The sequence below is a fragment of the Scatophagus argus genome, chromosome 4 (assembly GCF_020382885.2).
Source record: "Scatophagus argus isolate fScaArg1 chromosome 4, fScaArg1.pri, whole genome shotgun sequence".
NCBI lineage: Eukaryota > Metazoa > Chordata > Actinopteri > Scatophagidae > Scatophagus > Scatophagus argus.
The window spans coordinates 12,767,294-12,869,988 of record NC_058496.1 but is presented as its reverse complement, the minus strand read 5'-3'; the positions used below and the strand labels follow the sequence as shown (position 1 = coordinate 12,869,988).

The 102,695-nt window shown below is 40.2% G+C and overlaps 3 protein-coding genes across 9 annotated transcripts; 2 read left to right on the top strand and 1 right to left on the bottom strand.

The window, feature by feature from the left end:
* The first annotated feature begins 10,304 nt into the window (after positions 1 to 10,304).
* LOC124058500 (dmX-like protein 1) lies at positions 10,305 to 61,473 on the top strand. Of its 6 annotated transcripts, XM_046387833.1 has the most exons (52): positions 10,305 to 10,669; positions 12,071 to 12,165; positions 12,660 to 12,894; positions 14,176 to 14,301; positions 17,692 to 17,769; positions 18,221 to 18,296; positions 18,410 to 18,554; positions 18,979 to 19,045; positions 19,241 to 19,425; positions 20,211 to 20,415; positions 22,537 to 22,708; positions 23,293 to 23,469; positions 24,319 to 24,560; positions 25,396 to 26,113; positions 26,551 to 26,672; positions 27,242 to 27,331; positions 27,837 to 27,939; positions 28,075 to 28,188; positions 28,539 to 28,757; positions 29,354 to 30,600; positions 30,804 to 31,062; positions 31,660 to 31,793; positions 32,117 to 32,303; positions 32,422 to 32,532; positions 33,568 to 33,737; positions 34,129 to 34,226; positions 34,380 to 34,545; positions 35,832 to 35,960; positions 36,121 to 36,259; positions 37,337 to 38,133; positions 38,540 to 38,638; positions 39,117 to 39,284; positions 40,438 to 40,629; positions 41,769 to 41,845; positions 44,078 to 44,199; positions 44,937 to 45,194; positions 45,668 to 45,870; positions 46,146 to 46,294; positions 46,566 to 46,651; positions 46,770 to 46,971; positions 47,559 to 47,676; positions 48,091 to 48,153; positions 50,092 to 50,178; positions 51,235 to 51,353; positions 51,783 to 51,930; positions 53,471 to 53,531; positions 53,950 to 54,077; positions 56,378 to 56,455; positions 56,640 to 56,731; positions 56,891 to 56,943; positions 57,339 to 57,556; positions 59,045 to 61,473. In XM_046387833.1, the coding sequence occupies exons 3-52, from the start codon at positions 12,808 to 12,810 to the stop codon at positions 59,285 to 59,287; spliced, it is 9,327 nt and encodes a 3,108-aa protein (XP_046243789.1). In that variant the 5' UTR covers positions 10,305 to 10,669; positions 12,071 to 12,165; positions 12,660 to 12,807; the 3' UTR covers positions 59,288 to 61,473. The 6 variants fall into 6 exon arrangements, with proteins under 6 accessions (XP_046243789.1, XP_046243791.1, XP_046243788.1 ...); XM_046387835.1 differs by lacking the exon at positions 12,071 to 12,165 and having other exon boundaries at positions 22,576 to 22,708; XM_046387832.1 differs by lacking the exon at positions 12,071 to 12,165.
* Positions 61,474 to 63,299: 1,826 nt separating this feature from the next.
* On the bottom strand, positions 63,300 to 87,467 carry hsd17b4 (hydroxysteroid (17-beta) dehydrogenase 4). Its single transcript, XM_046387828.1, has 25 exons — positions 87,287 to 87,467; positions 86,691 to 86,744; positions 85,775 to 85,882; positions 85,067 to 85,126; positions 84,171 to 84,192; positions 83,945 to 83,991; positions 83,595 to 83,679; positions 80,678 to 80,865; positions 79,706 to 79,797; positions 79,507 to 79,531; positions 79,240 to 79,368; positions 76,945 to 77,057; positions 72,014 to 72,126; positions 71,639 to 71,762; positions 71,378 to 71,429; positions 70,182 to 70,253; positions 68,615 to 68,718; positions 68,453 to 68,518; positions 67,954 to 68,023; positions 67,694 to 67,800; positions 66,990 to 67,076; positions 66,817 to 66,903; positions 66,589 to 66,727; positions 65,133 to 65,260; positions 63,300 to 64,154 (listed from the first exon to the last, which is right to left on the bottom strand). Exons 1-25 carry the CDS (start codon positions 87,336 to 87,338, stop codon positions 64,065 to 64,067), a joined length of 2,214 nt encoding a protein of 737 aa, XP_046243784.1. The 5' UTR covers positions 87,339 to 87,467; the 3' UTR covers positions 63,300 to 64,064.
* Positions 87,468 to 89,230: 1,763 nt separating this feature from the next.
* prr16 (proline rich 16) lies at positions 89,231 to 102,272 on the top strand. 2 transcript variants are annotated; one of them, XM_046387829.1, is made up of 3 exons: positions 89,231 to 90,027; positions 94,379 to 95,464; positions 100,418 to 102,272. In XM_046387829.1, the coding sequence occupies exons 1-2, from the start codon at positions 89,893 to 89,895 to the stop codon at positions 95,243 to 95,245; spliced, it is 1,002 nt and encodes a 333-aa protein (XP_046243785.1). In that variant the 5' UTR covers positions 89,231 to 89,892; the 3' UTR covers positions 95,246 to 95,464; positions 100,418 to 102,272. The 2 variants fall into 2 exon arrangements, with proteins under 2 accessions (XP_046243785.1, XP_046243786.1); XM_046387830.1 differs by lacking the exon at positions 100,418 to 102,272 and adding an exon at positions 95,626 to 96,520.
* The last annotated feature ends 423 nt before the right edge of the window (positions 102,273 to 102,695 follow it).

The following is a 102,695-nucleotide window of genomic DNA, read 5'->3' as shown; positions in this document are numbered from 1 at the left end:
TGAAACAATTGCAGTGAGGTAAAAAATACTCCCATCTGGAATGCAGTGGATGAGCAGTAAAGTGTAGTAGCACTTAAAGAAGAAACACTGCTTAGGTACAGTACTTGTAAATTGTTCACATTCTGCCAGTGCAGTAGACATCTTTGCATTTCACATACAAATCAAAATATTAAGTTACTCAGAAAATGCATGTAAAGAAATAACAAACCCACCGTCTGTGGGACTCAGCCTACTAGAGTCTCACGAGTATTGTTGTGCTCATGTCTCAACATGATGTAGGTGATAGGATGTCTGTTCGAAGCCTGCTGAGCTGTGTGTTTTACAGCTGGACCACTGGAGGTGTATCGTTTGTTAAAACTGCCACTGCCGCTGCTGCTGCTGCTGCTGCCACAGGCCTAATGGCTGTTGCTCACCTGTGGATTATACAGGCAGCTGAGAAAGGAGCAGAGCCCATTTACAGCGGTAACTGCCATTGTACTGCTACGGGCCAATCACTGAATCTGTCTGCTACCTCTCCTCTTTGTACTTTAATGGGCACTGCAGCCTATTTATTTTCCCCACTGGGTGTAAAAGTGGTAAAGAGTAAACACATAGTTACCTCTAAAATTTGTGGCTAACATAATGCTGATTGTTAAACCTTTCCATATGGGACTTCTGGGAGTGTGACAGCTGTATTCATTGCATGGATTGCATTCTACTGTTTGTCCTCTCAAAATTGATATATTCACTTATGGATCATGCTGAACAGACAGGAGAGTGGGGATTATAAGGATCTAGTGTAATACTGGTGAACAGCTACAGGCTTGAAAGTGATACTCTGGGTTTTTGGGAACATTTGTCCACAGCACTTGCAGAACTATAAGTAGGACCAAAATATAAGTAGAAGTAAAAAAGCAGCTAAGCTAAAGTGTTACTGTGATATGACTGCAGTACAGGGGGCCTGGACTACACCCTGGACTGATCGCCATGCAATCGGAGGGCAAAGATAGACAGTCACACGTGTTCATGCACTCACACCTAGGGGTCCAGGTAATCTAATGTGCATGTTTTTGGGACTGTAGGAGGAAACTGGAGTACCTGGAGAAAACTCACACAGGGAGAACATGCAAACTCCACACACAAGGACCCAGACTGGGATTTGAACCTGGAACCCTCTTGTTGTGAGGTGACAGTACTAATCACTGCACCACCATGCCACACCTTGCTGACATTTAATATGTGCATAGGGAATATGAGGAAGAAAACAGTTGCTTTTCAAATATTCAACACCCCTATATTTTCTCTCACCTACTGCAATCACAAAATAACAAGAATAATGGGAATGAAATCACTTCTGTTTTAGTAGTTAATTGTGAAATAAAAACTCATTTTTACCCCATGGGGATTAATGAAGTGCAAATGAATACACAGTCTTCTCAGGACGTGAGTGTTATTTTTGATTGAAAGTGTCAGAATGTGCCATATTTTGATTTGCTAGATAATGTGCCATACATGTGCTATTGATATATTAACAAAGCTCCCCCGATTCAACGTGATGTGCTACAGGAAAGAAAAATGAATGAAATTACAGCTTGTAATTTATAAGCATTTAAGTTTCACAGTCAGTTTTTCAGCAAATTTAACATTTGCTTGCACATGTGGAGCCCGGAAAATTTAAAATGAATATCTCAAAATGCATGGGAAAATGAATCACACACCACTGTGTTTCACAGTCAGACATTTTGCCCAGCAGTCTACACAGATGTCCCAGCTGTATTTTAGGCACTTAGGCTTATGAGAGGGAAATTACTTAGCTGTTATCGCTGTGCATTTTTCACTACAAAACCCTTTGAGTCCATTTTCAGTGGAAGTTCATCAAACAATATTAAAAATGAAGTAATTAATAAACTAGAAATTATTCTATAATAATTCATAGGTGCTCAAATAGCAAGAATTGAAGTAATTAAATGTGTTTTAACAGGATATATGTTTTGGGACAAAATAACCTACTGACACCTTACATATATGTCAGCATGGCAAAAACTCCACAAAACTTGAATTTATTGGATATACCATGTATTTCAGTGTGCTTGGATTCATTTTTGCCTACATGTTTGTCTGGGTGTTCATATTTCCTGTAGATTTGATATGTCAATTTCCTCTGAGTGAGGTTACTGTCAGATACCTTACATCAAGAAGAACAACACTGAACAGATCGTGGATGATAGAGTGTCAGTTTCTGCAGAAAGCATATATATATATATATATATATATATATATGCTTATACATATATATATATATATATATATATATATATATGCTTATATATATATATATATATATATATATATATATATATATATATATATACAGAGAACACATTTGCACACACACAGTGGTTATGTATTATGATTATGAGTAAAAAATAGCAAGATAGAGGAAATAGCAATCACACAGATTCACCAGAAGAGCACACATTTTCCACCTTCACATTTTTAGTGCCATCCAACTCCCAAGAAACACTTTGGCACTATTTTAATTTAGTTAGTTGAGTGAATCTTTATATCATACAGCAGTATAAACACCAACATATCAGTATTTTTGCAGAAACGTTGCCAAGAACAGGCAACAAGTAGGCAGCATTTAGTGTGTGTATGTATATGTGAATGTTTATTTAGCAGGTTTTATGATGTTTTATCATTATCAATCATACACTATACCTGTTGCCATCAATCGGATGCTGTTATATTGTTGTACACTGGCTGCTGACACTGTCCTGGTTTATTTGACTATCCAGACATTTCTGAAGCTACAGAGACGTCATTATCTGTAAGCCATTCACTGAATATGCTGCATTATAAAAATATGATGAGATAATACAGAAATAGAATGTATTCTTCCTTAAAAGCTGTAACATGTCATAAATATTCAGTCAACAGTTACCAAAAATATTATAGGCCTCACTGACAATTGGCTGTCAGTGTAATCCAGAGGCATCTATGTCAGCATATACGTATGTATCCTGAATGTGTGTGTGTGTGCGTGCATCCGTGCATGTATGTGTGTGACCTGTAATGGCAAAATGTTGTAAAGCACGGCTGAGCTAAGGTACAGTAAGCAAAGAACTATAAGACAGACCATGCACACATACACACACACACCAGACTGTGTGGCAGCCAGCTTCAGTTTCCACTGTGCATCCAAGTTTGCATGAAAGCTATGAATAAGTCAACATTTCTGCATGATAGGTCTGTAACTAGGAGTGACAGTTAGAGAGCATACTCTTTAGAATCTCAGATGGGACTCTGTGTGTGTGTGAGTGGGGGTTGGGGGGGGCTGAGTGCGTATGCATGTGAGCCTATGTCCTCTCCCTCCCCTCTTCCACCTCACAAATGGACGTCATGCTGCTGATGAGGTCTGAAAGAGAGAGAAAGAGTTTGTTGACGTCAGTCACAAATGGAGCTGTAAGGTGACGAGGGAATTGCACTGAGGGTTCAGGTAAACAAAGTACAATTTTAATTTAGCTGTTACAAAATAGCCTAAACTCAGGACTCACTCGTTTGTTTCTCTTTTGTTTTGTGTTTTTCGTTTTTTTTTAGACATTTTGAGTAGGATGGAAACATGTAACAAGTGGTCATATATAGAGGCAAATCATCCCTACTTGAGCCTTACATTTAGAATATTATATCAGTGGTATGTGTACACAAGATGAAATATGAAACTCCATGGTCAAATATTCTTGTTTAGTTGTCTCAAATATATATATACATATACATATACATATACATATCAATACAGTGTCTACATGAACAAGCAGGATATATGTGCACACACCAAGGGATTGAACCTCTGCTTGCTCCTTGCATCTGCAAATGCACATCGGGTCTTCAGTGGGATTGATTTTATGAGGAAATGATGTTACAGAGCACAGTATAGCTCGGAAGAACTACAATGGCTTTCAAACTGGTAGCAGATGTTCCCCTGACATTGCAAATTACTGTTCCCATCTTCATCTCAGCCCGTTGATCCAGATCCAAACCGAGATCCAGATTCGACCCCGGTGTCTCAGCTCTTTTTGTGAACTCCAACTTTAACTTCTCCCGGGTGGCTGAATGTGGGCAAAGCACCTGATTTAATGATACATACGCACAGTTCCTACTGAATAAGTCATCCAGTCTCTTCTTACACACCCATAGTTCTCATCTATTTTTCAGTCCAGGGCATTTCTATGTCTTTACTTCTCCTTCTCATTCTGTCTGCTTGTCTGACAGGCTCTGTTTCCATCCGCCTGTATCTGTTTCTACTGAGTTAAGGCTATACGGCGGTAGTTTTACAGGAGGGAGACTAATTTGTAGGAAGTTTGACCTCGAAAGACCACTGCATTTGCTGCTTGAACAGCTGGATGACTCCACTCATTGAAGATGATTGGCAAAACAATCTGCTTCCCGTTTATCATCTCTTGATGTACTGTAGTTTGTATTCCGTTTTATCTGCAGCGGAGCAGTGACAGCACGTTTAGAAGCATTATATTAGGTACTTTTTTACAGTGTCACTGGAGAATTAATGTCATTATGATCAAGCCGTCTGCATTCCTCACAGACAGACCTCAGCTTTGAACTGTTAAATGATTGATAGGTGAGATGAAAGTGAATGTAGGTCACCGTGGGTGAGGGTCGACAGAGGCAGTATAAATCAGAGGGGATAATAACAAGATATCATGGAGGATAATGGCCAAACCAGAGACATCACAGGTATATTCAATAGCTGTAGCTCAACGATCTGTCACTGAATCACCGAACGCTGGATTGGACATTTTGCTGTACATAGATAATTAGATGTGGTGGGAAATATGGGCAGTTTAGCCTTTGAAAATGACCTGATTTTTGATTTGAAGTCAACAAGAGTGAATTGTGTTTAGCAATATGATAGTACAGATCATCTCAGTGAATAGAAGGCGGTGTCAGAAACATCTCTGCATTTTTGAATTTTTTAAAATGTAGTGAGTTTGGCCACCACTTTATGTGTGAGTGAGTCTTGTTTCTTATGACAGGAGAAAAGATTCCTGTGGTAGGTGTTTTTCATCCACAGTGTCTCCACACTGTATCTGATTTGTGATCAGATGTGTGCTGTTTGAGAGAAATGTGTTCTGGACGTCTGCTCTGTGATCTCTGTTCAAATCATGTAAAAATATTCTTGTCTCCTCATTAAGCAAGTTCACTCAACATTTCCTCAGACAGGAAGAGGCAAGCAGACAAAGAATGATGCCAAAGCTCAAACAAGGTCGAAACACATCTCGGCAAACCCAGCTCAAATTTGCGGGACCCGCAGAGCGGACGTTTGCTCAAAAGAAAAATAACAACTTTGTGAATTTCAGATCTGATAAGTAAGTTTCATTTTCACTTTTAAGTGGGATACTTACAATCTTTACTAAAATGTTAAACCATCGTGCTAGAATGTTGAAGTGCTATTAAATGAAGTGAATGAAATTTACTCTGTTTTGAGGCATTGTTTGTGTTTTGTATATAAAGACACCAAATTTTCACCTCTGTTGCTCAGTATAGTCAATACCTATACATTATTCCATTACACTACACTGTTGTGTATCATGAAAGATTCATGATGACATAACATCTATATTGCATTACCATGTGCCCCAGATTTTAGCTGTATTTGCTAAACTCACTCTCATACTCACAATACACAGCCAGTCTTCCCATCTCTTGCTAAAAACTCACCAGCGGTCCCCCTCTGATAGAAGCTGGTTCAATCTGCAGTCTGTCTGTGAAGGCAGCAGTGGGTGTATAGTGTCTCTGTTGCAATCTAGAGATCAGCTGCAGACTCAACAAAAGGTCTCAGAAAGAAGGACCCCTGAGTTCTCTGAATATGTGAGATAAAATGACAGAGGGAAATGCGATGTAGGGCTATCAGAAGAAAAAAAAGAGGTAAATAAAAGGCTGAGAAAGGAGCCAAAGCTGGGGAACAGATGGAGAGTAAAAAGATGTGAAAATCATAAAGGCAGAGTCAGACAAGAAGAAAAAGAAGAGGGGTGAGGGACCATAAAAGACTGAAGCTGTTGACGAGACTGAAGGGTAAAGAGAGAGTCCTGTTGTCAGCAGAGAGAGGCAGCAGGTGATGGAAGGATAATGACAGAGGGAGGAGTCTGCTTGACCTCTGCAGACCTCTTGCTGGATCCGGCTGCTGGGAAGAGTTGAAGGAAGTGGGCGCAGCAGCAGTCCTAAAGTGATGGGATATCCTGCCGCCTGCCTGCTAACCCCTCTTCCTCCAGCACTAATGTCTGTCCCGATCGTTTTCACAGTCACCTCTCCGGGACGAGGCTGTGCTCAAGACCACAGAAACACACAGGACGTACACTCACAGACACCTCATTCAATGACGCACGCACATTCACGTGCACTCACGCACAGATGGGTACGTGCGCTGATGTACGCAGGCCTTCACACGTGCTGACAGCCAAAAACACACATACACATAGAAACACACCTCCAGTTGACTCAACAACATTCACAGCCAAGGACACTTTGACTCGGGTCACTGCATTACGCAGAAATGTAGGACAGTGTTGAAATGATAGTACAGAGGAGGAAGAGCTGGTGGATTACAAACACAGAAAGTCTGGCAGAGACAGCATGAACAAAAACAGTATTATCATGCAGTGCAGTGCAGCTGGTTTGGTTTACTGAGTGCCAACAAAGCCCATTATCCCTCCCAGTGCACTTTAACACATACATCAAAATGAAAGCTTATCATTTGATGAGTGTTTAAAGGATACACATAATTACACTGAGATGAGAGTATTTTTCATTTTGTGATTACTGAAGCCAAATGCTACATGACTAGTCTCTTCAAAAGAACTGTTGTTTTATTTGCCATTATGCTTAATTATGGTTAGCTACTCATGTCCCTGTCTGTAAGAGAAAAAGTTCAGCAACTTGTGGGTATTTTCTTCTGTGGAAAAGCTGCCTTGCTTCACCGCACCCTTCACCCCCACCCGCCCGTGAAACATCAAAGCATGGCCACACTGAAACTTCAAGCCTATTTTACCATTGCCCTCCTACCTCCAGATCCAGTAATTGCAGCTCATACAAGACATCAACATTATTACTCGTCAAACCACAGTATAATAATACCACAAAACACTTCAAAGAGACAACTCTCATTTCAGGGGAAAAATAAAAACTCATGGATTATGCATTAGGAACGACTGATTCAACCTTCTAATGCAGCTGGGGCTGAGTTCATGTTATCTGGAGCACAACCCAAACTTGATAATGAAGATCTATGCTGGTGTAATTTGACAGTAAATTTTGTTAAAACTAAGCAGGCCAGTGGTTTGAGTTATTTTTTTAACCAGTCTGCGGTTTGCATTTGCAATGCAGTGCCTGTTTCAACAATAGTATTATGCAGCAGCCAAGTGTGAGCGTGGCCACGAGGTTAAACAGAACTTCTTTGACAGACAAGAAAGCCTCATCACCTCTGATTTTTTATATGTTTCAATACTGCCCTCTTGTGTCTCATGTTTACTATGTAAAAATTTGGGGATTTCAAATTTTCTCTTTCGTATTATTTTCTACACCTTTTGGATCAAACTCTAATCAATCTGCACGCCTAAAATCAAGATGCTCGCGAGCATGAAGAGCTCGCTGTTATTTTAAGGAGATAAAAGAAGATAAACGTTAGCCATTTGACACAGGGATGTTGTGTCACAGCAGTAGAAAGTACAAAAAATAACTAGAATACTAGACAGTTTATGAGCATCTACAATACACAAAAATTATGAATGAAAAGAAAAACAAAATAAAAGCACAAAATGTATGAGACAAAAAAAAATGCCGCAAAAATCACAAATGAATTATCAGACAAGGAGGCTGCAACAAAAAAAATATACAAATTTGGAGTTTCCCAAAAGCTCTTGAGGAAATGAAAGTGAGAGTCGAGTGTTTTGTCTTGTATCTGCAATTAGCAGTACTAGCAGCATGAAATTCTGTTATTGCACTTAAACATGTAAAGTATGTGTACTTTGTAACTGCTGTTGGTGGACAGCTGATATCATAGATATGTATAAATATGTAATGTAAAAAATATATTGAAAATAAAGGCTGAGACTTTGACTGTATGGTTGAGATAAAGTGCATGAACCTAAACCTCAACAACAGTGATTACACGGACTCTGTACTGTTTTATTGTTATTTCAGCACTGACCTAACATCCCCATTTTCTCCAGATTAACAGTGTTGTAGGTTTTGAGGGATGCTGCCAAATACACCTTGGACTATGCACAAAGATTATCAAATATTCCTTAGACCTCTTAAATTTATGTTCTCTGCAACTACAGCTGAAACAGCTTGGCTGTGAGTACATGATGCTCACTATATTTGAAAACTTTTGTACAAGATAGCACTTTTAACTTTGCAATTCAGCATCGGTGTCTGACAAGAGTGAAGAACGGAGGGTGTTTTCGTTCGTTTTTGGTGTCTGCACTAAAAAGAAACCTTTCCCGTCAAAGATCTACCCATTCTTTGACGTACTCAGAGAATTCAGTATCACACTCAAAAGCAACATCCTTCATACACCATGGACTGTGAGTGTGTCAGTGAAAGATTTTTCTCTGTGAATGCTGCTCAAAGTCAAATCCACCGCAGAAAAGTAAGATGATAAAATGAGATAAGGTAACATTATTACATCAGAATGAAAGTGTATATGTGTGTGGGGGTGTGTGCACAAGCCTGTGGACAAGAATATTATGTCCATTTTTGCAACTAGTGATATATTGGTCATACATGTGTGTGTCAAATCAGAACAGTCATGTAATATTCAGCACAGTTACATTAAAAAACTACATCTTTAATAATGTTCTGACCTACTTCCTGACTGGGAAGTCAACAGTTTCATCATCACCATCAGCCAACTGCCATGACAATAAATGTCGCCAACCTTTCCTAATGTTACTGACATGTCAGCCATTTTAATTATTCATGGAGAGTGTCTGTCCCATTTATCTCCTCATGCTTTAATTGAGTTTGAAGCCTTCAACCCCACCATCCTCATTCACTTGCTCTTTCAACAGTGTTTTTATATTACAGCGGAGCTCAATCAGAATGTGTGAAGTACAGCGCAAGTAGACATTTAAAAAGTGAGCTTCCAGCTAAATATTATGAGGTGTATGTATTATCCTGTGCTTATTCTGTGTTTATTAAATGTCATATTCAAATAAAAGAGTCTTATCAACTGTGATTTAGATGCATATTTCAACCATTCACTGTGTTAAAAAAACAGTAATAATGTTAAATATTCATATATGCTTATGTCTAGGTTGAACGTGTTCAGGAATACCACAAGAAAACACACTGGATCTTAAAGTGCAGGGATGCTGGTCCAGTTGAACCATTTGGATCCTTCAAAGTAAACTGGAATCTGGTGTACTGAGCAAGAGTGACACCTTGTGGATATTTCAGGTTAGACTTGAAAAACCTCCCAAACTTACACTATGTAGTCAATGGTATTGGTATGGGGGTATTTTTCAGGGGTGGGGTTCAGCCTCTTATTTCCGGTGAAGGGAAATGTTAATGCTTCAGCATACCAAAACCTCTTGGACAATGCTGTGCTTCCAACTTTGTCGCAACAGTTTGGGAAGACTCTTTTCTATTCCATCATGACTGTACCTCAATGTACAAAGGAAAGTCCATAAAGACATGGTTGGATGAGTTTGGTGTGGAAGAACTTGACTGGCCCACACAGAACCCTGACCTCAACCCCATCAACCACCTTTGGGATGAACTTAAACAGAGGCTGTGAGCCAGGCCTTTTCATCCAACATTAGTACCTGACCTCACATATTCATTCTTTTTTTCACTATGTATAGTCCTGCGCATTATGTGTAGTCTTGTGCTGGTTTGCACTTTGTACAGTTATTATAGGTGTATTTAAATTTGAATGCAGCACCTGGCTCTTGGAGAAACGCTGTCTCTTTTAACTATTCACTGTTACCGTAAACAGCTGAAATGTCACCGAAAAACCTTTATTACAGTTACTAAAGTAAAAGGTACTTTAGGGACACAGTTACAGCACACCTTCATTTATATTTCTTACCATTATTACATTTGCAACATATTTGTGTAATCAAATTTCAACACAGCCACACTTGGGAAGGAGGCTGTGGCCTACATCCACAATCTTCTAAAAGTGAACTGTTAAAGGTGAAAATAATAACGTCTCACTTCACCTATAGGCACCTGTAGTGTGCGCAGTGCTGAATTAAAAAAAAACTGCCCGCTGGCTGTCAACGCGCAACTACAAGGACCACAATGCTTTGCAGCGAAACAGTCACTATCATGACACATCTTCAGCATAAGGAAAAGCTTCCTCCTTGGAAGCGTTTTATTTGATAACCTTGGGAAGAGGTTGGCTCCTTCCTATGGTTAGCATTTTGAGGAGTAATTAAATAGCTGCCCGTGTTGGCACGCATAGACTGTCAGGCACTAATTGTGTTTCATATACAGCAAGACTTCTAGCTCAGGAGCTCGCTAACACGAGAGCTTCACAAGCTAGTACGCGCTAACGCTAACTGTGGATACCGAAACCGTAGTATTAAACATAGGAGAGCTACATTTGTCAAAGAAAGCAAGTGGAAGGGATAACTGTTATCATTGTATCTACAGGACACGCTGCAAAGTAAGTACCCAGTTACTTTCTGGAAGACTAGTCCGTTACGGTGTTGTGTAAAGTGCAGATGGCTAGCTAAACTTGACAGCTAAGTTCAGTTAGCGTATATGATTCGAGGACTTTGTAACAGGTAACCTGGCCAAGTTAATGCGTGAGGCGTCTGCTTGAAATGATTGAAACGTTTAACCAGTTGTATGTTTCATAAACAGGTGTCACAGCGTTAGTCATATGTGGTGTCATTTGCTGTTTGCTGTGCTGGCGTGTAACATCTTATCACGTGAGTTGCCACAGAACAGGAAACATAACGTTAACCCACATTTTCCCCAGTTATTAAGTAAAATAGTTCACTGTTACTGCTGCGTGTTCCATTTACGTTGTTTGGCAAGTGTTGACATTCAAGAACTTGTTTTCCAGTAAGTGAAAAGATGTTATGTTATGTTGTGTTGTAACGTTAAAACTGTAAGCGCCTAAAAAGTAAGGTACAGCTGTATCAGTAACCGTTTTAAACACATGGTATCGATTTATTTGTTCTGTGACTGTTCGTTTCATCAATCGTCTCTACTGTTGCCTGCAGTAAAATTTAGTGGACGAAGGCGAGTAAGACAAGTTGACACACAAAGTGGATTAACCGGGCTTGCATTGTTGTTCTTGTAAGGTATAAGCCAGCACTCTGGTAACTCACTCGGCTCGGTGACACCTGCTCTGCACCCTTTTAATAATGACCTTTTTTTGATGTGTTTCACACGGTAGTGAAACACTGCACATAAACAGACATTTCTTAAAAGTCAGTGCTGGTATCATCTGTTACCCATTAAATAACTTCTTGACCGACCTATCTTAATTACTCCAGCTCCTCATGTAGAAGTTGTAACCTATTTTGAATATTTTATAGTTTGAAACGCTGCCACAATCGGCCTAAAACTGACTAATTATCTAATGACTTAAAGTATAATATGCTGAGTTTCTGCATTAAAATGTCTATGTTTTGTGTTGTGCACTTACAAATCCTAAATGCTTCTAACAATGTTCAAACCCAGAGGAAACTGTCAGGGTAAAGGTGTGTTTCATTATAACTTTATGTAACCTGTCGCTATAACTTCTTGAAGAGAGTCAGAGTGAGAGGAAAGAAGTGTATGTGACTAAAAGTAACATAAAAATAACATTACATTGTTCATGCCTGAGTTCTGTCAGATAGCTTTTCATCTGTAGTGTTGGTTTAAGAATGAGGACAACAATTCCCACAATCCAATGCTGCTTAAGTCTTTTGTTTTCAAAAGATGAGCTGCAGAGAATAAATGCTCAGTGCTAGGTTTCTCTTATGACTATTAGACAGTTGTCTCTATGTGAATATGTTGCTTCAATAATGCATTCATAACAGTAGTTTCCCATTTTCACATTCCCAATGCACAGAAGCTGCTGCCACACTTCCAGATATTCTTGGCTCTCAGAGATAACATGACATTGGACTTATATGGCTTTAGCTACTACACCATCAACTTGCTTTTGTAAGGTCCCATTTTTTTAATCTGCCTGAAAGCTCAATCCTATATTTACCCCTCTGGTTTCTACCCACCTCGGAAGTCATTCTAGTTCCTGCATATGTTAATTTGTTTGTCAGTAACCAAGCTAGCTGTGTTATTTTGCAGTGAAAGAACTATTAATGATAAAGATCTCTAAAATGGCTGAGTCACTAAATGGTTGTATTGTTTCTAATGAACTTTGATGCCAATATGACTCTTTCAACTGTCTGTTTGCCAAATAGACAGTTTGTTTTTGTGGTTTAGGGTCTCATTGTGAGAGTATGTGAGACTAACATTCTGTAGTCTTGTTGCAGAAAGGTTTTAATACTTGGTTTCCTCCCTGATAAAATTACAAGTGTTGAGTTTAACTCTATTTGCAGTCAATATCTCTGAGTCAATAATGATGTGCTCTAGACGCTTACTGAACCAAAACATTCTCTGTTTACATCTCTCTGTTTTTATCTCTTTCTTTCTAACAGCAAAGAGCGACTGAAGTGAAAATGATAGACTACAGATGAAGATGAATACATCCTTCCCACAGTTTCCCATGAGTCTCACCTGCAGGGTGACATTGCTGTGAGAAAGGAGAGAGAAGGAAGGAGCACCAGGCGACTGTAAACTAGAGTCATGAATCTCCATCAGGTCCTCACAGGGGCTGTCAACCCTGGAGACAATTGTTTCTCTGTAGGCAGTGTCAACAATGTGCCATTCACAGTAAGACATTTCAAACTCTGGAAATATTTCCCTCTGATTCTTAGGGGGTGGCCAAACTGATCTGTCAGAACAGATTTCTGTTCACTGAGATGCTTTTGAATGTAATTGTGGAAGGCAGAATAAATTTACAGCATGGAAAAAGCACGGGTACCAAGAAGTCTGAGCTAGGGAGGTGTTACTTAAAACTAATTCTACAATAAGTAGAATAAGTATTGGTCTTCTTATCTTCCAAGGAACAAATTGAGTTAAGCATAGGTGCGATTAAGGATGTGTGTATGATACATTTTCCACAGCCAGTATGCTTTACGCCTTAAACATTTTACACTTTGAAACTGTTTAGATTCAACAAAGGGATTAAAATTGCAAAGTTAGTTAGTTCTCATTAAGCTTTACTTATATTCCTAATGCAGATGGCAGATACATTTCTCAATATTTTGTTGTTGAGGATCACATACTTCACAAGTACTGTACAGTATGTGGCCCTGTATGTATCAGCATGACAAATAACATTTGTGATGTGATTCATATAGAGTGATGAAATGTACATGGAGCTCATTTAACTGTTTTTGCTGAATGGGAAAAAAAAATAGGTCATCATACACACCATATTTTGTTTCTTCGAAGTTTAAATTGTTATAGGTAATATATATAATAACTAATATAGGTAATAAAAAAAGGTAAATGTTAGACCAATTTACCTAATTGCAATTAATGTCAGGTGTTTGCTTAATGCTCTTTGTCCCCCTATGGTATAAAAGGCCACACTCAGCTCTAATAGATTGGGGTCTGTTAGCTTGATGCCTGATCATGTCAATGCATGTTTAAATTTGCATTTGAATATAACCTATGTCATTGTGTTATGTTCAGTGCTTTGTGAGTTAAGCCATACGCAATAGTGCAAAAGCACTTCCCTTTACTGCAGAAAGGCCTCATTTACGTTATAGGATTGTGTTGCATGTCTGAAATACGAAGGCAGTACCACTGACTGCTTTTGCACAGTATGATCTCTGTAAGATACCACTCGGAGCACGGATCAATAGGAGAACTATTTCTGTCCCTCTGTCCTCTTGTGAAGGAGACACAGTCACAGTGAATCACTGCTCATGTGAAAATCTCCTTTTGTGAGTCACAGAAATGGAGCATAGAATTCTAATCTTATCTACTTCTACTCAGGGGTTGTCATGTGGTGGCATGTTTGAGGCAGTGACACTGGCTCCAGGACAAGTGCAGTTCAAGCAAATGCCCATGCTATTCTCTTTCTGTCTCCTCGTCTCTTGATAGGCCTATGCATCAGGTTGTGACGTGGTGATTTTGGGCAGCGACTTTGAGCGTCTGCAGATCATCCCAGGGGCCAAACATGGCAACATCCAAGTTGGCTGTGTTGACTGCTCACTGCAGGGTGGACAGGTAAGACTAATGCTAATGACTAGTTCTCTGTCATGTGTTTCTCAGCCTTAATTGCAAAACAGGATGTTACTGAAATATGTTGAGTACAAACACTGCAGTTTGGAAGAATAATGCACAATACCCATACCCTATCTTTAATCCCATCCTGTGGTTTGAATAAAACCTTCACAAAAATATTTTTGCAGTTTTTGCAGAGGGCCATAACTTACATTTCTCTTTCCATTTACTTCACTTTATAGTATTTTAATGACAACACAATTGTTTAAGTTCGGTTCAGTGTTACCTGGAAGTCATACTTACCTAATAAACAAATGATCAATTTTGCTGAATTGCCCTGGACTGTAACTGTTTCGCAAAGCACTTGATTAGTAAGTTCTGTTGCTCTCGTAACTTTGGTACCTTACGTTTTCAGGAAAGACGTTTGTCAGCAACATTAGTTGCTGTTGTAATGAACTTGAACTTCTTGCTATCGACTCCAAGTGAGGGAAAAATCACGTAGAAAAGCAAAAAGTGATACAGCAGGCACTGATCTAATGCCACTGATAATCCCTGTAATGACCCAATTGATCCAAACAATGGATCTATTGTGAAGTGTTATTCATTTGTATCAGGGAACAGATCTGTAAAAATGTGTTCATGTTATGAGGTTAGCGGGATGCTTCGACACATACGATTTCGACAGGTCTTAAACATTGATTGGTTTATAATGTTAGGATTACTTTTTAATAAGTTCCATTAACTTCTGTGTTGCTTTTAAATGCATTTCAGGGAAAAATCTGTATTGGTCAAACTGTAAAAAAAAACCAAAAAAAAAAAACTACAGAACAATACCAACAGGGAACATGGTTTTTGGCCATAATCGAAGAATTCATGTGCTAATTGGGGTTAGGAATTAACATCCACCAGTCAAATGATTTTGTATAGTGGCAGGTGAATTTGCTCAACCTACCAACCACGGTAGCTGGTGAATATAGGTAGTATTAAAGACCACAGCGCAGATTGAAAGTCTGCTTGTTGCACTTGGACACTTTAACGGGGAACCGAGCAGCTCCATATGCTTGTTAATGAAAGCTCACAGCCTCCTCCCTTTGTCCAAACGGGTATTGGTGTTTACAACTTCTTTTAGAGGATGAAGTGTAACTATCCTAAAATTTAAAAAAAAGGTGGGTGAATTTAGGGACAGCAGTGAGGTAAACAGTAAAGATAAGTTCATGTACTAGCTTACAGTGCATTGCTCTACAGTTTGTCGATCTCTCCAAGCTGGCCAGTTGGTTAGTCTGTCCGTCCGTGTCCTGTTTGCTTACCAGCCAGGCCTGTGTTCCGTGACTTTGTGCCTGGCATGAGTGAGACTGAAATACAACTGTTTATTATGATGGATAAAAGCCCTCAGGAAATGGTGTATCTCTGCAGCATGGAAAAGATAACCGCATTGTATGTGGAGACACGCCTTCACTGGGTTATCCAGCAGAAACCTCTGTGGGGACAAGTCAGTAAAATATTATAGGCCGTGGCCATGATGACACTCCTCATAGGCACTCATAATGTAGACGATGATTATCTAGTCTGATACAGCTGCCATGAAGGCACTCACCAGCCTCAAGACATCTCAGTTGAAGAAGATGAGTGTTTAGGAACTGCCACACAATCGATTCATCAGGTCATGTGTATGTAAGGGAATGTGACCATTTTCCTTGCCTGACCAATAACCCTTGGGACCTTTGACCTGCCCTTACACACTAGATCCTGGTAAAGATAATTTTTCACAAAGCATCTTTGCCCTCAAGAGAGCTTCTGAGTTAGAAAATTGTTAGGAGAAGAAAGGAGTATTTTTAAGAGACTTAAGGATGTCTTCAAGAGATGAGAAAGTTGTACAAAGGCAGAGCAGTTTGAGTACTATTCTACCAAATACAGAGTTAATGAAAAAACACACTGTAAATCATGCAGGGTCGATGTTTGTGTTCAGTCTCATCTGAGAGGTGCTCTCATCTCCCACCGTGCAGTAATGATATAAATCCAGAAATAAAAGTGACCGCAACCCTGATGTATTTGGCGACTGGAAAAATGCAACTGATGTACAGCACTGATGACTTGGGTCTGTCACGACCTTCCATCAACAGAGTGATCACACAAACAAGTACAACTCTTTCACAGCCTCTGGCTTTACACTGCAACACATGCCACCACTTCTCCCCCTGCCCACTGATGCAGCCAGAGGGCATTGGGTGTATCTGCTGTGCTGCATTCTCTCACACCTGCCTGTTGGCTTGTGCTGTAACACTCTGGCTAAATTTTCCCCTTAAGATGATTTTATGCTTGAAAGATGGGATGCACTCCTGGTTTTGAAACAACTGTTCAAGACAAGACAGGGGTGAATATACCCTGAAGTACAAAACAAGCAAAATAATTGCAGTCTCTGAACTTTGTTAGACAACCTCACACTTTGTCTTTTGTCATCAGTGACTTACATCTTGGCGTACTGTATATCTGATCAGGGGGCAAAACTAACAACAGACAACATTGGAAGTAAATTAAACTTTGGTCTCCCCCTTCTGATTACACAAACGCTGTCTACGTGCCCATGACCCCATAGGCTCTGCCATAGAGTTAGTTGCTGTAGCTTGCTCTGTAGCTATTGTTGCTGCCTTCGTAAGTTCTGGCAAACAAATCACTGCTGTTTGATGCAGTCATGGGAAAGTGCCTCAGACTCCTGATATAAAAACTCTGGTGTGCTGCAAAATACTAATAATTAATACAATAACACTTGTATGTGTAAGTGTGTGACTCAGTCAACTGTTCATTCTCTGGCAGTCAGCATATTGTTTACCCCAACAGAGACATAGCTTGCATTATTCAAGACTTGGACCTTAATAAACTTGGTATTTGTAGTTGCTGCTACAGAAATTTCACCCATTTAGTGTGTCTAACTTTGTGACTGACTGGTGGAAAAGCACTTGAGCATGTAGCGCTAACCAGTGCATGAATGGGAGTAGACAAGACAGTGCTTACTCAGCAGTGGGCTTTTATAACATTTATTTTATAATAAATAAAGACCTTTTCTCATTTAGTGCTGAGGCATATCATTTTAAGTAAACTATAGATTTTTTTTGTTTACTTCCAATTAGGAGCTTGAAAAGGGATCTACACTTAACTATAACTTGACTATAATGATAATTTTGCAATGAAATGTTCTATCTCACAAATGTTAAAACACTCTAATCTACAATGCATTTTAATATTTTTAGTTTTTTGCATATTTAAGAAATGGCACTGACATACAATATGTGGAATAATATACTGTATGGTTCTGTTTTCGGTGATACCTTCTCATTCTATAACAGAAATGATATGTTAATTTCCTACATGTTGTCTTTTCTTTTTTTCTGCTGACAGATTGCAGCTTCCTATGGAAGCATCGTTTGTGTCTTTGAGCCAGTTCAGCTCCCAGATCAAAAAGACACATCACTCACTGTGAGTTGACTACATAATCTTCCAGTCATGCATGTCTTCAGATGATTCTGAAACTGAAAAACATTTTCATGCCATTTGAAAGTTGAAATAAAGGCATTGTCATGTGTACGGTTTAGTTAGTGCAGAAGTCGTAGGCTTAGTGTGTCTTTGTTAACAGTCTTTTGTTGTTCTAAACATTGAAGACTAGTCATAAGGAATGGAAAGACTTCACTCATCTTAAACACAAACTAGTAGCTCTTTCATTGCAGAAAGTCCCTGATAACACAGCTGCTGTCTGCGTAGCCTGATCACATGTGGCTCACATGAGAGCAGCTTGACATTTCTTTTTTCATTTTGCATTTTTTACGACCTACACTGGACAAAATCAGTTTGTTTCAGAACCTGTCCTATTTTTATCATCTGTGTCTCTTTCAAATGTTGTCTTTATTGTGTTTTATTTTTTGTACACAAGGTGAACTGCCAATGGCAGAAGACTGGTCAGTTTGTATTAAAGTCTATGGTACGGAACCTGGCCTGGCATCCCACAGGTACTTTGATACATAGTGCTTAATGTAACATGTAAATACCAAATACAAATTTTATGATACAAAACAGGGGTAGTATTTACCCTGAAAGAATACATGTGTTTATGTGTATCCAGGCAGCACTCTCTTAACTGGCTCGAGTAGCCTCCAGCTGTGGTCTAACGCTGATGGAGTGAAAGATGAAGGTGAAGATGAGGGGAAGCAGACAGAAATGACCATAAGAGACTGTCATTCTTCCTGGAGGTGCATCTGGCAGAGCAAGTAAGAACCAAATAATCTTCATGTGATGATCCCTGCCTCTGTAACTTAATTTTTTATTAATTATTTATTTATTTAATTTTTTTTTTTTTTTTTTTTACTGGAGGATGTTGTTATTTCAAAATTTTCTCAAGTTTTATATCTTATAGCTTTATCAACATTGTTTTATAAGGTTATATACTAAACAGTAAAACCAGCTAATATAGATTTTGTTGTAATATTTGTCTATAATCCAATACTAGTAATCATTTTAGCTTATTTAATTTTGTCTTTAACAGCTGTAATTATTTACTATATGTTATATCATATCTGAAAAAAATAGACATATGTAGTATTGTTAAAATGATGTTAAAAACACTAAGTTTGTGTGTGTGTGTGTGTGTGTGTGTGTGTGTGTGTGTGTGTGTGTGTGTGTGTGTGTGTGTAGGACGGCCTCTCCAATCAGTTTAATGAAGTTCTCTCCTGATGGGGAATTCTTTGCCACTGCTGGACAGGTAAGTAGTTCTAACCAGAAACTGTTAAACCTGTAGTAATTTTGAAGCAAACTATGCAAATCATGTTTGCATGTTTATTCAAATCAAAAAAATATAATTATTTTTTACTGTGTCGCTGAGCCCTAAGTTTACAACTTACAACTTTCAAAAGCATTACATGAGTTATTCAGTTGCCTATTTGTCTGTCCTCCTAAGGATGACTGCCTAGTAAAGGTCTGGTACAGCACCAGTAAGTGGAAGTCAGGTGTCTCCAGTCTCTTCACACCTCCAGAGCATAGTGTCGCTGATCAGGGAGAGCTGGCCTTTTCTTTTGTCTACCTGGCTCATCCTCGCTCTGTTACCGGCTTCTCATGGAGAAAGACCAGCAAGTACATGCCGCGGTATGGACAACCTCCTTTCTGCAATTCATTTGTTTTTCAATTTTGATTGAAGCCGACACAACTAAGCACAAAAACAAGAAACACACAAGGGAAGAGTTTCACAATATTGGCCAAAACAATACTCTGGTATCTGGTTAAGCTGGTTTTTAGGCCTGATTTACTGGATAGACAGCCAATGTCTCATTTTGTGTTTACCTACAAATGTAGTATTTGTGGGTTGAATGAGAATGAACGAGCTTGTATAAAGAAAAAGGTTAGATGCTATGCAGTATTACAGTCCCACACTGTATTAAAGCTCTTGGTTCTACCCTGCTGTGTTTTGCTAATCTTATGTGACCTGTACTTGTTCTCTCACTCAAATTGTGATGTGACACAGTTCACAGCAGGTTTAGCATACAGGAATATTGGAAATGACTTGGGAGAGATTATTGTTATTCAACTCAGAGAATTAACATAGACAGTAAGACAGTTTAATGTTAACACAGAATTCTCTCTAAGCTTATTTGCTGCTGTAAATTAGGCTCCGGCAAATGCATTATCCCACCTTTGACATGCTGCTCTGTTTGTCTATTCCAATTGTTTTTGTTTTAGCAACATAGTGTGTACAAGTCATACTCTACATTAAAGAACAGAGTAGACTCAATCATTTCTTTGTCTCCGAAGTGTTTCTCCTTTGATTGGCTGTTGAATGGTACTGTCAGGTTAGATGATAGAAAACATTGCTGACGTATTCAGCCTAAACCTTTTCCTTTCCCCTTTTCCCTCTCCTCCCTTTCTCCTGGCAGAGGTGCAGTGTGCAACGTCCTGCTCACCTGCTGTAAGGACAGCGTGTGTCGGCTCTGGGCAGAGACGCTCCTGCCGGCTGACAGCCTCCTGTCTGGTCACCACAACGACCACACTGCTGGCCAACACAGTGACACACTCCGAAGTGGTGGCCCTTCAAGGACAAACACCTGCAATGGGAAGACACAAGGAAGAACAGAACAGGAAGTATGCCAGTGTTTTTTTTGTTTCTTTTTTTCTTTTTTTTTTTGAATGCTAATCCTTCAGTTATGTGATTAATTAAATAATAATAACATTCAGTTACGATTTTTGGAATGCTGTGTAACACACTGATTTAGATTCCAGAAGAACTTAGGTCAAAAACTTAGCTCAAACAAATGCTTGCTAACCACAGTTTGTTTTGCCCAGAATTTAAATTTTAAAGCTTAATCAAACTGTTCTCACTGCATCTATTTCAGTTACAAAATGCCAAAAGAATCACCATAATTTTATTAATGGTGGTAAGATAAATAACACAAAAGCTGTGATCTTTGGCTTTTTTCCTCATTTAGCCCTGATGTAGAAGCCAGGCCACTGAATTTTAACGACTGCTAATGTGGGACCTTATGGTGCTGCAGAGATGAGAAAACAAGAGCAAAGGGAGACTGAGAAAGAAGATAGAACATACAGAGGCTTAGCGGGTTTAAAAAGGAAAATTAATTGGCTATCAGACAAGAAGATGATTTTAAAGCTTTGTGGGACTTCAGTGAATCAGTAAAAAATATTGGCCTCCTTTCTGTTATTTATGTAACGCCTCAAAATTATAACCTTGACATTTGATGGTGGTTTTTCTGCTTCATTTTTCTGTTCACATTTGTAACAATGGCATCTTCTGCTTTAAGTGAGTTGGTAACGGCCTGGCTAGGCCTCAAACACAATACTTACGTCTATTTAATATGACCATTTAAATGCTTATGGGTCTCACTGGCACTTACAGAGCCCAGGGCACAGTAGATTACAGAAAAATAGGTATGCAAATTTTGTTACTGTGCCTTGAGGAGAGTCTGTAAGAGTACATGTGTGGAATTATTCATTAAAAATCACTGACTGTGCTGTATAATCCAGGCAGTAGTCTGAGGTAAGTCTCCTCCTCCAAAACTAAATGGATGGACAATACTGAAAGAGCCTTATTTTAAAGTTAATTTTCATATAATGCCTCAGGGTGGGATGAACAGTACAAGATTTCTAAATCAATGAAGTTAATTAAGTTTCTTGATAAGGGTGCTGTTTGAGAACCTCCAGAGGAGATAGTGTTATGGGATTTCCACCACAGTCTCATTTTTCTACATGGATATAAAACCATCTACTTTTATGTGTCTGCTTTGGCACATGCTCAAGTACTCATACTCCACATGAATTTAGACACATTAATTATCAGTATTTGACAGGACTTCATTGCGGGTGTGGTGAGCACATTAATCTCAATAATACTTGGGAAAGCTTACAAGACTTACAGCTCTAGTATATTACTCATTCCACACCAGAAAAGCTGCATAAATCAGTGAAATCCAAACCCATCATTATATTAAATAAGCTCCACAAAAATTCTCTACTATCACTCATGAGACTGTTGTTACAGGTTAATACTTTTGTCTCTTACTCTTGTATTGAGCACTGAGGTTCAAGTCTAGGTCCTTGCATATTACTGTGAAACAACAGGAAAAAAACCCAAATTACATAACCTACGTATCAGATTGAGTTAAGATTTCATTTCACTTTTCCATGTTTCTCTCTTTCGCTCTGCCTGTTTCTTTCTGACTCAGGCTCTTTTTCAGACAAATTGCAGTTAAACTAAAATGTTATTTAAACATTAAGTTGAATTCCCTTCGCTAAGAGAAACTGTTTTGTTCGCAGAAACAGAGTAGCTCAGCTCAGTCTGGGAGGAGAGTAATGGAACCCTGTTAGTTAGCACAAGTTCATTCATTTACATCAGTCTCAAAAAGCCGGTTTAACCTGCACTACTGTGCCAGCCTGAAAGGGGTAACAGAAAACTATGGTGTTTCAACTCCCTGCCCCACTCGATAAAACACTGTTCAAGTAATTTAAGAAGATCTAATGGTCTCTGGGGTTTCATACAAGATGGTCATCATTGTCTCTGTGATTTGTGTATATATTTGACATTGACAATGTCAGGGCTGTTTGCGTTCACAAGATAGATGCCTCATTTCTGTAACCACAGTCATCTTATTTTTGGTATCAAAATTTTAGCATGTCAGAACTCTTAAAAGTCACAGCGCATTAAATATTTTATTAACTATCTAACTTGAATAATTGCTGTTTTCCTTACAGTTGAATTTTCAAGAATCGTTGCATGCTTCTATTTATCGGGATGTGCCCCATCCTGCATGCCTGCCTCACCATCAGAGCCGACACTACAGTCACAAGAAGAACAGAAGCAGCATGCCCCACGCCAATGCTCTCTGTCACTTCCACATCGCTGCCAGCATCAATCCTGCTACAGGTTAGACTTAAACACATTAGTTTCTGTAATTATTTGATAATCATGTTGAGCAAGCATTGTGCTGAACACAAAATCTTCCAGGTTAAGTGAAGAATTTGCAATATATTAATCATAGTGTAACCATAGGTGCCACATAGATAGTTAGCTCTGCTTGAACATAATCAGCTTGAGGTCAGAGGCCTGCACCGCTGTATTTCTAATGGCAAAAAATGCTGTACATTTTGTAGATTGCCTACGGCTATTTATTTAACATCCCACTGAGCCCAAAAGCTCACTGGGAGCTTGTCAGAGTAACTTTAAGACATTTTCATTTTGTTCCTCTATGTGCTGTTGACTCAGCAGGGAATTAGGGCAAAATTTTAGGTTCTTTCAGCCCCAAGGCTGAAAACCAGGATTATATTTGTATGCTTGAATTATGTTTTAGCATATTTCAAACCATGCTCGCATTCATGAAAGTTAATTTGCTCTCTCAGATGTCTTTTTGTCTCTCATACCCCCAATCTAATGTAATGAAAATTTCTGTTAGTCTTTGCTTTCTTTTTCTGTTGTCTTAACAACATTATCTTATATCCTCTTTATCGCAGACATTCCTCTGCTGCCCTCCATCTCCTCTCTGAACGCCGTGGATGATGAGGAACCTGGTGGTCCTTTTACTGTCCACTGGCTCAACAACAAAGAGCTTCATTTCACTTTGGCTATGGAAGTCTTCCTGCAGCAGCTCCAAGGCAGCCTGGATCAACAGAATGAGTGCACACAAGAAGGTACAGAAAAATATTTAGATCAGGCATTAACACTTTATTTGAGTAAGTGTGTGCATATGCAACTGGACTTTGTCATACCAATCCAGAAGTCTGACTTGTGCATATTACACTTTGCTTTGTGGGGCTCAGCAGTTTGACTATTGAATAAAAACTGAAAAAGCAGTGATACAGTAGGCTATAAGTTAGCTTCTGTTGTAAGTGTAGCGTGGGCTTTCCAGTCCCTTCTGAAAAGAGCAGTATGTAATGTGTTTGTGGATTAATGTGTGAGAGAACGAGTGAACGGCATAAGAGAGACTGTGAATGGAGCAGAGGAAAAAGACAACAGCAAGTTATCAATCTGGCAGTAAATGTACTATATAAATTACAGTGTGCTGCAATTTTTATTTTGAGAAAAACATGTTTTCAATACAGTGCATCCAACTCGCACATCCTCATGTTCTACTTTCCGATTATTTGATTGGGTCTCCCTTTCTGTTCTTCTTTTGATCCATTATTATTTTTCACAAAGGCTGTGGAGAGGGTCTCTGATCTGTTGAATTGACGTGAGGGTGGAACTTTGTCTTTTTTTCATTAATTGTTTACTGATTAGAGACAGGTGAATTTGAACATTTTTAATACGTTCAATATTTGGCTCATGCATTATAAATATCTATGGAATAAGTTTGTTATTAAAGTTTGTGTTGCTGCTTTTTTCACTTTTTTTGTGTGTGTTCCTAATTTTTTTTATTTAGGTGCACATGTGCTCCTTCAAAAAAAAAAAAAAAAAAAAAGCAAAATATTAGCTTTGAGACATGTTTTGTCTTTCATGCTGATTTTCATTTGGACACTATGATTTGTGTTCTCCTCTAGAGCCCGAAGATGAGAATAACTTTGATGAAGAAGACAACAGTAACAGGCCAAGTGACTCCCAAGGATCTGAGGCTGTGGAGCTTCCTCTGGCAGCAGTGACGCACCAGGTGGACGTGCTGTTAGAGGAATGGAATAAAGGCGCAGACATGTTGTTCAGTATCCATCCAATGGACGGCTCTCTGTTAGTCTGGCACGTGGACTGGCTAGATGAATACCAGCCAGGCATGTTCAGACAAGTGCAGGTGTGTAGTTATGGTCCCACTTCAGCAGTTACTTAAAAAGAAAAGTTTTAATGACGGGGAATTACAGAAAAGTGAATATTTTTGGGTTTTTTTCACTTCATAATATAATTAACACTATAAACAAAACAAATGTTCCTTTGGTCATTTTTTCAAGTGACTTGTTTGTATTCACAATTTCAAAAAGTGCTTCATGAGGAAAAAATTAATTCATCATCTCAGTAAGGTTGTGAATCATTTTGACAGCCGTGATGGTCTGGCTCCTTTTCTAATGGCTTCTCATCCAGCCGTTCAAACAATTATATTGTAATTATGTGTGGCTTCAAAATCAAATTCAGAAGTCCCCTGGTGCATTTTTATTAGCGGTGAAATAATGAAAACCTTCTAACGTGGCAGTTAGTCAGTCGGGCAAGACGGCTAAAAAAAAATCCCAAGTTTCATTGACATTCAGCTGTTTAGGCCTGGCTGCTTTAAGTAGATTAAAAGACAGGGTCCCGGTACTATTATTATTAGCCTAAGTATTATTGAACATTCTTCTTTTTTTGTTTTTTACATATATGAAGTGATAAGTGAAGAAAAGGATGTATCACTTCAGTGTCCATCACTGTCTTAGTGACCCAATTAATTTCTGGATGTTGGTTTTCAACTTGTGAATGGAGAGCAGAAGTTTCATTCCTTTGTTTTGAGCTAATTATTGATATTCTGTTTCATAATGTATGCTTGTTTCAAGCAAAAATAGAAATGCTTGATTGTGAGTGAGTTCGTCTTTTCGCTACTTTAGCTTCATCTTAGGATTGTTTTGCATTTCATTGCCGTGATGTCTCTCTTTCTCTCCCAGGTGTCCTTTGTGTCCCGTATTCCTGTAGCGTTCCCTACTGGCGATGCAATCTCCCTGAGTCACAGTGTAGTTATGTACGCCTGCAACAAGAATGTGGATCTGGCTATCCAACATGGCAGACAGCGGCCGCCTGGCAATACGTTGCCTCAAACCAAATCTGCTCTAATAAGCTACGGAGGCCAAGGAAAAGCTGCACCAAGCAGTAGTCTTCGACTCAGCATTTTCACCCCGAATGTCCTTATGATCTCCAAACATGCCGATGGGTCACTGAACCAGTGGGCAGTCAGCTTTGCGGAGGACTCTGCTTTCTCCACTGTGCTCAGCGTCTCTCATAAGTCACGGTACTGTGGCCATCGCTTCCACCTCAATGACCTGGCCTGTCACTCATTACTGCCTCTCCTCCTAACCACTTCACATCACAATGCCTTGAGGACACCAGAGGTAGACAACATCCTCGCCCCTTCGGACCCCTGCTCCTCTGGTTTCACTCATTCAGCGTCTCTGCCTCCCAGCTCACGGCCCAGCAGGGTATCCCTAGGTATGGTTTCCCAAGATCCCAACGCGATCTACAGTGAGCTGATTTTATGGAGAGTGGACCCTGTTGGCCCCCTGTCTTTGTCAGGTGGAGTCTCTGAGCTTGCTCGGATCAATTCTCTCCATGCATCAGCGTTTTCAAATGTAGCCTGGCTGCCCACGCTCATTCCCAGCAGCTGTTTAGGTGAGAAAATATTTTGGTTGTTTTAAGATTGCTGAGGACTTTGTTGCTTTTGCAGTCAGCCAGTTTAGTTAGCACTGCTTTATTTTCATAATGCCTGTTATTTTGGTTGCTTAATACAAAGGGATATGACTGAACCAAAATAACTGTGACCAAATGAGACTAGCTCTTGGACGTGAAATTGTTGTTTTTTGCGTCCTTTATACTCTCATCTGTATTAGAAGAGAACTCATTACAGTTCCATATTTAATTTAAATTTCCAAGTAAAATTCTTGCCCGGGTGTACATAGTCTATGTGACTGTATGTACAGCAGTTATTAATATTCACTTATTAGTTGAATGTGTTTTACCCAAGTATTTGTTTTGTCATATTTTTTTATCAAGATAAATCAGCGTAATGGCATTACATGTACATTGTTTTTCTTTTTTTCTCTTTTTAGGTGTCTACTGTAACTCTCCCAGTGCTTGCTTTGTGGCAAGTGATGGCCACTCACTCAGGCTGTATCAGGCTGTTATTGAAGCTAAGAAACTCCTGAGTGAGCTCTCCAATCCTGAGATAGCAGTAAGTCTTCAAATACGTCTCTGCACCGTAGTAGCAGCATCGTAATAAATATTTTGTATGCACATCAATAACAACACATTGGTGTTTCCTCTTCGACCCTTACAGGATCAGTGAGCTAATAAGTTGTTTTTAATTTGAAGTCTTACCGCTTCGTTAGTTTTGGCTTTGGGTGACTTGATAGTAAAATTGCATAGGAAAACAATTAAATAACATGAAAACTATAAGGGCACTCAGAGAGCTTAAACCTCCACCAAGGCCAGTAGTCAACTCTTCCATGATATGCAAATCTGCAAGTGCAACTGCTATATGTCTGGTATTAGTACTAAGTATTAGAAATATATCAAAATATGGTTGAGCAGAACTGAAGCATCAGCACCATCTCTCATCACTTATGACCCACTAGAAGTAGAAGAAGAGACCCCGCGTGTGCCTTTATTTCCTTGTAATATAATAGTAATTTAAGAATATTGTTCCTTCTATTGCATTAAAAGAACGGCTCATAGTTTTCACAATAGTGTTTTCAGTGCTTAAATAATGTGAAAATGTTGATGTTTTTTTTTCACTTTTAGAAATATGTAGGAGAGGTGTTCAACATCATCAGTCAGCAATCCACTGCAAAACCAGGATGTATTATAGAGCTAGATACCATTACTGGCTTTGTAAGTATACATGCCATGAGAAATGAAGCATATTGAAAGATGTTTTTCTTGCTCTCTCTCTCTCTCTCTCTCTCTCTCCCTCCCTCTCTCTCTCTCTCTCCCTCCCTCTCTCTCTCCCTCTCTCTCTCTCTCTCTCTCTCTCTCTCGGATCGTTGTGCATCTAACAGTAGACTGACATTGTAATTGTCTTCGAAGGAAAGGATTAACAGAAACTCGTCCATGGAAATATAAAGTATTTAAAAGCCATAGTTGAATTCTAGACCATTGGTAGCATCAAACATTCTGCAGGAGACTTGAGAGTCTCTGAAAGGTCAACCATGATAACTGATGCTGAGCAAACCTTCACTCATACCCTCAGGCATTTTTCGTGTGTGTGTGTGTGTGTGTGTACGTACGTGTGTCTGCATGTGTGTTTATGCAAGATTAACACAGCTTGTGTGGCTTGCATGTTGTTCAGTGTCTGCATGTGATGTAGTCTGATGATGGCTGCTGTTGTTCTCTACAGCAGGGGAAGGAGACCCAGCTCCTGCATGTTTTTGAGGAGGATCTGATCCTTGGCAGTGAGAGAACAGAGAGAACACCAGAAACTCCTGATTCTTCTCACACCGGTATCAACAGAACTACTTTTTCCAACACACTGTTTCAAACTGTAGCTCAAATGTTTGCACAGCTTTTAAACACCCTGATAGCAGCGTTGTTCATTAAGATTCTCTGTTTGTTTGCGTTTTCCCATGCACCCTCAGGCGAGCCGTCCTTCTCAGCACGTTTTTTCCTTGTGGTGGTTGAATTGACCCCAGAAGGTCGCTCACTTCTCCACATGTGGCATCTCCATCTTGCTGCTCGACCCGTCACCATGGGTGGGTGCTTTGAACAAAAATTTTAACTTCACAGGAAACGATTGGAATCACTGTAATCTTGTTTAATCCCTAACTAAACAAATGAGACAGCTTTACTATAAGAAAAAAGTCTTACAAAATAGAAATGCGTAGTGCTAGCATAGTATGATATAGTTTTGTTTTGAACACTATAATATAAGAAATTGTTGACTTGTTTTGAGAATATTCTGTGCATTGAATTTACTAGTATGTTACTAGTATCTTCAAATGCATGCAGTGACTGAAATGCAGTGTCTGACACAATGCATAAAAATAAACAGTGTGGGAGGGTTTAGACTAAATAATTTTCTTCCCTCTCTGTGGCCCCACAGATGACACCATGACGGATAAGGATGCCACCACAGCGTCTTCTTTCAACAGCTCTCAGTTTAACTTTGACTCATTCAGTTCTCCCGTAACTGCGAAGAGTAAACCCTGCACTTCCAACCTGCAGAGTGCCTGTCGCCTCAGCCTCACAACACACAGATTATACAGCCAGGAGATGGCTCTGCCAGAAGGGGTGGAAGCCATTAGCGTTACACCCTCAGCAGGTAAGCAAAAATGAGGACACGCATGCAAATGACATAAGTCGGCATGCAGGAGAAAAACATCACTGCTTGAAGGATAAGAACACAGTCCCTGAGCACAACACAAAGTGCAAGGCAAGAAAAATATTGATAGTAGCAGCAGTGTTAGTTTTGTTTATAGTAGTAAGAATAATTGCATGTTTTATGAAAGTGAAAGTGCAAGTACTCTAGTCTGACAGGTACTACCCACTGCAGAGGTATTTACAGACCGCTGGTATAAACATAAATTGCCATGGGAACTATTTCTAAAGAAGTGGTTTGTCTGTTAGCAAACGATTGAAAGCACTGATTCAAATAACATTTACAAGAATGTATAGACATTTTTTTTATCAACAAGGGAAAAGATCTCTCTGAATGGAAAAGCAAGGTGACCTGATTAAAGTAGTTTGTGAGTAAACACTAAAATAAGGTAGAGAAATAAATAGAATTATGATTGAATGAAATTAAATGAAATAACCTTTAGAAATACTGTATATACCACCACACACACACAATTTTAGAATTAAGAAATTCAGAGAAAACATCCTTGTCCAATTGTGAATTGTCACCTCTATTCCTAGGTCACCTGAGTGCTTCATGTTCTCTGCCAGCTGGCCGTGTGCCTTACCTCCTTGCCACTTCCTGTTCTGATGGAAAGGTGCGTTTCTGGAGGTGTAGTGTCATTGCGACAAAGCCTTTCAGTATGGACAACTTGGTGTACCAATGGGAGGAATGGCCTCTCCTAGTGGAGGAAACGCTTCCCAGCAGCAGTGTAGTAAGTGTGCAGGGTCGCCCCATCCAGGTCAGCTGTTGTCATGCCAGACGGATAGCAGTTGCTTACAGGCAGATGCCAAACGCATCTCTGAACTCAACACCTCAGCTGTTGACATCTCCTCCCACCCTGGCTTCTTCCCCTTATGTGCTCTACAACAACACTCACTTGACCCCAACCCTGACGGTGCAGCATAGCCCAAATCTCACTCCAAGATCCAACCCAGCAAACAGTAGGGAACCACTGGTCCACATTGATATCTTCCAGTGTGAGTCCACTGGTGGTTCGCAGTGGATTCTAGAGCAGACCATAGTTCTGGACAGCCCAGATTCTACAGCCAACTGTGGTATTAGTAATAGCACAACTGGTAGTGCCAGAATTCCAAGTAACATGGACTTCTCTATACCTAACGAGAATTGTCATGGTTCTGCTGGTAAGAGCGTGGTTCATTTGGACTGGGTCTCCCAGGAGAATGGGTCACATGTTCTGACTGTTGGTATTGGGACAAAGATTTATATGTATGGCTGTCTCTCTGGGAAGCCTCCAGAACTCTGTCTGTCATCTGATGCCAGTAGAGACCAGAGCTCATCTCGCCTGGTTCTGCTTCGATCGGTTGATCTGGTCTCTTCTGTTGAAGGCTCATTACCTATTCCAGTCTCCCTCTCCTGGGTGCGAGATGGCATCTTGGTAGTAGGCATGGACTGTGAGATGCATGTGTACTCCCAGTGGCAGCCCCCAGCACCGCCCAAACCCAATGCTGCAATTGCTCAAGACGCAAATATCAGCAGCAGCATGTCATCCATAATCTCAGCCGTCAGACAAAGCCAGGAGGAGGGTGTCAGCCCTGGGGCCCCAACATCATCACTGACCCTTCCCAAAAGGGCCCTGACAAGATCAATGATGAGCCTGGCTCAGAAACTCAGCGGGATGAGAACAGCTTATGACCTGCCTGTAGAGATGGAAGATGCTGGGCTTTTTGAAGCAGCTCACCAACTCTTTCCCACTTTGCCTCAGTACCATCCTGTGCAGTTACTGGAGCTCATGGATCTTGGGAAGGTAAGTTTGAGAAATTACTCAACAACTCACTCAACTGTCTAGACCCACTTTTCAGTTTTGACAGCTAATATCATTGAATTTCATAAGGTCTGAAGCTGCAGTAAAGCAGACTGATACATTTAAAAAGAATGAGAATTTGCCACAAAATCAACATTTGTTGAAGATGCTTTATAGAACATCTGATATAATTCCCCTGTCTTAAGGTTCATCGTGCCAAAGCCATCCTCTCTCACCTGGTGAAATGCATTGCTGGAGAAATAGTGACACTTAAAGACAGCACAGTCAATGCTGAGAAACGTGTGCGCTCTCGAACCATCAGCGCTGGTGGCAGCACAGCCAGAGACCAGAGGATGTTCAGCAAAGCAGAGAACTCCACTCCCGACTACACAGAGATAAGCTCCATCCCTCCGCTGCCTCTGTATGCGCTTCTGGCAGCTGATGAGGATACGTCACCAAAACCTGGTGGGCATTTTGACTGTGCCTCTGCAGATAATAACAGCCCTGAACATAAAGCTAGAGGCCGACCACTCATTACTTTAAAGGCGGTTAAGACAATGCTCTCTTGAAAGAAACATCGAATTCAAGGAAGAGATTCTTTGAGATGTTGTACTGTAACAAGTTTAAAATACTGCACATCTGAACAAAAACTTAAAAACTAAGGTAGAGTGCAGGTACATTTTCTTTTGTATGGAATTACAAAGTGTGAAAATTGTAGATTCTAACTTTGCCAGAGGATGTTAAGTCTGACAAACATCTAAAAAGCAGGTTCACAAAAAAAAAAATAGAGAAACATTATTTACGCCAGAAAAACATCCACCATTTTTAGCCACCTTGCCTCAGGAGACTGAGAATATTATCCCTCTCTTTGGTTTCTGGTTTTTCCTTATTGTGTCTCTGGAGATACAAATTGAGAAGAATGAAAGCAGAGTTATGTATATAGTATTTTCTGCTCTTTGGTATTTGAGTTCAATCTTTAATCCTCAGCAGGAGGAGATCTTTCTGTACGTCTCATATAAATACATGTTGTGTGTATTTTAGCTGTCTTGCACCTCCTTACAGATAAAGTGGGCAGTGTGAGCGGGGATAGTGGGCATGGTTCCACTCACGCCGACACTTACGATGAGCTCTTTAGGACACCCAGCATAGCAGATCCAGACCCTCTGGACAATGATCAAGAGGAAACTGGGAACAAGGTTGGTTTTTGTTGGCTTGGGTAAAAGAGAATTTATGGAAAAAAAGAGTACAGACAGGAACATTTTCGGTTGTTTTGGTATTTCAGCATGTAGCTTTAACATCCATGATTGTGCATGTCAGTGTTCATTTTAGATATACGGCCCATGATGGCCCTATCTAATCCAACATGTGGAAAAGCTTGTGCAGTCAATATACACATGCATGACACATTCTCCCTTTTATCATTATATCACACCTCTCTGTTATGGTTTGTTTTATGAGTTGTAAATACCGTACAATTGATTTTACAGACCCTCCCCTCTGTCTTGTTATCTGTCCGTAGGTCATTGACCTGTCCCAGTATAGTCCTACATACTTTGGTGCAGAACATGCCCAGGTTCTGTCCAGTCACCTCCTACATTCCAGTTTGCCAGGCTTAACCCGTATGGAGCAGATGTCTCTCATGGCGCTAGCTGACACCATCGCTACCACAAGCACAGATCTCAAGGGCAGCCAGGGCAAGAGTAAAGGTACTGCAGGAAAATCCTAATCTTCAGTTTTAAATATATTTAAATAATTTTTTTTATTAAATTTATTAAGATTAATTATGTTTTGAAACAGCAGTAAGAGTTGTTATTTATTCACCAGGTGGAGAGACTCTGGATGAATGTGGTCTGAAGTTCTTGCTGGCTGTCAGACTCCATACCTTCCTCTCTACCTCCCTCCCTCCAGCACACCGAGCACAGCTGCTACGGCAAGGTACACTGAGATGGTGGTTTTCAAACTGTTTTTATTGGGGTCATAGACAAGACAAGACTGTAACGAGCACACGCTGCAGAGTCACTATCACATCACAATAAAAATAGTTTTCCAATCTATCCTCAGCAAAATACACAGGTATATACACATCACACAGGTAAATACACATTGTATTAAGGAGTTAAATGTCCCTCAAAAGCGGCACAGTTTGTCCCAAAGACCTTAATATCTTTTGACCTTTTGTAGTCTATGTATGTTTCTAGCTTGCTCCCTAAGGAGTAGTATGCCTTAGATGTGGCTCCGTTATCAGAGAAATAGCTCTTAAAGCTATGGCCCTGTTATTTGTTTTTTTTTTTTTGTTTTGTTTTGTTTTATAAATTTGGGAGTTGCTGTGTAAAATGTAAATGAAATCAGAATACTATTCCACTGAATACAGAACAAATGTGAAAGATTTAATGTTTGCACTGCTTAATGTGAATGTTTTTTGTAAATGCACACTCCTTCTGAATTTAATCCCAGCAGCACTTTTGGACAGGGGCTTGTTAACCACTGTGACCCATCACTTTTTCTTTTAATAAAATGTGGTAAAGGTTTGGGAACTGAGAACACCAATTGTTGGAAGTTTTGAAAGTTTTTCAGAAAGTGGGGAATGTCGCCCTCCCTATCCTTGTTAATGAATGAGGGCCTTTCATAGATGCCCCTTTCATACAAATCATGATACTATCAGCTGTTCTGAGCATTCCCTAACTTTGCCAGTCTTCTGTTACCCTTGTCCCAATTTGTTTAAAGGATGTTGCTGTCATAAAATGTCGAGTAACTGCATTTGTGTGTTTGTGCTGCGCTCAGTTGAATATATGTCAAAATTTATTTGCATGTCATTACATTCTTTTCTTATTTACGTTACTTACAGTTAGAGAAGTGAACAAGCCGTTCTGTTTCTCATCCTTAACTATTACAGTAAAGGCAATTCTGAGCACTTAGAATCGCCACACAGTGTTTATTTTTGCCCTGTGAAATATGTGCTCCTTTCTTCAGGCCTGTCAACATGTCATTACGCCTGGGCTTTCCACTCTGAAGCTGAGGAGGAGCTGCTAAACATGCTGCCTGCTCTACAGAAGGAAGAGACCACCTGGCCTGAGCTGCGCTCCATGGGTGTGGGCTGGTGGCTGCGCAGCACCAACAAGCTGCGCAGGTGTATTGAGAAGGTGAGGTGGCTGCTGACATTATTCAGTTATCATTATCAGCCACTTAAATAGTGACCCAGCACCAGTTTTGTTAAAATACCTTGTTTAGTCTGAAGTATAAATTTGCATTTTTGAGATGGTTTATAATGAATTTATGAGTATAAGTAATTTATTTGAGTTGCTTTTCTACACATTTGAAACTATTTGAAAGTTGATTAAGAGAAAATTAATCAACATCTCTTTTGATCAGCGATTAATCATGTGAAATGAATGAATGAAAATGAAATTGTGCTGAGGCTGCCTTAAAGCATTATAACTGAGTTTGAGCTACTCCCTGGAATTTCCCATAAAGCTACAGCATGTTCTGTGGATTATTTTTTTAATTTTTTTTTCCCCCCATTTATTTTGTCAGGTTGCCAGGGCCTCTTTACTGAAAAACAACGATCCTTTGGATGCAGCTATATTTTACCTTGCACTGAAAAAGAAGGCAGTGGTCTGGGGATTGTACAGGTAGGCAAAATTGACTTCATTTTGCATATGAAATACAAATACATACACAGTCATCACAATGTTTACTACTACACTTAACCAAGATTAGTCCTGTCAGATTACTGAAGGCCTGAGACACCATTATTGTTGAATGAATTCTGTCTCTCTCTCCAGGTCTCAGAAAAATGTCAAGATGACAGACTTTTTCCGCAACAACTTCAGCGAGGACCGGTGGAGGAAAGCAGCGCTGAAAAATGCCTTTTCTCTGTTGGGAAAGCAGCGGTTCCAGCATTCTGCAGCCTTCTTCCTTCTCGCAGGCTCCCTTAAGGATGCAGTGGAGGCAAGTGGAAAATAGACGTGACACACCATTTGCAAGAAGCACTTGTTCATTTAACTGCAGGTGCCTCATGGCAGCCTGCTGATCTTAAGTTAGAAACTTCTGTGTCAGTAGTAAAGTGCTGCTGATTTTTACCAAATATCTGCAGCACTGCTGTACCTCTTTTATCAACAATTCCTAGTCAATGACTGTGTTTGAGTGTATAGAGAAAGCACATTAACAAAATAAACCACACCACCAGTATTTCTGGTTTCTTTATTTACTCTGCAGAGCCCTTTTTATTATTGAAACGACTCAATACCGTTGTGTCTTTTAGGACAATGCACTGAAGAATTATTGATGTTGGCAGCTGACTCTTGGGTGTTGCTGGCGTGCCTCCTTTATTGGCTTGCCTCCTCAATTTTCAATAGCGTGTGGTCACATTCATAAACCAGCAGCACCACGTTCTTGCTGAAGCTTCATAAATTGGGACACTACGCTTCTACCTTCATTTCATAAAAATATAATTGCGTATTTTCTGTCAGTCGGCCTCTGTCAGAGGGCCGATCAGCAGGGTTGGAATTTAATGCATTATGCTTACTCATGTATTGTATTTAAGTACAAAATTAAGTACAAAGTTACTTTACTTGAATAATTTAATTTTATGTGACTTTGCATTTGTAATTCACATCTCAGCTCTACTGTACTTAACTGACAATGAGTTTTTCACTTTTGGTACTTAAAGTGCATTTAGCTGATAATACTTATTATATTAATTATATTATTACATCATAATACACTTTTACTGTTGTAATGTTTTGAATGCAGGAAGTGAAGTATTTTCACAATGTGGTATTGATACTTTTACTTAAGGAATATTTCTTTGACCACTGCTTGTTATTGTGTTTGCATAACCTTTCGTTCGTCAAGGTTATTTCTGTTTAGAAAGTCCTTGGGGCAATGAGTCACATTATTTCATCTGTGTGAGTAACTAGAGCTCCTTCAAGCATTTTATGGAAATGAGCATCACCTGAGCAAAAGGCTATCGTTGACTTTGTTTAGTTTCTCTGGCTGGGAGGTAATCTCATTTAAATGCACCTCACACCTTTACCAGTTGTGACCAGCTACAACAGCTTCAGCTAACTCTACTCTGTGCCCACAGACCTTTATTTTTTTTTTTTTTTTTTCATTATTTTGGTTCATTCCTTTAAAACAGAAGCAAACAAGAAAGCTGTAACTTTTGAAGATTCTGTCCTTCTGGATTAATGTGTTTTCAGAATATGTGTTATTGTGCTTTATTTATCCTCCAGGTGTGTTTAGAGAAAATGCAGGACCTGCAGTTGGCCTTGGTGATCTCCAGATTGTATGAGTCTGAGTTTGAGACGGCATCCACATACAAAAAGATCCTCCAGAGACATGTTCTGGGACAAGACAAACAGGTGCAGAGTTTGTATATGTCACAGATTAGACAAGCTGTTGTTTTTATTGTGGTGGCAAATGGACTATATCGACCACTCAGTGTTATTTGATTCTCCAGTACTGGTAGTTAATATACTGCAGAAACCAGCATGAGCCATTGTAACTCACTGTATATTTTAGATTCAAGCCCACCCGGACCCGTTTCTGCGGAGCATGGCTTACTGGGTCTTGGAGGACTACAGCAGAGCCTTGGACACTCTGCTTGAGCAGCCTGCTAATCATGCCAGCCTGGGGTCCACTGTGGGCAAATGTGATGCTGGTGGGTCTGCAATACTCTATGTGCTTTCTCCTCCACTGTTGTTTTTGTACTGTCTATAGGATCTATCAGTCTACAAGATTGTGAAACCTCAGTTAACTATTTCAGCAAGCAAGCCCAGCACTGTATTGTGGAAGGTTCATGATGATGCACTTCTTCCATTATTTAGACAAAATTCATATATATACCCATATCATTTTTTTCTTCTGTTTTAAAAATTACATCTTCCATTTAGCCAGTTGAATATGTAAAATTTGAGTTATTTTAACTCTATGTTCCTAGTAGATTTGCATAGTCTGTAACGTCAGAAACCTTTAAATTATCTGAATTTGAAGTTTACTTTGTGGATACTGCAGGTAAAACCAGAGGGGTAAAATGTAACAGATTGTAATTTAGCACTGTGAGATTGAATCCTCTGCTTTCACAAAATATTTCGTGTTTAAGGAATGTGAAATTACACAAGTAATTGCAGCCTTCTGGACACAGCAGACCATTTATTTGAAGCAAATATACAATGCTTGCCTCATGAACAGGTGAAGAACTGAACTTAATATGAACCTCACTTTGACTTAAGAGCCCAACCAGTCCCAGATTAACATCCCTGTGCTACATGTGTTTCATAAATGATGTTCTTAAAGCACATTTAATATGCTTACAGAGAAGAAAACACGTGCTTATACAAAGTTGAAAATGATTCTTCTGCTTCACGGATTATGTGCTGTCTCAGCCAGGTTTTCAGAACAAGTTGTCTGGTACTTTGACTTTGTTTATACCAGGATGAAAACCAGCCTCTGTTCCATAAGCCACAGTCAATAACCTGTCAGTTTTTGAATTCTCAACCCCACCCCCTATTCACCTTTAAGTGACCACAGAATGCAGCTCACTCACAAACCTAACTTTGTCAGGAGGTTCAACAAAGATTCATTCTGACCAGTCATAGTTATATTTCTGTGTCTGATCCGCTTACACAGCCTGCCCTTGCAGGTACCGTCAGAGTAGTGAAGACTGTGCTATTTTTGTCTTGTTTTTGTCCCCAGATTTGAGTAAAAGCCAAATTTTTGCCGTTTGCTTTTATGACAGGCTCTTCTCCTGTGTCTACATGTAATCCTGAAGTTTTCAACTTTTACATCTACCTTCGTACCCACCCACTCCTCCTCCGTCGCCATTTTGCCTCATCAAAAAAGGCTAAAGTTGGCCTCACAGCTGAGGGTCGCAGAGCTGACTCCATTAGCTTGGAGGAGAGAAGACTGTTTTTCACAGCTGCATACGCTCACCTGCAAGCTGGTTGCCCCATGCTAGCACTTGAAGTCCTCTCCAAGATGCCGAAAGTCCGCAAGCATTCCAAACTCCCCAACCAGAAGGATATTGACGTCGGCACTGAACTCAGTGTTGGGAGCAAAAATGGACAAACATCTGACCCAGATTGGTCCCAGTCGGCTCTGAACGGCTACGAGTCAGATGGAAACAGCTTGTCCAACAGCCGGTCAGATTCGGTGTTAAGTTTTGACTGGAGCCAGCCTTCACTGACACTCCCAGATGAGCCCCTGGAGCTGAAGTGGGACAGCGACAAAGATGATGAGGATGAAAATGATGAGGATGAAGATGAAATTCAAAATAAGAGTGGCAGAACTGGAGACAATAGCAGCGTTTTCCAGGACACACAAGATGCCGTGTCGCTTCTAATGGAGACAGTGATGGGAGAGGACAGTGAGGACGACAATGATTTCATAACACCATCTAATGACATCTTGGCAGCCCAGCTGAAGTTTACTGCCTGCTTGAAGATTATGACCAATGAGCTCCGGACCCTGTCGACGGGCTATGAACTTGAGGGAGGGAAGCTACGTTACCAACTCTACCAGTGGTTAGAGAGAGAGGTAAGAACATACACACACTCTGAAGCATTTTTATGACTTAAAGGTGAAATCCATAATAATCTTTTAGTTCAAATATTGTTATAATACCCATTTATGGGGTGAAGCATTAGTGGCTGCACCCTTAGGTTCACTTAATGAAACTTTTATAACTTGCATAACTTCCACACATCTCTCCTGTCTTCATGTTGACTGTTCAAAAAATTTCCCTCTCTGTGTGCACTGTGTCAGTGCATATAAACATCATACTGGTAATAACTCCAGTGGTTTTCCTCTTATGAAATTGCCTGTCTTTTCCCATGAAAACTGTTTGACAATTTGGTGAAATGTTTTTGCTTTCGCACCCACGCATACAAGATGCATTCTGTCTTGATAAATCAATTCTGAAATAAAGTTCTGTTCTCCCCAGGTGGTGGCTCTCCAACGTTGCTGCAGCTACCAACCCTGCTTGCCAGAACTGTGTGTCCAGGGTGATGCCCCCGTTTCTGCGTTGGTGGAGGAGGAACAGGTGGGTGTAGATAGCTGGCTGCTTCTAGATTTGTCAGATGTCCATGTGGAAAAATCAGTGCAATAAATAAAAAAGAAAGACAGCAGCGCTATGTGTCTTGAGACAGTTTAAAAAAAATTGTGTTTTATGAAAAATATTTGTGCACTATTTTTATAAGATTTTTGTAGTATCTGTTTTTGTTGTCTGATTACAAATATTACTTTTTAACATGCTGAGGCAAATTTTGCTCCATTGTATCATGCTCAGGAACCATCCCATTTATGCACACATACACTTACATAAATGTATTTGTAAATACTATGTGTTTACTAATAAAAATAGTGTTTAAAAGACCCACCAGGTAATCTGTTTTTGACAGAGCGGATTCCAAGCTGTTTTTTAACACTGTAGGGTTTTTGTTTAGAGACTTGATGACGTCGGCCTGTTTACTGTCGACTGATTTGTCTGTAAATCTAATTAATCAATAACGGTTCCACAGCCCGGGAGTCCTCGTAGTGACATCCAGAGGAGCAGGAGACACTGGCTGCAGAGTAACCAGCCCTTGCTGAGGATGTTTCTGAGCTACTGCAGCTTGCATGGCTCCCACGGTGGAGGACTGGCCTCTGTACGCATGGAGCTCATATTGTTGCTTCAAGAGTCTCACCAGGTAATTAAAGCATGCATGGATGCACACTGAATGTCACAGATAATGTAACAGAAGGGGGAAGAAAAAGCACAAAAATATTCACGCCATCAAGAACACACATATTCTCTTTAAAGGGAAGCATACGGGATGGTGAGGGGGGTATGAATGAAAGACGAACATCACGCTATCAGAAAGCTTGCGTTAATGCAACCGGCTTCACAAGGCACATACACAATCAGACCTACTTACTGTGCACTGGCGATCGTCTACACACCTTCAGCAATAGGCTGATAGTCTGTACTGATTCTCTGAGCTCCTGAGGGAGTCCCTGCCTTAGGCTTATTATTAGAAGTTTGAGACAAATTTTGGGAGGTAAACAACTCAATGAGCCGCTGTGGGAACAACGCTCTTGAATGTTAGTACAGGCAAAGGGCCTGGGTGTCCTTTCTACTTTTCTACTTTGATTTTCTAATAAAAGCAGTTTCTGTCCCGGCTCTGGTCCCATGGCCTTCAAATTTCTCCCTTGTTGTCGAGTTTTGTATTTTCTTTTGTCTTAACTTCTGCCAGAGCTTCTGTTAAGGAGGTTAGTGACAAGCAAATGTGATTCATCAAGCGTGACAAACACAAGCCTGTGGTATTCTTACACACAATCATGTTCAGGGATCTTGCTAACACACACACACACAGATCCAGGCACCCTTTCATTGCCTCGCTCTTCTTTTTAGCTTTTGAAACGTCATTCACACATTCACTGGTAAACACATCATGCACTCTTAAGTATAAGGATCATATATGACTTATTATAGCTCAGGAACAGACTTTTGCGTCACAGTTCAAAGCAGCACCCCCTCTTTTCCCAGCTCCTTTTGTGAACTGTCTCTTTTACCCTCTAAAAAAAGAAATGAGAAACTTGAATATATCTGCTCTGCTCTTAGTTATTTATTTATTTATTTTTTTAAGTTTTCTGGGTACGAGCATGACATGTAGTTATGTTTATGTCCCAGTGTATCTGTGTGAGTTTTTGTCAGTGCTAAACACTTAAATGTATTATTTGCTGTGTTATAAAATGACCTGCAGTATCAAAACAGTATGTGCATTTATTGATGCCTCCTGCAGACATTCTGTCATTAATGAACACATATTTCAGTATGTTTCTCTCTGATTTTCCCCACAGGATGACTCCATACAGTCAGCAGTGACACCATGTTGTCAACAAACCTCCATCCCTCTTCTTATGGCTTGCACAGCCAACGTAAAAACTGTGGTGGCCAATCCCATTGTCCACTTGACCAACCTGACTCATGACATCTTACAGACCATCAATGCACTCGACTCTCCTCCACATCCCGATGTTGTTAACAATGAGGTGAGGAAGACAAATTCATCCATTTCTACTTGTGTTACGGCCAATTTCATAATATGACATTTCATTTTTATAGATAACAAATTTTGTGAAGGAGGACAATGATCCTGGGAAATGCAATGGCCCATGCATGGAAATAAATAAAATTTTCACAATTGCATTCTGCAAACTTTGAGACACATATTTATGTCTGGGGTTTGATAAAGGTGTCTGTGGATGGATGATAGTATCATATTGCACATAAGGTATATCTGTATGTGCAGTAAAGTGATAAAAATAACTTCAAGTGTCAGTGTCCAAGGTGACCACAGTGTGCCACATAACATCACTGCCACATATCGTCACTATACAGGTCGTATCTCCTCCAGTGCACATGGGTCAGCTGCCGGGTCTTGAACCGGGAACCACCAGTACTCAATGTTTCACTCCTTTAGACTGCGTTGAGAAAAGCAGGGATTAGTCCAGCACTTGACTTGAATGGTCTATTCAATTTAAGCTCACACAATTAGACTAATTAGAGACATGTTTTTGCAGGGGTCGGGGGAAGATTGTGCTGTGTTCTTTGCTGAATTGCAGTACTCTCTCCTGATATGCTGTTCCAGCTGCTCCCTGGTGCCTTTCTAACTACCCACTCTTTTTCTCCTCCACCTCTCTCTCATGCTTGAAAATGTCCTTGGAAAAAGTCTCCCTTTTTTTTCCTCCTTTCGTTTCCTGTGTTTGCACTCTGCTGTGCGACAGCTGACCTTTGTTTGACCTCATTCCCCTGTGCTTTCAGGCCCCTTTTTCCTGCCCGAGTTGCCTTCCTCCATTTCTTTCAGAGTCGTTGTCGCCTTTGCACCAACTGGCCGATCTCCATTTCTCTCCTTCCCTTCTCTTGCTCTCTCTTCTCCTCTGTTTAGTGGTGACTTCACCGCTGCCCTGTTCAGAGTAGTCACGGGGTTCTTGTGCCAATGAGTAGAACAATCCTTATCCCAATCATTGTGATTGAAGCTCCTTTTGAAGTTTATGTTGTGTTGTGTGACAAATGTTTGGACACATGAAGTTTTTTTTTTTTTGGGTGTGTTTAATTTTGATTGTGTTTTTTCACCTGAAACATTTATGCTTTCTTGTTTACTTTTTTACCATCCCTTGCCTTATTTCAGATCTATGTGATGCACACATTGGCTGCCTCCTTGTCAGCCTGCATATATCAATGTCTGTGTGATGGACACACCCACAGGTAAGTGTCTTACCTGCCTCACCTGTTGCCACTAATTTTTCTTTCTCACAAAACAACATAATCAAAAGCTTCATACTGAACTTTAATACAGCACAAACCTTTTTCAAGCCAGTAATTTCTCAAAAATGATTTGGGGCAAATAAATTTTGGCAGCAAGTGTTTGGAGATAAATCAGTTTTTAAGTTCTTAGTGAGTATCTACAGTGCGGCATCTTTCTGAGCAAGCTTTTTATTTCTTTATATGATTTTAAGTAATGCCTTACTTTGATACAACTTTTTCATTTTTCACCACAGTCACCTTGACTCCATTAACAGCACTAGCCAACACTGGATTATGTATCTGTCAAGAGAGTTCTGACTTTGTCTTCCTATTCTTAGCTTCAGCATTTAAAAGGCAAAGTACTGACACAAATAATGCTAATTTATAGCCTCAGGTTTCCTCTGGTGTGTGTGTGTGCGTTTGAGTCTGTGTGTGTTGATATGAATGATAAGAGACGAGGGGCAAGGGACATAACTACTGGTAACCAAGTATACTTTATGAGAGAATACACACACACACAGGCACACACACACATAGTTCGAGACTACAAGTCAAAGTCAAACACCACAGATATAATATGAAAGTGGAAAAAGGCTTTTCAAGATGTGTTAAGTTTTTGTTTGTGAGTTATCATTTTAGCACATACTTTAGGGTGTATTTTTTTCAGAGTGCTATTGTGGTGTGATTTAAGACACAAGGAAAGAAAAATAGTAAGCAGTGTAACAGTCACTGGTCTGTTCTGTTGTTTCTCATTCTTGTTTTAAATACTTAATTAGAATTTTGATTTTGATTGATGGGAGGAACCTTGATTATTTAAGATGAATATCGCTTTGACAAAAACCCAGTAGGGATTAGTATTGGGGTGGGTAAATCAGTGCGTGTGGGGTAATTCTGCCAGATTTGTAGTTTGATTGCTTAATGCATAATTTTATTTACTCATGTTTGACCAGAGTGGGATCTTTAAAGTCACAGTGCTCATTTTTCTGTGAGACCAAACTCTGACCTTAGTATTTCAAACACAACTATAAGTGATGTTATTAAATGAACACTTGGCTTTGCGTTTTCCTTATCCACTTTACAACACACAGCCATCTATCACACACTGTTAGTTGAACAGTCTGGCTAAATTAGTGAGGCCATTTCTAATTTAACAACGCCTTTGTTATGGTAATTATGATCTTAACTCTCTTGGTGTGTCGCTGCAGACTTTTGAGTAAATTGTGCTTCTGTATTTCACTCTTGAGTGTATGAGCGAGAGAGCTAGTGTGTGTGAAGTTTTAAAAGGTTTTTCAGGATGCAGGTTGCAAGAGTTGACTGTTGGTAGCATTTTGACATGTTTTTCTCTTTTCTCTTTTGTCATTTTAATTTGAGTCGAATTTAGATTATTGAGAAAACAACCTAAAGGTGCATCAGCGTAAAGCCTAAAAGCACTAGAGTTGTAAACTTGCTGTTACCAAATGTGTCAGCGTAGTGCGTGCGTCTGTCTGTGGACAAATTTTGTCAACGCGACAGCATCGCAACTGGCAAGATGCAGTCACAAGATGCAAAATACTCATGTAATTATGCAGTAATGACTACTGAGTACTCACGGATCGGAACATGAGCATGTTGACTGGTGTTGTGGCTCCTGTGTTAAAAGTGCTTTAAGACTGCAGTGAATGTTGCTTCTTCCCCCAAAAGATGTTCCCTGTGACTTTTAAAATCTTTTTCATGTGGAGAATTTTTTTTTTTTTTTTTCACAGAAGCTTAAAAGGCAACTTATTAAATGTCAGAAACTTATGGAAACCCTGCAGGATAATCATTTCATATTCTCTGTAAAAACTTCCTCTGAAACCATTCAAAGTTTGTGGATTCGTGTGTTGAAAAACTACTCAATGTGAAAACTTAAGCACTGAAGCTTTTTTCATGATAAAGTTTTTTTTTTCTGTTACCAAACAGCAGAGACTAACCTGAAAGGCAGCCCGGTAGTATTTCATGTCTTGACAGAACAAAGATTGACAGCAGTTCCTCTTCCTTAGAAACATCACCTCAGAGTTCTTAACAATGTTAGGACATTTAAAGTTACACATTTAGACATTATGCATTTACATCACAATTCACTTTTCAGTGATGCATTTCATGTTTAATGTAAATGTTATCTTTGAGCCCTTGTTTTGACTGTGTGGTTTCTTTTGTCTGCTGCATCTCCCACAGCCATGTGAACCATTTCACAGGCATCGTGTATCAGAGTGTGTTACTGTCTCAGAAGCAGCCAGTCAGAACTGTCAGCATGGATGAGTCTGTTCAGCCCAACACTTCCCCTGCTCAGTGGCCAGGTAAGTCAGCCAAACCAAACACATTTTTGCCTGAATTAAAAGAAACAAAGTATATTTTTCTTATTATCGACAAGAACAAGAGCCAGTGAGATGTTTGAAAATCCCTGTACACTTAGCAACCCCCTCCTTTTGCTAGCTCCAGGCCGAATGCTCTGTATCTATTCCTACTGATGATATAAATTATTTAAAACAGGTCAACAATATGTGGTTTCATTTTTTTTAAGAAGTCACCGAAATTTCTTTAAACATCTTGAGCAATGTAGTTTTCAACTTTCAAAAAGTTTCTCCAATATGAGTAAACATTCACTGTTTTGTGGGTGCAATTTTCAATTCCAGATTAATACACATTTGGTGGTCTAGTGAGCAGCAAGCTGATGTAAGTGCGAATGACTTAAAACAAAATACAGTGCCCATGTTCATCAGGAACATGTCATTCGGGGCAAGAGTGTGGCTCATTGGGTTTTTAATAGTTATAGTGAGATCTTTGGCAGGAAGGAAAATACATGATAATAGGATTCGCTGTTGGTTTCGGTTTTGGAGATCAGAACACTGTATCAATAAAAAACGTTTGGGAGCTTGTCAATTTCCTTGTGTGGGCAACTTCTCCTTTTTATGTTTTGCTGTTTCTGGTCTGGCACCTGTAACCATCTGTGGTTGGATGTGCACTTTTTAAATGCTGTTGTATTTCTTTTGTCCTCTTCTCCCCTTCCCCTTTTTTTCCTCGTCCCCCTCTCCAGGTATCGTCTCCCTGATTCGCCTGTTGAGCTCAGCAGGTGAGGAGAGCCAGCCAGGCTTAACTGTGCTCCTCAGTGAGATCCTGACTGCTGTGTTCCTCAGCCTGTTTGTTCACGGCATGGCCACTCACTCCAGCAACGAGCTGTTTCGCATCGTGGCCCACCCGCTCAACAGCAAGCTTTGGGTGACAGTGTTCGGAGGAGGTGCCCGGATCCCTATCATAGAGAAACCGAGCAGCCCAACAAGAACACCCCCACCAGGTTAGTAAGGATTAGTTTGGCCCATCCACTTTTCTTTCTGATGGGCTGCCTGCTTGGCTGTCTCTCTGTGTGAGATTTTTCTTCTGGAGGTGACCCAGTAGCTAAATCAAATCAGTCCTGCTAAATTAATTGGGTTCCTGTCTGTAGGTCAGTGAAATCCATCAGCCTATTAGTGTGGGAGCTGTTTTTCTAACCCCCAGTCTGTGCTACTCTCTCACTGCTGGCAGAGGAAACCTGAAGTAATGCAACTGTAACTCCTGTTTATTTGACAAAATGTTTGCATTTTAAACTGTTTCTATTGTATTTTTAGGAAGATGTGTTAATACTTTGACGTTATGCAATTGTCATTAGCCAGGTTGGCTTATTTATTGTATGTGATGTGCAAATGCAGCTACAGTGGGTAGCGATGTGATGGAAGCAGATATCAAAGATGCTCAAATTAAGAAACTTTTTTTTTTTTCTCAACACCTCAGCCTCACCAAGCGGCTCAGACAGGAAGTCGAGAAGATTCAGACTTCTGTCATCACGCAGTGGATCCAGAGAGGAGTCTGGGATGGAGCGGGAGGGCCCGTCCAGCCCCAAGCATGTGCCTGTGGTGGAGCAAGAAGCTACCTCCATCCTGAAAGAACGATTTGTCCCTCCTGACCTCAGCATTTGGGATTACTTTATCACCAAGGTCATCTAGAATATCAATAATGACCCCACCAAAAAGAAACAAACAAGCAAAATATAAATAAAATAAAATAAAATAATATCCACTTCATTTCTTTCTTTATTGAGTGTATTGCCCTTTCAGTGAGACAATGTTTTATATGCAGGGTTTATTTATAACAACATAATTGTATTTTGAGCATATTACCTTTAATGCAGTTTTGTTTCTTTTTTTTCTTTGAGTGTGTTTGTCGGTCTCCGTCTTATTCATCATCATTGCTGTGTTCATGTGTCTTTTAGCCTTTGCTGCCACCATCAGAAAATAGAATTGAATATGACTCGGAGGAGAGTCAGGGCAGTCAAGATGAAGAAGATGATGATGACGAATATGAAGATGCGTTTGACCCCAACTCACCACAAAGAGAGCATTCGAACCACAATTCATACAGGTAATGACTCATCGCATAGTGTATATTACTGCAAAGAGTGACTCATCTTCACCTCAATTCAAGCTGCCTGGAGTAAACCTGCATGTATTTATAGTTGTTTGTGTCTTTATATTGACTTTGTACTCAGTTGCATCGTCTCTAAATTTTGCTCGACGTTCAGTCAGAACACATTTTTATGCTCCCAGATTTACTGAAGGGAGTGTTGGACTCATTTAGAGTATTTATATCCAAAATTGTAATCTTATTTCTAAACGGTGATTTCTTCTCCCAGTTGGTGTTTGATGCGTCTGGCAATGGTTCAGTTGGTGTTGGTCAACCTCAAATCCTTTTACCCCATGGCAGGATATGATCTAATGGGTAAACACATAAATACACCACAAATTTAAAAAAAAAAAAAAAAAAGAGGAAGTGACTGCTTGTCTTTGTCAAACTTATTGCTTTCTTGTTTGTGCACACCTGCTGCTATTTACCACAGATCTGCCTGTCGGCTCTCCTCTGTGTCATGCTGTGCTGAAGACTCTGCAGCGCTGGGAGCAGGTGTTGCAGAAAAGGTTGGAGATCTTCGGGGGCCCTCCTTCCAAGTACATCTCCACCCACCTCCAGGATGAAACAACCACACCCGGTCCTGCCCTGCTCAGACACAAGGCCCTGTATGAACCATCCAACACCCCTTTTAGGTATACCATGAGCTTTCAAATCAGCAGTCATCCTTGGTGTGTTATTTTGTTGTACGTATTTGGATTCACTCAGAATCTAAAAAACAAATGTTTCTGCATAGACAAAGCTAGTGACTTATTCTTTATGATATTGCTTCAAGCCTATGGATGTACCCTTTAGCTTTTACACATTATGAATTAGTGTTTAATATGATGATGTTCAGTTGATTACAGTTTGTCTACAACACCAAACATATCTGTACAACGCATCCGCATCAGTAAAATGCATGTGTACAAATGTATGTATGCACAAATTGTTTAAGATTAAGAGTTTTAGCCTTCAGCTGATGCAACCCCGGTAGACTTCCACAGGGCTTGTACAGTACATACTGTTGGGATTTAATGTTCTTGGAAGAACAGCAGTTACTGTATGTGAATCTGATGTGTTTCGCCTTAAGCATCAGTCACGTTGAGTTTACAGATCAGCAACAATGCCCCAAATCAAAAAACAATATTTTCTAACACATTTTGTTGTGCTTCAGTGAACTGGTACAGCTGATTTAATGAGCATTAGTGTTAACATGCAGGAGGTGTTCTTCTCGTTTCAGGACTAGCCACCCTTCGGCACTGCCAGTGAAGCGTCTGTGGCAATTTCTGGTGAAGCAGGAAGAAGTGCAAGAGACTTTCATTAGACACATCTTCACCAAGAAACGGGACCCGAATGAGGTACACAGAGTTTAGAGCCTGCCGGGCCCACTGCATGAATTGCCCCCATGTTGCACAGCTAGCACATTGTAATAGAACATTAACTACGTGGTTATAATAAAATCAGCAACATGTCTCTCTAATTACCCCCAGGCGAACTGCATCATTACTGCTTTCACATCCCTGTTGGCATGATTGTGCTTTTTTTGTGCTGCATGCCAACCACGTTTTATTACTGCCTCCAGTTGCATGTTGATGCTGTAATTTTATTCAAATAATTACACCCTGTTTGATTAACAGAACAATAATTCATTTTCTGTGTATGTTTGACTGCATGGATCATCACTGGTTTGTGTTGTATGTTGTCGTGTGTTTTGTGTGTGTGTGTGTGTGTGCGTGTGTGACTACCCTGTCCTGCTTCCCCAATCATTAAAGTCGGGTGAGGACCAGACTGACAAAATGAAATGTTCAGGGATGGAGGAGACAGGAAAATATCAGGTACTGCTGCTTCAGATAAACTGTGACTCACGGTATTGGGATGGGGATGGACTGGGTACCAAATCTCAGTGCTGACCAGATTGTATCCATTGAACCAAGTACTGAAAACTGTCAAGAGCCATAATTTAATTTCATTTGATCTGTACTTTATTTGTTATTTTATTCTTTGACCAGATATTTCCTGATTTCATAATAATTTTCCAAAAATTCTTGCTCTTAAACTTCAGTAAAGTCATGTGTTGGCACTGATATTTGAGAAATATGATCAAACAAAACCCAGCTGAGGGGGTGGTACAGATCTGGAAGATTATAATTAAAAAAATAAAATCAGTGTTCTATAAATCAAACCATGCCATTTGCTTATTTTTTTAGTATATAATTAAAAACATAACTTTCATCTCTTCTGTAAAGCTACATGATTATGACATGCCAGCTGTAAAAAATACTACCAGCACTCCTCACGGTGACCGACGAGAGCATCACTCTAAATGTGGTCTCAATATTGCAACAACATCAAGTTTGATTATTTGTAAAAGCTAAAACTGTAATTGTGATATTTATGATTAGTAACTCTCTGTATTAACTCTAAATCATAAATCTGACTTTCCAAAAACCAGTCTGCAGCAGAAAATGGCATTGTTTTATGTGTGTTTTTGTTGCATGTTCACAAAAATATGAGATGTTTTAATTGTTGAAAACAATTCTTAGCATTTGTCAAGACCAATTGATAAACACTGTTGTACAGATGTTGTGAAACCTTATGAAAAATACTTAATATCATCATACTGTAGTGTGAGTGATACAAACTACTGTTGATTAGATATGAGAGCATGCACATAATGTGTCATGTATTTGCCTCCTACAGTAGAATAGCAAATGTGGCCTGTCACATATGATCTAAGAAACATTAAAATTGTGATCTTGACAGAATTACAGTACATGTATTTTCTGGGCTATGAACTCTGTATGTTCCTGTCAGTATTTGATATTAATCTTACATTTAGTGGTCTAAATATTCATGCAAGTATGAACCATAAATCTTAAATTGCGCTGTACACTGATGCTTTATAGAGGTTTTCTAATCTTCTGGCTCTCAGTGTGCAAGCTGCCACTTTGTAGCTACTCCATTTGGCTCAGTGTTAATTAACCCAGTCTCTCAGAGGACAAGCTATGAAGCTGAATTGCTTCTGATTAATGGGCCCAACACTGTCGCAGTGAATCTGCGTCTCGCAGGGATTATGTGCTCGGTAAAAATGGCAAACCACCATATTTAGATTTCTACAAGTTAAGTTTTGCTTTATTCCTTCTGACAGAAAAAGACATGGTCTTTTCCCCTTGAATAAATTCAGTAAAGACTTTAATTCAATCTCGTGCTCAAAGGATGCCTGTCTCATTTTGAGTAACATGGCATCAAAATGCAACATCCCTATACAATATGCAGAGCTACAGTATAGCCTACTCTGCACACATCCCATAGGACTTGTGTGGTACAGTCTGTGCTTGTGCTCACCGCTCAAGGGCTGCTGTGCTCATGCTATCTCATGGTGTTAACCCAGTTATATGTGCTGCTGTGTTTCACTGTGTGGCCTGCATGCATCTCTAATGTCCTCTCCTAACCCTGAAAGGAAATACAAAGAAACACATTAGCATGCAAGTATAACACACGTATTTATTATATAGTGTAGAAAATAAACAGTAGGCCTGTCTTTAGCAGTCGCTCTGTTATAACATCAGCTCGCAATACCTACAGCAGATAATTTGTCTATTAAACCCCTCATGGATCTTTTCAGGTTATTGATTCTGTAGTGTAAGGGGAAATGTATCTGAAGTTATGGCTGTTATGTGTCTGCAGGAAATGTTAAGCTGAATTGCAGCTGCAATGTTTGAACCTCCACAGTGGTGATTTGTGTGTGTTTGTGTGCTCTTTCCTCTGTGCAGACTGAGTCAGATCTGGGCTTCCCCGGGGGAAAGGCACGCATCATCCACAAGGAGTCTGACATCATCACAGCCTTTGCCATCAACAAGGTACTAATCTTTTACACAGATGTCAGAGAGCGAGACAATACTGTGTACTATCAGAAAATAAGAGCCAGGGACTCCATCAGTTTGTTAGTCAGTCTGGTCAGTACTGGTACTTTTTTTTTTTGAAAAACCACAGAATGTCCAACTCCAGTATAATGTGTATGATTCATTTTGTTTCTGAATTTTATAATTGACCAGTCCGATGTTAGTCAGTGCATTAATCTGTGTGTTAAAGTCATTCTAGTTCTTTCTGGTATTGGGAAGACATTAAATACATAAGCATGCAGGAGTAAGTTTCTTCAATGAAAAAATATTCAACCTTGTTTCTGTGTATGAGACAGCCACACAAAAAATGAGCTGTTGGACTCATAACAGTGAATATTGGACTAATAGGTAGCCAGAAACATACAAATACTGGTCCAGTGATATTGTCGCCTTCTGAAGTGGTGGTGAATGGTTTTAACCCAGCTGTGCATGGTAACAGTGTTTCGTGATGTGGTGAAACAGATGTGCTACTTGTCAAATAACATTTATTCTTCTGAATTTGAAGGTTTAAACTGTGGTGCTCTCAAAGGGATTTTTTTTTTTTTAATCTGTATTTCAAGTCATAGTTTCTCTTTGACCAACCGACTTTCAAATTCAAAGCACACAATTCGAAATCATATTGTTTTGGCCAGTGGCACAGCTCTTACACCATATCCTAACACCTTTGATGTTATTGAGCTGGTGTTTTCTTTCTTTGCAGTAGCAAGAGGTTCACACTGTCATACTCTTGCTTGAATCTAGCTATTTATTTAATGGGTAACAACGGTGCTGGCTTCTTCTGAACAACAACAATCAAAGGAAGGTGCACCTCAGGTCATCATTAACAGCAACAAGGTGTATGGTTTTGGTACACCAGGCAGAAAAGAGTTGGGAAAAGTCTTTGTCTCACTCTTGTGGACCTTATAACTAGCTCAGAATTTTCACATACATTAAGCCTCGCCCTATTTCTTACCCTTATCCCCTCTGTCATCTGCTTATCTCTTTCCCCATTTGCTGTCTCTGTCTGTCTCCCAGGCAAATCGTAATTGTTTGGTCATGGCGTCCACCCATGACATTCAGGAGTTGGATGTGTCATCCATCTTGGCCACACAGATCTTGACATGGATTGACGACGAAGAGGCTGAAACCAAAGGGTAAGGGAACGATCTGTCTGTGTGTGTGTGTGTGTGTGTGTGTGTGTGTGTGTGTGTGTGTGTGTGTGTGTGTGTGTGTGTGCGCGTGCGTGCGTGTACTGTACGTGCTGAGGCCAGAGGCTGTGAATGTTCATCCAGAGTAACATCAAGTCAACTTTTCACCCTCATACCAACAGAGCTTAATTGAGTGTGAACGAGGGACAATATGATTGGTTCAGTAATGTGTAGGTGATTATATTATATTATTAAACCATGTCTTTTGTTTTTCTACATATTTCTCTGTTAAAGCCTCTGCTATAGCTTCAGCAGATAATGCTGGTGTAATTTTGGCTGAGGTGTTTTAGTTTCTCTGATAAGGATCTTACCTTGCCTGATGAAATCCTCATGAGGTGTTTCATAATATACATAATTATGATTCTGTTTCTGTAGTGTCAGTAGTGATGACTTCCTGGTGGTGCACGCACGCGATGACTTCGCCGCCCTCCATGGCACCACACCGTATACTCACAGTACCCCTGGCACACCCATCAACATGCCTTGGCTGGGAGGAATGCAAACAGGCCGGGGTGCATCTGTGGTGAGCTCTAAATCTCAATTTGTATGTGACGCTATTACCAGAGCCATTTGTTCTTCTCCTAAATTATTTTTCCTGGTTCCTGTCTGTGTTTAAAGGGCCATGCAAGTTGTTTTTGCATGTTTTCAGGCGTTAACTACAAATTGCTAATACTTCATATGCTGATAGACATTTCTCAGGCATACAACTTTGCAACGTTAGAGCTGATTGTAGGTGGGTGTGAGCCAGTATAGACAGGAGATCAAAGTAATTTTTCAAGATAGGAGGCCAAATATTCCCCAGTGCAAGCTTCCATAAAATAATCTCCACTTGAAGTTTCAACTAAACTCCAAAAAGATCAGCAGTATGGTCCCTTAAGCTTGAATAGACGGTACAGTGATGATTGAAGTGAGTTTAGTATACTCCTCACTGCTTTTCTGGAATTAATTGATGTTGTCTGTTGCACTGGATCTGTCCTTCTTTGTACTCAAAGCAAAATCCTCAAAGCAGTTTAAATGACTTTAATTAATTATTCATTTTTGTCTGGGCTCAGTTTGCCAAAAGCATCGTGGCTGCTAACATTAGCTTCCCTCATTGACTTACAAAAGAACAAAGATGTTGCTGACTCCTACAGCTTGTGAGACACCAGACTCAAACCTGTAACATTTTTATCCTTTTCTAATGAAAAAATCTGTTAAAGCTATTAAAATGAGTGGAGAAACTTGGCATTAGCAAGTGGAGAGGGAGATTGATTTGATTGTGGTGATAGCAGTGTTTTTGAATCGAGTATTTGTGAGTCATGTTTGTTGATATTAACCAGCTCGCTCATCGCTCTTGATATGCAGACTGGACCGTAAGAGCCACTCTGCATCGTAATTATTTTACCAACCAGTCAGGCTGTGTGCTCAAGGTTGGAGTCGAATACATTAAGAGACAATAAATAAAATCCTTGGCAGACATTGCTGATAATGTTCTCATTTCTAGGCCACCAGTCTCGCTACAGCACAGCAAATACTAACTGAGCTTCACTATATTAAGACAGTTTATGCTCTGGTGGTAGACCAACCATCCATTCATGCTGTAACTTAAATGCAGAACTGAGTAGGTTCTTTGGTGGATTCATTAGGATCAGGATTCTTCTGATTTTGTAAGTGAATTTTAATCACAGACATGCACAGGGAAATGTTACAGCACTTTTCATTTTTACATAACAGTTAACAGCACTCTTACCAGACCAAACCTCATAGCATTTCTGCGGTTTGAGGTGAATTTGACTTGAATGCAGTCACATTCATGTAAAGGCTACAGGAAATAAAACACACATCTTGTTCGTGTATTAAGTGTAATGATTCATTATCTCTTGGTCACAAAGACACGACACCTGGTCGTGCTCAAGGAGGGTCTCGGGTGTTGGATGTGAGATGCACCTTTTGCTGTTGCTTTGGCCCTCCATTCAGTCTCGATTGCTTCCCTGTGTGACCAGGTTTCTTCTGATGTTCACAGTCTGTTTACAGTATTCATTCAGTCACTAAAATGCTCCTCCTCTTCACTTTTCTTCTCCCAGATGATCAAGAGAAATATCAACAACGTGAGAAGAATGACCTCCCATCCCACGCTGCCTTACTGTGAGTACAACTGACATCTGTCAGCACATCAGAAAGGTATCCGCCACTGACAGGTGCTGTGCAGACATCACATTTCTCCATTAAGAAGCCTTTAGGGGTTTATTATGTCACACAAAAAGCTCCTCTTACACAGATATTTAGTAAATGGCAAACTTTTTCCCCTTCTGGTCAAAGTGTTGCTGCTGATTTAGAGAAGGCTGAGTGAGTCTTGTATTTTCCAGGCAAACTGCCGTGAGGATTCAGTTTTGAAGTGTTTCGTGTGTGTCAAGTGACCTGTTTCTTTCATCTATTATAAATAGATGATTTTGGAAGCAAAGAAACGCCAAAGCCTCATGTTGGGACCAGAATCCTCAACAAGATGCACTACAAAATGAGCCGAACATCCCCCTTCCCCTCACACCCTTTTCCTATTTTGCAGACCTGACGGGAGCTCAGGATGGTAGCGTGAGGATGTTTGAGTGGGGTCACTCCCAGCAGATCATCTGCTTCAGAAGTCCAGGCAACTCCAGGGTCACCAGGATACGATTCAACCACCAGGGAAACAAGGTTATAACATCATGCTTTTACTTTAAGTCAGTGCTTCTCAATTATTTTCTGTTGCGCCCCCCCCCAGCAAGTAGAAAACAATTCGCGCCCCCCCCCCACCGCGACTATAAATAATAGTAATAATAATAATATGTAATAATATGTAATAATATGTAATAATAGGATGCTAACAATTCTCGCTGGTTTACTGAAGTAGCATTCACAAAGCGGGATGATTGTTGGCAATATTCGGCACGTTTTGGCTGAAAAAACTCCAGCGGCTTATCAGCATGATTGGGATGTAATGTCTTCAAGTGGCGCCTTAATTTATTAGGCTTCATGCTGTCCGCTGCCGACATTTTTAGACAGTAAACACACCGGTCTGTCGTCTCCCACTGTAGTCACAGTGAAGCCAAGCGCTACATATGCTTCGTCATATTTCCTCGTCTTAGCTTTCGGGTGAGTTACTTTTGTCTCATTATCTTCGTCTCTCTCCGCCTTTCTTGTCATCCCTGTTAAAAATTTCTTCATGTTGTCTCTTAAGGGTTCGTTTACTGCACTTCATATCGCCTGCTCGGTGCAAAAAAGCCGCTACACCATAGAGCTAATACTCCCTGCGCACACTCTGACAATGAGAGCGCCACTGCCAACTACTGTAGTGGATGTGCAATTACACTTTATTCTAGTACGGCAAAAAAAGCATGTTCCCCAGGGTCACACGCGCCCCCCCTGACCTGGCCTAGAAATGAGACCTGGGGGCGCCCCACTATTTGAGAAGCACTGCTTTAAGTGATGGCAGTAGCTGATTTGTGTTGGTCAACGATTTAGCTTGGTACCCAGTTGTCAAGATATTGGGTCCATCAGGTAGATGGACATACTGCGGAGCCAATCAGAGAATCAGAATATGCACCTAAGCTGTGATGAACTCTGGTTAAGTGAGCAAGATTGACAGCACTTTGTGTGACGCTCATGCTACAACACGTTGTGGAGTTGATAAAGCTAAACTGTAGCAGTCAGCAGTTTATTTGACAACAGGTAGCTCGAGAACTAACCAGCACGGTGATTTTGTAAAATGACACAGTGGAGAAGGAGAAAATGACATCTCCCGACACATTGTGTTCTATGGCAAACAACTGGCTAGCAAAAAAAAAAACTCTGTCTCAGTGTAGACTACTAGCTAACACTAAAACAGTGTAGGTAATGCAACCACCGAAAAGAATTGGGGGTGAAATTGGTGCACTGCAGGGCTTTTTTTTTTGTTCTGCTTGCTGTACTTGAATGTTGATTACCATCTCCCAAAATTCAATGAAGACTATTTTAATAATGGAAAACAAATGAACTGCTATATTTTGTGCAGTTTCTGCATGCCTGTATTATTTAACCTTCTCATACAATCTTTATGTAAATAATTAATTCTTACTGGGACGTACGCCCAAGCGCCATTGGTTGAAAGCAGCTCTTTCTAACATTTTAACATTTTTTTTTCTACCCCTTACCTGATTGCATACTGAGAACAAACTGAAGAATCAAGTGCCTCCATACAGATGTCAGGATATTCAGAGCTTTCTCAAAGACATTGAATCGAACGCAACTGGACTTGGTTATATGTCTTTGAAGACATTTCGCCACTCATCCAAGAGCCTTCATCAGTTCATGCTCATCAAGACTAGACTAGTCCAGTTCTGATGAGCACATCTTCAAAGACATATAACCAAGTCCAGCTGCGTTTGATTCAATCTCTTTGAGATAGCTGTGACCTGGATAAATGATAATATCCAGACATTCACACATTCTGAGCTTTGCAGTCCGATTGCATTGTGATGTGAGCCTGTCAGATTCAGCAACATTTTCACACTTCCTCTCATAACTTTGCCATTCAGGCACAAACCACAGTGGGGAGTTTGGCTTCAGCACACATTGTTCTTCAGCTGAGTGAGTCAACTGCTCTGAACTCAGGAACACGCCTCAAGCTAATAATTTTCTCAGATGGTGCCTCTCCTGTGCCAGTGCTATCTTGTTCTGTTCTGGCCAAAAGAGTGAAATATGCTTTTATAAAAAAAAAAAAAATGGGAAGAGAGGACATGCAAAGCATTTGATTTCAGTTATGTAAGTGGTGCTTGGACTGATGAGGCTGGTGACATGATTTGGAAGATAATTTGAGCACAAACAAACCCACGTGAAGCGAACAACTTTCCTCAGCGTGTGTGCCAACACAGGACGAGCGCCCGTCAATATGTTCTTGTCTATCTGTGTAGAACCAACGACGATTCTAACTTCATTTCAGCAGAGTCTGATATCTGCTATGTGAATGTTTTGTGTAGTTTGGTATCGTAGATGCTGATGGAGGTTTGAGCCTCTGGCAGACCAACACAAGTGGGAACGCGCCCAAACCATATCTGGTAAGAAACTCACAAATCTACCTTTTTTTTTTACCCCCAGCATCTTTGTTTTTCCATTTTGTCTGTCTAGACCTTCTCAGTGTCCTCACACTTCATTGCTGTCATTCTCATTTTTGTTTACTCTTCCCCTGCGTCTCTATTACTGTCACTATTAGTAACCGTCTTGTTTGTTTCTCTTTGTCAGACCTTGCAGTGCCACAACAAGACAGCTCATGACTTTGTCTTTGTGGGCTCCTCCTCCCTCATTGCTACTGCGGGTCTTTCAACAGACAACAGGTACGAGAGACTTTCATCTCCAGTCCCTCTAATCGCTTCTGTTCCATGAACCTTTAATAAAAGAAGCTAAATCTGTCCTGCTGTGGACAGCAGGGACAATGACATCCTGTGATTAAAATGTTAGAATTGATATTAATTTGGTCATTTTTGACTCCACAGAAATGTTTGTCTGTGGGACACTCTGGTGACTCCTGCAAACAGCCTTGTACATGGTAAGAGTCAGCACAAGCAACAGTTTTCATCATTGTTTAACTGCTGGCTGGGTTTTTTTTTTTTTTTTTTTTTGAAACAAAAATCTGTATCCATCTCCTGAGATGTGAATATTTGCTGTTGTCGTTCATTTTCCATTATAATAAACTGATTATATTGTGGACTGTTGATGTTAATGGATAAATTGAGGAAATGAATGGATGAGTAATTGTAGCATGAAATCCTAGTGATGATATATTTTCCCACCATATCTTCTCCTCTCTGTCCATCTGTATTATTTCTTAATGCTTTTCCTTGATTCTATCTTCTTCCTTCCTGACTTATCCATCTTTAAAATAAATAAATAATAATAATAATAAAAAATCAATCCCTCCTTTCTCTCTCTCTCACACCTCAGCTTTCTGCTGCCATGAGTCTGGTGCCACAGTGCTTGCGATGGCCCCCAGGCATCAGCTGCTTATCACAGGCGGGAGGAAAGGCTGGATCAGCATCCTGGAGCTTCCCCACAAACACCAGCGTCAAAGCTTCCAGGCCCACGACTCACCGGTCAAAGCTCTAGCTGTCGATCCGACCGAGGACTGCTTTATCAGTGGATCATCGGAGGGCAACATCAGGGTATTTTTTGATTTTCATCATTTCCCATCCCTAAGTTGATTCATGCATTTCAATACATTACAGTTGGATAAATATGAAATCTGGGGAGTTATATTCCAGACAGGGAAATATATGAATACTTATTAGTGTGTGTTGACAGCTTTCAAGGTCAGTTGCAGGTACACACCAGACCGTTCGCTCCTATAGTGAATCTCCCAGAAAGGATAATAATTTTAAGTCTGTTTTTTTTTTCTCCCATTCATTTTATCTGAGACCTTCACTGGCAACAGTAATTCTGCGAAGTTGGATTATGAAAACAGTTTAAATCGTTTCCCCTTCACAAAGTTTGGCCGTACCTGATACAACAGTCCTGCAGGACTGTGTTTAGCCCCAGGGTTTGAATGACTGTTGCATCTGTCCATGGAGATACTGTGTGCCACCACAGTCAGTCAATAATAATGTCACACGATTATGATTGATTAAACACCTGCTCAGGACAATAGTGTTAACGATGGAGGCAAAAGTGACATGGAAAAAGGCAAAGGAAAGTGTTTTGACTGAACAGGCAGGAGATGTGACCGTCTTCAGCTAATATATTTCCAGAAACAGCGGGGTCTTTCATCTTTTAGACTTGAATATGTTGGTGCAGATCACACAGCTGTCACTCCAAGGATGAAGCCACTGCCTTACGCAGACATGCAAGAAATGGTGCAGTGCTCGTCTGCTTGAAATTCAAATGACTTCCATTCTGGATGATTGCTCACAAAAATCTCCAAAGCTCATTGTATATATTGACTGATTGAAAATTTAACACGGGTGTGCTGCAGATATATAAGCTGCAAAAGTGTTTAATGAGAGTTCATGGAAATGGAAGATTAACTAATATGCACAGACTTGAGTCTATGAAATAACTTATCAAATAATAAAGCTCCCAGGCTGGGAATATGAATGAACTAATGTGGTGGTTCTCAGTGGACCTCATTGGTTCCTACTAAAAATCTGTGAAAACATTTCACAAATATATTGTTACTGGTATAGCACCAAGATGGTGTGTATGGGATCAAGTCAGAGATAAGAAAAGTTAAAATCATGAAACATAAAAAATGTAAATAAAATGCTATATGGAATTAAATGGAAAATGACCCTCAAACTTCTACATACATTTACATTTACATTTCTAGGCAACCTCTCGCTAAACAGGAAGTGGTTTACAGGAATGAGCCGAGATGATAGCCAAGAACATAGACAGCAGTGCCTCATCCTGCTACAGAGGACATTTTACATTGTCTTTCTTCATCTCTTTATCTTTGTTTTGGAATAAGCTAAATCGGGCTTCAATTATACAGACCTGTTCGAAGGATGAATTCAGCGTTGGTATTTTCATGGCATTTGTCCACAATAGGAAAAGTACATTTAACAATACTCTTTAGTGTTCTGTAGTGTTTAAAAGAAATCTCTTTGCCAGCTCTTCAGTACATAAAGTATTCCCTCCTTCCCTGCGTTCCCCAGGTTTGGAGCCTGGCCACACAGTGTCCACTCTACACCTTTCCCAACGAGCACGCTCGCCAGTCGCTGTTCAGGAACCTCGGCACAGGGGTCATGCAGATCGAGGTGGGACCGGCCAATCACGTCTTCTCTTGCGGCGCTGACGGAACCATGAAGATGAGGATCCTCCCCAACCGCTTCAGTGTTGTCAACAACCACAACAACAACCAAGGCAACCTCAAGAACGACGTCAAGTTCTTCATATAGACAGAGATAAAGAAATAGGGCGTTAAAAGCAATTTAATTAGATAATGTGAAGTTTATTTTATGATCAAGCCAAGTCGCTAGCAGTGGAAATGCCTGATTGGATCAGAGGTCGTCGTGGGTCAAGTGTTATCAGTATAAATGAAGGTTGATTATTCACAGGATTTGGAGACATTCACAGAGTGACAGCGTGTCGTGATCTCGCGGCCCAACGGGGATCGCGCAAAGAAGCGATCGCCTCTGCTGTGCTTTGTTTTTCCTTTGGGACGTGAACCCAGATTTGACGTTAAAGCCGACCAAAAGCAGGAGCTTCTACAATTGTTTTAAACTGTAGTGGAAGTTTGTTTAAGTGGGCACAGGGTAACGACCGAGGGCACAGTCAGTTGGAATAAACTGAAAAGGAGACACCAACTCACAGATTGTCCAAAGCAGACTCCGCTGAACAGCACATGGAGAGCCTTTTATATTTGCACAAGAAGTGAAGCTGTAGAAGGAACAGGAGTGACAAGAGACTGTGACGATTTAAAGCTGCAGCATTGTTCTTCTCACACAGCATCACCTTATCGCTTACTTCATATTAGTGAAGCAGTCATGATAGTGGAGGCTCCTCAGGAATCACTGCTGGAGTGTTTTGGATATCGTACGGGGACGAAAAGTGATCCCTTCTGGGGTTTGAACGTCACCAAAAGACTGTATGCCACTGTCGAACGTGCTCAGCACAACAGAGTAAGGCCAATGGACGTCGTACAAAGCACATTATGCCCAGTCACAAGAATCCATGGCACATTCAGGTGCTCCATATACATTTGTGAACACCAGTGAAAAGCAGAGGACCAGGTGTTTGTCACGATCAAACTACAGGATGTCAATTTCATATCACTCTTATTGTTTTAATTTTAGACATCTGGCTGATGTCCTTTTCCCAGCCTGTCTCGAAATGAACATTTTGATTTTATGATATGTGTCAGTCTTCTTATTTAGCACTAACTCTCCGCCAGAAAGCCAATAAGCCTGTTTCCCTACTTTATCTTATTTTTCATGGACTGCCTGAATGCGCCATTTCTCTTAATCTTTTTTGCACATAAAAATTAAGGTAAATTATTTGTAGTGTAATGCATATGACTATACAAGACTGGATGGCAGTAAAGCAGTCCAGGCCTTTGTTAATAAGATTAAAATATATTACAGTGTTAGCTTATCCTGGCCTAGATTTAACCAGTGGTATTAATAAGTGTCCTTAATCTCTAAAAACTACTTCTGTAGTACTATAGTACCGTTGGACCTGATGATTATTATTGATATTAAGTTGTACAAAGTAGCTTTAATTTAACAAGGCCCTCGTTGGTATGGGACACTACGAATAATACCTACTCTGGCTGTGTGTTGTTGTTTTGAAATGTTTATTAAGCTTAAGAACACGTAGCAGGAAACTTTGCTGATGACAATGGAAATGGGTTTGGATGGGTGGAGCAGTTCGACAAGTTTTAATGAATGTTCAGTTTTGTTGTTGAAATTGTTTTATTCCAATAACAATGCACTTCGATTTCATTGACTCCAACTTTCATCTTCCATATGGACCATAATTGAAAACTGCCTTTGGAAACAGTATTGTTTGCCTTGTCTTAATTTTATCAGCAGACTTGCTTTATCTGGCTTGCCATTCAGTTCCTTTGTCATAATTATGGTGATTACATTATCTTAACTTTTTTTTTTGTTTGTTTGTTTTTTTAAATCATGCAGTTTCTAGATATATGATCCAAAAATGCAGCACATCGCCTTTAGTAGTACATGCTTGGAAAATGTAATCTAGGTTGGTGTGTAATGCGTCTTCCACATATATAAGGAAGGCGGTTCAGCTGCCCTATAGCCGTTTTAGTCTGGAAGAGTATAATCCGTTAAGCTATCTACCTATGTAACCTGGTTATGCTGCTATTAGGAAACAAATATACATTAGCTTTGATTTCAGGGAGGACAAACTGAGGAAAACCTTTTAGATGAAGCAGATTTATTGTAGTTATGTATAATCAGATCAACAGACGAGGCATCTCGCCAAGTGTAATCACAAACAAGTCGCAGATAAACAGTAAAGACAAGAAACCACTTTATGAAGAATATCACTCCTAACAACTCTTGGTGTATTTATAAAATGTGTTCATATTACGGATTAGAGGCTGATTGATCAAAAGGCAGGTTTGATCTTTGATTCTCATTGGTTTACCATTTATTTTTTTCTCGTTATTTCCTCACGTAGGCTTGAACAACCACATTGTGATTTTTTGCTTTCCCCACAAATCTGAGTGGTTGGAAAATGATGTGTACTCCTGCAGTAACTTGAGAATAAAACAGTTTTTATCAAGGCCAAACTATATGTACTCCTAGAGAACCAGAAGGATATAATACATGTCATCAAAGCAAAAACTCACATGCCAAACAGATCAGTTTAACTACATCGTGTCAGGATGTAGCTGTAGCATGAGTAGATTAAACAAACTCACTTGGCTTCCCCCCCCCCCCAATCTTACAAATGTGAATAGATAATTCTAATTTTATAATGAAGATATTATGTAAATTGATGTATCATATAAAGAAAATGTACTGCTGTAATTAAAAAAATATATATATATAAGCTGAGCAGATGTTTTTTGTAATTTTGAATCATTTTGTCTCAGCTTCAGTGGGATGCAGTTCATAAATTGTCACAAATTGGGAGAATTATTAGAAAGAAAAAAAAATCCACAGAACTTCTCCACACTGGGTCAGATATACAGCCAGATACTCATTACGCCACGTTTTACATCTAAAGCTCCATGACCTATTCTGCAGTACATAAACTCTATAGACAAAAGTTATAGGACACCTTACCATTACAACAAGGACTTTAATGCAGCTGTTGCAGCTAAAACGCACTTCTTTCCACAAGATTTTGCAGTGTTTCTGTGGGAATTTTTGCCCATTCATGCCGAAGAGCATTTGTGAGGTCAGACACTGATGTTGGACCAAAACGTCTGGCTCGCAGTCTCCACTCCAGTTCATCCCAAAGGTGTTGGATGGGGTCAGGACTCTGTGTGGGCCAGTCAAGTTCTTCCACACCAAACTCATCCGACCATGTCTTTATGGACTTTGCTTTGTGCACTGGGACACAGTCATGCTGGAATAGAAAAGGGCCTTCACTAACCTGTTGCTACAAAGTTGGAAGCTTAGCATTGTCCAAGATGTGTTTGTATGGTGAAGCATTACAATTCCCCTTCACTGGAAGTAAGAGACTGAGCCCAAACCCCTGAAAAATAGCCCCATAAAGAAGCATGTCTGGATACTTTTGTATACGTTTCATAGCGTCTCTGTCGTGACTGCAGCATCTGGGACGTGAAACCGTCTCTGACACGAGTGCCCTGTGGAGTTTATTCTGAAACGTTGATTTCATACATTCAGCGTTAGTCACTAACTTGCATTGTGTGTGTCCTTGAGATCCTGACAAACATGTTAAATGCATTTCCATCCTCAGAGCACATGCAGAGTCTGTTCTTTTATGCATATTTTAAACCCTGCATTGTTAACATCTATGGTTGCCTGCTCAGTCTTCTTCTCTGTCTCTGTTGCTACATTTCTATCAAGTCAGTGGAGCAGTGTAAACCCAGCAGCAGTATCATGTTGCCCCAGTGCTTGTGCCCCGTAACAAACAAGGGGGTGTTCATGAAAACATTAGCCCACAGAGCTTCTGGTGGTCAGAGACTCCACAGGGCACGTTTAAACCTGCATGTTTTTTGGCCACCAGCAGAAACAGTTTAACACAACAATTAGTGAAACAACGCTGATCATTTGTAGTCTGTGTCCACCATACAAATGTAGCTTTGTGTAACTGGCTCTTCAGCTGTGTGTAAATGCTGTGTGTGTGTGTGTCGGTGGGCGCTGAGCAGGTAGTCTGCAGTTGGTTTGTAGGTTGCTCACAGGAAGCAGTTGCTGCTAGAGCAGTCCATAAAGAAGAGGGAAGACGTGTTAAGCGTCAAACATACAGAAATGAGTTTTTAGTCTGACTTACTTTATTTTCATTCAAGAGCAACCATTGAATTTCATTACAACTGCACTGAAATCAAAAATCAAAATCTGAAAATCATTCTTATTCATAATTAGAAAACTCTACATATACTATACATGGCGTAAGGTTTCTATTGAGGTGCATTAAACTGAGTATGCTGAATCAGTCATCATAATGAAATAACAGACCAGTGAATTGCATCTTAAGCCAAGCTGAGCTTTAAACCCGGTTTAGATTGTAGTTGTTACATTCAGCGTTAAGCAGAATTTCGGCTCCCTGCAGAAGACACTTGCTTCTACTAGTACAGTACTACTGCTAGTACTTACTAACTTTTTAAGTGAAACTTTTAACATTTGGCTCTTTAAAGGCAGATGAGTTAAGTGCATATTTAGTAAGGATGGACCATAAGGACATAAGTAAATTCTCACCAGCTGAAGGGAGCTTGAATTGCTTCTTGTCTCCGCATTGCTGTAACTCAAGACGCGCCAAAAAAGTCTTGCTTCCTCTTTACACTCTTTGTTCATTTTATGATTACAGTAAAAGTTCATTTACATTCAGAGAATTCACTCTGAAGTAGTACTAATGTTAGAGAGTAACTGATCATGAGTTTTACTTGAGAGCCTAAGAATGTAAGTACGCACACACACAAACACACACACACAAATCACCGACGAGATAAGTCGACAGACGGTGGGAGCTGGTAGGCTGGTTGGCTCCTGAAGTCATTTGACTGTTTGGCTGAGGGGCTCACAGCTTGGCGTAGTCCTTCAGGATGACCTCCAGCTTCTGACTCAGCATGATGTTCCCTCTGACCTTCAGCTTGCCTGAGAAGAACGCCTGGCAAAACAAGGACACACTTGAGTTATTTCTTTTCCCCAAGTCTCCTCTTATTTCTAGCTGGTTGACTGTTGGTTGTTTTCCAGTGCACAGGGAGTAAAACGGGGCCAAGAAGCCTGTGGCTAACACTTCATGCAAATGACAAAGAAACAAGCCAGGTCTTAGGCCAGAGGGAACACATGACAATTGGCGCTCTGGCAGCAGAACAATGACATAATATTCATATTCATATGGATCTGAGCTGTGAGGCACAGCAGAAAAGTCTATTGGAGGGGGAACTGAAATACCAACGATGTGCAGCGCTTTGCTCGGCTAAAATCAATCACGGGAAGGCAGTTATAACGACCCTGGATGACAATTAGCAATGTCCCTTTTAACTCCACCAGCTAATCTTTCTCCAGCTGCTCCTTTTATCGACGGAGAGGCTGGAAAGACTCTGCCTGAGGGATCTTCAGCACCACAGCCCGCTGATGCTCTTCGTGTGAGAGAAAGAGATGGACACATACACCGGCCTCAGATCAATATCAAGTGCTCCAGGAAGCATAGAAATTCTGTACAGTGATGGCCACTCCCTGTGACAGACGAGATGCTACTGAAATAATAAGCAGTGTCGATTGATTACCCGCAGCCGTGTGCTTTCTGAACTTCGTTTGATAGGTGATTGCTTTCCATTTTTCTTCTGACATGACGAGATCAAGGGAGAAGTTATTACAGACTGAAGGGCTCTTCAAAGGCACTTTCCCGTTAATTAAAATGTACAAGGGATGTTAACATCAAGGAGGGGGCAAGAAAGGTGGGGTTTAAAATATGAGGCTACATTTTTGTTGGTTTAGCAAAACCTAAAATGCTCACTTGCAGGAGGTACCGAGACGTACTGTTAGAGACACGCATGCAGACAACAAGGCGGTGCAGACAAGCCTTTTGTTAAAATGTGCTATGAATCCAAGACAGATTCGTGTCTGACTGATTGCACGTTACCTTCTGAGGGTTGAGTTTCCCCTGCACCACCTCCATGAAGTCTTCATCCGACACTGTGAAGGTCACATCCGCCTTCCCGCCGTAAGGGCCTTTGTGCAAGGAGCCGCTGCCGTTCTTCAGATCAATGGCTGCAGGAAGACAGAGGTAAAAGAAGGAATAACTCGTTTTTGAGCGTTTCCCCGGGTTGGCTGGCTTCACAGCTCATTTGCGTTTGGAGGGGTTGTGCAGTCTTAACAGTTTTTTGGTCCTAGTTTTGATGGTTTGACACCTTGTTAGCAACATGTCAATCTGGGTCAAATTAACTCGCCGGCTTTGTTTTCTGTAGCACTGAAGAGGCCGTCATGTTAAGACATAAATGGTGGAAAATGTCACCAACGACTTCAGTGACAGACACTGCAGCGAGCAGAAATATTAAAAATTTATTCTGACAGAAGGTTCACGGAAATCCATTATACTAGAATCAGTCCTGGCCCTCTCAGTGGGTTGTCACTACGGGAATTTAAATGTGCGAAACAGGAATCAATTGGGCAACTGCTGAGGTGAACAGCAGTCTTCTTCGTGAGACACGTTTAGCAGACAAATTACATGGAAAGAAAAATCTGTCACTTCTATCCTGTCAGAAGTTCAAATTTACATACACATATAAAGTGTAATAAACGTGCTCGATTCTGACAATTCAGATTCTCAAATGAGCCTTTGATTATATTCTGTATTGTATGTGCAGTACCAGCACTTTTAATGCTTCAATGAATGTCTTGTCGCAAAAACAATTTCCTTTTGAGGGACGATGAGGAGCTGACCTGAGCTGATATTTCCCACAACGCAAACACATTCACGTGTTTGTACAGCAGTGATCATCAACTGATGACGTCCGGGCCCGCATGAATTCAGAAAACGCGTGCATCAAACATTACTGACGAGTGGAAGAAGTCCAGGCTGTCAGTTAGCCTGCCAGCTCCTGGTAACAGACCAAAAAGTCTGTAGTTCAGAGTTCACCTGTTCTACAGAATCAGATTATTTTCCAACTCCTTCCTCTCTCCTCTGAGGGGGTGACTGAGGAGTTATTGAAGTCTCATACTAGTACTGTTGTATGCTTTTTGTCTTCTTCTTTTTTTTTCTTTTTTTTTTTAGCTAAGATGCGGATTCATTCATTTGCTGGAAAGTCAGTTTTGTACTGAGCACTGACTGCCTCCTTGGGGGGGAAGGTCTGACAGCATTTTCTTGTTAAGTCCTTAGTTATCATGATGGATTTCCAAAGTTTCTTAGAAGTATGTTCGCTCTGATAAAGGCTGCTAAAAATAATTTGTAAGAAAAGGTAAATAATAGGCTAATTAGGCCTATAAATATTTTCTTTAAATTTGAAAGTCTGTTCCCCTCACTGTGTGCTTCCGAGAATTCTGGCCTCTTGGACAAATGCAGTTGAGGACCCCCGCTGTGCAGCATACGGAGCACTTACTCCACTGTGCGGCATTCTTGCCATCCTTGGTGATCTCCCAGCCGAACACAGCATTCACCTTCTTGACCAACTCTGAGCCCAAATCTTTAATACGACGACCGATCTCTGCGAACACCAGCTCGCTCTGAAGGCCTCCTCCCTGCGCAAAGGTAGAAATAAGAGAAACTCTCTTCGCTGGAGGCCTGTAAAGGACTGTAGTTTGAAAGGAGAATTTTCAGACTGACATACTTGAGTGAGATTTTCTGGGGAAGCTTCTGATGTGCCGTGCAAATCCACGTAGGCGCCCGCTAGCACAACAGCATCCGTCTCCTTCACCTGGATCAAACAAAAGAGCGCTAATCAGAAAGGCACAAGCAAAAACAGATTTCAAACTCAAATCTACCCTGATGCTAATTACTGACTTTGCACTGGATGTGAATTCTGTTGCCCTCCTTCCACATCTCAGTCTGTAGGGACTGACCCGGCATCACCGGCTTCACAAAGCGAACCTGAGAAAGAGAGACAGAGAATTGAGAGAGGGTGGCGTAGTCGGAAAGTGACAAAATATGTCACTTTCATCTTTCATCTTTGGATGTGCAATTAAATCTGCAGCACAGGATGCTAACTAGGAAAGCGACGTACATGAAGACCTCGAGGCAGCTCATAAATTGTTGTGCCAAGTTAAATCATTACATCTTAAGAAATTTAAAAAAAAAATGGAATTCAACAAAGTTTATCTCAGAGTAAATTGGCAGGCCACACTGATGACGACAAACAGAATATTAAAGTTCATTTTTGTGATTCCTTTAATGTTAGGTAATTCATTCACACAAATAAATTGATTATAATTCCGAGATCAAGGAATTATTGTTTCATCCTTTGGAGAAAGGGAGACTGTCTGTGCCTGACCTGAACGACATGTCTCGATTACTTACGAATTTTCTTCAGACCTAAAAAATGAAAACTGTCAGTACAAAAAGAAAAAAATAAAAAAACTGATGAATGAGACAAATTCTAATCAGACGTGGCACCGAGGAAGAAGCCATGTCACACAAGTGGTTCTTTTGCAAGGCCCCCAATAATTCCTAAAATGTATGACAGGGTTTAAATCACCACTAAGACTCACTTTGATAGCCTTGAACCTGGCGGGGTCATTGTCGGCAAACTGCTTGAGGACGTGTCTCGCAGCGAAGCCAAATGAGCACAAGCCATGCAGGATGGGAGCCTTGAAGCCTGGCCAAAGAGAATTTTTAATACGGCATGTTTAAGTATAAATGAGATCAAAACACATCATTTGACCTAAAATCCCAGGGAACGACTGAGTCCTGACTAAGATGCATTAAGACTCAAGACCATAAAAGCCACAATAGATGTACGGACGCTCACCTCCCATGGCAGCAAAGCTGGGGTCTATATGCAGAGGGTTCCAGTCTCCACTCAGACGGTACAAGGCCGCCTGTAACCGCAGGGGGAACGGAAATTGTTTAGATCTATATCTAATTCATAAAGCCCTGAACTTTTCATACACAGATTTGGAACGAAATTAAATTATCATGAAGGCAATAGAAGAGACACCTAAAATAAGAATGGCTTTGAAGTGATACGGTTGGAGTCATTTAAATTGCTCAAGGGATTTCGTTTTGTTTTTTTTTTTTTTAAGATTCATTCTTCATACTTTTTTATTTTCTGCTGCATCATACACTCTGTGTTCTTTTTTTAAAACTGTACAAAAACGCTGTTCAACAACTCTGCCGTACCTTCCCATTTTGTCTGACGTGTTTTACTTATTTCAGAGGCACAAAACAAAATGTCCTATTTTCACCCGCATTGTTACTGTCAGTGCGGCTAATTCATTCAGCGACTAAACCCACGCAGACGCACTCACTTGGTCTCTTGTGGTGCAATCAATCACCACAGCATCTGGTGCCCGTTTAGGTGGAGGCACAGGAGCCTATAGGAAACACAGAGCAAATAAAACAATTCAAACATGAGGCAGCATGCGTTCCTGGGTGACGTCTTTTTCACCTCAAATATGGAACATACGCACTTTGGCTTTGTCAGAGGTTCTCCTCCCTCCAAATCCTCCAGCGCCGACCACAAACACCGAAAACTGGTTGTAGGCGAGCAGCTCGTTGCCACTGTAGGTGTTCACTGCAAAACAGCACAAATGTGAAGTTCAAACTGCTCCTGCTGTGAATCAGATATTCCGACCATTTACTTACAAGAAACAGTGCCATGAAAACAAATGCAACAAGCTACAACGGGCCGCCCCGTGTTTCTGTGAGCAGCTCCCGGACTTGTTTGTAATGGCACAGTGTCCAGTCTAAGGCTGGTTACTAGAAAACATGGATCCAAGTAAAGGCATTTGTTGGACATACAAAACAGTGAACGGATGTTGGATGGATGAAAACTCAACATGGTACCCTTAAATATTATCATGTAGTAATAACTGATATTTGCCTCAGAAATGTAGTTTAGTCGAAGTATAAAGTAGCAGAAAAAGGAAATAGTCTAGTTAAGTACAAGTGCCTCGAAACAGCACTTGATGCAGTCGTGGCTATTTAAAATTTTTAGTGAAGTAAACTGTAAATGCAAGCAAGAGGGTTCCAGGTTCGAATCCCGGTCTGGGCCCTTCTATGTGGAGTTTGCATGTTCTCCCTGTGCCTGCGTGGGTTTTCTCCGGGTACTCCGGCTTCCTCCCACAATACCAAAAACATGCACATTAGGTTAATTGGCTACTCTAAATTGCTCCTAGGTGTGAGTGTGAGAGTGTGGTTGTCTGTCTTTGTGTGTTGGCCCTGTGATTGCCTGGCAACCAGTCCAAACCCCGCCTCTCGCCCGTGTGACCCCGACAGATAAGCGGTATTGAAAATGGATGGATGGATGGAAACGGTAAATGCAGTAGAATCTCCTTCAATGCTGTTTTCTTATTAACAAGCTATGGGCAGACGTTTCATTGTGTTTCAGACTGCTAAAGGGGCAAAAGTAACTGAATTATTAAGTTCATATCTGCCGCCTGGTGATCACTTTGAATCACACTCAACACAATTCCACATCTCACAACTTTAATTACAAGAAACACAGCGAGCAGAAACACCTGTTTCAGCCACAGTTCCTCATTACAGAACATTTATAGGAAAATTAGAGCTGGCTGTGAGGAGACAATTAGTAGCCGTCTGACCTGTCAAACTGCTGGCTGGAGAATTTCATGGGGTCAATTAAAAATATAACCAGACATGAAAAACATGGATGGATGACATCTCGCCCAGAAATAACTTTCACTCTTGGAGGACAATAGAAGCTGACTGGTTTTAGTGTGCATAAAGAAATTACAATTTTCTTCTGTGAATCCTCAGCGAACCTCAGGTCCCACGTTGTTTGTTTTAAGTCGGATTAATTATAGATCAGAGTGGTTCTAATATCATCCGTCTCTACAGAATTGTCAAACAAAAATATGAGCAATTCTCAGTCCATTATTTCAATCCCCACAGACACGGACTGTAAATTAACTTTCATTAATTCAGCCTAAGAGGCAACTTTCAGGAAAAGACACATTGAAGAGATGAAAACAAATGAATGTGGAATAAATACACTATATAAGTTGTGAAACTTACCATCGAGGAGGATGACGGCTCCAGATCCTTTGTCCAACACGTCTGCTATGGTGGCCTCAGAGGTGAGTTTACCTGAAGAAGTATTTTACCCATTTACATTCCAGTTCACTGATGTGCTGTAATTCAGTAATTATGTTCTCCACACTAGTAGCTCTCATGTCACGACAGAGGCTTGCCCCACTTTTTACCTCATCACCATGTATAATCATTTTGTCAAGTTGTTCAAGGTCATTTAACAGCACTTTGTGCAGTTTTTAAACGTGCTTCCACTCCAGTAGTCCAAGACTCTAATACATGTACTCACTTGAACTGTACCTGAGATGATATGATTAGTCAGTTAATCTACTGGGAATTTGATGATCAATTTACCATTTAGGTCCATTTTCTAGAAAAGAAAAGAAAATGTCCAAAATGTGATGCTTTCAGCTTCTGCAAAGCGAGGATTTGCCTTATGTTATCCTGTCATGGCCAAAAATATTGGCACCCCTGCATTTCTGTCAGACAATGCACCAATTCTCCTAGAAAACTGTTGCAATTACAAATGCTTAATGTGTTCTCATGTTCATTTTTATTTGCATTAGAGCAACAGGAAAAAAAAGCCAAATCTGACACATTTCACACAGAACACAATTTAGTATTTGGTAGCACAAACTTTGGAAAAAAAATAACTGAAATCAATTACTTCCTGTAATCATCAATGAGTTTCTGTAAAACGTAGTTTAACCACGAACTCTAGCGTCGCAGATCACCTGTGCACTATTTTAGTAGGCTAGGGACTGCGTACAAACTGATAAATGGCTCTGATATAACATTTTAATAAATCATAATCAGATCTAACAGGATTTGAGTATTTCTGTGACTTCCTGTACAAGAAACTGTACAGACTGAAGGCTGCTAGAGAATATCCGACTTGGCCAGAACTTATTATCTCCACCCCCTGCTGCTGCTGCTCCACCCGCCTGCTCTCATCCGCTTTTCCAGGCGAGGCATTAGGCTTGTTTGACATTAGGCAAGTCAAACAAGCCTAATGCCATGCACACAGTCAAGACATCCAGTGCCTGAAGCAGCAAAGCAATCTCAAAACATCAGTGAACAGAAACGATATTTGACTGGATTGCACTTATTATAATGTAAAATCTACACTAACTGCATAAAATACCAAACTGTATTTACTTTAATGGCAGAGAAGGAAATACCTGAAGTTGGCAAAGGTCTATAAAGCTCCAGATACTGCTCTCCATGTAGAACCTGACACAAAACATTAGAACAGCTGTAATATATAATCACACCACCATCTTAAAGCCTCACTGGTATTAGTAATGTGTGTGCCAATATTGATCTTACTGGGTACAACAGTGTGAGATATGCTAATGGATACAAATATGCATATAAATACACAACAATAGCAAACACAATCTCACACGCACACAGAAAAGCAGACGTGTATGTTTTCCAACCTGTGTGAAGTCTATGTTGAGTCCAGGGACTGAGCTCAGCCCGCCATCCATCATGGCTGCCTGGGAGGGAATGACCCCAAAGGTGGGGAGGCAGCTGAAGTCTGGATGGCCTTCATACAGGAACCTACAAGAAAATGCTAGTGTTACTGAACTGTGAAAAAAAAATAATTTAAAAAAAACAAAAAACATTTTCACAGGAAAGATGTCTGCACAAGGCCACATTTGTAAGCCTGAATAGATTTTAGTGTTATTCTTCCTCCATGCAGGTAAAAGTACAGTGAGTGTGATTTCTTTCAGTTCAATTTCACACAGGCTGACTTTTCAGACCCCTTAGGGCAGTTGTAGTCACGAGCACAAACACAAACAGACACACACCTGAGATGGTCTGGGTCCTTGGTGGACATGCCGACCCCCAGTGCATACAGGATACACTGGGTGTGGGTGAAGCTGAACGTGGTTGGTAGTAGTTTATGTCCCACAGCCACGGTCTGAGAGGAAAAGAGAGGATTTTAGTATTAGTATTTAGTATAGCTTTGTCACCTTTTAGACATAACGGCACAGCGAGGGCAGAGAATGAAACGTTATCCTGTAATTCAGACAGAGAAAAACAATGTGTGATTCTGCAGATGAAAAGCAATAAGGTTCAGCCCATGGTAGATTAGGTCCACAACCTAACTCCTGAGTACAAATGCTTTAATAAACACTACAGTGAATTAATCAATCTTACCACATTATACAGGTGGAACACTGGCACCAAGGGAATAAATAATGAATCGGTCGTTGTTGTTACTGTTACTTTCTCAGCAGTTATAGAAAGCCTTTTTAGTTATGTTGGCTGCATGGCTCTAAGGATGGCAATGTCGGTCAGTCCCTGTCCCACTATGATCTAGACTGAAACATCTCAGCAACTACTAGATGGATTGCCATCAAACTGTGAGCAGACATTCACGGTCATCAGGGGGTGAAGCCTCCTTACTTTGAGGATCCCCCTACTTCTTCTTCGTCTCCTCTAGCACCACCAGTAGGTTAAAGTTTTCAGTTACTCTGTGAAATATCTCAACATCTATGGGTTTGGATTGCCACAGATTTTTTTTTTCTATCAACATGCATGCTTAGCAGATTGACTACAAATGAGTCCTGACTTTCTCTCTAACCCCACCATGAGACTGGCATTTGAGTTTTTATGTGAAACGTCAAAATGTCACCCCAAGCTCCTTCCTATGCATACTTTCTTGCTCGAGGGTGTTTCCTCTAAAATGTAACATCACTTTCAGGAAATGGCTGAAACCAGACACAAGATACACATCTTCTGTTTGTAACTTGGGAAAACGGAGAATGAATTTCTCAGCTTGGTGAAACTACAAATAAGACATTAATGTTAATATCTGTCAATCAACTGTTGGCACCACCATCAGGTCAAAATCTAAATTTCTCTAATACTGAGGTTTATGACCAAATATCTACAAAAATAACAACCAGCCGCTTCAGGCTCAGCTTTAATGTGGTTAATGCTAAACTAACAATGTTGAAAAAGATGAACATTATTGTTCTTTAACATCCGCACGGTAACATTGTCATTGTGGACCCTTTAGCACGAAAAGGTTAGCATTTAGCTCAAGGCCTAAAAACCGTGACTGCATTAAGAAAGGGTAAGAGCAGCTAGCATGGCTGTAGACTCTCAGACTAGTTAGGAGACAATAAAAAGAGTGAAAGCAGTAAAAGCACACACTGAAGAACAGTAATTTGATATAGCGAGGATAAGAAAAAGTATAAATTAGAAATGACACACATAAGGAAAACAAATTAATTTAAATACAGGTAGGAAACAAGATACAATTTACAAAGCAGCCAAAGGCCCGTTTGATTTAATCTGTAATCATCACCAGTCATCACTCTGACGGCCTGTTGGATCTCATAGAATTGAGATGAATAAGCACTATCAGAAATGATAAAGTAACGCCAGACAAGCCAGAGCCTTGGTAAGCATTCAGGACAATTTCAAAATGGATCCTGAATTTGACTAGTGGTCAGCACACAGAGGCCAGAAGTGGGGCGATGTTCGATTTGTGCCCACAGTTTTATTAACGACAGCCTGAAAATGGCCTGAAACTATGCTCCTAAAACTAAAAAATTGACGCAATTAAGTGTTAATGATACAAAGTCACAGATTTCTTTAAAAGCTCAGGGAGGTGGATCCCTTAACATTCACGCGCTAGTTCAAAGCAATATTGCTTGGCAGATTGGTGCGATTCACACTTACCACCACCTCTCAGCTGGTCGAAAATCACTACAAAGCCTGGCTTATTTCTATTTCTAATGTCATGGGACTTTGAGAAGCCAGAATACAAAAACAGTAGTCCACAGACTGAGTCCTACCAGGGACGTCATCCATCATCTCCGTTCCCTTTCCTGTGCTCTATGCTACAGTACTACAGACTATCTCACTACTATAGTATTTTTGAAAAAGAGAGACACATACTAAGAATTATAAGGCATGTGTGAGAGGTACGCGACATGAAATAAATATAAGCACAGTGCAGCATAATTTAAGGCATATGTATAAAGACTGCATGAATGCAACTAACACAATAGATGTACGTAGCACAAAATATGCAAAACCCACACGCGCACACACACTCTTAGCACAAATCTAAGTCAGCTGAGGACACAATGGTTATGCTTGTCTTGAGGCTACATTGTGAGTCTGTTCCAAATCTCCAGCCCAGACAGGCCCAGACACACACACACACACAAATGTTAACTTGGGGACATAGCATACACTTAATTTCATTTCTTAATTTCATACTTATCGTAACCCTAACCACTGACCCCAAAACAATCTTTTTCCCCAACTGGGGATACAGTTTTTGTCCCTAATTGGACAGGCCATGCCCAGTCCCTGAAAGCAGTCTAAGTCAGACACACACACACACATCTCCGGCAGAAACAGAGTCAAGAGCACATCAATACCCACGACAGAGTGCGCATCATTTGACAGTTTAGGTACTGGATCACTGAATCGTGATATAATTGAAGCAGGCTGGTAGTTACTATTAATGTCTTAGAGGTTGGGAAAAATAAAAAAAATGACTCATATGTTGAAAAAAGTGTAAATATCTGGTTACAATCAGATATTAGCTTAAAGACCACAAAATACAAAATGGGGTAGGAATATTAAAGTTGACTATGCAGTGCTAATGCAGTGTTTATGCGTTTCGATCAGAGAAAACAGGAGATAGAAAAATCACCGAGTGTTTTACACAGACAGACAGTACACCACACATTGCTAGTGCTATGCTATTCATAGTTTGTTTTATTCCATTTCATTTTACGCCCTTTGCTTCTGCATGGTCCCATGTTGGATTGAATCTGTGTCTCTCATTTTGGTTCTGTCTGTTTGTTTTGTGAACACATGGACAATTGTGTTATGTGCAGGTTGATGTAAAAGAGAATAAAACCCGACAGATCAGGCTCTGAAACATACAACATTATAAATTTATTGCCAAAAACACACACACGTATTCTTTCTTTTAAGATTTCTAGGCGCATTTTCTCCTTTTTTTACTGACAGTTAAATAGCGCTGAAAAAGGAAATTTGGGTAGAAGGGTGCAGCATGCTACACAGGTGCCCAGCTGGAACCAGTGGTGGCCATTACGATTATATGGTGTGCATCGTAACCACCGGGATGCCGCGACTGTGCAGTATTTTCGTATCAGTCCAGCTCTGAGTCACACTGGCTGCTATTTAGAGGCTAACAGATAGGCCTTCCACCAGCATTAAACGAAGCATCATCCTGAATTCATTGAAATTTCATTCATTAAAAATGTTTAATCAGCCATTTCGTTAATATGGTGACAACAAAAATCAGAGAACCTGTTAGAGGAAGGTTACAAATAGAGATTAATCTGTTGATGGTGTCACTACTGCATTATACAACGGGCTTAACAGAAAAATCGGGACTATTTCTGTGGATAATTATTTCATGTGTGTCACTTGAAATAATTAATACTTATACTTGTGGCCAAATGTTTTATTCAAGCAGCTCAGCCATGTGTGAGCTGTAACCAGTTCACTGTGTGTGATTAAATGATAGGGAACTCAGTGAAGTGATGGCACACACAACCAGGGAGTCGTCGCTACGCTATTGTGCTCCAACATCTTTTGTACATCACATTTGAAAAGCTAATCCGAGTCGACGCTTGTCTGGTGTGTCACTGTTTCATATTTACAGGAGGACGTCAAAGTATTTATGTATGGTGCAGGGAGCTTTGCTCGGCAGATATTAATGTCCCTGACTAAACACACTGCAACGGTATTAAAGAGTCATGAGTTTCCATGTTTGAAAGAGTCTGAGATTTTACAGCTCCACACTTTCAAAAGTCATTATCAACCATCCGTTAAAGTCGCTACTACAGCCACAGTAAGATCAGTGATCTAAGGAAATGAGGTGGAGAAAAACATTGATGGACATGAAGTAACAAGTGTTGAAACAAGGTTAAGAGCTGCAGAAAAGGAACTGAGACAAAATGGTGTTGAGGAGGCCAGCTGGAGGAGTTAAGTAAGTAAGTAAGTAAGTAGAAAGATTCAGGCGTTGGCAAAGTATACTCCTACTCAATGACGTTTACTTTAACTTAATGGGAGTCTAAACAAGTTCGACATGCATTCATATCAGGGTTTCTGGAGAGTTTTGAATTTAAGACTCTCTGAAGTCTTTTTAACACAATATAGCCGTTTGGTGATTTTACCAGTATAAAAGCATGATAGAATTCTACAAAAGACAATATGGCCAAAAGTTACTTATTCACACTATTTCAGTACTTGCCCACAGTATACAACAATAAATTTTTAATAATATAAGTAACTGCATCAATGCAACCTGGACAAGCAGCAGAAAAAGGATTTATGGATTAACCAAAAAAAAAATTAATTTTATTCAAGTACATTGAGGTTTTTGATGAAACATGCCCATAATGAGTTAATGAGCTTCATAGCTTGTAACGAGCAGTAGTGACAGTGTTAAGTAGAGGTCTGAAATCTGTGCACAGTCCACAGTCCAATAATCCCACTTTTAGTCTATGGGCACCTAATATCCCCAAACAGACCGCATTCGGATACAAATACATTTTCTAACCAACACTGCTTCATACAGCAGGCAAGAGAAACCGTTCAAGAATTCTGCTAACCAAATTTAGAACTTTAAATTATTTTTTTTAAACCTATTGTTGAGGAAGACTTTTTCAAGACCTGAAAATATCTTCTACAGTACTGTAAAGGGCAGAAAGCAGCAAGAGCTATCTCTACTCACAGGATTGATTCCCGAAGACGAGGCTGCAGAGGCTGCAGCAGCCGTTGAATTTGTATCAACTCCTCCCTCTGACTCCACTCGAGACAGCACACTCACAATTGACTGTAGAGACTCTACACAAAAGGTGAGACACGACAGATGAGTGGAAGCACACCAGAACAACACGCCACAATAAAGGACGATGAAGTGACAGAAAATAATTCATCATCACCGACACTCATTACATCCTAAGGGGAGCGTGAACGACTGAAGCTACAGGCCACAGAGATATTCGTGTATTATGCAAATAGCTTGTACCCCTGTAAACAAGCTTATTGACAATACATCCAGATGACTTTTGGCTAAACTAATCCAGGCTAACACTGTGTTAAAGGGATAGCTAAAAGGATTCTGTTAATTCTCATCCAGCTAAGTTTTACTTTCAATTAAAAAGGCAGCCTGAGTATAGAGTGGAAACCACATTTTTTATTGCAGCTGCAAATTTTGTAAACTAAAGCTGAGGAAACCCCTCTCCTCAAGGAAAACCTTTGATATTTCAAAACAATGTTTATTTGCTTTATAGCAGAGAGTTAGATGAGAAGCTCATTACCACCCTTACGCCTTTACGCTCAATGTGAAGTTGCTTCTTGTAATTACACCAACCTTGACGATTTATCAATAACTCGGATGCTTTAATCTACAAATCCTGATTATAATGATTATAACAACATTTCTCAACTGGTACCCCTGAGAGAAAGTTTAGGGTCCCTCATTTCTGACAATTTGTTCACATATGGGGATCAAGCCATCACCCAGATATTAAATCATTAAATCTCGTAGGAATAAGCTTAAGGATTTTTTGCTCCGACAGCTCCAGAAAATTTTTAATCTGCAGTTAAACGGCTCAAAGTAAAGTTAAACAGAGTTGTAGGGAAATGTTAACGCACAATAAGAACCTATACTGATCCAGGAGCTGCTTTAAAATGGATGAATGTGAGGTATAAATGCTTTGAGAACAAACATGACCAGTTCTGTATGCATTATAACATTACTTGTTTACATAATTCCATAGTGTGTGTTCTCAGTTTGCTTAAAATAAAACGTAAATATAAATTATTGAATTATTATATAATGAATGTGTCCACCCAGGTAAAACAAGCTGTGAATGTGTATGCAGCTGGAGAGCGAGACCGGGAAGAGCGCAACCACTAATTACCGTCACTCAGCGGCAGGCTGTTACAGAACAGAGGCAGCAACAAGTCTGTGTAATAAGTTACAAATGAGGAGGCACTACAAAGCCATGCTAATGAGGCCAGCTAGCGCCCTACGGGACTGTCACCCTTGTTCAGTTAATGTTAACCTTTCTTCGAATGTACATCTGAGAGTGTGGAGAGGGATGGAGGAGGCGGAGAGAGACAATAAACATTTGCCACCCTCTTGTTTGCGTGAGACCTTTCGGGAACAAGCCTGGTGCTTGTTCACACACACTGTTTTCACCTTCGCTTGTTTTCTCCTCCTCATTTGCTTGATCTCTAACACCATCTTGGTCTCGGTAAACTGAGTTCATGTTGTTTCAGAAGTTTCTCTCTCTCATAAATGATCAGTTATACAGTGTCATTACATGACAGCTGCACTGACCTTGATTGTTTTATCCTACGTCATTTTTAACCACATTTCTCAACTGAAAAAACGTGTCTGAGCTCCCCAGAGTTGGTGTATGAGTGTTATATAGTGTAGTCCACAATTTTCACATGTGTCTACTGCCAGTTTAACACACAAAGATAACAGTTTACCAAGAAATCACCCTACAAAGAGCAAACTGTACAAAGAGCATGATTGCTTCATTGGTAAGTATCTGATGGCTTTGATGAGATTCAGCCATGTGCAATTTGAATCATTCTGACTCAACGCAGAATGAGTCAAACAAGTTTGAAAGCAGACCAGCAGGCTTATGAGGAGGGGGAGGAGGCTCAAACTCTCACTCGAACTCAAATAAAGAAAATCTGGGCAAAAATGGCAACATGAGTTGAGTGGGTTACTGGTTTTAAGAGACATCATGTTCCCAGAGAATAAATGAACATTTAAGACTCAGCGTTCAAGATTTAATTAATGACATAAATTCTTACATTTATGTTTTATATTTTCATAAAAAATATCAACCATTAGACCACAAGAAAGTTTAAACTTGATATTTACAGTATGGTTCTTATGTAAGTGTGACGTGCAAGTGTAAGGGGGCATGTACAGCATGTAAGGACATGTACAGATGCATTATGTTATTGTGTAAACATGTATTCAACCTAATGCATTACTGACCTTGTACAGTAGCAGGCTTGGTGGCATCTGTAAAATCACAAATTTTGTCCCAATGGTCCCTGACAGCCTCAGGGGTCATGACTTTGTTCTTTTGTCTCACAGTTTGGCCCAGAGAACGCTCCCAGCGCACTGCACACATGGAAACACACAAATAAAGAGGTCACTGCATAGCAAAAATTCACACACATACAGTACCAGTGAACCAGGAACTAATGAATATCATAGATGCATACAGACACCTCCTCGGGAAAAACACACAACACTCACATTTACCAATCCAGCCGGCACCAACCTGCAGGGAGATGAAACATGAGCAGCTGAATAAACACACTGGATCAAAAATATTTTTCCTCTATGTGAAAACTGAACATGTGCCGATGGTATATTACTGTTCTGCATGACAAAAGAAAAAACAGACACCAAGCTACAGACAGTATGGCGGGAAAGCGCTTTGTTTTCCGCATACCTCAAACAGTCCTCCGTTTTCTTGGCATTGTTCATGACACAGCCAGAGGACCAAGGGGGAAACATACTCAGGCTTCAGAGTGGCCACAAGGTCTAAATAATGACAAAACACATCCAGATATGGAACAGCTTCTTTTAATCTGTTGCACAGTTGACCTAAAGAACAATCATTTAACAGTAGCAGTTATTGTTCAGCACATACTTATCTGTGTAATTTTTCAAGATAATTTTAAATTTTTAATACACTGCTGCACAGTTAGTGCTAAACCAGCATAAACTGATTACTAAAAAGGCCTGGATATTTTTTGGATGAACATTCAGAAAAACTTAAAAACAAATAAAAGGAGTCACAAGTACTAATAAAAAGTTCTCCTCAACATGTTGTACTCAAGCAAATTTGACAAAGGGTTTCAGTGATATGATTCGTGTGCTGAAAATATCTGTACCCTTCAACAAACAAAACATGGTGGCAAAACAACAGGCATTCTGTTTATCTGCACTCTGCAGTGTTTAGCAAGTTGTTTGGGTTTTTTTTTTGCTTGTTTGTTGTTATATTTTGTTTTTTAAAGCGTGAGTCATTGAAAGCCAACATATGGAACTAAGTCATTTACTAAGGTGAGGCCATCCTGAGACAGTTGGCACGGCGCACTGTGACAGATGCTACTGCAAAACAACACAGCAGGGCAACAAAACCATTCCTTTAATCTGTCACTTAATACCCTTGTCACCAGGGCTGCAGTAACAGAACATGCACAATATGCTCATGATGAATAGACAATTACGGATACTGTGTTTGGTGGGTTGGAAAAACGTTTCCCATGTTTATGGACTCATAGAGCTTGACTGAGTTCACTGTACATATCCAACCTGGCATTACCTTCTTTCTTAAGAAATATTATGAACATGAAAAACGTAAACGTTTAAACATATTTCCGTATTTTGATCTGTCCCGTTGTTTAGTCTCCCTGCTTACCTGGGGGCATGATGGTCTCTGTGAGGCGTGACCCAGCAACGGGAGCAATCGTGTTGCAGTGGACGTTGTACTTGCGGCCCTCAATAGCCAGGGTGTTTGCAAGGCCCAGCATGCCCAACTTGGCAGCACTGTAGTTGGCCTGACCGAAGTTGCCATAGATGCCTGCAGCTGAGGCAGTCATGATGATTCTGGCCACAGACAAACAGAGGCAACACGTCAGTGACAGGCAGACTAATGGGAGACAGAGATGGCTCTCACACACACACACACACGCGCACGCAGGACCTCACAATGTGGTACATATTTCATGCATGCATTAGCACGCAAGAGTATGTACATGTAACATCTAGTCATGTGGTATAGCCACAGTCACAGTCATGGACAAACACATACACACAACACACAGCAGCTTTACCACTAGTACATAAGTACACATTTACTCAAACATATTACTTGCACAACAGTGAGCACATGTTGTATGTAAGAATAAATGCATGTGTGCACACCAGCCACAGAGTCGTGCAGACGCAGTTTTGCAAGTAATTTGATGCAGAGAGTTTCATTTCAGTCAAGCAAAAGTAATGAGGTTAAACACTACTGCTACGTTAACTGTGAGAGACATCTGAAACCGTTTCGCAGGTCATCAGAAGGCAGTGATCCATATCACACTGCACTCATACTGTATGCTGCAATGGAACCGGAGGATTTTATGCACTAAAGCCTATAACTCAGCGACTGAAGGAACCTTTCAGACCACCAAGAACTACTACAAAGAAAACACATTTTAGTTGAAGAAGTTAAACATCAAACACACAAACTGTCTTATGTACATTTGAGATCTGAGCATAATTAAAAATAAGCTTTTGCATCATTTTATTCACAGCCTTGACTTCACAACCAGACTCTGTCTGTCTGGTGGAGAGTCACGCCATGAACCCTTCTACTTTTCATTTCATTCTGTTATGGTTTTATCTTTAAATACACCATCAACTTTCGCTTAGGGTGACTGCACCCAAAGATTGAATTTTAAACTTGCCCATACAGTATGTAACAAGCAGAGCTGTACTCGAGGAGGTAGACGTGCTCAGGACCAACCTCTCTAGACAGCAGGAAAGCAAAGGATCTGGGTCCTGACCTCTCCAACAATTTCTCTAACCCTGCCCTAACCCTAACCAACCCTACTCTGCTCTCACTGGGATGTCATGTCAGTGACTAATCTGAAGTCATCTGCCAGGTGAGAAGAATACTTAGATGACTGTAATATAAACAAAAGGCCTTCAGCGAGCACAGAAGGTTAATTTACTTGTAAAACCCATAGAAACTGGATGGGGATGAAACTCAGGTTGACAACATTTCCTAACAGAAAATATATCTAAATGAAAAACCTTGTTTGCACATTTCAGGATAAACAAAAACAGGCACACAGTACTTCTATGCTTGTACTGATAAATTCATCTATTTACGAAAAAGAAAACTTAACTCACAGTCGGTTTTCAAAGGCATCTACAGATATCTCCAAGTCACTTGCCCACTCAGGGAAATTACTGTGAATTCTCTTCACCTGCAGTGAACCAACTGAATATAAGAACGAAGAAAACTATTCTGACTTATCCATATATTACCCATCCTTCCACTAGTGGAATGCCCCTTTAACCCGCTCCTCTATATGCATTGTGTGTAAAATGCATTTAATGCATACATAATTCTGAACTGACCATGATTATTGTGTCTTTTTCTATGAAATTAGAGAACACATTTACTTCAAAACCTTGATATAAACTAACATTACCTGCAACCACTCAAGGTACAGTAAGCTGCTCTTGAGCTCAGTGTAGTGAAACTTTGTCCAAAACGCTATTTCAGTTATCTACTGTGTGTCTCCTCCTCTCAGGAAGAACACCTTGTGTGCATATATGGCTTGATGTGTGACCTTCTTCTGCAAATTATAATTCAAAACATGTACACCCCAACAGACCTTTTTGCAGCACATATTTTCACTTGTCATGGCAGTAAAAATGCAGGTGTTCAGTTCAGCGACAGAATGCAGCCATCATTACTGTCACATTGTATTAGCTACACCTGGGTTTAATGTCTTACAAGAGAAAGGCTTGCCTTTAAATCCCAGTTAATGCAATAACACAATCCGCACTGCATGTGTGTTTATGGCAGCGATGTCTTGGTCTTCCATAACAAACTGACTGCATCTTAAAGACATGAATAATACATATCTGTATATATCCTCACTGCTTCAAATGATAAATGATACACTGGATGTTTTGCTTCTCATTCAAGAGCCCTCTCCAGGGGTGGATATTTGAACTTTGCATGCTGTACTGCTTAGAAGAATGCGGTGAGTCTGCACAGACATCTTGGCTGTTTGGTGTGAAGTCCTCTATTCAAATTGTGCTCAAAAAGTTGAGAGTGCAGCATAGCCAAAGGAAATGATTTCCTACATTTTTTTGGTGATTTACATGTTCATATTAAATTTGTTGACTTGGGCTTTTATTAGTATGCAGATAGTTTTTTATTGTACACCATAAAACCAGTGGAGCGAGGTGTATCAGGAGGTATCCGCTGACTAATGTCAGAGTCGGAATATGGGTATAATAATATGATGACACGCATGCTTTACACAGAATACTCATTGCCTCAAGTGCATATCCTCAAGAGCCCCCTTGAAGTGGGGCACACAAAGCCCATTTTGAGTTTCTCTGACATCTTGAATCAGGTCTTACCACATAGACTTTTATGACTTATATCTGCTTGAATGCAGTCCAGACTTGGTCTGTCTGCTGAGGATACTGCAACTCTGTCAGATCTAACAAAAAAAAGAAAATAAAAAAAATCCTACCCACGGAATAGGAGAAAGGCACAGCTCTTCTCCAAGTCAATAGCTGTCAGTAGCTGAGCTCCTCACCTGCCAAACTTTTGGTTTTTCATGTGGTTCCAGGCAGCTCTAGTTACCAAGAAGGAGCCTCTCAAGTGAACTCTCTGGATCAGGTCTGCAATGGTGAGTAAGAGGAATGACGCAATACATTATGGATCAGATTCAGTTTACAGTTGATTTTTGAACTCCCACACAGACAGACTGTTTAATAGACATATTGGACATGGCTAACAACCCAAGTTAAAAATAAATGTATTCTTGTACTTTTAACATGGCTGCAGGTTTTGATTATGAGTCACAAAAATGTGATGCTATGGGATGACCTCATACACAACAGAAGTTAATGAAAGTGAAGTGAAGATCAGAAATAATTTCATTACCCCAGTCCAAATCACTCGTCCTTGCAAATGATCGGTCACGAAGAATCCTTTGTAAAGGAAAGCAGGAATGGGTTTAAGTCTTTTCTGTCTTTGTGACAAAACCTAAGGTTCTATTTAACATGACTATAGTGGTTCAAAATATTGCAATCAAATAGCCACTCTTAAAACAGATGAGATGATGATTAGACCTAGTGAAAAGTGTGATAATCATTATGGAATTACTTACCCGGCATTATTGACAACAACATCTGGACAAAAAAAATATTTTAACAGGTTTAGTTCAAGAATTGGTTCAAATAACAGCAATAACACTGCTTTCTAATGATGCAAAACTTTGGTTTACACCAGTGCTTCTCAAATAGTGGGGCGCGCCCCCCTGGGGGGGCGCGGTGCGATGCCAGGGGGGGCGCGTGTGACCCTGGGGAACATGCTTTTTTTGCCGTACTAGAATAAAGTGTAATTGCACATCCACTACAGTAGTTGGCAGTGGCGCTCTCATTGTCAGAGTGTGCGCAGGGAGTATTAGCTCTATGGTGTAGCGGCTTTTTTGCACCGAGCAGGCGATATGAAGTGTAGTAAACGAACCCTTAAGAGACAACATGAAGAAATTTTTAACAGGGATGAGAAGAAAGGCGGAGAGAGCCGAAGATAATGAGACAAAAGTAACTCACCCGAAAGCTAAGACGAGGAAATATGACGAAGCATATGTAGCGCTTGGCTTCACTGTGACTACAGTGGGAGACGAAAGACCGGTGTGTTTACTGTCTAAAAATGTTGGCAGCGGACAGCATGAAGCCAAATAAATTAAGGCGTCACTTGAAGACATTACATCCCAATCATGCTGATAAGCCGCTGGAGTTTTTTCAACCAAAACGTGCCGAATATTGCCAACAATCATCCCGCTTTGTGAATGCTACTTCAGTAAACCAGCGAGCACTGTTAGCATCCTATTATTACATATTATTAAATATTATTACATATTATTATTACTATTATTTATAGTCGCGGCGGAGAGTGGGGGGGGGGGGGGGGCGCAAATTGTTTTCTACTTGCTGGGGGGGGGCGCAACAGAAAATAATTGAGAAGCACTGGTTTACACAGTAGTGCGATGCAAAAACTCACCTATTCTTCCAAATGCATCCAGTGCTGTTTGGATCAATTTTTCTCCATCTTCCACAGAGTCTGTGTGTGCATGACAGAAATGGACACTCAAACTTTAAAAAAAATATATATATATATATATATATATATTTGCATTTGATATAGTGGTGAATTTTAAATTATTTTTCAAAATCGAGCTTCCAGAAGACTCTATGCATTGTGTAGTTTCAGTTATATGTCTGATTCATGGCTACAATGTTCCCGCAGCAAAGTACAGAGTTTGGTGTTACAACATATAACCAACAGGGAGTGAGGCATCTGAGAACATTTTATTATGTACAAGAGAAAGTTGATCGCACTGACGTCTTCAGTATCTTGAGCAACGATATATGACGAGTCACCTTTTTAAAGAAGCATTGTTATTGACTGTTGAGCATCATAGTCTGTTTTGTTTTCATGCCACTGCATTACACAAACAAATACATTTTTATGTTTTGCTCTTTGTTTATGTCAGATGCACAAAGATAAGAGGGGGATACATGTATCTTCAGTACTTGCTAACAGCTTCATCAGTAAGCTACTCAGTCTGACAGAAATCAATACTGCTTTGGGGCCTTTCATTACATAAGCTAGCTGAATACCAGAGAGTAAGCAAGGAAGACAAAACAGACAGAGATGATGATGATGTGCCAGAGAAGACTTAAGACAAGTAGAGTTCAAACTTCTCACCATAGTTCGCCACGGCCTTGCCTCCCTTCGCTCTTATCTCCTCCACCACCTTATCAGCAGCTGCAGAACTCTTTCCACCCCCTTTAGTGTCTGCCCCAAGGTCATTCACTTTATTGCAACAAGAAGAAAAAGATTAGAAATAATGGGGTGAGTTCTGCAATTCTCCATGACTGATTAGGTTATGAGAAGAGTGCAGCTAAGCTGATTCTTTGTCCCTAACCAGTTCAGTCCAGGCAGCAGGGAAAGCTGTTATTTTGGGGAAGGTAAACATTGATGTCAACACCTGCAACCTTGTAGTCCAAAAAGTATGCAGTGCAATGCATATTTCTTTATGAAACACCTCTGAGGCATAGTTAATCTATAAAATCACCTAAATCTGCAGTTTCAGCTTTACCTCCATGCAGGGTATCTCTGCTGAAACTGAGCACCAATTTGATGCGTTTACTGTGGATCGGTCATGTCAAGGCTGATAGCTAATCCACATAAGATCTGTATCTGTGCCAGTTCCAGTCCTGTGTGTTTGATTGTTGCATCCATACTTATTCAAAATCAGGGCACCTCCAAAACCACAGTCATCTCTAATAGTGAGTCATTATCACATACTGCTGTTTTTCTGTATGCTGCTATTATATGGGTGATTGAAAAAAAGCTGATATCAAGTCCCAAACACCTCAGGCAAAACATCAGATTTTTTTCTGGGCCAAAATGTCAACATGCACACTACTTTCCCCTGTTCCCTTCCCACAGCAAACAAAAAATAGAATCAACTGAGGTTCAACGACAGTCAAGGTCCACATTTAGCAGGCATTTCACTATGCACATGGATGCCTGGTTGCACTAATCACATAACAGCCATTATACCTACCCAGTCCAGAAATGAGGTAAAAGGGGCATAAAATGAAGACTGTTCACGTACCTACAACTGAGGCTCCTCTTTCAGCAAAAGCCAGTGCATATTCTCTGCCAAGGCCTGCGGGAAGAAAGACAGTTGAGTAAAATGTGTAAGCATACTTTTATATAATCAAACACCTGCATCAACTATTACTACGGTGTTGTCGTACGTGCCCTTTGACACACTTGCACTGATATGATTATAAGCCATTGCGCTACATGTACTTTGCTCCCTGTGTTCTTCAAATGACAAGGCTGCTAAAAGTCTGTGTTGGTCAGATCAATACTGTGCGTGTTGTACTGTAATACCAACAAATATATCCCGTTGTTTCCAGAAAGTTCATGTGGGCAAAGATTGTTTACATTTACGACTTTGAGGCTTGCAGCTGTGTTAGCCAGCGTTAGCAACCAGCAAGATACCAAGCTTAACTGCTGGGCAGGTAATGCTGCAAAAAGAAAGATTCGCACACTAAGCTAGCTGTCTTAATAACGTGCTTCACTTATTACATCTCTGAAACTAGCAGGTTAGCACTCGGAGCTAACGTTACAAAATCGATGTGAGCGTCATCACAGTTAGCAGCATTGACAGCCTAGCTAACGTTCAGTGCATGATGATTTTACCTCCTCCGGCCCCAGTGACAAGCACGACTCTTCCCTCGAATGACAAGGACATTCCTATGAGATGTTATTCTCCGTTTCTAAACGCTACCAGCACGCTGGTAAAAAGAAAAACTCCTCCACACAGGCAGACAGCAGGGTGAACTTCGTTACAAGTTTCACTTCCGCAATTACGAGGGGGCAGTCTCAGCAGTGACCAATCAGAAACTATTATTTAATTAAACATGTTTTCGTCACTGTTGATTTTACATATGCGGTCTACTTTGAATCTACTTGGAAGTCTTTTATTTTTTTTATATTTGCAAATTTCATTGCATGTTTTATGAGAAATCGTCTGCTGATACCTTCCTCTATTTTTTATATTAGATTTGATTGATCATTACAGTACTGTTCACCATGTAAGAGTTAGGAAATAATGAAATAAACGACGATGATCACGGTTATGGTGATGATGATGATGATGATGATGACGGTGATAGGTGTAAATACCACAAAACTGGCTGCTAATTAATTTGTTTTCGTTGGTTATTTACGGTAGTTTGAAATGGTGTTAGAGTTCTTTAACATGACTTGAATATGCTAAAAAAAAAAGTGTGTTGTACTCATTTCTCCATTTTCTTCAAAGATGGCTCTCAAGCATGTTGCTGTGATTTACATTCTGCATTGTGAGCCCATGCCATTATGAAACCCACTGTCCAAGAAAAATAACTTGTTATGATAATAAGGATTTTCATCCTAAGAAATGTGATTCCACGTTAGAATGTTTTTAATGGCTGTTTTATACACCAGATATCAGTTTCTCACAGCAGAGAAAGCACAGCTTTTTCTGAGGACATGACTGATGGCTCTGTTCCATTTACATTAAGTGTTCAATTAAATTGAATGGCAAGGGAGCGTGAAAAATACCAAGAGGCTGAAAGAGGCAAAACTAAATAGAATGCTGTCATGATTGATGTTATTGTTTTGACTTGTCAAAATGTCTGAAAATGGCCTACACTGAAGGGAGCACTTTTGCCAGTTCATTAAATGGTCCCATGATGTCACATAATTTTAGAAACATTTTTGAATAGCTACCCATTTTAATGTTTAGCCATAATATAAATGCCATCATACTGAAACACTGCTGAAAACATGTTTACAATGAATAGAAAGGCTCATCAAAAATTCATATAGTCTGTACTAAAAGTCCAAAACCAACCCCACAAAGCAGTGTATGTATGTATGTAATGGTCTGCTCTTATGAAGTACTTTTTACATGATAAATTCTCTTGTTATCAAGGGAAATGAGCCCTGGCATGTTGGTATTACACCATTCTTGGCTTGTGCATAATATAGCATCAAGTTTACATACTCTCAAGACTGGGTCCCCTCTCACTGGATCCCCTCTCAGGGGACTTCCGTTACCTAGCTGATAATTTAATAATTTGTTTTTCTGTAATTCTGTGAATAACTCCTATTTTATTTCATCAATTTTTCCCATCTATTTCAAACCACCTTGCTTTAGGCCAATCTTGATTTCATTCTACAGTTATATTATGAATCACTTTATAGCCCTTTTTTGTATGAATAGGCCTAAAGTGTAGGCCTGCGAGTCTCTTATGCCTGTTTGGACTTATTTTTATAAAATATTCCTTAATGCATTAATTTGTGCACATTCAGGTTCGTCAGGTTCTGACACGATTCCGTTTTAGCTTATCAAAGTTAAGTTGAGAAGCATCTTGTTTAGCCAGTGGGGTAATTCTCATAGACTAAACGGTTGAGCCGTGGCTTGACCGTTTGATACAAATATATATATATATATATATATATATATATAGAGAGAGAGAGAGAGAGAGAGAGAGAGAGAGAGAGAGAGAGAGAGAGAGAGAGAGAGAGAGAGGAGCGCGAGGGAGAGAGAGCGCGCGAGCATCCTCTGCGCCCGGTGTCGTTGGTTGCTCAGCCTCTCTAAGGAGGCTGCGATGGAAACAGGATGAAACTGACGGGATGTTTTTCCGAGGAAAGTGCCCCTGGGGTGTCGTTACCTGGCGGCTTTCCGGAGTGTTTCATTACCAGAACCATTTATTTGAGGAAAAAAGAGGACTGTGTTACAGTTTTGTCGAAGCCTGAGGATTATGGACCATTACAATAACGACCGGCTGCGTATCACGGTTTTGGATAACTGCTCGTATACTCTTTGTTCTTCTTTGTGGTCTTTTCTTTATTCACTAGTCTACAGCTTACGCGTTTTCAGCGCCTTCTCGCAGAACATTTTTCTCACAAGATGTTGAATTTAGCGCTCTCACGACGTGAAGGATATTCTTGGCACGTTATTTTTTGCTGTCGGACATGAAGGTGTAAGGTGCACAAACCTGTGGACAGGCGCCGTTTCGCAGACAGTATGATACGATATTTTGACATAACCGTTATTCTTTGTGTTACGCTCTATTGCGCATGCCTAGTGGTAGATATAGAACGCTGCCCGACGCCACTTCGCTCCGTCCTGGCCGTGATGTAGGAGCAAAAGTGATGGGAGCGGAGGAGTAAATAATGCGTTGGCAAAGTGGCAGTGTGGCGACTAAAGGATTTGACTTTAGATCCTTCACGAAATAGATTGTGCCATAAGCTGAAGAATGTCAGGGATACCAAATGCAGACGCTGAAGGAGTAGTCTCCAAAGTACAAGTGAAAAGGGAGATCAAGACAATCGTGGAGAATTTGGAAACCATCCTGGGAGACCTCAAGGATGTAGCCAAAGAGCTTAAAGAGGTAACTGAACAGGAAACACCACACAACGCCTTGCTTGTAAGCACAAGACTCCCATCTGTTATGTGAATTTTAAGAGCTTGGTATGTGCTCTTAAGCATCCTTGTCTGAGAGGACATGGGAGGCTCACGTCCACCTCACTGGGGCCTGAGAAAGGCTATGACCGGACACACACACACACACACACACACACACACACACACACACCAACACCAACACACAGACATGCACTTCCCCCTGCCCACTAATGTATGTGATCATTATCTCTAACATGAAACACATTTGGCACAGGAGGACATGGGGTGTGAAATCACAGGACAGCTTCTTCACCTAGACTCACAGGCTTTATAATGAAAGTGAGAAAATTTTAATCACAATTAATATTTAATGGACAAGCTGGTTCAACCAGGAAGGTGGTTTTGCATTGCATTTCATCATCTTAATGCTGACTGTTGTTTGGTCCAAATATTCTCTTGCCAAATAATAGAACAGTTGTCTTTTTACTTCATCTTTCTTTGTCGTTAATTATCTTTCACCACATGTCCATATTTATCACAGCCTCTCATCATCATTCTTCCTTTTTCTTTATCTCAAGTCTCCTTGTTAAAGATAAAAACTTTCCGAGCTGTCTGATTGTCAATTCTCAGTGATGCAGAGACAGGGGTGTTTGAAGGATTCAGGGATTATGTGAAGATATTTAATGTTTTTAATTACAGCAACTTATTCTCATATATAGAGCCAAGAATATCATGCAGCACCTCTGTGCAGAGAGGCGCTGCTTCCACTTCATTCACGTGTTACAGTGTTTGCTTCAAATCAGTATTTGCTCTGATGCCCGTCACTGAATCCCACCTCTGTTGTAACAACCTGCAGTCTTAGCTGCTTTTCTGTTTACATTCCTCTACTGGCCATACAGCAGGCATCCGGTCTGCTCTGCTGAACCTCTCACCCTAACATGACAGGCTGTCATTCTAATAAAAACCAATTGCGTACAGCCTCTGGTTCCTACATTATGGATGGGGAGTCGACGCAGCATCTGTCTCCTTCTGTCTCTCTTCTCCCCTTACTCTGTTTTTGCAACTTGAGCTGAATTAGACTTCATTTTTCTTTTTCACCACGTTAAAATGTCTCACAGGAGGAATCAGAGATAAATGAGAACAATAAAGCATTATAATCTGTCTATTGCGATTTCTTTGTGACGTGCCCTCTTTCTTTTTCTTTTTCTTTTTTTAATTTTTTTTTTTTTTTTTTTTTTTGGCTTGCAGGAAATTGTGTAGAGGATCAGTTATTCTGACACCACACACACTGAAAACATACCTCGAGGGGGTGTTACTATCAAAGCCAGTGTTTGGGGTATAATCCATTTGAAATGCAGTTATCTGTTATAACTCACAGACAGGGCTGGAACCGAGCCTGGCTCTGAGGAGTGACCCTGCCCAGATGCTTGGCACAGCCACTGACGCTGCCTGGCCTACAGCAGAGGCTGCACACTGGGATACTGGTATTACCTCTTGTGTGTGTCCCAACAAATTATCCATTAAAAGACGACATGGAGTGTTAAGCTCTGCTGCCGTCTTTGCCCTGGCATTCTGTCTTCTCTTTATCTGCCCCTCTCCTCACCACTCTCTCCATTTCTCTCAGCCTCTTCTCAAGCCGCTGTTTGGATACATATTTCAAACCCTCAGATGATAGCAATGGTGTTTTACAGTGGACTAATGTACTGAGTACTCTGAGATGAGCATTACTAATTCAGGAATTGAACATAAGCACATTGTCGTTATTGTAATTCATTTCATGAATGCTGTAAATGAAAATACCTTCCTTTCTGGTTGAGTTTTTCTCAGGTTATTTCAAGAGTCACTTACAGCCGTGCTACTAAACTTAAGTGTGCTCAGCTCAACTTATATCAGACTTTCTTTGGACTCACTGAGTGCTGGATGGTCAATAGTCAGGCAGCCAGTAATAAAATGTCCAAGACCCAACTTCAGTTCTGGGCACTGAAGCAATAATAACCACACCAAGGGAAGAGAACCAGGAAGAAACTCCTCTCCAGAGGGAATGTTTTTGGATAGATCTGGCTGAAGAACATGAACATTTTTAATTACTGAATATCAGTTATTAGTTTCCAGGAGAGTTTAGCACCATATTCATTCTGTTAGTCTGTCATAAGCTCCCTTTTAAAACATAATCCCCATGTAAGGGTGATTTGGCGGCACTTTTGCCAGTAGAGTCGTGGTGGAAGAGGTGCATACAGCCTCATTCTGTGCCCACAGTGGCCTCATTACTTTCAAGGCAGTGCATCACCTTCATTTCCCTAAAGTCAAACTCTACAAAATCATTTCCAGATTCTGCCTGTGATAGATGCAGACTCTCCCCTGTGTCTCTAGTACTCTCATCCTGGAGATGTCCTGTTTGTCCACTTATAACAGTTCAATTATCAAGATATTGTTGAATATTTTCAAAATGGTAATCAAAGCGGATCCTGTGAATGCTGTTTTTTTTTATTTTATTTTTTATGAGAGAATGATAATAACCTGTCTGAAACTAAAGCCAAAATAACAAACTTTGTCACTTTTGCAGCACACAGGTTTATCCTTCTCCACTCCAAGCTGGATTGTCTGGCTGTGGGAGGTGATGCATCTCAGACTTGGAAAATGGAGATTCATAATATGTACCTTTACATTGGAATCAAGCTTTAGCCACCCAACTTGTGCAACATTTATTATGTGTACATGGAACAAATATATGGTAGAGTAACTGTGTCCAAGAATGTGCCTACAATGCAAGTGGTGGCTTTAAGTAGATAGGATGTGATCACGTGTGGCACAGAAAATAAACACGGAGGGGATTTTTTTAGGAATCCGGTCTTAGTATACCACTGTAGGTCACTATTTAGTTGTGTAGTGAACTCTTTGATGGGCTTAGATTGATGCATATTGATTGGTGGATGTACTGTGTATGTGTAATGAGTATTATCTCACCTTCTGCTGATGCATCCTTACTACTGTTTCCAGTATTGCTTGTTGCCTTTAAAGTACCAACAAGCCAAATTTCTGCTCCAGCAGTTCTTAAATATTTTTTGCAGGCCGTGAAAGCAAATTTCCTCTTGGATGACAAAGGAAATATCTTTGGATGTAAATATCTACTTTATACATGAGATCCCGAGACAAAATCTTGTATTAGTTTCTGTTGCGCTGAGCAGAACCTTTCTGCCATTTTCTCTTTATTGCAAATTTGTTTAACCCCCACCCCTCCCCCTTGTAATCAAGATCTGCAGAGAACTGTATTCATAAATGATCTTACAGTTCAAGATTGCAAAAAAAATCAAATAGATAGTTCTTTCTTTGGCCCTATTCACTCGGATATGTCATAGTGAATTTCTTATGTCTCCACCCTCATAGAGTTTTTGTTCTTTTATATCATGCTATGAATATATTTCGGATCTTTCTGGAAAATATCATCTTTTTTTCCTTTGGCTTTCTGTCATACCACGATTGCTTTTTTTGAAATGAATGCAAACCATGATGAATTGTTTTTTTGTGCTGTTGCAAAGATTTGCAGTTCTTTTGTCAGCAGACATGGATCTTCTTTCAATAGCATTTGTTTCCATTTTCCATGTGATATGTGGAGTAAGTTATTCTTTTTTTTTTTTTTTGCAAAATTTTAAAGACTCTTATCTGTCTCTGGCTTTCTCAATTCCATTAAGCATTTGTGCTGATTTTTCTCAATAACTGACTGACAGTTTATTGATTTTTCATATCTGCCTCCTTTCCTATTGTGTTATATTCCTGTGTTTCTGCACTGTTTTGCTGCAGATAGTTTTTATATTTTCTGTTCATTCTTAACACTGGTTTTGTATCATAAATGATATTGTTTGTGTCTTGGCTTGCAGCATATGATTGGTATTGTTACCTCTCTCAGTTCTGATGGTGCATGGGATTGTTGTAGTATATCATTTATGTCCAAGTCTGGCAGGCTCATGGGTGTTCCCATAAATTGCAGTGATATTTCTTTTCTCCCCGGAGTGATTGTCCTAGCAATATGTTTATCAGTCTTAAATCTCACTAATCAGTCTTTTAAATAAAAGTGTCTCTCCTTTAAATATTATACAATAAGCTTTTTGATTCATTAATTCAGAACTCGACGAGATAAAGACATCAGCCCTACAGGAACCTATTTTCATTTTTTTGTCCTCTAAATTTCTACCCAGATCATCATTCTTTCCTGGTCATCACTGTCATAGTGCTTTTATGAAGATGAAATTATTGTAGGTGATATTTCTTCCTCTCACGTCATATTGTTTCTTATTCCTGACCTCAGCTGTCCCAGTGACTCTTCCTCTTCTTGTCATCAGGTTGTTCATGACATTGACACCCTGACTGGTGACCTGCAACTGGAGGAGGACGGACTGACAGACAGTTCTAAGACAGACACGCTCAACTCCAGTTCAAGTTCCACCACCACCACTACCACTGCTTCCAGCCTGGAGAAGATGAAAGTCTTCCCTGATGACTGCATTTTCAGACTACCTGCCCCGGTTGCTCCAGTCCCTGTTAACCCCCCTGCGGTCTTGACTGTACTCAAGAAACCCCACCCTCCCCTTCCACCTCCCAGACTTACCCCACTGAGAGCCGAGGATCACAACATAAAGAATCTGCCTCATCCAACGTTAGTGTTATCAGGGAATATGTCCAAGGCTACTGGGTCTGTAATAAGGAATGGCGGGGTTTTTCCATTGAAACCAAACAGGGATCTATTCTCCTCCACACCGTGTTTCATTTCCAGTGACAGCGGAATCCCTGAGTCAGGTCTTGTTCCGACATTACCCAGGCCCATGCCTCTTCTCCACCACGAAAAGAACAAATGCCCCAAGGACCCTGGCAGGGAATCTCGTGAGAGGGAGCGTGTCCGTTTCAGTGAGAAGGTCCAGTACCATGGCTACTGCCCGGACTGTGACCTCCAGTATGATGTGGACGACACAGAACTACACTTACAGGCTGAGCTGAATGACTTGAGGCTCAGCCCAGTGCATTGCTGCTCTTCTTCCTCCCCTCCTGCTCATGCTCTTCCACATGAACTAATGCTGGAAAATGGAGGCCTCTCGGTCAGCCACAGTTTCCCGCCAACGTTAAACACTCCTCTACCTTGTGTGCCTCCTCACCCGCCTTCCCTCAAGCCCCAGAAAACAATCCTACGCAAGTCAACAACTACCACGGTTTGACACCGAACCTCTTGTTCTGTCTAATTTAAACATTCTTGAATCATTCATAGTATTTTCTACTTTATGAGCGCTATCTACTCCAGTTGAACTTTGGATTATCCAAACAGAAGGAGAAAGGGTTGGGAAATAGGAAACAAAAGAATGGATAAAGTGAGGGGAACAGAGAAAAAGGCATCGTCATAGGCGCTGAGACATACTCAGAAACATCAGGAAGAAGCGGTAAGTGTTTGTGCATGTATGAATATGTTTGTCAGAAAGAAAGAGGGAGAGAGAAGTAGAAAGAGCAATTTCATGTGTGCACTGAGGCATATCTGCAAGCCTGTCTGCATACAAGTTTATTTGTTTATGTACTGTATTCTTGTGTGTGTATATATTTGCAGGTGCGTGCAAAGGCTTATGTGTGCAGTGTGTGACGTTTGTAGACAGTGAACATCGAGTGAAAAATGAACAGGGACTTTAAAGGTTTCACAAAAGACCGCTGACAACACTAAAACTAAATTGTATCTGTGTCTTTCTGGAAGCTCTCAGTCTCAAACTCAGGAAGTTCTTTCAGAGAGGGGCTCTAATTAATTCATGCCCTTCTGGATGAAACAAGAAAACTCGCTTCCCTCAGATTTTATCCAAAGCCTTCTAGTTATCCCCATACACTGACACCTACTATGCGCAAGTAACTTTTCACCACATATGCATAAATAAAGGCTGTTCCAGGATAAAAGTCATCGCAGTCAGGTAGTGGCATCTACACCCTCACACAAGGCTGCCCACATGAATAATTACGGTTGGGAGACAGACATGTAACTTCACACATCCTATTCATTCATTACCTCTACAAATCCCATTTTGCTGACATGTCAGAGCGTGGGAGTGAAAAAAAGGGAGTGAAAATGTGACATGATGGGCTGTCAAGAGAAAGAAGTCTCAAATGACAAAACTTCCATTTTGATTTGTGCCTACTGACAACTTTACAACAAATCCTAATTGAAAAATCTTGAATTTAATTTTCTAATATAATTCATGTTTAGCAACTCAACTCCTATTTGTGTAGACCCCCACTATCACTCACTCTGATTTCTGCAAGACTAAATGGACTGCAAGCTAATGAAATCTGCTTTTGACTAGAGAGAATCAGGCAGAAAATATGTTGGACTTTATTTCCTTATAGGGATGTAAATCAGCAGTAATATAATACCATCTCACTTTATATGAGAAATTGGTAGGCTCCACTTTATTAGCTTTTATTAAGAAGCGTATTTAATAAAGCCTGTGTTTCCTGTCTGTGTGCGATCTCGGTGTGCATGTGTCTGAAATCATTTTCAAAACAAGTGTCAAGGAACATTCATCTGTGTATGCATGTGTGTGTTGGTCTGTGCATGTGTGAGTGTGTGCCCACATTTGTGTGTGTATGAGTGCTTGTGTATAGGTGTGTGTAAAAGTACATGTCATTTTGGCAGACTTGGGGAGACAGCATACCCTGGAGTTGGATGAGAATAGTAGCACCTTCCTCCCAGCGATGCCCTTAATTAGTCGGATTAGACTACAGGAGATAACAGTACTGCCTCAGATAGCCTTTGTACCAACATTAGCCTTGAACTGCTGCGGCACATATTTTTTTATGATAAACAGAGAGAGAGAGAGAGAGAGAGAGGACAGGCTAACAAAGAGTAAGAAAAGGAGGAGAAGGACAGAGCATGTGTGGGTTGCAGTTGTGTGTGCTTAGGTGACAGAATGTTATACAAGCGTACATACATACACACATACATTTAAAATGTTTATCTTAGAAAAAAGCCAGAAAATCAGGATATGAAATAGCACACTGATGACTAAATGCAATGCATGACCTCGCTGGCCTTACAAATCTAAAATCGGCGTCTGGATTAGAGATCAGTGGATATTCAGCCATGAGGAAAACAAGAAAGAGTGAGAGAGTGGGGAGTAAGGACAGCGGGTAGATAAAGTGTGGGATAGACAGAGAGGGAGAGAGAAAAGAGAGCATTTGTGATGGAGAGAAGCAGCGAGAGGTTGTGAAAGAGAAACGGTAATGCGGTGGAGGCTGATGCTGTTTTGGCGGTTTTGTGTTACTGTATAGGTGCATATGCGAATGCACGTTTGTCGTCAAGATGATTGCTCTCAGTGTAGAACACTGACTATATTTACCTTGTATTAATGGATCTTAATGAGTCTGGTAGCAGTATGCTCACACACACACACACACATACAGGGGCACATTCCGATAAATATACAGGCCAAATCAGAGCAGTGTGCTGCACAATGGATTGCAGCCAGTATCATCAATAGATGCAGCTCGTATGGGCTTTTGCAACTGTACCACTGCTTTACTATCTAATGCACTATTCAATGTGTTGACAGAGTTATCTTGGACTTGTAGGGTTAAGGGAACATATTGAAAATGTTAAATGCTATCAAAACACAAGCAGGTGTGCAAGAACCTCATCTAAATAAAAGAAAGGTGATTTACGAGACAGATACTGTGAGCTTTCAGTACTCACGCATATTTAGATGCTCAGTGCTGAGGAAATATTTTGTTTTGTTTTGTTCTCAGCCATATAAGCAGTGGATATTGTTAGACTTAATAAATAATCTCAAGTTATATCCTGCCATACCTTACTTTTAATCTCCCACATATTCTTTCAATATGCTGTTAAAATGTATTGGAAATTCCATATTAAAGCCATTATTTTACTTTAATCAGCTCAAACATTTACCAATCACCTCAAACTTATAGAGAGAGCAGAGTGATGGAAAAGACATTAATGTGAATACATTAATGGCACCCAGAGTGAGATGTGGGAGAAACAGTTTGTGGAGGCTGATTGGTTCATGTTGCAAAAACGGACCCCTTGTGTGTGAACTCATTGCTCATTGTTTGATGCAATCTTGAGTCTAAGAAAAACATTGTGATACTGTGAAACATAAATAAAACAGAATGGGATAATTTGCTAATCCTTTCTGACATGTATTCAATTGAAAACAGTACAAAGACACACAAGTTTCATGAATTTGCTCACTCACTCATGAGCAAGGATTGGGCGAGGTTCACCACTTTATGAAAGACATGACTGCATAAATGATATTACTGTATAGGCTCGGGAACACTACATAAAAGTGCTGTGTCCTACCATTTTGGGAATTGGGGTTATACATCAATGACTTGTTATCAGCTTCTGTAACACAGAAATCATTCCTCCTCTGACCAGGGGTGTAGGAGTTTATCCCTGTTTTTTTTATAATGGCTATCTGAGCTCCAGCGCTCCAGGCTTGAGGATGAAGTTGTAATGGGCAGGGAGGAGGTGGATCTTCACCGCCTCCATCATGAGTCAGGACTGACTCAACTGTACTGACCTACTCCCTACAGCTCACAGCTCTGGTTCATAGCCCACCTCTCTATCTCTCTCACAGACTCGCTCTCTCTCATGCTGTCTTCATTTCTTTCTTCCTCTCCCTTTGGATGATGCTTCACTCCCACTCGACAGCAGCTGTATGCATAACAATCTCTCAGTGCACATGTATCTCTATATACATGTGGGTGAGGCATCTATTATTAAAATATATCTGACGCTTTGCACAGCAAATACATTTGGCATCATTTCCATTTCTGTGTTTAATCAAAAAGTTCACTGACTTTTTCTTTCCAGAGCTGCAGCTCCTTCTGTTGCTGTCCTTCACTTTTTACCTTTGAATTACAAATGACCTTCCGTAGGGATGAAAAAATCTTCTTCTCCTGGTTTTTATGCATCAACTAATAAATTATGTGTAGAGTAGCTCCTCTATTTAATGGTTGTGTGTGGTTTTCTATTTCAACCCCACATCCTGCTTAATGTGGTTCACCTCATATTATTGGCTTAATAAGAGAACCTGCTGCTTCCATAATTTATTCAAAACCACATAGAACCAAATGTTTAGGTCTGCACGCTTACATTTGTAAGTGGAAACCTGTTAAAGTGATTTGTTGCCCTATAACAAAATAATCATATGTGTGTTTATCGTACTTCTGATTATTGTATTGTCTTCATACTATTTTCCAACCTGGCAAGTGTGCAACGTGCAATAAAACTCAATAAATGTGTCAGAGTGAGACACACATTTGCCAGTGAATATTAATTAGCTGTTGTTTCTCCATCTGATTGTTGGTGGTGATAGTCTGCCAAGAGACACAGTTGTCTGTTTGCATGCATCATTTACTTTGATTTTTGTTCCCCTCAACTGACTACACTTCGTTATTATTATTGAAAATGAAAATGTTATGAGGAAAAATGAATATGAAAATAAAGCCAGATAACTGTGGTGTTGCGTGCCAGAGGCATTACTTCTATAATGGAGATACTGTATTCAAAGTTCATTGGAATACAAAATAGACATGACCTACATTGCCAAACATCAGAGCATTCAAAAACAAATCTGGTGCAGACTGGGCATGGATACTGGCTCGTCTTGGTGCATCTTTATCTATGACTCAGACAAAGTCATGATGTGGGAAAGTGAGTGGGTATGATTGCGTGTCCTTGTCCTTGTCAAAATGTGTGTGCATATTCATATGAATACATATTAATGTTAAAGGGATACATGTCGTGCATGTGTTTAAAAGGTGTATGGTAGGGGAAAAGGCTTGCATTACTTCCCATGCATGGGTGTGAGAAAAGGGCTTGAGATGGCTCAGTGCGACTTAGAAAGCACTGGGGCTGAAGCAAACTTAATCTGATGATTTTACGCTGCTTTGGAGATTGTTAAAAGTTAGAGGCATCAGCTGCACCTTGTGCAGGGAAGGTACACAGTATCTCAACAACAGGATGAGATCTGTGAGAGCCACAATGACCCAGATGGGTCCTCTGCTCATTGAACCACTCCAGACTTGACTAAGAAACACTGAAAAAATGGCAGCTATTTAAAAAGAGACATTAGAATATGCAATTGTCTTTTCACAAAAAGGAAGGGTTTTTATTCCACAGAGGAAAATGTGCTAGGCGACTCAGTCCTATTAACTTTGATGACTTGTGCGTGTGTGTCTGGGTGCTTGTGTGTAGGCAGTGATACCTTGGTGTATTTTCATTTTGTTCTGCGAGAAGCAACTGTTGGTGCTGTGACTGCTGTGTCAAGTGGCTCTCCTCTGTGCAGTCAGATATTCACACTAATGTGTTTCCTCTTTTTCCTCTGCAGGGCCCATTGAGATACATGAGATACAAGTGGAAGGGGTGCTTGTTTCATACAGCAATCGGGGCTGGTCGATCAGTGAGGGAGGAGCCAGAGTCAAGGCCAAACATCAACCTTTTTTTACATAAAGCACTAATGGCTCTCAACCACAGGGAGACAAGATCATTCAAAAAATTCATACTTTGACTTTTGAGCACTGAATGACCTCTAGGCACATTTGTGCCAGGGCAATGTTGATAAGGAATGGTATCCACTGTATGTATGTGCATACAGTTGTGGAGGGGATATTTTTGTTACAGAGAAACAGTTAAAATTTAGAATGCTGCTGAAACCCTATCATCAAAAGTAAAGAGGCAAGTATAGATGAAGAGGTAGAAGATGGGGTGAAATGATGTCAGCCAATTTCTGATTGATGTCTACACAGACTTTTGCTCTGTGCATACTCAGATGGAAATCAATAGCTCCACTCAACCGATGGAATTAGCCTTTCAGGAATTGTAATTGTTTGTGAGCCTGACAGGTCTGACTGTGAGAAAAACGCTGCTTTGCTGGACTGAAGACAAGGTGAAAATAATATTATGTCAGTATGCACAATCACAATTTATTTTTGGAAAGACTAATGGTTTGAAATGAATGACGATGTGGTCACTGACCTGTGTCCAAACATTAAGTTCATTGTACAAAATCAAAATCTGTGTGCTCAACTGGTGCCATGCAAACTATGTTTTTGTTTTTTTGTTTTTCACAACAGCATGCAGAGATGGAGTGTAGTGGCATTGTTAGAGCTTTAAAGGATCCTTGAGGAAGTAATAATTTGCATCAAATTTTCTTTGTACACAAATCTACATGTACATGTTTGATATCTATATATTTCAGGCATTTTTCTACAGAGACTTTAACATTTAAAGAAATGATATTTTTGATATTGTGTTAGATGACTGAGAGGTATTTTGATGAAAACTGACATTCCCTTGAGGTGCGTGTTTTTCAGCAGCTCTTAGCAGGATGAGTCAAATATTTAGTACCAGGATGGTGTTTGTATGGATGGACATCAAGTGCTTCAGTCTTATCACGTCAAGAAACTTTACAGAATGAGCTGTATTGTGAGAAAGAAGGTGTAATGATGAGAAGATAAACGGCGTAAACCAAATACCTAGTTGTGCTTTATCAGACGGGAGGTATGGGGATGAATGAATGCATGACTGACTCTTCAGTTTGTCCTGCCATCACTGTGTTTTTCTATGCATTTCTGTGGAGAGGCTGTCTGTTGGTGAGTCCAACATGCACGGTGCTCTGCTCTCCTTATTATAAAGTTGAGAAGTTTTCCTATCATTTCCCCACATGATGTCCATCAGCTTATTTCTGCAGCCACCAAAACCTGACATTTGTCTTGGGTTTTAACACATTGCTTAGGCCAATGCGTCAGTGGTAATTAAATAATAATAGTAATAATAATAATCAATTTTAATCATATAGCACTTTTCAAACCCAGAGATTACAAAGTGCTTTGCAAGGTGAAAAAATAAAGAAACGGGGAATAAAAAGGAAGAATGTTAATACAGTATATATAGGTGATCACTTTTTTTTTTTTTTTTTTTTGAGATCAATAAAAGGGTGAGAAACGGATGCTGGGGAGCAACAAAACTTTTTTGATGCACACAGCCTCTCTCCACATTCAGACCGGAGGCACCACACATGTAAACTCCACCTCTTTGTTCTCACTGGACACAGAGACTGAATTCATGACCAAACTCTGGATCAACCAAGAATAAGTTTTAAAGATAATTAGAATGTCTCAAAAAGCTGTGAGTGGTATTTTGTTCTGTGTGTCCACAAACTGTTGGAAAATAACTTGTGAGAAGTAAACACTTTACACTTAATGTCAGCGTGTCTGTGCATATTTTATGGAAGGAACAATAACTTCAAGTAGAGAAAGTGTTGATTTTCATGTCTGTATTCTTTCTTATAAGCTGTGCTCTTACAAATTAATCTTTAAGAATACCAAGACTGTGAACTGGGTGTCAAATAGAAGAAATGAAACTGAATGTGATAGTATCACACTTAATCAAAGTTGCAAAAAGCAGTGTGAGCAGACCATTCGGAAAGATAAATACACTTAATATGACATCAGCAGCTGCATTAGTTAATTGAAGATTAGCGTGACGAGACAGCGGGCTGGCGGTGCTGAGGACCATTAGAATGAATTCATGGTGGCTTGTGGTGGTCATACGTGCTATAACACAGGCCAAAGCCAGCAGTTCAGCATCTCTGAAATGAAGGACTT

What these genes read in the sequence shown, in the direction of transcription:
- LOC124058500 (XM_046387832.1), top strand. Translation starts at nt 12,808, where the DNA reads ATGAATCTCCATCAGGTCCTCACAGGGGCTGTCAACCCTGGAGACAAT. An exon ending in TGCTTCAAGAGTCTCACCAG is followed by an intron (nt 39,285 to 40,437) that starts GTAATTAAAGCA and finishes TTTTCCCCACAG; the next exon opens with GATGACTCCATACAGTCAGC. An exon ending in TGCAAACAGCCTTGTACATG is followed by an intron (nt 56,944 to 57,338) that starts GTAAGAGTCAGC and finishes CTCACACCTCAG; the next exon opens with CTTTCTGCTGCCATGAGTCT.
- hsd17b4 (XM_046387828.1), bottom strand. Translation starts at nt 87,338, where the DNA reads ATGTCCTTGTCATTCGAGGGAAGAGTCGTGCTTGTCACTGGGGCCGGA. An exon ending in AAGAGGAGCCTCAGTTGTAG is followed by an intron (nt 85,883 to 86,690) that starts GTACGTGAACAG and finishes GTTGCAATAAAG; the next exon opens with TGAATGACCTTGGGGCAGAC. An exon ending in CAAGGCCGTGGCGAACTATG is followed by an intron (nt 85,127 to 85,774) that starts GTGAGAAGTTTG and finishes ATGCACACACAG; the next exon opens with ACTCTGTGGAAGATGGAGAA.
- prr16 (XM_046387829.1), top strand. Translation starts at nt 89,893, where the DNA reads ATGTCAGGGATACCAAATGCAGACGCTGAAGGAGTAGTCTCCAAAGTA. An exon ending in TAGCCAAAGAGCTTAAAGAG is followed by an intron (nt 90,028 to 94,378) that starts GTAACTGAACAG and finishes TCTTGTCATCAG; the next exon opens with GTTGTTCATGACATTGACAC.